The sequence below is a fragment of the Anolis carolinensis genome, chromosome 4 (assembly GCF_035594765.1).
Source record: "Anolis carolinensis isolate JA03-04 chromosome 4, rAnoCar3.1.pri, whole genome shotgun sequence".
Classification (NCBI taxonomy): Eukaryota; Metazoa; Chordata; class Lepidosauria; order Squamata; family Dactyloidae; genus Anolis; species Anolis carolinensis.
The window spans coordinates 138181763-138289204 of NC_085844.1; the positions used below are offsets into that span (position 1 = coordinate 138181763).

General features: G+C 40.9%; 3 protein-coding genes across 4 annotated transcripts; all 3 read left to right on the top strand.

Moving 5' to 3' along the window:
* Positions 1–3523: 3523 nt before the first annotated feature.
* On the top strand, positions 3524–24317 carry sec23b (SEC23 homolog B, COPII coat complex component). The gene is made up of 20 exons (XM_003220027.4): positions 3524–3680; positions 6098–6333; positions 7720–7777; positions 8079–8165; positions 8311–8547; positions 8660–8745; positions 9376–9520; positions 10004–10162; positions 10961–11076; positions 11619–11742; positions 12061–12141; positions 13726–13815; positions 14556–14662; positions 15540–15693; positions 18393–18470; positions 18702–18863; positions 19667–19753; positions 20451–20606; positions 23169–23234; positions 23916–24317. Exons 2-20 carry the CDS (start codon positions 6113–6115, stop codon positions 24003–24005), a joined length of 2304 nt encoding a protein of 767 aa, XP_003220075.1. The 5' UTR covers positions 3524–3680; positions 6098–6112; the 3' UTR covers positions 24006–24317.
* A 3870-nt stretch (positions 24318–28187) lies between these two features.
* On the top strand, positions 28188–86353 carry dtd1 (D-aminoacyl-tRNA deacylase 1). 2 transcript variants are annotated; one of them, XM_062979520.1, is made up of 6 exons: positions 28188–28430; positions 39438–39528; positions 40299–40534; positions 42314–42411; positions 57111–57286; positions 84905–86353. In XM_062979520.1, the coding sequence occupies exons 1-5, from the start codon at positions 28268–28270 to the stop codon at positions 57264–57266; spliced, it is 744 nt and encodes a 247-aa protein (XP_062835590.1). In that variant the 5' UTR covers positions 28188–28267; the 3' UTR covers positions 57267–57286; positions 84905–86353. The 2 variants fall into 2 exon arrangements, with proteins under 2 accessions (XP_062835590.1, XP_003220084.2); XM_003220036.4 differs by lacking the exon at positions 28188–28430 and adding an exon at positions 37767–37909.
* A 7493-nt stretch (positions 86354–93846) lies between these two features.
* Positions 93847–94559, top strand: scp2d1 (SCP2 sterol binding domain containing 1). Its single transcript, XM_062979798.1, has one exon. It carries the CDS (start codon positions 93974–93976, stop codon positions 94448–94450), a length of 477 nt encoding a protein of 158 aa, XP_062835868.1. The 5' UTR covers positions 93847–93973; the 3' UTR covers positions 94451–94559.
* Positions 94560–107442: the final 12883 nt, after the last annotated feature.

The window sequence follows — 107442 nt, forward strand, 5'->3', positions numbered from 1 at the left end:
ATATTGAACTATACCACTATACTGTAATATTATTAGTAATATTATATGTAATATAGAATATATAATTAATATTATTATATGGTATTACTATTGTATTGTATTACATTATAATATTATTATCAATATTATATGTATATAGAATATATTATATTATAAAACTGAGGGCGTGGGCCAGGTAAATGACCTCAGAGGGCTGCATCCGGCCCCCGGGCCTTAGTTTGGGGACAACTGACCTAGACAAATATGACCTAGAATGCAAAACTTGAATTTGAAAATAATTTTCCTCAAGTGCCTCTTAGAAATCAGGAGAAACAAGCACACAAATGAGAAGTGGGAACAGATTACTACATTTTTAAAGTAATCTACAATATTGAAGCTTAGACAAGACAGAAGTGCTCCTGGCCAGTCATAAGACAGATCTAGAAATACGGAATCAACCTGTGTTAGATGGGGTCACACTCCCCCTGAAAACATAGGTTCACAGTTTGGGAGTACTCCTGGATTTGGTTCTGAACCTAGAGGCCCAGGTATCAGCAGTGACCAGGACTGCTTTTGCACAATTAAAGCTAGTGCGCCAACTGCACCCATTCCTGGAGAAGTCAGATCTGGCCATGGTGCTATATGCTGTGGTTTCATCCTGGTTGGACTACTGTAATGCACGCTATGTGTGTTGCCTTTGAAAAGTGCTGTATCTGCGTTTGTTTACCACAATTCAAAAATCACCAATAAAAAAAAATTAAAAAAGAAAAGAAAAGTGCTCAGAAACTTCAATTGGTCCAAAGAGCCAGACTGCTAACTGGGACTAGCTAAAGGTAGCAAACAACTCCTCTGTTGAAACAGCTCCACTGTCTGCCAACATGTATCTGGACACAATTGAAAGTACTGGTTTTGACCTACAAAGCCCTATATGGCTCCAGTCCAGGTTATCTGAAGGACCATATCTCTTTCTATGAACCTGGTAGATATCTACAATCTACTGGGGAGAGCCTTTGTTATCGAACACCGCTACCCCCACCTCTAATGAAAAGGAAATATAGTTCGCTGTGAAATAGATTTATAGTTTTAAAGGACAAGGAGCCAAAATGAATTGCAGCGGCACCCTTTCTCATAGATGAAGTCTTCCCCAACCCTCCTTGGACCAGCAGCGACTCCAATTCCCACAAAGTCCATTTTCTTCCACTTACACCTTTTTGGCTCAATCCTTTAATTGAAACCGGTTCAGATCAGTGCATATTCGCAGGGAATTAAAAACCCCAGATATGGCAGGGCCAAGTGCAGGTTGCATGAGATTGAGCCCACCGGAGAGCCTCTTCCGTGGACCTCTAGGTATCACAGATGGCCACCCTGGTCCCAATGCTGTAGTGACCCCCCAGTTGGTGACAGGTTTGCACCAGCGGTTGTCCAAAGGACCCTGGCCCTGGAGGAGGACTCTCTAGGGACATACAATTTCTAGTTTAACAAAATGAACATATTATTATGATGCTACAACATATCTATAACCCTGGGCTCCACCAAGAAGAGTTCTTTTTGGATTCTATACTATGTATCCTTTTTCCCTTCTCCCCCTCCAATATTCACATACGAGCACAGGGAAAAAACAGAAAAAACAGAAAAGGGGAAATAACTTTTCCAACCTCCAGCCAAGTCAAACCCCACTTTTCTCCTTATCCCTGAGACTATGAATCTATGCTGGACTCTATTTGATTCTTATTTTTATTATTTTATCTTCATGTATTTCTATAATATATATTAAATAGAAGATAAATTGCAATGAACTATCCTTAACATCTGCTGACTTTTGGGCAGTGCCAAGCATTCTGAGAAGTCCTCTTCACACCTTGGGCTGAAGGCACAACCCAAGACAATTACCACTCAAACAGCGCTCTTCCCGATACCCTGCTGAGAGCCACCAGATTGTCATCTTGAACTCCCTTTGGAGAGACTCGGGCCATCAGCATGGACAAAGAGATATAATGGCTCTGATTGTCTCACCATCTCCTGTAGACATATTCTGGAATTGATATTTGCGTAATCTTATCATTTTTTCGCCCGGACATTCATTATTTTGCAAATTCCATTGACAAACACCCAGGGATGGGTGCAAAACCTGGGAGCTTCCCTGCCCCAGAAAACACCTCTGACTGCTGATTGGAGGCCCCAGAGCTTCACCATCCAGCAAGGAAGGAATCCCCAGCTGCATCATCATTGCCCGGACCAAGCAAGGCATGTGCTGCCTAAGCTTTGCCCCTTAACCAATCAGGGGCGAGGAAAACACCAGCTGGCTTTTCAGTGCCGGCTAATCAGGGAGAGGGGAGGGAATTTCAAAGCCTAGCAATATTAATGCATGGCATTTCTTCCATATAAAAGGAACATTAGTAGTTAGTGGAAATCATCAGGTGGCTCTCGGTATCCATGGCGGAGAGGCTCCCAGGTGTTGCACCCATCCCTAGGTGTTTGTCAATGGAATTTGACAAACAATGAATGTCCGGGCAAATAAATGATGAGATTAGGCAGACATTTTTGGCTTCACCTTCTCTCGGTCCCACCACCCACTCAAGTGTGGGAGAGGGCCTTTTCAGTGGCTGCTCCCAGACTTTGGCACTTCCTCCCAAGAGAGGCCAGGGAGGGAGCTTCCTCTGCCAGCAGACATTTGGTTAAGGATGAGGGCTATGCTCCTGGGGAAGTGGTGGGTGGGATTTTTGGGAGGATTGTCTGTTTTAAAAATCAATTTTAATTGTATTCATTGTGTTTCAACTGGTTGGTTTTTTGTTTTTTTGTTTTTGGAGCTCCTGGTGGCGCAATGGGTTAATCGACAAGTCAGCAGTTCGAATCTGAGGAGAGTGGGTGAGCTCCCTCTGTCAGCTCCAGCTCCCCATGAGGGACATGAGAGAAGCTTCCCACAAGGGTGGTAAAACATCAAAATATCCCAGCATCCCCGCAAAGGATTCCCGCAGGCAGGAAGCAGCCAGGCATTGAAGCTGAAACGCTATCCAATGCTAATCAAGTTGGCCAATTGCAACATTCACACTTGTCTCCAACATACAAGATTTCTTCTCCCACCCTGGACCTTCCACAGATATATAAGACCCACTTGCCAAGTTTCCAGCAGATCTCACAACCTTTGAGTATGCCTGCCAGGGATATGGGCGAAATGTCAGGAGAGAATGCTTCTGGAACATGGCCATACAGCTCAGAAAACTCACAGTAACCCACATCTAATTTTGTAAGCCTTTTAAAAAATTGAACCACTCGAACCCGGAAGTACCTTCTACTTGAAAAGACTTATCACTCTACAGTGACTCTTATCATATCTTCTATTCTATGACTCAATCCAACCAACGCTGATGCCGAGGAAGAGGGAAGATAAGACTGGCTTCCCTTTGTTGGCGTGGTAAATGACGCTTAGGCGCTTAAACCAATAGGCAAAGAGCTGATATATAGAAGTAGGAAAAGGTTAGAAATATGTGCAGAAATACTTCCCGAGTTCTGTTTTATCGATACTTCCCACTCTTACCTCCTGTACGTGCGTCTACGGGACTAAGTCTATAGTCGCGACGTTATGTTCCTCTCGCCGCCATTTTGACTGAGGGCGGGTTGCCGCTGAGCTGTCCTTTTTGGCGCGGGTGTGGCTTAAAGCAGCGGGAGCGGACCGGAGCTGGGAAGAGGAGTGAGCCTCGGAGGTAAAAGGGAGGAAAAACGGGGGAAGGGGGTCCTGACAGGGAAATACAGAAGGGCTGTGTGGGCGACTCTCCTTCAAGGGCTCCCCTTTATGCCGCTCCTATTGAGAGGAGCTGGGACTCGCCGGCACTTGGCCCTTCTGGGCCTCCGTCCTTTCTCAGTGGGTCTCGCGTGGCAGGATCTTCTTCTTTCCCCAAACTTCTCTTCCTCTTTAGGGGAAATTGGGATGCTAGGGAGAGTAAACTGTCTTTGAAATAATCTTTGGAAGGCATGTCTAGGGCCCCTTCCACACAGCTGAATATCGGCTTTGAACTGTTATATGTGGCAGTGTGGACTCAGATAGCCCAATTCAAAGCAGATATTGTGGGATTTTCTGCCTCGATATTCTGGGTTATATGGCTGTGTGAAAGGGCCCTAGGAGGAGACAATACAAAACTAAATGTATTGTCCTCTCCCTTCAAGGAAGACTTTCCTATGGCGTTTCTTTGCCAATCAAAAAGTCTTTGGGGGGGGGGGGGATAAAAAAAGGGAAACTTTTCTCCCTTCTCTTCTATTAAGACTGAAAATGTGTGGTATTTATTTGTAGCATTTGTTTTAGGCCCCTTCCACACAGTCCTATAGCCCAGAATATCAAGGCAGAAAATCCCACAGTATCTGCTTTAGAGGCCGGGCTGTGGCGCAGGCTGTTGAGCAGCTGCAATAAATCACTCTGACCATGAGGTCATGAGTTCGAGGCCAGCCCATGGTGGGGTGAGCACCCGTCAATTAAAAATTAAAAATAGCTCTGCTCGTTGCTGACCTAGCAACCCGAAAGATAGTTGCATCTATCAAATAGGAAATAAGGTACCACTTATAAAAAAAGTGGGGAGGCAAGGTTAACTAATTTACGACCTGGAATGAGGAAGTGCCGTCAGAGTGGATGATGAAGCAGCTGCTCCCCCCTGTGGCCGGATTCGAACATCCCCTCAGGAGAAGGTTAACTTGCCTCTGCGTCTGTCTGTCTCGGTCTCTGTTTGATGTGTTTATGTGCATTGAATGTTTGCCCTATGTGTGTATAATGTGATCCGCCCTGAGTCCCCTTCGGGGTGAGAAGGGCGGAATATAAATACTGTAAATAAATAAACTGGGTTGTCTGAGTCCACACTGCCATATATTCCAGTTCAAAGCAGATAATGTGGGATTTTATTCAGCTGTGTGGAAGGGGGCTGAGTCCACACTCAGATAATGTGGGATTTTCTGTGTTGATATTTTGGGATATAGGGCTGTGTGGGCCCATAGGATGACTAAAAAAGGAACTGCTTTTTCACCACCCAATACAGCTAGCCCTCTGGATCCACAGGATTCCATCATCGACAGTTTGAATACCCCCCCCCCCCCAAAGATCCAAAAAGTAAACCTTGATTTTTCTGTTTTATATATAAGGATCTTTCCGAGCAGTTCACACACCTTTTAGAGATGCATCATTTTGCGACACATGAATTTGACTTTGCAAGCAGAGGTTAAACTAGCCCCTTATAAGAGGTATGGACATATACATACATTGTAATAATAATAATACCCTTTATTTATATTTTGCTCTATCTCCCCAGAGGGACTCAGAGCCGAGTACAGAACATATATGAGGCAAACATTCAATGCCCTTTACACAATGACATGCAATATGCAGACAGAGGTAACGGTAAAGGTTTTGCCCCTTTTTTCATCTCCGGCCTCTGGAGACGATGTTCAACTTCTGGCCATGGGGAGGTGCTTTTGTTCTATTTTTCCATAGGAGACTGTTATCATACTGACCATTTGATGCAGTTCAAGGCTTGCTTCAAATTAGCGGCCAAACAACAAATACCCACAAAAGTGTGAGAAAGAAAGTCTTTAATGCATATCAGTGCTCTGTAGTTTGTGCAATTACTATTTTGGTATCAAACTGGTTCCATGATTCTTCATATAATCTGCATTTCTTCAATACTAATTTGAAATTGCATTAAATGGTCAGTGTAGATGTGGCCTGAGTCTCACTGTGCCATAGCCTGTCTGATCTCTGCAGAGATTCATATTTTGTCCCCAACCATGTTGGGGCCTCACTGATTCCATATAAGCTTAGTTCAGTGTGCAGTTTTCAGTACCTGTCAAGTGGTGTAAAAATAAGGCAACCCATTCTTCTCAACCAAAAGGAGGCTGGTGAATCCTGTTTTCCAGTATGGGCCACACATTCATGAGTGAGAAAGCTGAATGTTAAATAAGATCTGCAAGGCATTTCTGAATAATAATAATCTTTCTAGATGACACCAAATCCCCCTATATGTGTTTGGGTATATATTATACTTTAACTGGATTTCACTGCAGTTTGTTAAAAGAAATATGGGTGCTTTGTGGGTCAGTGGGTCCAAATATTCACAAATAAACCTGTCATCTGTCTTTGCAGAAACTTTACAATTCTATGGCGACTTACTTGGAGTTTATCCAGCAAAATGAAGAGCGTGATGGAGTGCGTTTCAGCTGGAACGTATGGCCATCCAGCAGACTGGAGGCCACAAGGATGGTTGTCCCTTTGGCCTGTCTATTCACTCCTTTGAAAGAACGATTAGACCTTCCACCTGTCCAATATGAGCCAGTGTTATGCAGCAGACCAACTTGTAAAACTGTACTCAATCCACTTTGGTACGGATTTGTTCATAGATATAGTGTGCACGTTTTCTTGGTTTAGAGAGAGATATATTTGTAAAGCTTTTGGTATGGACTTTACAATTAAATAATTATCACCTACAACTAAATATAGTCCTGACTTGGAATTTGGTAATCAAAACATATTGAATGCATAAGAACTGGGATAAAATATTTTTAAAAATAATTCCTTCTAATTTAAAAAATGTAAAAATCAAGTTTCTCTTTAAAAATAATTTTGTTTTGAGCTCTACATTATGTCTTAACTAGCTCAGATACACTGACCAGATACAGTGGCCTGATTCAGATGTTATATTGATAGTTTGTGATAAGAAAGAACTTAGTGTTTCCTTGAGCTTGTGCATCCCCTTCCTCCTTGCCGGATTCAGCACATTTCCAGGACCATATTTTGTTGTATCACCTGAATCAACAAGCTGTTGTCAGTGTTAACTCCCAATATTCTCTTTATGGCTGTGATGATAGAGGAGAAGAGCATAAGAGCCCAAACACTACTGCAATTTCTTCTTGTTATGTTAAATTTGGACTATAGCTCCTATCATCCCTCATCCTTGACTGTGCTCTGCATGGCTGATATACCAAAAACATCTGGAAGGGGACGTTTTTAACTAAAATAGTTAAATTTTAGTTAGTTGAAAATCTAAATGCTACAAGACTCACTGGTCTGTGGTATGAAACACTTTTCTGCCTGGTTCCTCATTTTCACCTCAATATTCCTATCATGGTATATGAAGTAGTAAGAGCCAGCACATGAACTATATGATTTTCTACTGTTATCACTGGTTTAATAAACAATTCACTATGCTTTTAAACATCAAACTGTAGGAGGAATGTTCTCATCCTGTTTCCTACTCCTTAGTGTGTGTCTGTGTAAACTTTACACCTTGTCCTTGTCCACAAAATACTGTTTGTTTCCTAATACAATGTAAACATAAGGAAACCCATTTGTCAGTACTAATTCTTGTCTGTAGAACAGTCAGATTAATGAAAAAGAATTTTTGTTTTAATCAAATCAGATAAACTTTTTAAGTACTTGTCCGGAGGTAAGGTAGAAATTTTTGATGAAACTCAATTAAAAATGGCCATCCCAATGAAGAAATGTATGCTAGCTTAATTGAGAATGGTTGACTCTGCTACTATTAGGGACATTAAATGGGGAATTTGAAGTTGGGTTTTATCAGACAGTACAAGTAGTAATTTTCTTCTAATATTGTGAGTTCTTTTTAGTGTTGTACATTGACTTTGAGGATATCTATTATATCTTTAATGCCAATTATTTGAAAGAGAAATTGATCACTGTGACATTTATTTGCTTGATCTTTCAAAATGAGGTTTTAGTAGCTTTTATATATTCTTTTCTTATAGCCAAGTTGATTATCGAGCCAAGCTCTGGGCCTGCAACTTCTGCTTTCAGCGAAACCAGGTGAGTGTGAAAGATTGTAGGTCCTGCCATCTATAATTTTTGATTCCCTTGTTTAGAAGTAATTCTGTTAGTTGTATCCTATATGCTCAGACTAGTTTAATACATTATTTACTTATTTATTTATTTAAAACATTTATATTCCACCCTTCTCACCCCGAACAGGACTCAAGGCGGAGCACAACATATATACAGCAAACATTCAATGCCAGAACATAAAATAGAAAAAGCTTGCTTATATTGCATTAGAAAGGAACGTTTGCATCTTTCAGTATATTTTCTAATCCTTGCTGTGTTTCCCCAGTTTCCACCAGCATATGCAGGCATATCTGAAATGAATCAACCAGCAGAACTCATGCCACAGTTTTCCACAATTGAATATATAGTCCAGGTAACCTTTTGTGTTCCATTTTTAAAATTCACAATATTATATTGAGTAACTTTATGACAGTAATCTCAAAGAGTTTTAAATATGGGTTTTTACAAGGGTCTTCCATTGTACATAACTTTATGTGATTTTCTTTTTCTCACACCAGCGTGGTCCTCAGACACCCTTGGTCTTTCTTTATGTGGTGGATACGTGTTTGGAAGAGGAGGACTTGCAGGCTTTAAAGGAGTCTCTGCAGATGTCTCTGAGTTTGTTGCCCCCGGATGCTCTTGTTGGCTTGATTACCTTTGGTCGAATGGTCCAGGTTCATGAACTCAGCTGTGAGGGAATCTCCAAAAGTTATGTTTTCAGGGGCACCAAGGATTTAACAGCAAAACAAATACAGGTGTGGTGTTGCCTTGATTTTAATTAAAGCTAATTCAGCTTTTCAGTTGCCTGTCTCTCCTTCCAAAATTAAAGTGGGATTTTCTAATGATGGTATGTGTTTTGACTGTTAGGATATGTTGGGCCTTTCAAGGTCTACTGCGCCTGTTCAACAAGGAAGACCTCATCAGCCACAGGAACAGCCTGTCATTTCAAGCAGGTACTTAAGTTATTAAAAGAACCTATTTCAAAGGATAGAATTGGTTGACTTCCATGAAACAACTAAAACATGAAGAGTTTCTGTTTCCCAATGGGACTTTTAAAAAATAACTAGAATAAATCATTTTCCAAATTATTGCAACTGTTTCTTTCCATTTATATTAGATATAGCTATGAAATGACATCTCTAATCATGATGTCACTCAGGGTACATCTTTCAAAAGTGGAAGGTGATGATTTGAAATGCTAGTAAGATGGAATACATAACTGAGCAATTAGAGCATGTTGATTCATTTGAAATCCTACATGAACCACCCTGTTTCCATTGTGGTATTTTGTATTGCGTTTCCATCGCACATACTTATGCGGCAGATTTTGTGAAAATTTTAATGATTAATAGTTTGTTGTGAAATGAGCTTTGTGTATGTGTGCACAGCCTGCTTTCTGTCTTTATTTGATTAATACACTCAATTGGTATTTGACACTTACTGTCTAGAGTTACGTAGCTACTTTATGTATTTAGTGATCATTTAGTAGTACATTGAGATTGTAAATCTTCTGAGAAATGTTGTGCATAAAGTTGTTATTTAAAATGTAAAACTATATTTCTTTTTCATTTGAAATTTTGTAGATTTCTGCAACCTGTTCACAAAATTGACATGAACCTGACAGATCTCTTAGGGGAACTCCAAAGGGACCCATGGCCAGTCACACAAGGAAAGAGGCCATTGCGATCCACTGGAGTAGCCTTATCAATTGCTGTTGGGTTACTAGAGGTACATTTGCTTTCAACAACGATTAAATGGTGATGGAAATAAACCAAAATGGCCTGGTGCACTAACAGCATGAAAAGTATTGGTGCTGGTCAGTGTTGTGTCTATGTGGCTAGATGTGTATGGTTTTTAAGGCAATGCCATCTAAATATTATTTTGAAAAGTTGATGTTTCAGTGCTATTTCTTGTAATGTCTGGGAAGTAATTTTGTATGCTTGCCAACTGGACCACAGCTTGAAAGTCTTTTCCCTTCTCCAAAATTATAAATTAAGCCTGGACAAATGGTGATAATGCAGCATGTTCCTCCTTTTTTGACATTAAGAGCATGCTCTGTGTTTGTAGAACTGAGCTAGGCTATAGTACTCTTTTTAAAATAAAACAAATTAATTTCTCAGTGGGATGGATGTAGCCAGCCACATTGGTATACGTCTGTGCATTAATTGATGACCCTTCTTGAGCATTTGTCCTTCTTTCTCCACTATCAAGGGAACATTTCCAAATACTGGGGCCAGAATAATGTTGTTTACAGGAGGCCCTCCAACTCAAGGGCCAGGCATGGTGGTAGGAGATGAGCTGAAAACTCCAATCCGTTCCTGGCACGACATAGAAAAGGACAATGCACGGTTCATGAAAAAAGCTATGAAGGTAGGCCTTTGTTTTAAACACTCACTATAAGACTGTATTTTTTCAGGTTCTGCTGAACACTGGATTTCCTGAAAAATACACAGTTACAAGAACACTTTGAAAGCTGATATGAGAATCAGAAATTTTAATTTTAATTTCAAACTATGTAGGTCAAATGCTTCCTTGTCGCTGTATAATCTTTTTAAACATCACTTTAATTCAAGATGAAGTTGTTAAAGTCATCTAATGAACAATCACTATGGTTGCTTGCCCTTTCTTCTTCTCCTTAATAATTTCTTTTCAGAATTCTTATTTGTATCTCTTTCTTTATTGTTAAGTCTAGCAATATAATATTAGAGTGCCAAAATGTAAAAAAAACATGTATTGCATTTGAGCGCTTGAGTTTTATTGTTTTAAGAAAATCAAATTTTCCTACTTGCCAAATCTAGTTTCCCTCCTTTACTGTCTTTCCATATCGATAGTCAAGAATATTGTGCTAGATGCCTTAAAAAACAACAACAAAAATGCCATATTTTTGTTTTGTTATACATGGAGAAGAAAATATAAGATCATCAGTAAAAAGACTATTCCATTCTATACAAAGAAACATTTAAACCTTTCCACATGAAAGTGTTCTTCACCACGTTCTTCCTTACTGTTAAAAAGATGTCATAGGTAAAAACTCTATACAAAAGTATCATTTTAAAAATCTTCCAGTTGCCACACATTCCTCATACCTGTTTCCAGGATTGTAGCAATCGTTTCTTATAGTGATAGCAAATATTGCCTGCAAATTCTTTCTTTGTTTTATTTCTGCAGCACTATGAGATGCTCGCTGGTCGCACAGCTGCCAATGGACACTGCATTGATATCTATGCCTGCGCTCTTGATCAGACTGGTCTTCTGGAGATGAAATGTTGCACAAATCTAACTGGGTATGTTCTCAACCCTCAACAGGATGAGCCCCTCTTTGATCCATGCACCACTCTTAAACTGTGTCCACAATTTGCCGTTTTCTTTCTTTTGGGATTAGGGGGATCTATAGCCTAAATTCTTTTAGTTCTGACTAGAGTAGACACATCTACGTTTTTAAGTTTATCTATGTATTGACTCATCATTCAGCACTTGTGGATATGATGTCTGACTTTAAAATATCCTTTAGCCTTTGCTCAGAACTACAATTGCTATTTGGTTGCAGTACCCACTATCCACAATCCTCATAGTAGATAATCAAAAGTGATGAAAGTTATTATTCAATAACATCTGAAGACCCAATCTGGGAAAAACTAAAGAGTACTGACCACCATGTAAAAAAATATAGTTTGCCCTCTGTATGCAAGGATTTTCCATTCATGGATTCAACCACCCTTTGTAGGCAACCATAAGACTGTTGTGGCCATCAATGAAAATGAGTTTGACAGTCCTGGTTTAGCATCTCACTGCCTACATTTCACTGAGATGTCATTTTCCCTCTCAGGGGCCACATGGTGATGGGAGACTCGTTCAATACCTCTCTCTTCAAGCAGACTTTCCAGAGAGTGTTCAGCAAAGATCTCAGTGGAGAATTCCGAATGGCTTTTGGCTCTACTTTAGAAGTGAAGGTGAGTGTGACAAGCTCAAGCTGGATCTTGAAATTGTGGCTTGGTAGTTGAGTACTGGTATTATACTATATTCATCTGAAAGAAATGTATAATATATACCAGTGTTTGTAATTGTCAGCTTCAAAGACAATATCCTGTTCATCAAAACCTTACTTTCTTCCTCACAAAGGAGTGGAATACACCACTCATACATGGAGGCAAGTTACTGATTTCCTAACAGCTCATTATTTAGAGGGGACATTTCTGGCAAGGTGATAAAATTACTCAATAATCTGTCGCTATTGGTTGGGACTGATGTTGTAATCCGTTGAATTTTAGACTTCTAGAGAGCTGAAGATTGCTGGATCTATTGGACCATGTGTATCCCTAAATGCCAAAGGGCCATGTGTTTCTGAAAATGTAAGTTATATGGTTGGAGGTGGGAGGGACAACATTTTTGGGGGAGGTGGGGCAGGAAATACAATAATATGCATTGTGAGTGATAGGTCATTTATGACATTATGAAAGGCTTCATCCAAAAGATTATTCAACATCTTTTGTAATTTACTAGCTCATTATATCTCCATGTATATATATAGAGAGAGGGGGGTTATATATATGCTATAGCCAGTGTAGAGAGCTGGGGAGAGATGCAGAGCATCACTGTTTTCCTTGTCCTTTCTATGACTGTTGCTGTGAAGTGACAGTAGCATATAGAGCCCAGGATGGCCACGTAAATAGATCTTACCCTTGGTGGCAAGGAACATTTACCTTGAAGGGGAATAGGACAGTCAGCTGCTGAGCAAGTTTTCTGCTACCACTTCTGGGGGGGTAGGCTTATTTCCCATCTGTCCTGCTCTGAGCCGTAACAAATCATTTACAGCCTTAATTTGAGGCAAAAGAACAGTCTTCAGGCTGGCATAAAATTCCTATGCAATAAGGGTATGAATCAATAAAAGGATGCATAGGTATACCTCAATTAGTAAAGTGGATGCATTTGTTGGCATTACTTCTTTAACAGAATCTTTTGTACCAGTGACAGGAGTAACATGGAGATAATAGAAATAACTTCCTCCAACACAAAAAGGAGCAATATGTTTCAACACACTTTTTATCTAAACTATTATGCAGAGTTTTATTTATTATTAACTAAAATAGTAGTATATGCATGTGAAATGAAACAGCTAAATTAACTTTATATGTGTAAATAAAACTATTCTGATTCTGCTGAAGAGCACCTGAAGGCTTACTCCAGTTTGTAACATGTTGAGAGTTGGAATAAGGCTTATCTACCAGATCCTTTTCTCTTTGGTTTTCTATTCATGCATGCTCAGTAAGGGATTCTGGAAGCAGATGCTAGAATAGAATTTAATTCTTTCCCATCTCAAAAACTTTTTGCATCATTTAATGCAGATACTCTTTTGCATCCTGACACTGAAATTCTGTTTCTCCACTCCTATCTCCATCTTCCTAATATCAATACTGCTTAAAAAACTTCCAGCTGGACAGAGAAAGAAGAGGAAGAGAGAGCTGGTGATGTTAAGAAGTGTTTCACTGTCAGAGTTTTAGTTAACTAGGGCATGTATTTTGTTTGAATATTAAATGAAGGTCACTCTCAAATATCCCTATGATACCTCCTTGTCCTTTCTATATATATTATTCTAGGGATTGGTAATTTCATTATCACATGATAGTAATTCAAATGCTAGTTATAGTATGCAAAATATTGTACCCTTATGCGAGCTTAACAAATTTTATATTCCATCTAGACCAGGGTTGAATGTTTTCATAGTGACAAATCAAGGTGGTGGCAAGGGAGCAAGGCCAAGTTGTCGTCTGTTTTCTCTTTTAGTCACCAAACATATGCAGGGTTTAAGGCTTCATTGTTTGTGTTTGTTCTTTAACCAATTTAAGAATCTTCAGGAACAAAATGTGCTGGGACCATATTCTGTAGCCATAATGTAAACAGAACACCCCTTCCCTCATTTTTGGACTTTCTCATAGGAACTTGGGATCGGAGGCACATGCCAATGGAAAATTTGCAGTATTGACCCCACCATGACTCTTGCTATTTATTTTGAAGTAGTAAACCAGGTAACCTTGTCTTTTTTCCCTCTCTTTGCCTGTAATGCCAAAAATGTTGAGATTATTTCTAGATGTATACATACTTCTTAAACTGAACAAGTAAACCATCCACAAATGATAGTTGCTGTTTCATTGAGCAATATGCCATCTTTGACAAATAGGATTGTGTAGCACTTATATTACTATTCAAACTTCCATGCTTATTTTCTTTGCCCTTTATTCCTCCCATTTGCAATTTGTCTTGATGTACATATAGTTGGCCCTCCATAACCATGGATTCTCTATCCTCAGATTAAACTATGGTTTGAAAATGTTTTAAAAGATCTAAAAAGTTACCCTTTACCATTTTATATAATGAACAACATTTTCTACACTGTTTTATATAATGTATTTGAGCATACATGGATTTTAATATCCACAGTAGGTCCTGGAACCAAATCCCAGCAGATACCAAGGGTCCATTGTATTCAACCCAATCCTAAGCAAATGTGGAGTAAACCACCTGTAATTCAGCTTTCTTTAACTCTGGATAAACATGACTAAAATTGCACTGTTAATTTGATTCTGATTATTTTGAGCACTTGAATCCTTGCATTTAAGCTCCAAGAAGCTTATTGACTCACTGTTGTCTTCCAACATAATAAGCTGCTTTTATTTTGTCTTTATTTTGTAATTATGTGTGATATTTCAGACTGCATTTTAAGCATAGCTTATTTCCGTAAAACAACTTTTCTTTATCTGGTTTCCAGCACAATGCACCCATACCTCAGGGCGGCAGAGGAGCCGTCCAGTTTGTTACACATTATCAGCATTCCAATACACAGAGGCGTGTTCGTGTGACTACAGTTGCTAGAAAGTGAGAACTGCTTGGGATAAGTAGCCTTGTATTTTTTTGGCTTCGTGCTTTTATTCAGCTGTGGGGGGGGGGTAGTGGAAAAGGGATGGAAACAAGTAGGCGACAAGGGCAATTATATACAGTAGAGTGTCACTTATTGAACAAAAACAGACCGGCAGAATGTTGGATAATAAGGAGGGATTAAGGAAAAGGCTATTAAATGTCCAATTACATTATGATTTTACAAATTAGGCTCCAAAACATGTTATGTAATGTTATGTAGTAATTACTGTATTTACGAATGTAGCACCAAAACATCGCAATGTTTTGAAAACATTGACTACAAAAACATTGGCTACTAACAAATTGACTAAAATAAAGATAGAATTGCATAAAATGAACTTGCAGTAACAACATTGACAAAAGTTAAATCCGTAAAAAGTGAATTTTTAAATCTTTTTTTGTTAAACTGTTAAAATATATATACTGTATAAGTTGTCTATGTTATCTTCTAAGCTTCCTCATGAGGAAAAGTGGTTATGTTATACTCTACTTGTTTGATGCAAATAAACTTATTAAAATAAAAACTGGTAGGTCTAGGGGCCAGCAAACAGACAAACAGTCCAAAATTGGCCAAAATGTTAAACAGTACAATCTATTTAAAAGGTGAATTGTCATTCCTGGAAGCTTCCAAAAAGGGCAAACTGGGACAGGTATTTTTGGACAAAAGAAAGTAGATCAGGGCTTCTGACAAAGTCAAGGGCCAGAAAATCAGGGCCATGTTGCCCCATAAAGATTGTGCTGTTGTTCTGTTGCATGAATTGCTTCTGCATAGAAAGTTGGGTGCTGCCCTACATCTTCAGAAATACAGATGTGCTAATTCTTGCCTTTTTATCAGCTGGGCTGATGCCCAGAGTCAGCTGCAGCACATAGAAGCTGCCTTTGACCAAGAAGCAGCGGCTGTCCTGATGGCCCGGCTGGGCGTCTATAGAGCTGAATCAGAAGAGGGTCCCGATGTTTTGCGCTGGCTTGACAGGCAGCTGATCAGACTTGTGAGTATAATCTCTTGTAAGCTGGAAGCATTTTAGGGTTCATCTATCAGGTTATTTTTACTTCTTTAAATTCTTTCTTCTGATTCACATTACCAGAAGGATAATCTTTTCATCAACACTAAGAAGAGTATCATAACATAACAACCTGTATGTATCATAATCCGATTGCATATTATAATAGCAAAGCACTACATATGCCATTCAAAATTTATTTTTCAAATATTTTATCAAAGAAGGTAGTGGTCTCACTATATTTGACACAAATCCCTTTAACCGTGGGAATGGCAGTGGAGGCCCATGATGTCTAACCCATATGCTAGCAATGAATTATTTGGGGTAACTGTAGCCAAGAAAGCTACCATTCATTAATGTAGTTCAAATTTCATTGATAACTGTGAGACAGTTCATAACTGTCTATTAGGTCATGAATCATCCAAAAATTGGATTTTTCTGGGCCATAATCTATATGGTTATGAGGGAAGAGAGGCTGAATAGAAAATAGTTGAGTGGAAAATGGTTGGACTGTATAATATTTTATTGCCAGACAGCCGGGGCTTCTTTTAAAACTTGTTCTGTATTCTGTTGAAAGTTGTATTCTGCATTAAGTATTCTGTTTAAAGCTGCCTTGTTTAATTCTTAAAAGAAACACCCATGTTTAATCCATGCTCAGAGTCCAGTTTGATTTGGTTCCACAGCAGATAGTCTTCCAATTTAATAAGAAGAACAGCTTGATTTAACTGAAATGTTTCAAAATAAAAATCCCATTAGGAATGTGTAGACCACTAGATTGAATGTATTTTACTGAATTATGTCTTGGCTTTTTTTGTATTGGCTATGAAGATTTCAATTTGTTTCTGTGAATAGCTTTAGTTTTTTAAAAAATCTGGCGGCTAAAATTATAGTTCATATAAAATACCAATCATACATAGCTTGATAGTCAGAAACCCACCTACCTTCCCCATAGTTCGTTGTGACATATTTTTTATTTATATTGTATATGTATATTACTAGCTGTGCCCGGCCACGCGTTGCTGTGGCAAAGTGGTGGTGGTATCGGTTAAAACTTGTTGTGGAATTTTTATTTGACGTTATTTGTATTTTTTTAAATTAATTTTATTGTCACTTATCTTTTTTATTTATTATATTTTATTATTTTGTTGTATTATTTTTAGTCATTTTGTTATAGTATTTTATTGTATTAATTATTTTAGTGTTTTTTATAATTTTTTATTGTATTATTTGTATTTATTTTTTATCATTATTTTATTAACACTGGGCTGAGTGGGTTGCTAGGAGACCAAGTGGGCGGAGCTTAGCCTTCTAACTGGCAGCAATTGGATAAAAACAATTATTCCTCTCCCTCTAATTAGGAATTTATTTTTCTTTTCTTTTTGTTGTATCAACCTAGAGGCATGGATGAGGGGTTGTGATGTCAATTTTCGAGGTTGTGGGGTGTTTACTTTTGTTGTTTTGTCCGCTGCCGTGATGCCATCACTCTTTTATATATATAGATGGGAGGTTATATCCAAAGTAGCTGATAGTAAAATTTGTACAAAATACACCTTCAAACAATTGCATCATATAGGTGTCCCCCACTTATGAACAAGATAGATTTTATAAATTTCTTCTTTAGTTGAATTTGTATGTAAGTCAGAACAGGTACATTTTAAATGTAATTTTAGCCATTTTTTTTAGTTTTGGATAGAATATAAAAGGATTAACATCCCTGTAACATTTGTTTTGCTGTTTGTCTTCCTGTTCAGATGAGTTCCCCTCACTTTTTGTCCCTGTGATAATTGGATTTTGAAAAATTTGGAAACAAGAATTGGTGATAAAGCTTTGTTGGAGACATCTTTTCCCCATAATAACATTTCCAGGAGTGAATTTCCCTTCTTAGGAATAGATTTCTCTCACTTTCTGTTGTCTCACCCTTTGTTTGTAACTAGGAGTCATACATAAGTTGAATGTTTTTAACTCAGGACTGCCTGTATAAACGATCAGTTTAAATGAACACGAAACTACATGGCAAGATATAATGAATCTATTGGGCAGGTTAAGACCTTGTCCAATACCATTGTTATTATCACTGACAACAACAACTCTACCTGTTCAAAGAGATCATCAAGTATTTATGTGAAGTTTGGGTTTGAAGCATATCTGTGATCTATAACACAAACAACGCTGAAAGCAATGAACTGTGGTTAGGAAAAAAAAGCAGAAAGGGGAGATGAAACCAATGAGTGGGCATAGTGGTGGTGGGAGGACATCTACTTTTTCCCTCCCAAAGAGAAAGCATAATTTGATGTTATCTCTGGTTCAATCTATGTTACAGTTTTTCATTAAATGAAAATTCTTTATTTTAAGTTTCAAGCATACTAGAGTTAAACCATGCTTGAAGTTCAACTCTAGTTATGAGCAATTCAGCTGACATGAAAAGCAGTTGATACAATTATCTTGGAAGCAATTTCCCTGTTTTTGGGGGGGGAAAACTCCTTTATCAAATATATCCATTTATCTAACAAATTTAATTCTCTTGTTTTGCAAAATAAATATACTTTTTTTAAAAAAAAGAACAAAACTCCAATCCTTCTTGGTAATATTATCAGAAGTAATCTGTTTATTTTCATCCGCTATTACATTGTACAAAGTTAATGAAAGTATTTAACCAATTACTGAGGTCTGTATTTTTCTCCCAACAGTGTCAGAAGTTTGGACAATATAACAAGGACGATCCAAATTCATTTAGACTTTCTGATTCATTCTCTCTGTATCCCCAGGTAAAATAGCATTTATCAGAATTTTAAAAATAAATAGAAGATACCAGTGCATGCTCCAAGATGTCACTATGATTATCGTAAAAATGGCTGGATTGTTCTTTCTGATGTGGCATAGCCTTTATATTAATCTTTTTAATTTAAATAAAAAGATTTGAAGTGTCATATAAACAAAGGGGGAAGGCAGTCGTTTAGACCAGTATTATAGTTTCTGTTTTTCTGTTTTCTATACAGTTCATGTTCCATTTGCGTCGATCTCCTTTCCTCCAAGTGTTCAATAACAGTCCAGATGAATCTTCCTATTATCGCCATCACTTTTCCAGACAGGACTTGACCCAGTCCCTCATCATGATCCAGCCTATACTCTATTCTTATTCCTTCTATGGACCACCGGAGGTGATTTCCTTTCTTTCAGATCTAGTAAATGCTTTTAAAGAAGAATTGGTAATACTGTATGAAAGGATTTTTAGGCTGTAAATATGTCGAAAGCTAGGATGACAGAATTCTACCTTTGAATTCTTACACCTTAGTAAAATTTGCTTAATTATTATTTTCCCGAGGGAAAAAGGATATGTCAGAATCACATTTTTTAGAAGAATATCTTCAAATGTACAAGTTCCTGAAAAATAAATTTCTGTCAGGGAAGATCCCTTTACTGACTGCTAGTATTTAAATGTATTATTTAAAGGCACCCATTAATATATGTTAACAGTAAATAGTGTTTTTTAAAATTTTCTGTGTGTGTGCCTTGAAGCCTGTTGATTTATGACTACTCCATGAATATCATAGGGTTTTATTTAGATAACGAATAATTAGAGGTGGATTTGTCAGTTGCTTCCTCTGAAATACAGCCTACAGCACCTAGTATACTTTATGGTTCTCCCATCCAAGTATTAACCAGTACTGACCTGATTAACTTCCAGGATCAGATATGACTTGGTGCCTTTAGAATATTTAGGCCTTAGCTGAAAAGAAAAAGATACTTTACATACTGATCTCGGCTTAGATAAAGCTTTGTAGATGTAAAATTATTTTTTCACTGGGGGATGTGTAGAAATTTATTTTAAAAGTTTATTTCTGCAGTTGTTTCCCTATATGATGGGATGCAAGATTAATGTAAGCTCCTTTGTGGTATATCTATATCTTTCCTTTCCTACGGCAGTCTTTCTGGATACTGATTTATTCATGTATTCTTCTAGCCTGTACTGTTGGATAGCAGCAGCATTCTTCCTGACAGGATACTACTGATGGATACCTTTTTCCAGATTGTGATCTACCTTGGTGAGGTAACGTGCAAATAACTGTTTTGTTCCAGCTGAGATTTGCATGAATTCCTTGAAAACTTTGTCTTCTCGAGGACCGTAAAATGTGCCTTGCAGTGAATCTCAAAGCCTATATTAGAACTAGATAGTGCTAGCAAAGGAATTGCTCAGGGCTTGGTAGAATGTGAGGTAAGATTAAAAAAGAGGATACAATTTGAAAGTCTTTTCTCCCCTTCTCATTTGAAGGGATAGGATAAAAGTAGGACTCAGTGGAAGTGAGCAGTCAACAATTCATTCTTTAGTTTTGGGCAGTGGTGTTTCTGGTGGAAAAAAAAAATCTATTGCAGACTTTGACTCCCACAATTCCTAACAGCTGGTAGGCTGTTAGGAATTGTGGGAGATGGAGTCCAAAACACCTGGAGGGCTGAAGTTTGCCTGATCTATTGCCTAGGAAAATCCAAACTGTTTTTGTCACTGCTGCTAGACAATTTTTACAATTTGATTGTTGGAAAGAATTAATCATTTGGCTCCACTGTTTTGTCTATTATTTTTGGGCTGAATACAAATTAGAAAGCGGTCAGGCAGTAAGAGCAAAGTTATGTCTGTTAATGCCTACTAATAAAATAGACTAGTTCACAAACTAAGGGAATCTTGAGAATGAGATATCAAGCTTTATGGAAATAGCTTGATTAATTTCCTCATTTGCCTCTGTCATAATTAGACTATTGCTCAGTGGCGTAAAGCTGGTTATCAAGAGATGCCTGAATATGAAAACTTCAAGCACCTGCTGCAGGCTCCATTGGATGACGCTCAAGAAATCCTGCAGACGAGATTCCCAATGCCACGTTATGTGAACACAGAGCATGGGAGCAGTCAGGTGAGATGCAGCTTTGCAAAGAAAGATGTATGAAGAAACATGATGAACATATATCTGCAAGTAGATTTTCAATGTGTCCCAAGGCCAGATACTTAGTTCCTATTTCAGTTTTGAAGAAAAAATTAAATTGTTTTTCACCAGCTATGTATTCTACTAGGTGGTTCAATAACATTATGTAACAAAATTTGAAAAAAAAAATCTGTTCCTGGTTTGAAGGTGTTATTTCCTGTTTAATTGTGTGATACTTACTTAGAAAGTGGTTTTTCTACTCCAGAAACTTTGTTTTTGTGGCTCCCCCAATCTTTGTTGAATTGGTTGAGACTCTAAGAGCTATACATTGAAAAACTATATCAAAATATGCTGCAGGATGCCCCACAACTTTTCTCATGTTTATATAATAGAACCAATTAGAAAATGACATTTATAACCCAGGAACAAAAAAACGGTGTTACATAGTGTAATAATGTGAGATTTTTTTCTTAATCGTGTTCCTGTATGAAATGAAATATACCATTCTAAATAGGATTAAAGAAAAATGCACTTGTTGGCCACTGTATCCACAAATTTTGCATCCACAGCTTGAAAATTCCCCCTCCCCCCAAAGCAAACCTTGTTTTTGTCACGGGACACCAACTTACTATCCCATTGTATATGCAGGCAGTCCCCAAGTTACAAACATCCGACTTACACATGACTCATAGTTAAGAATGGGGGTGTGACAACAGGAAGTGAGAAAACTCTACCCCTTAGAAGGGAGAATTACCCCTGGAAGAGTTACCATGGGGAAAAGGTGTCTCCACTGAAGCTTGATCACCAATTTTTGTGTCTACAAACCATTTTTTTTCAAAATCCAATTATCACAGGGAGATAAAATGAGGTGGAATCTTCTGAACAGGGGCACAGACAGAAAAACTAACACCGCTTCAGTTACACTTAAAAATGTACCTGTTCTGACTTACATACAAATTCAATTTAAAAACAAACCTACAGAACCTATCTTGTTTGTAACATGGAGACTGCCTGTAGTGAGACTTGAGCATGCATAGATTTTGGTATTCACAGGGTGTCCTTGAACCTAACCCCTGTGGATACCAAGTGCTCATTATATTATAAAAAGATACAAAAAATGATTTCAATGTATAATGTCACAAGCAAGCCACAAATTAGAAGGACCTCATAAAATTTAAATTCAAACCAAAAGCCAACTATGGAATTAAGCGTTATGCCTGCTGAAACAGTGAATCTGAATGAAAGCAAAGGGGTTCTTTGGGAAGGAAATTCTAAATAGAAGGTCCTGTTTGTTGTCAGTAGTCTTATCTTCATCAGTGAAGAAACTCTGAACAGAACCTCCTCTGTTATTCTTTAAGAAGAGGGCCATTTAGTTTTTCTTTTAACCACAATATTTTCAATTGTGCTTTGAAACATAGGAAGTAATGAGAGTCTGTTGGGACATCTGTCATGTAGACCAGCTGTGGTTTGAACTACAGTAGAGTCTCACTTATCCAACATAAAAGGGCCGGCAGAACGTTGGATAAGTGAATATGTTGGATAATAAGGAGGGATTACGGAAAAGCCTATTAAACATCAAATTAGGTTATGCTTTTACAAATAAAGCACCAAAACATCATGTTATACCACAAATTTGACAGAAAGAGTAGTTCAATACACAGTAATGCTATGTAGAAACTACTGTATTTACTAACTTGGCACCAAAATATCATGATGTATTGAAAACATTGACTACAAAAAAGCGTTGGATAAGCGAGTGTTGGATAAGTGAGACTCTACTGTAATTGAAATGTCCAGAAATGTTGATCTCATCATACCCATCCAGTTGAACCAAGGAATATATAGGTTGATTATTTCATCTTAAAATACCTTTTGAAATAGTAAATGCCAGCACTGTGATTCATTCTGATAGAAGCAAAACTTATATTTCAAGAACCCCATTCTTTCAGGATTAGGTTTGACCTTTTATCTTTCCAAACTATATTCCTTGCCATTGGTAAACATTTCAAGTTTTAATATCTTGGGCCCTTTCCACACAGCTGTATAAAATCCCACATTATCTGCTTTGAACTGGGTTATATGGCAGTGTGGACTCAGTTAATCGAGTTCAAAGCAGATGTTGTGGATTATCTGCCTTGTTATTCTGGGTTATATGGCTCCGTAAAATAATGATAATCATCATCATCATCATTTTTATTTATACCCCACTCCATCTCCCGAAGGACTCAGGGCGGCTTACACTGGGACAAGCCCAAAACAGTATTACATCAATAAAAACAGTAACACAATATAATAACACATCTTACAAAAGTTAAAATAATTTAAAACATAGACAGTAATCCCAATCCATGGTCAAGCACCTTAGGCCATGGGCCATTTTAAGGGGAATGGAAATCTGAAAATGCATATTTTTCGGTGACTAGGGATGGGAACGACTAAAGGTAATAAAGTGCATGGAATGGCCAAGGCCTAGGCTTGAAAGGCCTCCAAGCTATGATAATGACATTTCCTATCATTTTATCTCTAGGCTAATTTTCACTCTGTTTTTTACAGGCACGGTTTCTCTTGTCTAAAGTGAATCCTTCTCAGACTCATAACAATCTCTATGCATGGGGACAAGTAAGTAATTGATAAAAAGTTTCTGAAATTCATATTTCCTCCTAGTACAATTAATGTATTGTGTTAGATATTTTAAAAATCAAGGATGTAAATGTGTCACTTGCTTTGGTGCACTTGTGAGGTTTGGTTTTGCATAGATCTATACTTGTTAGGTGCTGGTGTTAAGTCAGCATAATCAACTTTCCTCCTTTTTTCTTTGTTTTGTCATTCACACACACACAGCAAGGGATTTTGAAGGCAATTGTTGTTTATCTTATTGCACACAAAGCTACAGTAAGATTGGTTAGAGGATCCCATTCTTTCTTAGCTCAGATATTTCTGAATTATTTATTGCAAACCTGTTGCCATAACTTGCCACGGAAAGTATGTTTCTGTGGCATGTCTTCACCATCCTCCCAATGCTAATTATACTAAAAGACAAGGAAAAAATGGGGCATTTAAAGCTTTGTAAAATGTACCTCCTCTTTAGGAAGATTTGGTAATAAATGCATGCCTACATAAGTAAGTAATAAGGCCTAGAAAGGATTGGATAATAAATAGGAAAAAATGTTGAAATGTGAATCAATAGAGCTGGGGTTCCTAGGCTGATGTTTCACTCAGTTGTGCTTCATCTGATCAATTTTCCTTATTTTTAGGAGAGTTCTGTTTTTTGTTTAAATGTGTTTTTTTATTTTTTTTCAGGAGTCCGGTGCCCCAATTCTAACAGATGACGTTAGTCTACAGGTATTCATGGACCATCTGAAGAAGCTGGCTGTTTCAAGCGCATCATAATTTTTACCTGATAAGGAAACCTCAACAAAAATAATGAACTAAAATCATGCTACTGATGACCCAGTCTGCCAAAAACTAATAACATTCCTTCACCTCTTTTAAATCAATTTTTAGTGATTCTACATAACAAACAAAAGCATTAGAGAAGTTTTGTATTTTAGATTTAACTTATTGATATTTTTTCTGTATGTTCTGCTAGTTCTACTTTTTCACTCATGTAATTATTCCATGATGATTTTCTGTCCCATGTAATTATTTTTTCTGCACTTGGACTTTAAGTACAATAAAACTGGAGGCAGGTGTTGGGCTTAAGAGTTGTTTCCAGTTGGCCAGGATGTGATTTCATTTGTGAGAGAAAACTTTGTCTCCCTCACATTGGGGAGGGCAAAGTATGGGCTGCATGTGGCCCCCAAATACTCCCTAGGTCAACTTTTCTGCAGCAAACAAATGAAGTTGAATTGCCTTATTGAAAATCTCATACTGTTTAACATCAAGACAATTGTTTTTGTTTTCAAAACCGAAAGAAGATTGATCAATGGACCTAATTTATCAATGCTGGACCTAAGTAAAGAAGGCAAAAAGAGGGAGCAGAACTGTGTCCCCAATAGCAGCTTGGGGACAACTTCTGTGGCAATGCTCCCTGGCATTATGCAGCCCACTCCTAGCACACTTCTTTTTAAATTGTGGGTCCCAATCTCAAATGGTTATCAAAATAACTGGCAACTATAAAAGGTTTCTGAATACCACCTATTTACATAAATAGAAACAGTGGACTCTGTAAAAATGTCTCAGCAGTACTCCACAAAAAGGAAAATCCGCCTGTTTAGCCAATCTTGCAAATGCAGCTTTGTTATCAGTAAATGTTTGGCTTTTATACCTATGTACCTGAGGTCACATACAATTTTCTTGGGCGATTAGTAGTAGAGAATGTTTAAGAAGCCCACACTGTCAATTTCAGTTTTCATGCAGGATTTTTTCCTAACTTTGCATGGAAACACCAAAATTTCAGTCCTATATTTGATTCATCTAAGACATGAGCTACTATGGTATGCTGTTGAATCTCACAAGGTGGATTTGATGGGAAAAGCCAGAAAAGCAGCCAGAAAATAACAAGCTCCAAATTGCTGCAGGGTTTTAGAATAAATAGCTGATGCAGTAACCTATCTAATGTAGTGATGGGTGGCCAGTGATTAGTTCAGTAAAGAATTTAGCTGGGCACAGGACTCTTTGAGCTTTGATGCATGCAAGGATTCAAGGTAATTAAATAAAACAAATACAGTAGAGTCTCACTTATTCAACAAACGGGCCGGCAGAAAGTTGGATAAGTGAAAACGTTGGATAATGAGGGATTAGGAAAAAGTCTATTAAATATCTAATTACATTATGATTTTACAAATGTCCCAGAAAAGGTGACGTCTTCCAAATCTGAAAAAAAATTACAAAATTCGGGTTTTTCTGACGTGTCGGGTTTAGAAAAAACTCAAATTTTCCAGAAAAGATGACGTCACCTTTTCTTGAACATTTGAGGTTTTTTTCAAAGCCGGCCGGTCAGAAAAATAAAAATTTTGGAAGTTTTTCAGATTTGGAAGATGTCACATTTTCTGGAAAATTTGAGTTTTTTCCAAACCTGGCAGATCAGAAAAATCAAAATTTTGGAAGTTTTTCAGATTTGGAAGATTTCACCTTTTCTGTAAAATTTGAGGTTTTTTCAAATCCGGCGGGTTATACCGTCATGCCAAGCATTGTAATAATTTTCATAAGAGATCTGAGATTCCGGATTAATGATTCCGGAATGAATCTGTTGGTTTGTTGAATAGATATTCTATTTCTTAATGAAAAAAAGGATCTGCTAAAACTTCAAATATTCCCCATAAATTGGTAGATGTATGATAAGTCTGAAAGTTGGGGGGAATGATCCCCTATTACCTAGTGTCGTTCAAGGAGTTTGCTCTTTTTTTTTTTTTAAATGTAAATCATCTTTTCCCCCTCTGAAGGCTGTGAGGCTTGCTTCCTGACTCATCGCTGTTCCGAGTGCCTTGTGCACTAGCTTGAATAAGTTGGTCAGGAAAGAAAGAGAAAAAGAGAAAGAGAGAGAAAGCAAGCAAGCTGCCATGGCATTCCAAGATTCTGGGAAAGCACCAATCAAGGCTGACGGGGTAGTGAGAGAGGGAGAGGCAGAGAGGATCTTTTTAAAAAATGGTTTTCAAACCTTTAATAATTCCCTAAAATTCCATGGATAAGCGAAACATATGGGCAAAGCGTGGTTATTTTGTCCTACTACTGTAGCAAGTTTCACCCCAATAGCTTTAAAAATAAAGGAGATAGCAGCCCCTGAAGTTTCCCCTGAAGTCACTTGCAATTAGAATCTAACACATCCGGTATCCCATTCCACTGTGTATAAAAACCTGTATCTCTAAGGAGAACAAGGGTTAAGTTTGGAACTTTACCACCAGAAGAAGGCCTGGAGTAAGGCTGAAACCAGTCGAGGTGCGGCTGATTCATACTCAACTCCGCACAAGAATACACGGCACCTATACTATTTCAAAGTGATTGTACAAAATCCATACAACATTGTTTGTGATTACTGTGAACTCAAAAAGTATAACTAGTTTAATATTCAAATTATTTACTGAACTTATTTTCCATTTTGTATATAAGTGGGCAAGTTATACTATTGTACTTTAGAAACAAAGCGCCAGTGCCCCTTACTTTCGAACAGAGTTTAGAGCCATTTTTTCTGGATCGCACATACCCAGTAGTTGTCACTTTGTTTCTAAAGGCCCTTCCACACAGCCCTATAACCCAGAATATCAAGGCAGATAATCCACAATGTCTGCTTTGAACTGGGTAACCTGAATCCACACTGCCATATAACCCAGTTCAAAGCAGATAATGTGGGATTTTATACAGCTGTGTGGAAGGGGTCCATGTCTAAAGCATAATACAAGTGATGTTTAAACCAGAGTGTGGGAATCATACAGCCTTCCAATTGACTGCCAGACTGCAACTCCCAGCATTCCTTGCCACCAAAGCAGGTGGTGAGGCATGCTGGGGGTTGTATTCCACCAGCATCAAAAAAGCTGCATGATTGGGTTGCTGTGAGATTTCCAGGCTGTATGGCCAAGTTCCAGAGGCATTCTCTCGTGACGTTTCGCCCACATCTATGGCAGGCACCCTCAAAGGTTGTGAGGTCTGTTGGAAACAGGGCAAGTGGGGTTCATCTCTCTGTGGAAGGTCTAGGGTGGGAGAAAGAACTCGTCTGAGGAAAATGTTGCAATGGGCCAGCTTGATTAGCATTGAATAGCCTTTCAGCTTCAAGGCCTGGCTGCTTCCTGCCTGGGTGAATCTTTTGTTAGGAGTTGTTAGTTGGCCCTGATTGTTTCCTGTCTGGAATTCCCGTTTCAAAGTGTTGCCCTTTATTTACTGTCCTGATTATAGAGGGGTTTTTTTGTTTGTTTTTTTATAATACTGGTAGCCAGATTTTGTTCATTGTCATGATTTCCTCCTTTCTGTTGAATTTATCCACATGCTTGTGGATTTCAATGGCTTCTCTGTGTAGTCTGACACGGTGAGAGTGGTCCAGCATTTCTGTGTTCTCAATTTTTTTTTCCGTGTCAGGAGTAACTTGAGTCGCTTCTGGAGTGAGAGAATTGACCGTCTGCAAGGACGTTACCCAGGGGACGCCCGGATGTTTTGATGTTTTTACCATCCTTGTGGGAGGCTGCTCTCATGTCCCCGCATGGAGCTGGAGCTGATAGAGGGAGCTCATCCGCACTCTCCCCGGGTGGGATTCGAACCTGGCAGCTTTCAGGTCAGCAACCCAACCTTCAAGTCATTTAGTCCACTACGCCATCTGTTCTCAAATGATATGCTGTGACAAGGTTGGATCATCAAGTGCTCTGCTATGGCTGACTTCTCTGATTGAATTGGTCTGCAGTGCCTTTCATATTCCTCGATTCGTGTTCATCGATGAGCGGCACGATTCCTTGCTGGAGGGGGTTTAGCCTGTTCCTGGTGGGCGGGGCGAAGACGCAAAGCTGCTGCCCAGTAAGAATTGCCCTCTCGATAACAGACTGTGACTTCGCTGTGTGGCACAGAATCCGGTTGGCTTGAGAATTGGCCAATGGAGAAGGGCGTTGCTCGAAAGACAAGAACTAGAGCGGCAAAGTCAGCCAATGGAGAAGCAAGTTACATTTTGAGTGGCGTCTCTCCCCCACCCTCCTCTTGCCGAAGGGGAAACGTAAAGGGCGAGCTTTCGCAGCATGGCCAGCGCCACTGTCTGGAGCCGCCGCGCTGCCCTTGTGTATACCGTCGGGACGTGGACCGTCTTCGGCTGGGTCGCCCTCCAGTCCTTCAGGTTCTTGAGGAGGGGGGACAAATTTGAGAAGAAGGAAGAGGACGAAGAACAGCAGTCCTCGCAGCCAGGTGGGTTTTGGTCGGCCGAGTGACTCCTTGCCTTAGGGCAGCATTTGGACTTCACCTCCCAGGATCCCTCAGCATTGGCCAAGGCAGCTGGGGCTTCTGGGAGTTGAAGTCTGAAAAAACCTGAAGGGCCAGAGTTTGGGAATCGCTGCCTTTGTGTGCAAGGAGCTGAATTGACTGGGATCTTTGCCGTGTTCTCTGTGGGCGAATCTACACTGCTGAGACATCACACCCATTGCCATGGCCCCGTGCTAGGGAATCATGGGATTTTTAGTTTTGCAAGGTCTTTAGGCCTGTCTTCCAAAGAAGCCTAATCCTTCACTGAAAGGCATCTCCCTGCATCTATAGCATCAACAATAGATCAGTTATATCATCATTATTATTATTATTATTATTATTATTTTATTTTTGTATCCCACCTTCATCTCCCCAAGGGGACAAGCCTGGTCAACATCATAGACTATAATCACATTAAAATACGTATACAGTATAATAAAACAACAATTATAAACAACATGGCAGTTGTGATAGAATAAAAACAATCTCAAACCAACCATCAATGAGCCTGTAATAAAGTCAATTTTTAGGCATAGATGGGCGGGCTGGCGCAACTCGCTTTTGAAAATAGGCCTAATGGATAAAATGCATACGTCTGATGAGTAGGGGTGAGTAATGTAAGATGGGAATAATATCTTTGGGTGGAGGACAGTAGAGTTATCTGGGACTTGTTAGCGGATTATTCCAAAAACATAACATTAAAGGCTGCCATATTTGCAGTTGCAGCCCAAAAAAATCAGAGCTAAATTTGTAAAGTCCACAGTGGAGGCTAGAAATTGAAATGGAGATAGTTTGGGATGATACAAATCAAACATTGTATTGTTATCACATCACTGCTACTGTAATTTTAAAGAGCCAGTATATGGACTAAGTTTTAATATTTATATTGGAAAGTACTTATTGTACTTTTAAAGGTTATATATTATCAAATGTCATGGCATATTGCTGGTACAATAAACAATTCAATTCATAGCATGAGCAATAGCAGTTAAAGTGGTGTCAAACTACATTGATTCTACAGTGCAAATCAGGCACGGGCAAACTTTGGCCCTCCAGGTGTTTTGGACTTCAACTCCCACAATTCCTAACAGCCTACTGGCTGGGTTGCTGTGAGTTTTCTGGGTTGTATGGTCATGTTCCAGAACCATTCTCTCTTGCTGTCTTGCCTACATCTATCACAGCCATCCTCAGAAGTTGTGAGGTCTGCTGGAAAACTATGCAAATGGGATTTACAGTAGAGTCTCACTTATCCAACATAAACGGGCCGGCAGAACGTTGGATAAGTGAATATGTTGGATAATAAGGAGGGACTAAGGAAAAGCATATTACACATCAAATTAGGTTATGATTTTACAAATTAAGCACCAAAACATCATGTTTAACAACAAATTTGACAGAAAAAGTAGTTCAATATGCAGTAATGCTATGTAGTACTTACTGTATTTACGAATTTAGCTCCAAAATATCATGATGTATTGAAAACATTGACTACAAAAATGCGTTGGATAATCCAGAACATTGGATAAGCGAGTGTTGGATAAGTGAGACTCTACTGTATATATCTGGAAGGTCCAGGGTGGGTGAAAAAACTCATGTCTGTTGCAGGCAGGTGTGAATGGTGCAATTGGCCAGCATTGAATGGCCTTGCAGCTTCAAAGTTTGGCGTCTTCCAGCCTGGGATTTAGAGCGGTTTCCTGCAAAAATAAAACACATTGGTTAAACATTCAATGCCAGTAATAACGAATAACAAATTAAAAAAAACAGACCCAATAACAATTAAATGACAACTTAAATAAACAGACACAATACATCCCAAACTTTAACAGCCTAAGTTCTTTAAACTCTTAAAATTCGACTAAATATAATTGTTTGAGCAAGATGGTAGACAGCTAACAAAAAACTTCTTTCCAACTCACAGAGGTTTGACTGGCCAAAAAAAATAGGTGTAGAGCTTTATACCAGAAAACTACAGAAAGCAGTTCCAATATAGGAAGTGCCTTTTTAGTCTGTTGACATTTTGTCTCCCAGGCACAGTTTTTTGATGAGGCAAAGGGGAGGGTGCCCAATGTTGTTATTTACTAATATATAATCATATATATGCAGTTTAGCACAGTGGGCTAAACTGCTAAGCTGCAGAAAATCATGCCTATCAAAAGGTCAGCAATTTGAGCCCGGGTCGACACCAAACTGGGAGGGATAGCTAACACTCCAGAAGACAGGAGCAGAATTCAAAACGAGCTTAACAGACTAGAGAGATGGGCCAAAACTAACAAAATGAAGTTAAACATGAGCCAACAATGTGATGCAGCTGCTAAAAAAGCCAACGGGATTTTGGCCTGCATCAATAGGAGTATAGTGTCTAGATCCAGGGAAGTCATGCTACTCCTCTCTTCTACCTTGGTCAGACCACACCTGGAATACTGTGTCCAATTCTGGGCAACGCAATTGAAGGGAGATGTTGACAAGCTGGAATGTGTCCAGAGGAGGGCGACTAAACAGATCAAGGGTCTGGAAAACAAGCCTTATGAGGAGCGGCTTAAAGAACTGGGCATGTTTAGCCTGCAGAAGAGAAGGCTGAGAGGAGACATGATGGCCATGTATAAATATGTGAGGGGAAGTCATAGGGTGGAGGGAGCAGGTTTGTTTTCTGCTGCCCTGGAGACCAGGACGTGGAACAATGGCTTCAAACTACAGGAAAGGAGATTCCACCTGAACATCAGGAAGAACTTCCTCACTGTGAGAGCTGTTTGGCAGTGGAACACTCTCCCCCGGACTGGTGGAAGCTCCTTCTTTGTAGGCTTTTAAGCAGAGGCTGGATGGCCATCTGTCGGGGGTGCTTTAAATGCAATTTCCTGCTTCTTGGCAGGGAGTTGGACTGGATGGCCCATGAGGTCTTTTCCAATTCTATGATTCTATGAGCGCCTGCCGTCAGCCCCATCTCACCTGCAGATCGAAAGCAGAAATGTGAGTAGATAAATAGGTACCGCTTTTAGCAGGGAGGTAATTAAGGCGCCCTTAAGGACATGGATCAGGAGAACATCTAAGGATGACAAAAAGCTCCTTGGCATGGAAGATGGAGCAACAGCACAAACTCCCCCCCCCCCCCCCCCCCAAATGGCCGGAGTCGAGCACATCCTCCAAGATGCCAGAAGTAAGATGGGAAATGCCTTTATCTCTGTTTGTGTATTGTCTGTTCTTATTAATTGTATAACAGCATTGGATGCTTCCCATATGTGTGTACTGTAATCCGCCCTGAGTCCCATCTGGGAGATACAGTGGAATATCAATCTATATATATTAATGAGTGATGGCATCACGGCGACTCACAAAATAACAAAACTACAGGCCCCCCAACCTCGAAATTTGACAACACAACCCATCATCCATGTCTCTAGGTTGATACAGCAAAAAGAAAAGAAAAATAAAGTCCTAATTAGAGGGAGAGCAATAATTTTTTTTATCCAATTGCTGCCAGTTTAGAGGGCTAATCTCTGCCCACTTGGTCTCCTAGCAACCAAGGGACAGCCAGGGTTCAGTTAGGGGACAGGCAGATTTAGGCCTCACTTAGGCTTCTTCCACAGATTATCTAATTTGCACTGGATTATACGGCAGTGTAGACTCAAGGCCCTTCCACACAGCTATATAACCCATTTATAATCTTATATTATCTACTTTGCACTGGATTATCTTGACTCCACACTACTATATAATCCACTTCAGTGTGAATTTTATACAGCTATGAAGAAGGGGCCTCATATAATCCAGTACTAAGCAGATAATGTAAGATTATCAGTATACAGTAGAGTCTCACTTATCCAACATAAACAGGCCGGCAGGATAAGTGAACATGTTGGATAATAAGAAGGGATTCAGGAAAAGCCGATTAAACATCAAATTAGTTAATCGTTATACAAATTAAGCACCAAAACATCACATTATACAACAAATTTGACAGAAAAAGTAGTTCCATGCGCAGTAATGCTATGTAGTAATTACAGTAGAGTCTCACTTATCCAACACTCGCTTATCCAACGTTCTGGATTATCCAGCGCATTTTTGTAGTCAATGTTTTCAATATATCATGATATTTTGGTGCTAAATTCATAAATACAGTAATTACTACATAGCGTTACTGTGTATTGAACTACTTTTTCTGCCAAATTTGTTGTCTAACACAATGTTTTGGTGCTTCATTTGTAAAATCATAACCTAATTTGATGTTTAATAGGCTTTTCCTTAATCCTTCCTTATTATCCAACATATTCACTTATCCAACATTCTGCCAGCCCGTTTATGTTGGATAAGTGAGACTCTACTGTACTGTATTTACAAATTTACCACTAAAATATCACAATGAATTTAAAACACTGACTACAAAAACATTGCATATGAAAAGGCAGACTGCGTTGGATAATCCAGAACATTGTATAAGCGAATGTTGGATAAGTGAGATTCTACTTTAATATGAAATAATTACTGGGATAGAATAATGCAGAACAATATAATCTCTAAAACCAGGACAGTAAATAAAGATCAAAAGTCTGAAAGCAAGGAAATTGGAAATTCCACAAAGGAAACAATCAGGGCCAGCTAACACCTCCCAAGAAAGGATTATTTCAGAAAGGAAGCTGAGAAGGGAGTGAAGCACTGTGTATTACCAAAGTCATTATTATTATTATTATTATTATTATTATTATTATTGTGTTGCGGTCAACCGTGAAAATGAATACAATCTGGTTCCAAGTATTCAAAAACACTAAAATCAGAATATATAAAAATTAATGTGGTATAATAAAACAGAACAATACAATCTCTAAAATCAGAACACTAAATAAAGAACAACACTCTGAAAACAGGGGAATTCCACACAGGAAACAATCAGGGCCAGCTAACACCTCCCAACAAAATATTCCCATCATCAAAGTCTGGAAAATCCTCTGTTTTCTCAGGGCCACAGACAGTAGAAGCACATAAAATATCGCAAACAACACCACTCTGAAAACAAGGGAATTCCAGACAGGAAACAATCAGGGCCAGCTAACACCTCCCAACAAAAAAATCACTCTGGGAGGAAACAGCCAGGCTTTAAAGCTGCAAGGCCATTACATCCTAATCATTTTTTCTAATTGCAGCATTCACACTTGCCTCCAACAGACAAAAAAAACCCAATCAGAAATATTGTATATTCACAACCTTTAGGAAATAATATCCCCTGATGGCGCAGCGTGTTAAAGCGCTGAGCTGCCGAACTTCTGGGCCGAAAGGTTTGAATTGGGAGAGCGGAGAGAGCCCCCACTGTTAGCCCCAGCTTCTGCCAACCCAGAAGTTCAAAAACATGCAAATGTGAGTGCATCAATAGGTACTTCTCCGGCGGGAAGGTAACGCCGCTCCATGCAGTCATCCCACATGACCTTGGAGGAGTCTACGGACAATGCCGGCTTTTCGGCTTAGAAATGGAGATGAGCACCTACCCACAGAGTCAGACATGACTGGACTTAACATCAGGGGAAAACCTTTACCTTAACTACCACCAATTCCTCAATACTTTATTTCCCATACCACCATACTTCGCCACAGCAACATGTGGCTGGGCACAACTAGTAAAGTATATTATTGTTATTCAAGTTATGTAGAGGGTTGACAGTAACAAAAGACTTTCTTCTTGAGTATGCTAGTAATATTAATAGCTTGCTGACTAAGCTCATCATGGTGATGAGTTGTTTCTGTCTTTTACCAAGGGAATTATTGTCAAGGTATATAGAGTACACATCCCATGTTCACAAGGCTGAGTGCAGACACAGGTTTTCTGGAACGCTGTTAATTTAAAAGACCATGGATAGATCTACATTGCCATATAATGCAGCTTGAACATATTTCCTCAAATTAAAATCAAAAGAGAAAAGGCCACCTTTTGCTGCCATTATAACATCAGGTGTGATAGTTATTTTAGGTGCCTTCATATATGTAAACCATGGTAATGATCAGTAACTTGGCTCAAATATGTTTAATCCTATACATTTATATTGTAATGTTTTCATTTAGATGTTTCTTTTAAATAATCTTTCTCACAAACTCTTATAAACACAAACTCTTCCCCTCCTTCTTGCTTTTAGATAAGACGCTGGAGTTTGGCACAATTGCTTCAGAAGACAGTGTAACAGAAACCACTATGTATGGAAAACCGGGGACAGGTTTTCAAGTCACAACAGTAGTGAGATATAAACCAAACTTTGTGCCTTACACAACTCGTTTATATAATTACTTGCAATCCTTTTTTGATGATGGTGCAAAAAAAGAAAAATAAATTTGTCTGAATAAGTAACCTCCATTGTATCTAAAATGACATCCTTTATTGAAGAATGCATACTACTATCAAGATGTTTTAGGCTGAAGAATGGAATTATCTATTTTAATGCACAATACCAAATTTTGAACTAAGTTGTGTGAACTGCCAACAGTTCCTCTTAAAAACTCAGTGGGTTTCTTCCATTTCCTCTGGAAGGATTGCCATGGATTTGAATTGTTCTCATTTCTGAAAAGTGAATTGGTCTTTGACTATATTTTTCTGGTTCGTGTTTGAAACTTCTTGTGCGTAATATATGATGCCTAGAAAACAAGGCAGACTAGAAATCCTTCCCTTTCATCTTGTGACTCATTTATCTCTCTGGTATGCTAACCATATTGAATTGGACTCTGGAAGAAAAGAAGAAACAAAGTTCCAAGGTTCATTCCTCATTTTCTCTTTGGCCAATCTGACATAAAACATTTTCAAAAACATGGTTTTGTGATTTTTTTTGTTGTAAAACCAAAGTCAGTCAGCAAGTGAATGATTCACTGTGTTGTCGAAGGCTTTCATGGCCAAAATCACTGGGTTGTTGTGAGTTTTCTGGGCTGTATGGCCATGTTCCAGCAGCATCCTGTTGTTTCGCTCACATTGATGGCAGGCATCCTCAGAAATTGTGAGGTCACAACTTCTGAGGATTCCTGCCATAGACGTGTGTGAAATATCAGGAGAGAATGCTTCTGGATCATGGCCATACAGCCTGGAAAGCTCACAGCAACCCAATGATTTACCTTTCTTAACTGGTATAAAATTTTAAATGCATTAATACAATGTCTGGTTCAAGTGTTCTGTAGCATTTCAAGAAGAGTCTGTGGTGGCAGTAAAAAAATAGCAAGGGAATGTCATTTATGAAATGGTAGCCATGGTGGACACATTCACTCACAGAACACCTCACAAAAGAAATCTTTAAGGATATAAAGAAAGTTTGCCCAATATCTTAAATACAGCTATAAAATGAAGCATTTAACTTGTAGCCACCTTTGCTTTGTAATTATATCTCTTCGCATTCTGAGAGGCCTGGAGTGAGGGAAAGGTAAAGATGACAGATAACTACGAAGCAGGCATTTCCATTTGCAAGCTTTGGTGTTGTATGGTGCTTTCAGGTTGACTCCAACTTATGCCAAATGTATTCCATGGATTTCTTGTCAGGTTTTCTTCAGAAGAGTTTTGCCATTGCTAGATATGTACTTGCTTAGGGTCACCCAGTGGGTTTCTGTGGTTCTGAGCATGATCTTTCAGAGTCGTAGTTCAAAGTTCATAGTGCTACATCATGCAGGATCCCATTTTGCAGGCACCAAAGCTGAAAAACCACAAAAATAGGAGGGAAAAGTCTGTTTAAGTAACTTTAATGGTGACCAGCTTGAGGACCCTTGTCTCTAGGAGTATGCAAGCACATTCTCCATAATGTATTCCTCCAACACACACAGCTCATTGTGGACAATTTTAACAGAAAGGAGGAAACTATGGAAATGAACAAAATCTGGCTACCAGTATTACAAAACTCTAAAACCAATGACGGTAAATAAAACACAACACACTGAAAATGGGAATTCCAAACATGAAACAATCAGGGCCAGGTAACACCTCTCAACAAAGGGTCCCCCCCCAGGCAGGAGGCAACTAGGATTTGAAGCTGCAAGGCTTTTCAATGCTAATCAAGGTGATTAATTGCAACATTCACACTGCCCTACAGGCAAGAATTCTCTCTTCCACCCTGGACCTTCCATGGATATATAAACCTCACTTGCTTAGTTTCCAACAATCCCCACAACCTTTGAGGATGCCTGTCATAGATGTAGGTGAAACGTCAGAAGAGAATGCTTCTGGAACATGGCCATACATCCCAGAAAACTCACAGCAACCCTATGTTCAATTGGTTGAGACTGGATGAGATAGGTAAAGGTAAAGGTTTTCCCCTGACTTTAAGTCTAGTCATGTCCGACTCTGGGGGCTGGTGCTCATCTTTTCTAAACTGAAAAGCTGGAATTGTCCATAGACACCTCAAAGGTCATGTGGCCGGCATGACCGCATGGAGTGCCGTTACCTTCCCACAGAAGCGGTAACTATTGATCTCACATTTGCATGCTTTCAAACTGTTAGGTTGTCAGAAGCTGAGGCTAACCCCCACTCCCTGGATTTGAACCACTGACCTTTCGTCAGCAAGTTCAGCAGCTCAGCGGTTTAATCTGCTGCGCCATCGGGGGCTGGATGAGATATTAATTCCAAAACTAGAGCAAAATGTGCTGCAGGAGGTCCCGCAAAAACAAAGTGTTTCTATGTTTTGATGATAGAACCAATTAGGAAATGACATCTATAACCCAGGAACAAAAAATCGTGTTTCATAGTGTTAACTCAGGCCTTTTCCACACAGCTGAATAAAATCCCACACTATCTGCTTTAAACTGGAATATGTGGCAGTGTGGACTTGGGACCCTTCCCACACAGCCATACAACCCAGAATATAAAGGCAGAAAATCCCACAATATCTGAGTCCACGGTGCCATATATCCCAGTTCAAATCAGATATTGTGGAATATTATTCAGCTGTGTGGAAGGGGCCGCAGACAACTCAGTTCAAAGCAGATATTGTGGGATTTTCTGCCTTGGTATCCTGGGTTATGTGACTGTGTGGAAGGCCCTTCAGTGCTGCTTTCACGGGGTAATGGGCTGTAGGCAAAAGTGAATGGCCGCCAACCCTCCTCGTTGACTAGTGCAACTCTACCGGTCATCGTTCATGGCTTGCCAAGCCCATTTCTCCGCTGACGTGCATGCGAACACGTCACCTTTAAACCTGGCCTATGGGGAGAAGCGGGAAAGCTCGGAAAGAAAAAGACCACGCACGCAGTTGCCTTCCAATCCCTGCGTGGTTTCCACTTCCGCCCGGAGAAGGCTTAAGGGTATGAAGACAGGGATGGAACTCGGAAGTTGGGAACCGAGTGGAATCTATTTTGGAATGGCTCTATGCTTCCGTTTCCTGTCTGTGACGGAAGTTCCGGGAGAGGAGCTTCACCGGCTTTTTTCTTTTGCCGGCGGATCACCATGAAGGCCATCATCCAGCGCGTCGCTAAGGCCAGCGTGACAGGTGCCTTGTGTTGGGAACGCCTGCTTGCCACATCCTTCCATAGTGCTATGAGGAATTTTTTGAGATGTGACAAATCATTCGCTGGGCTGTAGGGGAAGTGTGGAGAGGGTTAGCAGGGGCCTTCAAAAGGCCTATGGACATTTGCCTAGGCCAGGCATGGGCCAGGTGTTTTGGACTTCAACTCCTACCATTCCTGAGAGTATCTCTGTAGACCTTAGGAAGCTGTTTCTTGATTTAAGATGTTGGCATGCTATCCAAACAGAGGATGAGCCAGAGAGGTCTAAGCCTTGGTTCTTTCATTGCTGGCTCCCGATCAATGTCAGGTGTTGTAATACCGTGTAAACAGTATAATTTCTCCAGTGGTGTGGGATGTAGACATCCTGTGATAATGCAGCATGTCTCATTAAGAGCCACATCCACTGTTTTAACGTGGTGTGATGTATTCCACACTGGACATGCTTATTCAGCAGCAGAGTGGCAAAACGCAAGGGCAGATATCTTCACTGTATCTGGTTGTGATCCCCAGCTTTCATATGATATTATTTCTAGCACCCACTTTTTGCTTGATATTCAAGCAGTGCTTCTTATGAGTCAGAGCATGGATTAGAGTGGCTCCCAGGTATTTTGGTGTGCTGCAGTGCTCCAGTGGATTCCTTCCCAGGTGATCCTCAGAGTTCGAGATGCTTGTTTGTTCTTAAGATGAAAAGCATATGGATTAGGAATCAGCTGGTTTTCTCTGTAATAGGCAGTAAGGGCACCTAAAGCTTTGGAGAGCTCCCGTTTAACCATTTCAAAGTTCCCTGCTTGAGTGGAGATGGCACGATCGTCAGCATAGATGAGATAAACACACACACATACATACGTATGCATACTTTGACTTTTATGTATATACGTACCTTTGCTTGTATGCTTCCAACTTACATATATCTTGTTGGATACTCAGGATACTCAAGATGTGTATATGGCTCTGACCTAACAAGTACATATCTCGTTTGCTCTGTCAATGTCTTCTCTGTTATTTTGCTTATTTCTTCAGATCTGACCTCTAGCACCAAAAATAGATTAAAGAGGTGAAACTTTATTCAGAAGAAACCTTCTCAAAATTGTATTAGTTATCATGAAGAGGAAGCCACATCTTCACATCCATGACTGAAGGCTTCCTCCATGCTTCTGGCAGAGCTCTCTTTCTTTGTAATGAATTAGGAACCGTTGGCATAGAAAAGACCTATTATACAGTTTTCTTGATCCAAAGCAATTAATATATCTAAATATATCCCCTTCCAGTTCTGAGTATGATTATCTAAAAAAACACACCCCAAATTACTTAGACATGAGTCGTATGGATGAAATTTGGAAGACATGTTTCCTACTATGCAGACCATGCCGGTTTGGGAGTGGGGTGACAGAGAAAATGCAGTGATTCCATTTGTTTCCATGCTGCAGTAGCCTGCTGTGTATTTTTTGTGTAGATTATATAATGTAAGTCAGAAGTTCTGGAAATGTAAAATGTTCAAAATGTCTTCAACAGTTGGTGGGGAGCAAGTAAGCTCCATTGGACAAGGCATTTGTGTGCTACTGGGTATCTCTGTGGAAGACACTCAGAAAGAGCTTGAACATATGTAAGTAACTACATATTGGTATGTAGTATTAAACTGTTCTTATGTTACATATTTACATTTACTTAATTGTACAGTTTCTTATACAAATTTAATTTTCAACATTCATTAACCTGAATATCAAAAGACAGTAGATTCTCAGTTAACCAGCACCCATATGGATTGCTGGATAAAGGTAATTTTTGGTTGCTTGAGAGTTATTATTAAAATAGGCCTACACTTGATACTGCACTCCACCATACCATATTGTACCATACCATAAACTCTGTATTGACTTGATATTAATATTGAAATGCAGTAATTAAAAAGCAAATAAGGACAAACAAAGACCAACCTAACTCAATGTAATAATGGTTTACTGTATTATAAAAATAGCTGTGTGAATGCAGTATGCAATTTTAGTTAAATGGCAATCAGTAACCTTTTTAACTTAATGAATTTCACTTACATATCACTTAACTTCAAGTAATTTAGAATAAAACACACACTAACACACTTAAAACTGTTACAGTTGGGTTAGAGAGTTTACTGGGTAGACATTTTATCAGGATTATCAGAATCTGTTTTTTATTTAAGGTATTACCTATTTGATTTTTTCTGGTTGCTTGAGTTCCAGTTAACAGAGAGTCTGATGCATCAAATTCTCAGAATCAATGAGTCTGTGTTTGTATCATCCTTCTTCTCCATTTTATGGATATGCTGACACACATAATATATACAAATGTTTTTTTCTTTCCAGAGGACTCATTCATATCTTCTGATTTTACACTTAGGGTTCGAAAAATTTTAAACTTGCGTGTGTTTGAAGATGAAAGTGGGAAACACTGGTCTAAAAGTGTCATGGACAAGCAGTATGAAGTGCTTTGTGTGAGCCAGTTTACTCTTCAATGTATCTTGAAAGGAAACAAGCCAGACTATCACATGGCCATGCCTACAGACCAAGCAGAGTCATTCTATAACAGCTTTATAGAACACCTTCGCAAAACATATAAGCCAGAGCTCATTAAAGGTAAGGCAAAATCAAATTATGGATTTCAGAATAAAAAATAATAATTCTGATATGCAGTGTAAACTGCTTGTCTTTGGGAAATTGAAAACTTGTCTCCATTTAGTTTAAAGTGAAGGTACATCTATTCCTGGTGTAGCCATGATATAGATGCAAGTTTTACAACCCGACTGATAATAGCAGAGGAAGCTCATAGTTGTAGTGATACTGTTGGTAGTATTGAGACTGCAACCTTAATCAGAAATTGTGTTAAGACAGGAGAGATAAAAACTCTTGACTTCAAAATCAAAGGAACAGTTGTTTAACTACACATGACATCAGTGTTTATTTGATTGCATTATGGAATTATTTGACATGTTGTATAATTAATAAGAATGTTTCACTCTGTAGTATACTATTCTTTCAACCTATCTATGCTAAATCGAAGTATTTCCAGCCCAGCTCTTTGAGCGATACTGTCTTCTGTATCCTTTATAGAATAGGGCAAGTGGTAGATTAAATAAAAAAAGAGCAAGTTAATTCCCCTTTTATAATGAAATATTTTTTCAGTATTCTCTGGTAATACACTACATATTCATCCCTGTTACAGGAAAGTAAATGTTCATATTAATTTGATACTAGGAATAGAAATAAAGTTGAAAGTGTTTTCCTCCAGGGAAAAGCAATTGGAGAAGATACTGAATAAACAGATGACTGGTAGAAAAAAAGGTTAAATAGCTGTCTGCCAATTCACTTTTCAAGTGTCAAGCCATCCATGCCTGGGTTTTTCTATAAGTGAAAAGTAAGGGGAAAGAATAATAGGACTACATGAATCATGTAATCAGTATTTAATTAAATATCTAGTTTTACATGTGTTCCAAGTTTGTAACTTAGTTCACTCACAGAGAGACATCTTCTCGATCTTTGTAAGTGTTCTCCTATTTTATTTGTAACTGATCTGTTTAAATAACACTGTCATGTTTAAATAACACTGTCATGTTTAACCTAAAGTATTCATTAACATGTCTGAAAGAAAAGAAACAGGAGATAAGGAAAAGCAAAAGACTTCTAACTAGCACTGGATGCCCAATTGGTTTTAGATGTATTTCTGAAACCCTAGCTTCATGGCAGCTGCTTTGCATTCAGTACAATTTGTTGTGTAGTTCTGTACATGTTCCTAAGATAATATCTGAAGAGTATGTCAAATGAAATCCTTTTACATGAACATGTTAAATACTGTATACATGTAGTGCGTAGTTCAGAACCAAGCCTTTTTTATTCCCTCACAGCTATATTCAGGACCAGTCTTTTAAAAACTGATTATTTTAGAGCCAATGAAGCATAGTGGTCTTTGTGGTGAAGTGAGACCATGGTTTGAATTCAGCCACAGAAACTCATTGGGTGGCCATGTGCAAGTCATAATTATTCTGCCCAAGGTTAGGTAATGGCAAACCACTTCAGAATAAGTCTTTCTAAGAAAATACTATGATCGAATTGTCATAAATTGGAGTTGACTTGAAGTACACAACAACAACAAAAATAGCAACAATTTGTTCTGGGTGGAGAAGGCCCTGGTTCATTTCCTATGAAGCAAGATCATGTGTATTTTTATTACTGTTATTTACAAGTTTGAATCATAATCATGAAGAACATTTAAAAAGGAAACTGCATATCAAAATGAAATACAGGAAGTTTACTTTTTGATTTTTTTAAAAAAGCAATATTGTGAGTTACAGAAGGGAAACCCACCTTCATTCTTCAGTAAGTGTCTTTTTCCCCAATTTCCCCCTCTAATTTGTTTAGACGGCAAATTTGGTGAATACATGCAAGTGCATATCCAGAATGATGGGCCTGTGACCATAGAATTGGAGTCTCCTACAGCTCCCATTGATTCTAAGCAGGTAGGTTTCCATCAGCGCTTTGCTTCACCTGGCCTTTTCTGAGTTTGTACGTCTCTTTCTGATATTTAAATCTTTGTTACATTCTACATAACATTTAATCAGTTTTCAGAGAAACATAATTCTAGGTCTAACTTGTAGAGAATCTCTTTTCTGTTTGAGAATACAAAAATATTTTGAGGACAAATGGTCATACGAGGACTATGTATTCTGATGAAGAAACTTAACTTTGAACTTCTGATGTCTTCTTTACTGCTGTACTTTTCAGTACTTGTTTTATATGTTATGGATGGTTATAAAATCACTAGCTGAAACTCAAATTTTTGTCTTTGCTCAAGTTCTCATGGCATTGAATGTTTGCTGATATCTGTTGTAAACCACCCTGAACCCCCTCGGTGAGATATTAAAAGATTATTGAAAAGAAGTTTGCAGTGCAACACCTGTTTAAATGGAAATAATCATGCTATTAAGCTATTCCATTTTAGATGAACTAATAGCTAAGAATTGTCATATCTAATGGGTACTCCCAACAAATGCAGCATATCTTTAGTAATCAATGATTATTGATGAAAATTAGTTCTATTTTCATTGTCTTAGACAATGAAAAAAATCAGATACATTCTAAGATTGAGGAAGATAGGAAGAGGAAGAATGTCCAAGGTGGGAGAATACAAATGTTAATCAAATAGCCATGAGCAAGTTTTTTCGCAAGGTATCTTGCATTTTATTTTAAAGTTGCATATACTGTGTTGTCATCCCAGAGGGGATTTTTGACAGATGCATTTAATTAGAATGTTCAATAAAATGACACTTAATCTAACCTTGAACAATAACATTTAGAGATTAATTGATTTAAATGTAAAAAAAAACAGAATATTTGAAGTTTTTAAAGTGCTTATGAGTATAAAAGATTTTGACTTGGTGCCGATCAAATCACCATTTTTATCTCAGATGCACTTCCTTTGAGAGTCATTTCAGAGTCAGAACATCAGAGAATAGCATGTCTTTTCTTTTTTAGATAACATGTTCATGTCTCTTATGGAAACTACACAGAGAGCAGCATCCTCTCATGATCTTTATGTATAGAGAGGTTAATAAGGGAAAAAGTACTCTTGCATATATTTGGTAATCACCAAAACCCGATCTGTGTGATGTCATTAACTTTTAACTATAAAATGTTCATTTTCCATTCTCGTTATGTCTCTATGTATGTGTGTGTAATTTGGTCATGTGTGTACTGCATATGAAAATTAGTAGATAATAAACACATAACCAAATTGGGAAAGAATGAGATAATGGAATGTTGGGAGTGAGCAGTGATTAGTAGAATGTTTGAGGGGATTTGAATAAAGTTGATGATTGATGGTTGGAATGTTAGTTGATATAGATGGAGTAGAAAGAAGATAGGAATGAGTGAATGGAATCTAGGGTTAAGAGAGTCCATTGTTCAGGGTTAACAATTAATGAGTAGTGTTTAACAGTCTGAATTATCTGGAGTGTGTGTTCTAAATATATTAAATAATTATCACATATATCCAGTGTTGCCTGCATGTCAGAGGAGCCACTGCCCACATGCTTTCTCTTTTCTCCAGCCCCAAGAAGGCCTACCTCGCAATGTTTCCATGGTAATGTCCTGGCAAGGGTAGGGTCTCTCTTTGTGGCCTTTTCTTTTCTCCATTTCCTTCATAAAACTTCTTCCTTTTCCTTCTTTCCTCCCCTTGCTTTCCTTCATACATCTTCCCCCCTCCTTTTCCTTCCTTCCTCTCCTAGGCCTTCCTTTCTCTTCACTTAATTTTCTGTCTTGCCTCCCTTTCTTTGTCCCTTCTTTATTCTCTTCTTTCTCCCTTTCCCTTCCCTCCCTTCATACCTTTTCCCCTTTCTTTTGTCTTCTTTCCTTCTGTCCTTTATATTTCTTCCTTATCTCCCTCCCTTACCTTTCCCTTCGTTTCTTTCCCTTCTTTTACTTCTCCCCTCATACACATTTCCCCTAGCAACAGCCAATCTGCTTCACTCCCTTTTATTTCCCAGTCACATGACAAGAGGGCCACTTCACCTAGCCATTTTGTTACTTTTCTTACCCTCCATTCTGGGCCCGAAAATGTGGGCTTTTTAAAAGTTCAAACCCCTCAATTATTTTAATTTGGTTAAAGAAATGTATGTGTGCCACATCTGGTTCAGATCTAGAAATATTTTCTGTTGTGGTCAACTTCTGCCTGAATAAGACTTACTTTTGTTCTCCTGGAATATGACATATTATGAAGCTTAGAGTCAAATATGGGGTCTGTGGTGGCAGCAGTAAACAAAGAGGGGTGCTGTCCAGAGTTAATATCAGTTGCATAATATTTCATTCATCTACCTAGTGGGCACTTAAGAGGTCCTCAAAGGTTTGTGGCCACATCAATATAACAAAAGGAGATCCTTATGTTGATGTCCGAGGTGGGAGAAATGGGAAGTTCTCACCTTTGTTGGAATCCACAAGATTTGTGCAAGTCTTCACATTTGGTAGCAGCTGGGGTTTAAACAGAGCCTCACACCTGGTAGAAAAATGGTGTGTTAAGTGGTAGACCCCCAAAGTATTGAAGAAGCAGCCCTAGCTTTTTCAAAACTGATGAAATAGGGCTCCTCTTATACATTCCAACCAGAAGTCTAGGAACCGAACTCTGTACTACTTGAAGCTTCTAAACACTTTTAAGGGCATGCTAACATCATAGTAATCAAGCATGAGGTCTACAGGTGTCTCTTCACTGTAGTTAGACCATAACCAACCTAACAAATATGTCAAAATATTGTGACTGAAATCACAGGTACTTGAGGGACAATGATTGAAAGACAAGGAGTGTCCTCACACTGTGTACCTGCTCCTTTAAAGAGTGTAATCTTACCTACAGCCAGTTATATAATAACATATTTGCCTCTGCCTTGCCAGGACTCAGCTTTAATATATTATTAGTCCATTTCTTTGTACAGGCAGATACCGGACATCACCTACACAGTCCTTCCTGAATCTGACAAAGAGCATACTGACTGTCCTCAGCGTACTGATTAAAATGTAGTTCATATTAAATAGAATGGGGAATAAAGCTGAACTCTGAGCGGTTCCATGGAGACTTCCAATTGCCATGGAAACAAGCAATCATCACTAACATTGGTTTTTGAAAGACCTTTCGAACCACTATATCCCTATGGCTCTCAGACTGAGCCCATAGAGTCAGTCTTAATAGGATACCATGGTGAATGAGATCAAATGGTGCTGATCAAGAAAAATTAAGAAGTTTCTACTCCCAGCTCAACATTTCCTGTTATCTAATGCAAGCTGTATTTCAAATCCAGTCCTGAGCCAAGACTAGAAAGAATCTAGATCCTTGATTTTATCTAACAGTGCTTGAGGCCTGATCCCCAACAGTATCTCAAGCACTCTGCCCCCACCCCAAAGAATATCTGTATCTGTGTGATAGTTCATCCAGGATTTTTTTTTTAAAGAATTGTGCTCAGGACCACCTCTGTTGAGATGGTTAAGGCAATTTCCTTTGTCAGGGAGATAATAATCTAGTGAGCGTATTCAGTCAGTCCTTCGGGTTGATGTAATTAGCCAAGATGGGGAACTATCATTACTAGTGTCAAAATTAGAGTGAATACAAGCAACTCCATCTTCAGAGCACCTAGCAAATTTGTCACAGTGAAGTTTTTTGGATTCCAACATAACAGTCTAGGACTGTACTTGTTCAAATAGGTCTCTTGCGGATGAGGATCTGGAATCTTTATAGATACAGTAGAGTCTCACTTATCCAAGCCTCGCTTATCCAAGCTAAATTGGTAAATACAGTAATTACAACATAACATTACTGTGTATTGAACTACTCTTTCTGTCAAATTTGTGGTATAACATGATGTTTTGGTGCTTAATTTGTAAAATCATAACCTAATTTGATGTTTAATAGGCTTTTCCTTAATCCCTCCTTATTATCCAAGATATTTGCTTATCCAAGCTTCTGCCAGCCCACTTAGCTTGGATAAGTGAGATTCTACTGTAATAGGATTTCTTCCTTAGCTCCCCAGAAAAGGCTGGAGTTGGATTGTCTGCCTGGTTGGATGAAGCTGTTATAAGTCTAGTCCTTCAGTCCCACTATACAGGTTTCTATAGTACATACTGCTTTGGCTACTTCATCAATTATAAAACAATAGATAGACTACTAATTTACGTGTATTCTCCCCTCTTCATCCTATAACCTCATTATGCAGGAGTATAACAGCAACCTAAATAAAGTTTGAATGTAAAATAACAGAAACGGCAGTAGTATGCTACTAAAAACCAAAACACAGAAAGATCTTTAAACAAATGGTAACAAAACATTTCACATAAGGTAACCCTGGGTGCAAACAGATAACGCCAAAGCAAGGAGTTTTGAAAGTCTGACAACTATACATATGAAAGTCAAAGTTATGTCTGTCTGTAACACAAAGTCTGTTGCTAGGTGACGTGGCCCTCTTTGATGTCTCTGGGAAAGAAAGGTGACTTGTGTATTAGGGTAAGTGAGGAAGGAAGGAAAGGGCCACAGAGAGGGTCATATTGCCAGGGAGACATTGTGAGACTCTTTCAAAGCTGGGGAAAGAAGGAAAAGAGGGAAAGAAGAGGGGAAGAAGGGAGGGGGAATTGCCTCACTGGTGGTGACTGACTGCCCATAACAGCTCTGAACTGCACTCCATTCCTAAAAGTACAAGCCAAGAGACTCTTCTTAGTGGAAAAGCATAAACCAGCACAGTCAAAAAAATTTTTTAAATGTTTCTGATGATCAAATGAGTTCATCGTTTTTGTTGAGTAGGGTTCAGAGCAATTCAGATACCAGCAGGTGTCACTACAGCTTCAATACAGTACATCTGCTACTTTTGCCTGTTTTTCTGGCTGATACAATGTCCCTTTGTCGTCTTTCAGTGTATTCCCCTAAACACTTTGGACACTTGAAAGCAGTCAGTAATACTGGTACAATGCTTTTAAATTAAACTTGGTAGAATTTATTTCCAGATTAAAGGGCTAAGATCATCATAAACAACTTATTAATGGGATAGGAGCTCCTCAGAATTGTAGATGGAAGAAGCACAGGCCAGAATTCTAGAATCCATGTTCCGTGGAAATAGGTGTAAAGACTGTTCACATAAAATTCTAAATTATATTTGCTATTAGATGACTGAGAAGGCAGAGGCCTTCAGGATCCATCTTACTCCCCTTCATTCCTTGGTTTATAGTAATTCTTTACCTTCTAGGTTGAGCCAAACCATTAGTTGCCTTTTTTTCTGAATTGGCACATATAATGGTGCCACAGACCAAAATAGAAGACATGAAAATACTGTTTAAGAGATTGATGAGGAAATATGAGAATCAATTCTAAGTGACCTAAAGTGCTCCATTTGGAAGTAGATTTTCAGAACCTGGCATAAAGTGCATGATGCATTAAAACTCAGATGGATAACCACAAGAGGAGCATGTAAAAATGGAAATGATACTGAGTTAAGATGTAAATCCAGATTATCCATATTTATACCCTGGCAATGTATTTGTTTCATGAGTGTCTTTGAAAAAGATGGTGTAATTTCCCTAGAAATGGTGTTTTGATGGGTCTGTTCTCTTTGTTTTTTGTGTAAGTTCTTATGGCATGGTGTTAGCTAAACCACTGTGTCTTGCAATGTTCTCACAAGCTTTTTTTTCTCATATGATCACTCTTGTTGACTGATTCAGCTTGCTATCCTTTTCAGTTATGCCTTTCTCAGTAGGTAATAGGTATGGAAAGAGTGTTTTGCATGTGTCACTTATACAGTTTCTATAACGATCTCTTTCTTGTTAGGGCTCAGCTTCAGTTTATTGGCCCTCATGCAATCTTATATGTCATTCAGACAGTAAGTAGTTCAACACCTATGCAGTCACACTTATCTTATGAACAAGCGGTGGTGGATAAGATAGGTGCCATTTGCATGTCAATAGCAGTAAGCTCCAACACTTCATCTAGCAGCTTTGTATAGGTATTGAAGTGCAAGAGAAAAAAATTATAGCAATCACTATATTATATGTATCACTATATAAAAAAATTATAGCAATAGTGATGAAATGCAGACTGCACTTGCTGTTTGAGATATGAAAGCTAATTTTACAAGAACCAGCTGTGGCAAAATTACCTTTCTTGGGGTTGCATTTCTGTATTCGAGCATTCTTTTGTTAAGCCTCCAGTACAGATGGAGCATTTCCTGATTTGAAAATATGATACTTGTGGAAGAAAGTAATATTTGGAGGAATAGGGATAGAAATCATATCTGTGAGGAGAGAAACTGGGCAAGACTGGTTGGTGTTAATCAGTTATAGCTCAAGGAATGCGATGAAGTCGGGGTTATGGGAGAGAAAGGATGCAACACTGAGGCTCGTCTCTGGCTGGATCTAGAGTCCCCTCATGGAGATAGGGCAGAATATAAATAAAATTACTACTACTACTACTACTACTACTAGACAATTCCAAACTGCGTTATTTGGCAGTGTAGATACAGCTTCTGATAGAAAGCAGATAGGGGAAAGCTGCCGGGGAAAGATGTGAATAGGATTTTGGGGAGTTGTGAATGATTAAATAGTTCAGGGGTTAACATATGATCTAATAGCATATTAATAAACTTCCATTTGGTTTTATTTTATAAATGTATAGCTGGTGGACATAGGGATTATATTGAGGGCTAAGTATCCAATCCAGGGAGTGATTTTGAGGGCGAGATGGGCAATATGAGTGACAGAAGCCCAATTTTTCTTTGTACTACAGGGCTGGTGTGGAGAGAGGACCCATCACATTACCCAAACAGTAAACAGATGTTATAGGGCCCTCCTTTGTCACAGGAGGGTGTTAGGAGGGCATTAACAAGTCACTCTTGCCATTATTAAAATCCAAGCCCTGTCATCTGTGCATGTGAAAGGAGGACCAATGATGTCAGCTTAAACTGTACCTTCCATATTGAAACCACCAAGCCAGTGCTGTTTTTCAACAGATATAAATGAAGTGTAAATAAGTAAATGTAGACAGTTGTCTATGCTTTCATTAATATGGTCTGTAAGATCCAAATGAAATTAGTTCCCATTAAATAAACAATTACATTGTATTCAGTCTTTTGTATGTGAACCCTATCACATCATTGTTTATTTCTTGCATCCTTTGTTCTGCTAGCATTACATGAAATACTTCATTATATTTTAGAAGCCCTTTGCTTCTTCCAGTTGAGAAGCAAGTGACTTCCACAAGTTCACAGATGACCCTTTCCTATGATACAATTATATTGTGGTTTATTATATGACTGTCTGCTAGACCCTGACTAGCACTTGGACATTACTTGGTTTTCTGTCCCCATCTCAGACTTCATCTTTCAGAATGTCTGATTTTGTACAAATCAGGATTCTTTTCCCTGCCTCTGTCTGCCCAGCATAATCAAGGCAATAATAATGGCTACTGAATTCTCCTTAAGAGAACATTTCTTATTTATATTTGGGATTTAACAATTAGCCTCTTATTAACTCCTAGCTGTTGGATTAGGTGGATTATATATCTAGAGAACTGTTCCAACTTCATGTTTTTTATTGTGTGCTTAACGATTATGCTAATTCTGTAGAAATAACAAGGTGCCAATTCAAATAATATGCTGGGATGCATTTTAAATATTTCATCAGACATATTGATGTTACAAGTGGATGATAATTTAACAGAAGCACTTTCAAATATACGTTGCTTCTTTCTGGTTTGCGCTTCTCAAGCAAATACCTGCTAGCCTAGTTCTCTCATGAGTCAAAGGTAGTCACTTTGCTCAGGCAGTAGCTGAGAGGAGCAAGCACCAGTCCCCTGGACCTCTTTGGCTTCTCTCCCACCATACTCTTGTCTGAAAGAGCATTCTAGGCACACATCAGTAAGCAGAGTGCCTGACTACAACCACAACAGCATGGTCGATTGAAAAGCTGAGGTAATAGCTCTGAGAAAATAGTCAGCATGCATTCCTGCATACAAACCAAAAAACATTTGGTTGAACACATCAAACATGGAACATACATTCCACTCTTGTTTAATTGGTGGGTGTATAACAAAGGTAGTTACTTGCCAAAAGACAGTTGGGCATCCCAAGCATATTTGTTACTACTAGCTGATAGCATTAAATGCCTTCTTAAACCTTAAATCAATTTATGTGAATAAGTGTGACTTGTGAAGAACTTTTAGTAATGTGCTGGCTCACTTCAGATAGCAAATTATTTTGACCAGCCCTGCATTTAATTCAAATATCACTAACTAGAATACCAGGTGTTGTGGTCCAATCCATTCCCCCAAGGAAGTTAAGAATGTTAAACAAACCCATTTTACCTCTTCACCCACAATTTGGAAATGTCAAAAAGTGCATCTCCCCCAGTGACAAATTGCTCCCCCTAAAGTTTCAGAGCTGTTTTTGTGATACTTTGGGGACTTCCATTTTTTGCACTGGTTCCCCGTCTGGGTAGGGATTTTTATCCCCCAACCAGAACATGAAAAGCTAGTCACTTTCCATTTAGGAAAAACTTTATCTAGACCTCAAAAAGGTAAGGGGGTGCAGAAAGGTCCTCAGTGCAGCAAAGTGGTCAGTAGACCTCTGAGAGGCTTGGGAGAGTGTTGAACTTGGCCAATCACAAGGGAAGGGAAGGAAACCTTTTGGACTTTTCATACTGGCCTGTGCACTGCAACTTCTTTCCCCCATTGTAAACATTGCTTTGGAAAATTAAGAATATACCAGTAGCTTATTCATACCCTTTTTCAATTTCTCTTGGATGGCAGCTGACTTCTGCAATTCTTGGTATGCTGTGGCATCCAAGTCAGTTAATACAATTCAGGACTTTTCTCCAAACTGATTTCCCATTATAACTTGGAGACTATTTCTAGTTATGCAATGCTAGTTGACATCATGCCAAGTCTTGGTTTGTACTAACCACAATTTAGAAGTCACAAGCACAGCTGGTGGGGATGAAGGAGAGGGCCTTCTCTGTGGTGGCCCCCCGGCTTTGGAACTCGCTCCCCAGGGAGATCAGGCAAGCTCCCACTCTGGTAGCATTTAGGAAGAGCCTAAAAACTTGGCTCTTCCAACAGGAGAATGAACTCCCCATCCTCATGATAGATGTCATACCTGCGACCACTTCCTTATCTGCTGCACTTTATCCGGATTATTAGTTGATATCGCCACAGGGTCCACCCCACCCCAAGTTGCTCTCTCATTGATTATAGCACTTAGTTAACTACCTCATGTTTACAATACTCACTCGACACACTTTGCCCAGTTCATTCTTATTATTTTTATTTGGGGCCAAATCAATGTTTACTATGGTTATTTTAATTTTATTTTGTCAATGTTGCAATTTAAAATTTAATTTGTGTCTGTATTTCTTGATGTGTTTTACCTTGAAAAGGTTTGCTGTTTTTATCCGGGCTTGGTCCCATGTAAGCCGGCCCGAGTCCCTTCGAGGAGATGGAGGCGGAGTATAAAAATAAAGTATTAAAGTATTATTAGAAGTAGTCATAGTTTAAGTCATCAAAATAAGGACATGTCACAGTTTATTTATTTACTATATTTTTACCCCACCCTTTCTCACCCCAAAGGAGAGACTGAGCAGCTTACAAAGTGGCAACAATTCAGTACCATACAAACAAACATATAAATACAATAAGCATATACAGTACCTTAAAAACCGTAAAAGTTAAAAAATTATAACATCGGTGTTTTAAAAATCAATTTTTATAACCACACAGATCCAAAGTCATAGTCCAGGAGCCATTCCAGTTGTGAGCTTCCTATCTATTTCCATTTTGTGTCAGCTCATAAACTACAAGCATTGACGTGTAAGTTATAACAACTGTTCTGTCTTTCCTCTACCTGGGAATGGTACATAAACATTACATCTCTTGCAGGAAATAAATTGCATGCAGTAATTTGCAGTGGGGTGGAAACTGGTCAATCTTTAAGCTATCATTAACAAGCATTTTGTCCTCACTGACTCTTATTGTACAGCTTATACTCTTCATGTTAGGATCTAAGTGACTGTTGTTGTGTGAATCATGTGCATAAATAACAGTGTCATGCTCTGTGACATCGTTAAACATTTCAGAGATATTTTTTTTCATGCAGTCTCATTGCACATTGGTTTTTATAATCAGTTCCTATGCTTTAGAAATATTCATTTTACTTCTTCCTGAAATACACACCAATTCAAAGAGAAATGAAGGGGTAAAACAACCTTCAGTTCTTCCTGGAAGGATATGAACTGAAACCACTTCAAAACTATTATGAGAACTGAATTTAGGAGATCAACATTGGTTGGAAGGGTTGGTATTCTAGAAAGACTGCATGTGCTATAAATGTACTATACTCTTTTAATAGTTGTACTAGAAACTGAATATTAATTTTAATTTTTAATGTCCATTCTGTAATAGAAGGCTTCTATGTGACCCATTTGTTCTTATTGTCCATGAGGAAACCAGCTGCGCTATTTTAGAAATGAGTGCTCCAATGAGAAGAGGCAATGGTATCATAGAACTGCCCAAGAACCTGTTGCATTTGAAACACTGAAAACTTGTATATCGCTAAATAAGTAACAATAGCAGTGTTTTAATGATATGTGTACATTGCATTGCTTCAGCTTTGAATAAGGATTTACATTACCGATTACAAGGTAAATCATTTAAGTGAGAATTAGACGCTTAGTTTTTTGACATGACAAAAGTGTGCAGGAGTGCCAGCTGCCTATCACACAAACTGTGTGGGAGCTTTCAGACATCCAAAAGCAGGATAGGCTCAGAAGGGGAAGGCATCTTTTTTTTCTTTAGCTCCCTGTATTTATTCCCTGCTACTGTTCATATTTGCCTCAGGATTCAGATCCTTACTTCAGAAAGTTTATACTTTCATATCACCTGGCTTGTGGATTGTGATGCTCATTTCTGCTGTTTTGTATGCTCTTCTAATTAAAGGTATATAAATCTTTTCCAGCACATACGCGCACACATGCACACATACTCTTCAGTGCACAAGAATTATGAGGTTTAAACATCTCTCACTGCCTGATGAAATGTAAGGGTTTGAAATCAGCTCTCAGTCCTTCCTTGTGATCATCACTTGGATTGCTGCTTTCCTGCTAGACATTCTCTCTTCCCTCCCTGCCCAGCTAGTGAGATAGGATTCAGGGAGAATACAGTGGGATTCTACAAGTTCACCAGGCCTCACAGGGAGCAGTGAAGGTCTCATGTGTTTGTTTTCCTTTTGAATTTGTGTGATATTTTTGTTACCCATTTAGTTATGTGATGCATAATTAAATGGATACCAATATATTGCCATCCAGTTGTTTTCTGCTTCCGAACATTAAAAAGTTGGGTGGCTAAAATCAACCTAAAACACAATATGGTTTTTGCTTCCCTGTACTGAACCCCTTTGCAGAGATGCATTCCTGTTTTTCTCACTGTTTTGCAACTAAAGCGAGAAGAGAAGTGTTTAATAGGCATGTGCAATCCAGGGGAAAAATGGTTCTAAACTCTGTTTGAAAGTAGGGGGCGCTGGCGCTTCGTTTCTAAAGTCATTTCCGAATTTTGAAGCAAAAAACTCAAAACTTTCCAAAACTTCCGAATATTCGTAATGAATTCATTAATGGCGGACACGCATGTGCAATAGCAAAAAACATCACGGGGGGGGGGACTTTAGGGGACTCTCCTACCCTCAATTTTTGAGCTATTCTGGTGAAACTTGCCACAGTGGTAGAACACATTTACCACTGTTAGCTCACCAAATTCCAGAGCGTTCCCCATATCCTCTGATTTTTGGTGAATTTTCAAATTTTATATAAAAAACCATTTTTTAATAATTACAGAAATCTGTTCCTGGTTTAAAAGTCTTATTTCCTGTGTCATTGGGTGGTCTTTACGTTGAACGTTATTGTTCTACTTCAGAAACTTTGTTTTTGTGGCTGAAACTCTGTTAAATTGGTGGACACTCAGCAAACCATAATGTGCTATTATAGCACCTTATGGTTTGCTGAGGGTTTTTGGGAATGATGGGACACGCAGTGCTTTGAGGAGGCCAAAAAACAAACCCAAAAGGGGGAGAGGGCTTGAACCCAAAGAAGGATTCAGCTATGTGTAATGTGGCTGGGCTCCCCAGACTTGAGGAATCCAGCAGAGAGGGTTTCTGGAAATGATGGGACATGCAGTGCTTTGAGGAGGTCAAACAAACATAAAATAGCCCCTTTCCCCTACCCAAAATACCATCAACTCCCACCTTTTTCTCAAAATATAAACGCTTCTTCTAGCTCCTTGGTTTTAAAATAAAAGAAAAGAAAAAACAACCCCCTTTCCCACCCCACCCCAAAAATGCCTTTTCTTCTTTGTTAAGAGTCGACTTTTTCTTTCAATGGCTGCCCCAATGCCTCTAGGACCCCCTCCAATAACAGGCCAGGCAGGCACAGGCAGCCACGCTGCTTGCTTCAACTTTCCAGCCCAGAATGAGCCTCGTGGCTTGCAGCAGATTTATTTATTTCGTGTCAAAAGCATTGCATGATAAATAAGTTTAAAAGTGATAAAATAAAAGAATCACAAACAGCTAAATAGTTTTGGACAAAAAGCGGGCAACAGCAATCGTATTGTCTGTAGCTTTAAACAACTCCTCCTCCGTGCATGAGGCAGGGCATTGTGGGCAAGCATACATATGAGGAGTTGTTTGTTCAGCTCCACAGTCACACAAGGTGGGTGATTCCTCCAGGTAGTGCCATCTTGCCAGGTTGTCTTTTGATCTGCCCACTCCACTTCTCAGTCTATTTAGGGACTTCCAAGTTGCCCATTCTTGGTTTGCCCCAGGAGGAAGACCCTCGTGGGGGGCCATCCAGTTAGAATGGCCTGGTTTAGCTGCCCAGAGGGACACCCTTGCTGTTGCTGCGGGGACATCAAGAGAAGTGGTGGTTCTCATGAAGCCCTTCCTTGATTTGAGTCTGGTGGGAGGAGGGTGATAGTCATGCAGTGGATGGCTTTCACAATGTTCAACCTTTTTTCTCTCGCAGTTAGCAGCCTTTCTCGTAGCCTTCCTCGATATGCTCAGTCAGATGGAGAATTTGACCTGTGCAGTTTTTCCCTGGTCTGAAACCTGCTTGTTGTGCAATAAGCTTAGGTTCGATGACAGGTCCTAATCGATTTAATAGCATCCTCTCATAGACTTTATATAGATGACATAAGAGGGAGATTGGTCGGTAGTTCCTGGCATTGGAGGCATCTTTACCAGGTTTTAAAATGGCAATGATCTTCGTTTTCTTCCATACTCTGGGAATCTGTTTGTGTGCCATACATTGATTGTAGAATTTCAAAAGCCAGTTTTCAGCTTTAGCCCCAAGTGTTTGATTTGCTCCATCATTAAGTCATCTAGGCCAGGTGCTTTACCAGTTTTACATCGCTTGATGGCTTCTCTGAGTTCTTTCAGGTTTAGAGGAGAAGACAACTGGTGGGTTTCAAGTTCTGGCACCCTGTTGATTTTCATCTTTGCTCTGCTGCAGTTGGTTTTCCCATTCTGAATTAGCTGGTAAGCTATCTGGTCTGGTGTTACGTTTGCATGTCCATGGTTGACCAGAGGGTCACTATTCAGGCGTCTCAGCAATTGCCAGGCTTTTCGGGTACTCTTGGACATGTCAAGGTTCTCAAGCAGCTCTATCCAGTGGTCTTTCTTAGCATTAGCTATGGCTGTAGATAGTTTTTGGCCTGCTGCTATAGTCACATCATTATATGGATTCTCTTGAAATAGTCTGAGATATTCTTGTAGCTGATTTAGTGATTCTTCATTTAGGCCTGGTAGGTAGCAACAGATGCTTTCAAAGGAGGACTTCCAAACTCCTCCCCTTACATGAACGTCCACACCAATGGTCAGGGAGGCAAGCCCAGGCTAGCCTGCTCCTCCTTGCAAACAAAGTTTGGTTTCTTTCAAAATGCTTTCTCATATATCCGAGCCCATTAAATGAATGGGCTCCAACTCTTCGAAATTGCGGGTTAATTCCGATGTGCTAATGCGTGTCGGAACGCTGTTTGCAAATCGGAATAAATACAATTTTATTCCAATTTACAATAATTCCAATTAATTCACCCATGCCTAGCATTTAAATATGTTAAACAATACTTTGAGCCTAAGATGTGTCACACAGTTCATAAGTGTTTTAGAGTATCATACAGATCTGTATATCCTACTGCAGTGTTTAAACACTCCATCTAAGCTGTGTATTCTTTTTCAGCAGGCTTCTCATTTATTGCCTAGGGAATTATTAAACATGGACTTTCGTTGTTTCCAGTGCAATCAATAGGACCTAGATGGTCTTAATTTCTTTCTTATATTATCATTACTGTTGTTTCCCATTGCTATTATTGTTATTATTTTTATGCCTAGTACCACAAGCGATTTTAAGGCATTTCCCTTAAGATGAATGCAAAACTATAATTTACTGTAAAATGCATCAAAATGGGATAGCTACATATGATTTGTAGTTGAAAATTGGTATACAAGCTTCCTAAGATATATAGACATCTATCAGTATAATCACCAATCATTAGTATAAAGACTAGATGCTTTGTGTATTGCTGTACGAGACCTTAGTGTTGTTATTATGCTTCTGTCTTTATGTGTATTTACAGAACTCTCCTTTTTCTTCTTCTTTGCAACAGTTGGCAAAACTTGAGAAACAGCAACAGAGAAAAGAGAAGACCAGAATGAAGGTGCCCTCTGAATCAAGTAGAGAAAGGAATGTTCCTAGAAGTAAAAATGACCCCAGTGCAAGCAGTGGGGCTGAAGGAGATGTTTCTTCAGAAAGGGAGCCTTAGCTTATGAAAAGCAAGATCAGGTATGGACTTTTCTTTCTAGTTCATAGCTAGGACACAATCTGGTCATATTTCAGTACAAGATGAAATTAAATTCGCAAATCCACAATTTGTACTGTCTTCTGTACAATGGTTATCTGTATGTTAATTGACTTGTCTAAACCAGGGAAGGCAAGCAGATGGATTAGGCGACTGATGGACCATTTAGAATTTGAAAATTGCTGAGCTCAGAGATAGTCTTGATTTGACACTGTAATTACTAATCTTACAATTTACTCAGTTTCCCTGCAGGAAAAGCCACTGAATCTTTTTCCACCACTGGGCAACCACGTTCAAACTTTTTCCTTTGAGAGAACATTGCCAATAGGATTCTCACATTTCTCTGCTTGTTGTTGTTGTTGTTGCTGTTGCAGTTGTTGTTATTACAATTATTTCTTACCTTCCTCTTCTTGTGGCTCAAATATAAGAATATAAAAATATAAGTACAGTAGAGTCTCACTTATCCAACATAAACGGGCCGGCAGAACGTTGGATAAGCAAATATGTTGGATAATAAGGAGAGATTAAGGAAAAGCCTATTAAACATGATTTTACAAATTAAGCACCCAAACATCATGTTATACAACACATTTTACAGAAAAAGTAGTTCAATACGAAATGTTATGTAGTAATTACTGTATTTATGAATTTAGCACCAAAATATCACAATTTATTGAAAACATCGACTACAAAAATGCATTGGATAATCCAGAACGTTGGATAAGCGAGTGTTGGATAAGTAAGACTCTATTGCATATAAGAAGTATTGAGTAAGTTTAGATGGTTGAGATACATACACATATTCTAATGAGTAATGAGCGGAAATTATCTGATAAAAACAAATACTGTTATGCAGATAATATATTAGTATAAGTCCAGTACTGCGCCCCCAACTCACAACACAATGTGTATTCCAAGATACACATACCCAAAGATAACTGAAACTGGATAATAGCGAAGCTAATGTTTTGACTATATTTGGGCCAGAATGTTCTTTAGCAGTGTTTTTGAACCTGGTGGTCGAGACCCTTGGGGGGTGCAGTGGGGTTTCAGAGGGGTTGCCAAAGACCAGTATTTTCTGTTGGTCATGGGGGTTTTGTGTGGGAAGTTTAGCCCAATTCTATCATTGGTGGGGTTCAAGGTGCTCTTTGATTGTAGGTGAACTGTAAATCCCAGCAACCATAATTCCCAAATGACAAAATCATTCCCCCTCCCCACCCAACCCCACCAGAATTCAAATTTGCTTGTATTGGATATTTGTGCCAAATTTGGTCCAGTGAATGAAAGTACATCCTGCATATCAGATATTTACATTACAATTCATAACAGTAGCAAAATTACAGTTATGAAGTAGCAATGAAAATAATGTTATGGTTAGGGGTCACCACAACATGAGGAACTGTATTAAGGGGTCGCAGCATTAAGAAGGTTGAAAACCACTGTTCTAGAGCATCTAGAGAGGCCCACAAACACTTCCAGGAGGAGTGTTTTTTAAAATGTGAAGTTGTCAAATCTGTGGATAAGGAGGTCATATTACATACAATTCTTAACCTCCATTTCTACACAGAAATATAATAATGATGTATAATAGCAGGGCAGTCTTCAGGTTCTTTAATGTAACATATTCGTATACAGTTCCTGATTACAAATCTCTGCTATACTGTCATCTGCTTTCATTCCCAGTAAATATAAAACAGTCCCTTACGCTGCTTACTCTTTTTCTTTCCTATCTCCCCCAGTTACTTCTCAGATATGTCACCATTTTCCACCATTCCTTGCCTATCTTCTTTTGCCAGTCAGTCTGCTTTCATATGGAAAAACCATGTTGCCATTTTTTTTGTAATTTTCTGGATTCCTCGTTTCCATTTAGAACATGTGGTCACCACATTACATCACAATGCCTGACTAAATGAGTCTTCCTCTGACCCACAAAAGAGCTTCTTACATTTGCAAGCAAAACAACATTGTCAGAGTAATATAGAACAGATATGCTGAATGTCTTTAAAAAACTAGAGTGTGTAACTGTTGCTTTGCAACATTAAAACATTTATATGTGTGGGCTAGAGGTAGGGGCAGACAGTCCACATAAAACTAAAATCAGCCATATGCAATGTGGTCAGTTCTTCATACCATTGTGCCCTTATCCCATCTCTTTTCTTTCGGTCGCTTTAGTATATCTTTGCTCATTTTTCCTACACATTGCTGATACAGGTTGAGCATTGCTTATCCAAAATTTTGGAATCCAAAATCTAAAATTGTCCACATTGTTGGCTAAGATAGTGATGCCTTTTCTTTCTGATGGCTTAGTGTTCACAAATGTTGTGCATATTGTACATAAAATTACCTTCAGGTTATGTGTGTGAGGCATATATAAAACATAAATGTCATGCTTAGACTTGAGTCTTATCTCCAAGATACCTCATTATGTAAGAATAATAATAATAATAATAATAATAATAATAATAATAATAATAATAATAATATTGGTGGGGGGGGGCCTTAACCACTACAATGATGACTGAGGGCTGTGCTGGTGGTAGTGTAACTAGCGGCAGGTCCAACCAAGCCAGAGAGGCTCAGCTGAGGAGTGGAACCAAGTGCACCTAACCTATTAGCATTATGGAGAATCAAACCAAAATGAAGTCTATACTGGCTCGGTCGTCGCCCAGGATAAAAAGGACAGTGGTGGATCCTGCTGATTCTGGATATCTATCGACAAGTGAGCTACGGAATGAAAATACAAATGAACAATCACAGAAGCAGCAAAAATATACAATGCCAGAAAACCGCACAATTATGAAATGCTACTACAAATCTGATCCTCAAAGGCGTGGCTACCAAAAAAGGATGCATCAACTGTGGAAACAAGAGTACCCTGACTCACAGATAACAGAACCCCGACTGACTGACCAACGAAGATTCATAATCAGAAACAGTGTTCAGTGAAGTTGAACTCGAAGAAATCCAGAAAATTTGCAAAGTAAATTACCATCAGACCACAGCACAGACAGCAGCAGAGACTCCAGCAACACTTGGAATGGTGGAACAGATTGAACCAGAAGAAAGTGTGGAGCTTTTGCAAGAATTTGAAGAACCAGCACTTGAAACACCTGTTGAACCCCCAGGAACCTTGACAGCAAGGCAACAAGAGCTCAAGAATAAGATCATGGCTCATGCTGCAGCAAATGCAATAAGAAAGCGGCTCCCAACTCTAAAAACAGTGCCCAAGAGACACCTGGCGCCTCTCATGAAAGATGTGAATACAGTACTCTCCACTGTCCAAATAACATCAATTGAACAAACAAACCAGTATGCCTACAGTGCAGCAGTGATAGTAACAGAAGAGATTGGGCTCCTACAACCAAGGCAGCCCCAAAGAAAATCGACTGGAAAACCAAAGTGGAAGGTCAGGCTAGAGTTGAAAATCAAAAAGCTTAAATCAGATGCAAGTAACCTGAAAAATATGAAAGAGAAGAAACTGAAGAATGACAAAATCAAGCAATACCTGATCCGAAAGTACTGGCTGAACACCAGAAAAATTGAAGAAGCTTTGGATTGTGAAAGAACAAATTACAGCAACAGCCAGAAAAATTGAAAGATATGAAGCCAGAATCATCCAGTACAGACAAAATCAACTGTTTCAATCAGACCAAAGACGGTTCTACCAGAGTCTGAACCAAACAACAGACACAGTAACCATAAAGCCAGAGAAAACTGCAACAACAAAGTTCTGGAAAGAACTTTGGGGAAATAATAAGAACTACAACAAAAATGCTGGGTGAATAAAGGAGTTTGAAGGAAAATTCTCACAGAACAAAATGGAACAGATGGAAATAACAACTGAAATAATCAACAAACGAGTGCAAAAAGTCAAGAACTGGACATCGCCTGGTAGTATCAACTTCATTGATTTTGGCTCAAACATCTGATTAGTTTACATGGAAAATGGCCCAACAATTCAATGAGATGCTGCAGAAAGGAAGTATCAGTGAATGGCTAACAACTGGAAGAACGTACCTGATACAAAAGGATCCAGCAAAAGGAGCAGCACCAGGAAACTACAGGCCAATAACGTGTCTGCCCACTATGTTTAAACTACTGACTGGCATCATAGCTGACAGAATTCAAGACTATCTTGAAGAAAAAAACATCTTGCCAGATGAACAGAAAGGAAACAAACGGAAAAGCAGGGGCACAAAAGACCAGTTATTGATTGACAAAATGATTCTGGAGAACTGTAAGAGCCAAAAAGCTAATCTTCATATGATGTGGATTGACTACAAAAAGGCCTTTGACTCGCTCCCACACAGCTGGATCATCAAGTGCCTGGACGCCATCGGGATTTGTAAAAATGTTGGCAGCTTCATTGAAAACATGATGGAGCACTGGAAAACTGAACTGTTTGTTGGAAATGAAAGCTATGGACTTGTCAACATCAGAAGAGAAATTTTCCAGGGAGATTCATTGTCCCCTCTGCTTTTCATTATTGCCATGATCCCTCTGTCAACAATCTTACAAAAAACAAATCTTGGCTATCAAACATCTAAGAATTCTCACAAAATTTCACATCTGATGTACATGGATGACTTGAAGCTATATGGGAAAACGGAAACTGAAATCCAGTCTCTGACCAACACTGTCCGAATTTTTAGCACTGATATCAGCATGGAGTTTGGTTTGGACAAATGTTCGACAGTGGCATTGAAGAAGGGAAAAATCATTGAAAGTGAGGGCATAAATATGCCTAATGGCCAAACAATAAAGTGTCACCAGCCAGAGGCCTATAAATATCTGGGCATATTACAGCTGGACAACATCAAGCATGAACATGTGAAAACTGTGGTCAGCAAAGAATACACACAAAGGGTCAGAAAAATTCTCAAAAGCAAGCTCAATGGAGGCAACACCATCAAGGCCATAAACACCTGGGCCATACCTGTCATAAGATATACTGCTGGCATTATAAATTGGACACAGGCGGAAATGGACGATTTGGACAGAAAAACAAGAAAACTCATGACCATTCATCATTCACTGCACCCTCGCAGTGATGTTGACTGGCTATATCTGCCTAGAAGATCAGGGGGCAGAGGACTCTTACAAGTAAAACAAGCAGTCAAAGAAGAAGAACATGCCCTGGCAGAATATGTAAAGCAAAGTGAAGAACCTGCTTTGATTGAAATCAAAAATCAGAAACTCCTCAAAGCACAGCAGACAAAAAACCAGTACAAGAAAACCGCACTACAAACTAGAGCTGACAGCTGGCACAACAAAACATTGCATGGAAAGTTCCTTGACAAAATTGAAGGAAAAGCTGATAAGGAGAAGACCTGGCTATGACTCATGAATGGGACCCTGAAGAAAGTGGCAGAAGGCCTGGTCCTTGCAGCCCAGGAGCAAGCCATCAGAACAAATGCAATTAAGGCCAAGATTGAAAAATCAGCCGATGACCCAAAATGCAGACTGTGCAAGGAAACCGACGAAACCATTGATCATATCCTCAGCTGCTGTAAGAAAATTGCACAGACTGACTACAAACAGAGGCACAACTATGTGGCCCAAATGATTCATTGGAACTTATGTCTCAAGTACCACCTCCCTGCAGTAAAGAACTGGTGGGATCACAAACCTGCAAAGGTCGTGGAAAATGAACACACAAAGATACTGTGGGACTTCCGAATCTAGACTGACAAAGTTCTGGAACACAACACACCAGACATCACAGTTGTGGAGAAGAAGAAGGTTTGGATCATTGATGTCGCTATCCCAGGTGACAGTCGCGTTGACAAAAAACAACAGGAAAAACTCAGCCGCTATCAGGACCTCAAGACTGTACTTCAAAGATTCTGGCAGAAACCAGTGCAGTTGGTCCCGGTGGTGATGGGCACACTGGGTGCTGTGCCAAAAGATCTCAGCCGGCATTTGGAAACAATAGACATTGACAACATTACAATCTATCAACTGCAAAAGGCCACCCTACTGGGATCTGCACGCATCACCCGAAAATACATCACACAGTCCTAGACACTTGGGAAGTGTTCGACTTGTGATTTTGTGATATGAAATCCAGCATGTCTATCTTGTTTTCTGTGTCATACAATAAAATAATAATAATAATAATAATAATAATAATAATAATAATAATAATAATAATAATAATAATACAGGCATTCCAAAATCTGAAATCCCTTCACTTAAGCCCTTGTCTGCCCATCAGTTTCCACATCTTCTTGAACCTTTCATTCATTTTAATAGTTTACCTTTCACTTCCTCGTCTATGCTTAAACCCCTTTTTTGCTTTTTCATCAACATCATATTTTTGCAGAGCCTTTTATCACATTTCTTCCTCTGTGCCATTCCTTTTTTTATCCTTAACCACTCTAAACACTCATAAATTAGCATGCCTTGAACATTGAGTTTAGCAAATACGATTTATTTAGATACGCATTTTGTCTTGTTCTTGAGACGGCTGGATGATCCAGAAAGTGAGGAAATAAGTAACACTTTCTAGTTATCTTTTGAAGTGTATTTTTAAAGGCATTTGTATTGGAATTTTTCAAGTTTTGCACCATTCTCTTCCAGTCTTAAAGTTTTTATTTGCGGTGACCATGAAATTGAAAAGGAATTCTTCACTATTATGATAAATGATGGGAAGTCATTATTTTTGCATTATAACATCCCAATCTCTTTCATAGTTTCTTAGTCAGATATCATAGCCCTTTGTAACTAAGCAGGGAAGCCACATATGAAAGAGAAGAAAAAGCACATGTAGATTCTCATTTTTATGGCAGGGTTATCTAAACCAAGCCACAGTGCATATGAAATATGTTGTATTCAGTGGTAAAAATGCTAGTCTGCTGCTTCTCTATGTTTTCCCCTTTAATATAAATACTCGATATAGTCATGTATTCATCTAGAATTTTTAATCAAAAGAGCAACTCCAAATCACTGGATTTAACTTATCCACAGGCCACCATGAGTACGGTATCTTTACTCTTATCAAAAAAGGAAACATCCTCTTTTCTGAGTAGAATGACAAAAGACAAGAGCCTAGTCTGTCCCAGGAGAACCTAAAAGAAGTACAAACCCCTTTCTACTCTCCCCACCATGGCTCTGCTTATGGCCTTTTTGACTGCCGAACCAAGGGAAATGGTAGCAGCAGCCAGAGGAAGCTGGTCCCCTGAGGCGGCATTAGTAATTTTTGTTCTCCACAGAATGACCTTCATCTTATCCATGGTCATATTCATTATTTTGGCCTCAAAGCCTAACCTCGAATGTGTATATGAGGTCATCTTATGCATGAATATATATCATAGCATGAGGTCTAAAGCAGAATTTACCCCCTAGCTCTTAATCAGTAATATATGCATTACAATAGTTGTGAACTTGAGCTGCCAGCTAATTGTCCTATTGGAATGCTGAATCCATTTTTTAACCTAGGAAGAAATTAACATTCTTGTGGGCAGAATAGTGATTTGTCCGCATGATGGAGCAACCTGACAGGCCCTTCCTTCTGACTTTGCTGTGTGGCCTGAGACTATTTTTGGTTATTTCAGGGGTGAGGCTGCCCTCTTGAAATGACTCACTGAATGTTTTGCACAATCTTTGTAATGGAGTTCAGTGATGGTTTCATAAAAATCTGTAGGGAAGCCATTCAGTCCAGCTGTTTTCCATGTGTTCATTTTGCAAATTGCTTTGGCTTTCTCACCTCCTGACTAGGAGGCCTTAAAACCTGTCATGCTGGGCAATGGAAGTTTAATGAATCCAGAGAATTTATTTTAAGCTATCATTAGTGAGACCCTAAGATTTGAAACAAGGAGGATGAGGAAAAGAAGGTACTCATTTTGTAATGTTGGAAAGGAGAGAATGTTACTGAAAATGTTGAATGGAAAGCACTCAGAGGCCAAAGTAAATAATACTATGTTGAAATTAATGTACAGTATGCCCATCTTAAAGTGTTAATTACAATAGATTTTACGAGTGGCAGAGGTGAAATTGATGACATTTATAAATATCACTAATACCTCTACGTAAATCCCGTTTGTCCTTCTACAGTCAGGAATTCAAAGTGCAGCTGTGATTAGCTAGGCCATTCATTGTAGTGCCGGTTCAATAGCTCCTTCAGCATAAGATTCAAGATAAACAAAATAAAATACTTCATAGAACAGTGGTTCTCAACTTGTGGGTCCCCAGATGTTTTGGCCTTCAACTCCCAGAAATCTTAACAGCTGGTAAACTGGCTGGGATTTGTGGGAGTTGTAGGCCAAAACACCTGGGGAGCCACAGGTTAAGAACCACTGTCATAGAAGGTATTGGTTTATGGATTTTGTTGCTACAGAATATAGCAATAGCCACTCACTTTGATGACTTTTAAAAATGGTGACACAGATTACTGTATGATGGATTTATTAGTATCTATGTTTTGACTTTGATAACTAAATAGAGTCATCCTGTTCTGAACCCCTGTTGAGAAACAGCCAACTGGAAGTGCGTACTTGTCTACTTTTGGCTGTTTCCATCTGCTGCCTGCCAGCACAGGAGAAGGGAGTCCTGCTGACCCACCTCTGGCCCTGCTACTCTGGAGTAAGGAGGAAAGGAAGAGAGTGGAGGAAGCCCTTAAAAACTCCTGCTTCTGGACTCTTCTTGCTGTTTCCATCTGCTGCCTGCCAGCACAGGAGAAGGGAGTCCTGCTGACCCACCTCTGGCCCTGCTACTCTGGAGTAAGGAGGAAAGGAAGAGAGTGGAGGAAGCCCTTAAAAACTCCTGCTTCTGGACTCTTCCTGCTGTTTCCATCTGCTGCCTGCCAGCACAGGAGAAGGGAGTCCTGTTGACCCACCTCTGGCCCTGCTACTCTGGAGTAAGGAGGAAAGGAAGAGAGTGGAGGAAGCCCTTAAAAACTCCTGCTTCTGGACTCTTCTTGCTGTTTCCATCTGCTGCCTGCCAGCACAGGAGAAGGGAGTCCTGCTGACCCACCTCTGGCCCTGCTACTCTGGAGTAAGGAGGAAAGGAAGAGAGTGGAGGAAGCCCTTAAAAACTCCTGCTTCTGGACTCTTCTTGCTGTTTCCATCTGCTGCCTGCCAGCACAGGAGAAGGGAGTCCTGTTGACCCACCTCTGGCCCTGCTACTCTGGAGTAAGGAGGAAAGGAAGAGAGTGGAGGAAGCCCTTAAAAACTCCTGCTTCTGGACTCTTCTTGCTGTTTCCATCTGCTGCCTGCCAGCACAGGAGAAGGGAGTCCTGCTGACCCACCTCTGGCCCTGCTACTCTGGAGTAAGGAGGAAAGGAAGAGAGTGGAGGAAGCCCTTAAAAACTCCTGCTTCTGGACTCTTCTTGCTGTTTCCATCTGCTGCCTGCCAGCACAGGAGAAGGGAGTCCTGCTGACCCACCTCTGGCCCTGCTACTCTGGAGTAAGGAGGAAAGGAAGAGAGTGGAGGAAGCCCTTAAAAACTCCTGCTTCTGGACTCTTCTTGCTGTTTCCATCTGCTGCCTGCCAGCACAGGAGAAGGGAGTCCTGCTGACCCACCTCTGGCCCTGCTACTCTGGAGTAAGGAGGAAAGGAAGAGAGTGGAGGAAGCCCTTAAAAACTCCTGCTTCTGGACTCTTTCTGCTGTTTCCATCTGCTGCCTGCCAGCACAGGAGAAGGGAGTCCTGTTGACCCACCTCTGGCCCTGCTACTCTGGAGTAAGGAGGAAAGGAAGAGAGTGGAGGAAGCCCTTAAAAACTCCTGCTTCTGGACTCTTCTTGCTGTTTCCATCTGCTGCCTGCCAGCACAGGAGAAGGGAGTCCTGTTGACCCACCTCTGGCCCTGCTACTCTGGAGTAAGGAGGAAAGGAAGAGAGTGGAGGAAGCCCTTAAAAACTCCTGCTTCTGGACTCTTCTTGCTGTTTCCATCTGCTGCCTGCCAGCACAGGAGAAGGGAGTCCTGCTGACCCACCTCTGGCCCTGCTACTCTGGAGTAAGGAGGAAAGGAAGAGAGTGGAGGAAGCCCTTAAAAACTCCTGCTTCTGGACTCTTCTTGCTGTTTCCATCTGCTGCCTGCCAGCACAGGAGAAGGGAGTCCTGCTGACCCACCTCTGGCCCTGCTACTCTGGAGTAAGGAGGAAAGGAAGAGAGTGGAGGAAGCCCTTAAAAACTCCTGCTTCTGGACTCTTCTTGCTGTTTCCATCTGCTGCCTGCCAGCACAGGAGAAGGGAGTCCTGCTGACCCACCTCTGGCCCTGCTACTCTGGAGTAAGGAGGAAAGGAAGAGAGTGGAGGAAGCCCTTAAAAACTCCTGCTTCTGGACTCTTCTTCTTTTTTTTTCCCTCCTTTGTGTGTGTGTGTTTGTGTATGTGTGTTATACAGAGTCGGGAGTGAGAAAGTTTTTATCTTTACTCAGGGAAACAGTATTGACCGTGATAGGTAGCGGGTTCTTAACCTGGTATTAATGTCATAAGAAGTATTCACATAGGATTTGAGAGTACCGTGAGTTTACTGATTGGTAATTGATGGTTTAGAATGTGAATTGATGGTTTGTGTATGTTGGTGTATGTACTGTTGAGTGAAAGCTTTGATAGAAAGAGACAACAGGATTGAGGTGCTAATTTTGAAAGATTAGAGTGGTATACTATAGGAAGGTTTTTTTTTTGTTTTTGTTTTTTTTTTTGTTTTTTTTTGTTTTTTGTTTTTTTTTTTGTTTTTTTTTAATTTTTTTTAGAAGGTAATAAGAAATGAGTTGGAAGGAAACTCCGGGCAACAATGAACTCTCGCACTTATGTGATCTGTTGGGAAAATCGTTCGGTACTGTCTTGCAGCAGCTGGAAATACTGAACGCGAAACTTGACCATCTCTTCAAAGGAATTTCCCTGATTGTGAAATATCCTTCTCCTACAGACACTATAACAACTATACCAACCAGGCTTATTAACTTGAATGAGGAATTAAGCACTCCGGAAGGCCAGGGAGGAATTAAACTCAAGGAGCAGAAGGTAGTCGTCGGATCAGGCCTTGGAGTGACTGGAGAGGAGGGTGGGTTTTTATCTGGGGGAGTGGGTCTGGGGAGGGTGGATGGGAAGGAAATCAACAATGTCCTGCAGAAGTCGAACAATGAGCTGCCCTCTGAATTGGTCGGACAATCTTTGGATACTTCCTGCAATTCTCAGCATCTTTTACAAACAAATAAGGTTGCAGTGGAAGTTTCAGACTCATTATTGAACAGAGGCAGGTGGACTTCTAAGCGAGCAGTCCAGATATCCCTTGCACAAATTTTATCCATAAGCTGGTCGGAGGTAAAGATCAAGACTATCTGTCAAGGACAGAACGCCACAAGGTTCAAGATAACAGAGTTTATTGGTTTACAGAACTCAAAAATGCCCGTAAAACACAAGGGCCAGGCAGTATTAGCCTTTAGGAACAAAAAGGGACAAGGAAAAACGTTCAAAAGATAAACCGGATTAAACCGGAGTTTAATCCGGGTAAAAACAAACTGCTTGCTTCAGCCTGGGGATAAACAAAACAAAAGCCGAGGAACAAAAGATACAAAAGAATGCAACTAATTGGCAGCAGATTCCTCTCTGCTGCCAACACTGTGCTTAGAGTAACTTGCGTCGCTCCCACACACACAGCAGACAGGATTTCCAACACGAACAGATCAGCCAAGGGTTGTAGCAGTAGAGTAGACCCAGTTCCTTTCCGTAGATCAAAGCCAGAAGCAGACGTTTGTAGATTCCAAGTCCAAGAAGGGGGAAGACAAGCCGTGGTCAGTTCAGTCCGAGTTTTCAAAGCAGGAGATGGCGTCCGTCAAGAAGACGACGGAAGGTCAAGCTAATAAGAGTAAGCACAGGTTTGCACAAACAAATGCCCACACAATTCCTCCCGCCGTCTGACCCTGAATTCCAAAACAACTTACGTCTCAGCACAGGAAAACACACCAGTCTTCAGGAAAGCGTCCCACACAGATCCCAAGCGTTCGTCCAGATTACCTTGCCCAACGCAATTTGCAATTGCTCCCAAGCCCCATTTTATGCCAGTTACAAATCCTCATCACTGTCAGCTGTCCTCCTTAACCCGGGCGTTTCCTCATCACTTTCCTCATCAGAGCTGGAACACCTCTGACTACGCCCCACAGCATCCCCAGCTGTGGATCCCGTCCCATCCCTCCAGCTAAGCCATGGGTCTAATCCTGAAGGTCCCCATTCATCTTCTATCCCATCATGACCAGTGGCACCCAATTCCTCCCTTACCCGAGTCCAATCCATCTCATCCTCCTCCGAGCTAACCAGCCCCTCCTCCATTCTCTCCGTAAACCCCTCAAAAGACTCTTCGTCAGATGGTGCTGCAAAAATGTCTCGCAGTCTTTTTCTTTCTCGCTCCTCGAGAGTATCTGACTCTCGAGGAGTCTTACGCCCACGTCTGTCAGTAACAGAGCCATGAGGCTCAATCATAACACTATCCCCTCTCACAAAGGCCTCCTCCCCCGATGGCGGAGAAGTGGCAGTGATACCCTCCGCTATAGCACCACAACGACTAGAGGTATCTAGTTTCAACAGCGAACGATGAAAGACTGGATGGACCTTTAAACTAGACGGTAAACGCAAACGAAACGCAACGGAAGAAATCTTTTTAACGATAGGAAAGGGACCCAAATATCGCGGCGCAAACTTTCCCCCAGCCTGTTTAATATGTTTGGAAGATAACCACACCAAATCCCCTTCTTCCAACTCCTCCCCTGCCTGCCTGTGGCGGTCAGCCTGAGTCTTTTGCGTTGCCTTAGCTTCCAACAGTAAGCGACGGGCAACATCATGCAACGCAGCCATTTCCGAAGAGCGGTATACAGGGTCCGAAGAGACCACATTGGTCGACGGCGCCACACCTCCCCGTGGGTGAAAACCATAAGTTAGCTCAAATGGCGTATGCTGACTAGACGTGTGCACCGCATTATTGTAAGCGAACTCCGCCACCGGTAACCACTTCACCCAAGCCGTGGGTTGATCTAAACAAAAACAACGCAAATACTGCTCTAAGAGCCCATTAACCCGTTCCGACTGTCCATCCGTCTGCGGATGAAAGGCTGAAGAAACGTTTAACTTAGTCCCTAAGCACTCATGGAAATGTTTCCAAAAGCGTGACACAAATTGCGGAGCCCTATCTGAAATAATCACCTCGGGTGCTCCGTGCAAACGATAGATGTGCTTAGTAAATAGTAAGGCCAACGTAGGGGCCGCCGCAATGGTTGAACAAGGAATAAAATGAGCCAGTTTGCTAAATAAATCCACCACCACCCAAATACAAGTATAACCCCCAGACTTAGGCAAATCTGAAATAAAATCCATGGAAATGATTTGCCATGGCCTCTCCGGAACAGGTAGAGACGACAACAACCCTCTAGGGCGCCCAACAGGCGTCTTACTCTGCTGACAAACAGCGCAACTGTCACAAAAGCGCAGAATGTCTTGCCGCATCTTTGGCCACCAGTAGCTCCTGGTGATAAGCTGTACGGTCTTGAACCTGCCAAAGTGCCCAGCCATGGGTTCGTCATGGTGGGCTCTAATCACCTCCAACCTGAGGGCCCCCACTGGTACGTAGACCTGCCCCCTGCGTACCAATACTCCGTCTTGATCTTGTAGATGCGGCAGTATTGTACGGTTACCTGCTGATAGCAGCATCAGTTGCTCCTGAGTCCACACATCATCCCTCTGAGCCTCAAGGATCTGGTCATGTAACCCGAGCTCATTGTCTACAACACATAGAGAGGCAGTAGGCAAGATGGTCTGACATACTACCTGCTCATTGGTCTTAAACTCCGGCTTGCGGGATAAAGCATCGGCCCGCAAGTTTGCCTTCCCCTCCACGAACTGCACCTTGAAGTTAAACCTGGAGAAAAACAAAGCCCATCGGATTTGACGCTGGTTTAACTTCTTTGCTGTTTGTAAGTGCTCTAAATTCTTGTGATCAGATCTGACCACGATCTGGTGCCGTGCCCCTTCAAGCCAGTGCCGCCACACCTCAAACGCCACCTTAATCGCCAACAACTCCTTCTCCCATATGGTATAGTTCTGCTCGAAGGGTGTTAGTTGCCGCGAGTAAAATCCACAGGGACGCAAGGTCCCTGAGGAATCCTTCTGAGACAATACAGCCCCCAACGCGTAGCTAGAAGCGTCCGCTTCTACCACGAACGGTTTGTCAACATCAGGATGTGTTAGTATGTTGTCCGATTGAAAACTAGACTTAAGTTGTAGAAACGCATCGTGAGCTTCCCGCCCCCACACAAATGGCTGTTTCTTACGCAGGAGCTGCGTCAAAGGTACCGTGAGCTTTGCAAAATTCGGAATAAACTCCCGGTAGTAATTAGCGAAACCTAAGAACCTTTGTACATCCTTCTTAGTCTTTAGCTCCTGCCATGAGTTGACAGCGTCGACCTTATGTGGATCCATTTTAAGTTCCCTACCTGACACTACATGACCTAGGAACTCCACTTCAGGCACATGAAAGACGCACTTGGAAGCCTTGGCGAAAAGCCCATTAGCCCGCAGACGGTGCAGAACCTGCTTGACATGTTGACGATGTTCTTTCTCGTCCTTAGAAAAAATCAAGATATCATCCAAATAAATCACTAAAAATTGGTCAATTAGGTCCCTGAACACATCGTTCATGAACCTCTGGAAGACCGCGGGAGCGTTGCAAAGTCCGAAAGGCATGACGCGGAACTCGTGGCATCCGAAACAGGTGTTAAATGCCGTCTTCCATTCATCCCCTTCCCGTATACGGATTAAGTTATATGCCCCCCGCAGGTCAAGCTTGGTAAAGACCTTTGCCCCTTGCACCCTTGATAACAGTTCCGAGATTAAAGGTAGCGGGTACCTATCCCGAATGGTGTATTTGTTTAGGATCCGATAGTCGCAGACCAGCCTAAGTTCCCCAGTCTTTTTGGCTACAAAGAATACTGGTGCCGCAGTTGGAGAGCTAGATGGGCGAATAAACCCCTTGGCTAAATTTTCATCTAGAAACTCCCGCAAAGCTTGCCTTTCCGGTACAGTCAAGGCATACAGCCTTCCCGCTGGCAATTTCGCACCTTCTGCTAACTTGATGGCGCAATCATATGGCCTGTGCGGTGGTAATTTGTCCGCTTCTCTTTTACAAAATACATCAGAGAACTCCCCATACTCAGCAGGCACTCCCTCCATATCAGATTGAGTAACATTCAGAGTGCAACAATCCTGCCTCTTTAAGATCACTTTACGTGTCGCCCAATCTACTTGTGGGTTTACTACAGCTAGCCAATCCATCCCCAGGATCACATCATATCTAGGCAAGCTCGTAATATCCCACACAAACGTTCCCGTTACTCCCTGCACCTCCCACATTACTGCTGAGGTTTCATGGTTAACCACCCCAGTCTCCAGCAGTCTCCCATCTGCTCCTTCCACCCACACGTCGCATGCCTTGCGCACTCTAGGAATGCCATGCTTCTTAGCAAACTCAATATCTACATAAGAGACCGTAGCCCCTGAGTCCAGCAGTGCCAAAGTAGAAACAAGTTCCCTTCCCCCAACAGATAATGTAATGGGTACGAAAACATGCTTCCTCCCCTCAGTTGACTGCTTGAGGAGCCCTAGTGCGTTGGACTCACGTCGCACTAGGGCTGGCCTTTTCCCGAAAGCTGAGAAGGTTTCACACTACAGTTTTTGGCAAAATGCCCCGCATTCCCACAGTACAAACACAACCCCAGCTGCCTCCTACGGCTTTTTTCCTCTGTAGACAGCTTTTTAAAGACCCCAAGCTCCATAGGCTCTTCCCCCATCACCACAGGTGCCCTGGTAATATGCATGGGTGGCGCACACATTGCTTTCGAGTGTTTACGAGCCTCGAACCTTGCGTCTAAACGCAGCACCTTAGCTACTAAGGCGTCCCAATTTTCAGCCGGCTCCAAGCGTGCTAATTCATCCTGGAGCATATCACTTAACCCGGCAGTAAATAAAAGCATGAATGCATTTTCCCCCCAATCCAGCTGGTGGCGATACAAGTTAAACTTATTTAAGTAATCCAAAACAGTCCCCTTTCCCTGTTTCAACCGATACAGGGCCCACCCAGCATTCTCCGTGCGGAGAGGATCCCCAAAAGTGTCAGTTAATAACTGTTTGAAATTATTCAAATTGTCCTTGACTGGGTCATTTCCCAAAATTAAATTAGTGGCCCATTGTCCTGCGGGACCGGTCAACAAACTCAAAATAAATGCCACCTTGCTAGTGTCTGTAGGAAAAGCATGAGCACTGAGCTGGGAAAAATAAAGCTCCACTTGTGCCAAAAAGGTTGGCAACTTGCACCTGGTTCCGTCAAAGCGTTCAGGAGTCAAAACATGTCCTTTCACAGCATGAGCTGCTTGGCTGACGGTAAAAGCCGTTTGTAATTGGTCAAATTTGGCCCTTAACTCCTCCATCGTCTTCCTGACGGGTTTATTGCTGCAATAAACTTTTTATGGGCGTTGGGCAATCTGTCAAGGACAGAACGCCACAAGGTTCAAGATAACAGAGTTTATTGGTTTACAGAACTCAAAAATGCCCGTAAAACACAAGGGCCAGGCAGTATTAGCCTTTAGGAACAAAAAGGGACAAGGAAAAACGTTCAAAAGATAAACCGGATTAAACCGGAGTTTAATCCGGGTAAAAACAAACTGCTTGCTTCAGCCTGGGGATAAACAAAACAAAAGCCGAGGAACAAAAGATACAAAAGAATGCAACTAATTGGCAGCAGATTCCTCTCTGCTGCCAACACTGTGCTTAGAGTAACTTGCGTCGCTCCCACACACACAGCAGACAGGATTTCCAACACGAACAGATCAGCCAAGGGTTGTAGCAGTAGAGTAGACCCAGTTCCTTTCCGTAGATCAAAGCCAGAAGCAGACGTTTGTAGATTCCAAGTCCAAGAAGGGGGAAGACAAGCCGTGGTCAGTTCAGTCCGAGTTTTCAAAGCAGGAGATGGCGTCCGTCAAGAAGACGACGGAAGGTCAAGCTAATAAGAGTAAGCACAGGTTTGCACAAACAAATGCCCACACAATTCCTCCCGCCGTCTGACCCTGAATTCCAAAACAACTTACGTCTCAGCACAGGAAAACACACCAGTCTTCAGGAAAGCGTCCCACACAGATCCCAAGCGTTCGTCCAGATTACCTTGCCCAACGCAATTTGCAATTGCTCCCAAGCCCCATTTTATGCCAGTTACAAATCCTCATCACTGTCAGCTGTCCTCCTTAACCCGGGCGTTTCCTCATCACTTTCCTCATCAGAGCTGGAACACCTCTGACTACGCCCCACAGCATCCCCAGCTGTGGATCCCGTCCCATCCCTCCAGCTAAGCCATGGGTCTAATCCTGAAGGTCCCCATTCATCTTCTATCCCATCATGACCAGTGGCACCCAATTCCTCCCTTACCCGAGTCCAATCCATCTCATCCTCCTCCGAGCTAACCAGCCCCTCCTCCATTCTCTCCGTAAACCCCTCAAAAGACTCTTCGTCAGATGGTGCTGCAAAAATGTCTCGCAGTCTTTTTCTTTCTCGCTCCTCGAGAGTATCTGACTCTCGAGGAGTCTTACGCCCACGTCTGTCAGTAACAGAGCCATGAGGCTCAATCATAACACTATCGTCTGGCTTTGTAGAGAGTATCAATCCTGGAACCGCTCCTTATCTCTTATCATTGGCTTGGAAGATAAAATATTAAGGGAAAAATTGTTTTTGTGTGGGCCCAAACTGCAACAATGGGGCATCACTCTCAGGAGGGTTCTAGTAGACGCACTGATTCGCCCCCTCGACATCGGGCTGAGCATTGATATTCAAGATTCCCCAACTCTAAGTCAGACTTGTTCTACCTCCCAGGCCCACAACAAGACCCCACTCTTGCTTAGTCACCTTCCTATTCATGATGATGCCAAATCAACTGTCCCCTCTCTCCCATCAGTGGAGAGAAGCTCCTTTTTTAAAAAAACAAGTACCTTTGGAGGCTTTCCTTTCCAGGACAGCTGACTAGTCCCGGTAATTGGCAACCCCACCCAGTTCTTCCATCAGGGGGAAGAGGGCTCTCATGGAGGTGGCCCCATTGAGGTGATATGGGGGAGGAGAAAGCACGGTCACTATCAACCCAGGGAGAAGCGCAACAGAGTTTTTGCGACCCTGGAGAGGTTTAGGTGTGGTAGTCTTCAGGACAGACCCCCCAACCTTAAGGTCCTGCTTCTAAACGCCAGATCCGTCAATGGTAAAACAGCTGTCATCCAGGATTTGATCCTGGATGAGGAGGCGGATCTGGCATGCATCACCGAGACGTGGCTGGATGAGCTGGGAGGTGTGAATCTCACCCAGCTGTGTCCTCCAGGTTTCGGGGTGCATCAACAGGCCAGGGTTGGGGGGCGGGGAGGAGGAGTTGCGGTGATCTTTCGGCAGTCCATCGCCCTGATCAGATGCGCCGTTCCGCAATCCCCGAGGTTCGAGTGTGTTTTCCTGAGGGTGGGAGCCCGAGACAGCTTGGGGATTCTGTTGGTGTACCGTCCACCCCGCGACCCAGCAGTCTCTCTGTCCGAGCTAGCAGAAGTGGTCTCCAATGTGGCCCTTGTCTCCCAACAACTGATAGTTTTGGGAGACTTTAACATTCATGCTGAGACCACATTGACAGGAGCAGCTCAGGATTTCATGGTTGCCATGACAACCATGGGGCTGTCTCAAGTTATATCTGGGCCCACACATCAGGCAGGACACACCTTGGACCTTGTTTTTATTGTGGACGGTGGGACAGTCAGAGTGGAAGAGCAAAACATTCTTCCATTGTCATGGTCTGACCATCATCTGATCTGTTTAAGTATCGCCGTGCCTTCTAACCTCCGCAGGGGTGGTGGACCCATTAAGATGGTCCGCCCCAGGAGACTGATGGATCCGGATGGACTTCTGAGGTCTCTTGGGGATCTTCCTGTCCTGGAGACTGGCGATCCTGTCGATGTCCTGGCTGATCGCTATAACAGTGAGCTATCAAGGGCATTGGACACGATCGCTCCCGAACGTCCCCTCTCACTGCGTAGAATCGCGTCGACTCCTTGGTTCACCGAGGAGCTGGCTGTGATGAAACGTAGGAGGAGGGGACTAGAGTGCATCTGGAGGAAATCTCAGGACGTGTCCGACCAAGCACGGGCTAAAGCCGCTATTAAGGCTTACTCCGTGGCTCTGCGAGCAGCCAGGAAAGATTTCACGACTGCCCGCATAGCGTCTGCAGCCAACAGGCCATCGGAGTTGTTCCGAGTTGTTGGGGAGCTCCTGCGGCCTCCTGAGGCCCAGGGGTTTCCTGATGACTTGGCAACTCGGTGCAGCGATTTCGCGCACCATTTTGCAGGCAAAGTTGCTCAGATACGCCGTGAGTTGGACTCCAGCTTAACTGTGGTCCCAGCGGAGGTAACCGAGGTACCTGTCTGTGCGATCTTATGGGATTCTTTCCGGCTTGTTCTTCCTGATGACGTGGAGGGGATTCTTGGGTCTGTGAGGGCGACCGCCTGCGCTCTGGATCCTTGTCCTTCTTGGCTGGTGAAGCTGGCCAAAGATGGGTTGTTGGATTGGTTTGTGGCTATTATAAATGCCTCCCTGGTTCAAGGGTCAGTTCCATCCTGCTTTAAGCAGGCGGTAGTAAAACCATTATTAAAAAAGACCTCGTTAGACCCATCTGTATGTAACAACTACAGGCCAATTTCCAACCTCCCATTTCTGGGCAAGGTTCTGGAGCGGGTGGTTGCTACGCAGCTCCAGGAGTTCCTCGATGACACCGATTTTCTGGACCGCTCGCAGTCTGGCTTCAGGCCTGGGCACAGCACCGAGACGGCTTTGGTCGCCCTGGTGGATGACCTCCGCAGGGAGCTGGACAGGGGGAGTGTGACCCTGCTGGTTCTCTTGGACATCTCAGCGGCTTTCGATACCATCGACCATGGTATCCTTCTGGGGAGGCTCGCCGGGATGGGACTCGGTGGCACAGTTCTGCTGTGGCTTCGGTCCTTCCTGGAGGGCCGTTCCCAGATGGTGAAGCTGGGGGATACCTGCTCGGACCCCTGGCCATTGACCTGTGGGGTCCCGCAAGGGTCTATTCTATCCCCCATGCTATTTAACATCTACATGAAACCACTGGGAGAGGTCATCCGGAGTTTTGGAGGGTGTTGCCATCTCTACGCAGATGACACACAAATCCACTACTCATTTCCATCTAACTCCAAGGAAGCCCCTCGGATGCTGAACCAGTGCCTGGCCGCTGTGGCGGACTGGATGAGGAGGAACAAGCTGAGGATCAATCCTGACAAGACAGAGGCCCTCCTGGTCAGTCGCTCGTCAGATCGGGGTATTGGGTGGCAACCTGTGCTGGATGGGGTTGCACTCCCCCTGAAATCACAGGTCCGCAGTTTGGGGGTCCTCCTGGATTCAGCGTTGACGCTTGAAGCGCAGGTGTCGGCAGTGGCCGGGAGGGCTTTCGCACAACTCAAACTTGTGCGCCAACTGCGACCATACCTCGTGAAGTCTGACTTGACCACGGTGGTCCATGCCCTAGTTACCTCTAGACTGGACTACTGTAATGCGCTCTACGTGGGGCTTCCCTTGAAGACGGCTCGGAAATTACAACTGGTCCAACGCTCGGCTGCCAGATTAATAACTGGGGCGAATTACAGGGAGAGATCTACTCCCCTGTTTAAGGAGCTCCACTGGCTTCCGTTCATTTTCCGATCCCAATTCAAGGTGCAGACCATCATATATAAAGCCCTAAACGGTTTGGGACCCACCTACCTTCGTGACCGTATCTCCTACCATAAACCTGCCCGATCTCTGCGATCGTCAGGGGAGGCCCTCCTGTCGCCACTGCCTTTATCCCAGACCCGCCTTGTAGGAACTAGGGAGAGGGCCTTTTCTGCTGTGGCCCCCCGTTTATGGAACTCATTGCCCATTGAAATCAGGCAAGCCCCCACTCTTTCAGACTTTAGGAAAGATCTAAAAACATGGCTCTTCCGATGTGCTTTCGGAGAGTAACTGTTACATGCTTTTGTTACGCCCCCATTATTTATCCTCTAGACTGTCTGCTATCTTTTCCTAGTTCCCTGTGGTTTTATTCTTATCCTTTTTCTTATCCTTTTCTCACCCCGAGTTTTAACTGAGTGTCAGTGCGGCCTGCCCTGTTATACTGCTCTTTGGATTTTGTGTTGTACTGTATATGATTCTTTATTGTATTGTTGTAATTGTATTATGATATGTTGTTTTTATATTGTGTTATATTGTATTTTTCCCGGGCATGGCCCCATGTAAGCCGCCCCGAGTCCCCATTGGGGAGATGGTGGCGGGGTATAAATAAAGTTTTATTATTATTATTATTATTATTTTGGAAACAGCATACTAGATTAAATCAGTAGTCTACAAACCTTTAAAAATCCAGCACCCATCTTTTCAATCTGTAAACTGAGATCTATTTTTATTTTCATAAAAATAAGAGCAGATTCCATCTTGGAGATTCAGTATTTATATGGCACATATAATTTGAGGGTATGCAGTTTGTGATGTGATATTGAAAAATATTACCAGGATTAAATATGACAACTATGAAATTCAGACTCTTGTGCTTTGGATATTTTTTCAAGCTAATGTATGGCCTTTCCACACAGTCATATAATCCAGAATATCAAGGCAGATAATCCACAATGTCTGCTTTGAACTGGGTTACCTGGGTCCACACTGCCATATAATCCAGTTCAATGTGGATTTTATACAGCTGTGTGGGAGGGGCCCTAGAGGTGGGTATGAGCAATTTATGGCTAAATATTCCTGATTGCAATTCCCCTCAGCCTTAGTCAATACTTGCAGTCCAACAACATCTCTGGGACTAAGTCTCACCTGTGATATAGGTGTTATTCAAACATCATATCCACACCTGTGGAAGAGTTTAATTCCTGTAGTATTAGTAGCCAGGAAAAAATAGTTTCATATGACTGTAGACCTCTAAAAATCTTATGGTTTATTCAGATCTGGCTGGGGGAGGGGGGCAGAATTAATGGATTTCTGTCAGTAGTTTGTCTTTAATATAAAAGTTTAATAAATATAAAGGTGTCAATAGAGAGCCACATTTAAATTCTTTTTATCAGCTTCTTAACAATGGGAGGTTTTTTTTTCCTAACATAGATAATCCTATACAGGCTGAATATTGCTTTTCTGAAATGCTAGGAACCAGAAGTGTTTTGGATTTTCTCCAGATTTTTGGAATATTTACATATGAATAATAAGAGATCTTTTACATGGAACCCAAATCTAAACAGTTTAATATGCATTTTATGCACATAGACTTTATGTAATTTTATACATAATATTTTTAATAATGTTGTGCATGAAACAAAACTTGAATACATTGCAACATCACAAAACAAAAGTGTTACTATCTCAGCCACCATGTGGTCAATTTTGGATTTTGAAGGATTTTCAGATAAGAGATACTCAACCTCTATTAATAAAGTAAGCAAAACATAAAAGATAGCTAATGGAATTATTGATGGAACAGAATATTTGAATAATTTTGTAGGCTTGTTTGACATAGTTATCATGGTTTGAAAATTACTATTTACAGAATTTTTCTCAGGCTTCAAGAGAACTATAATAATCCCTGGAGTGCCCAGGTGAAAGTCACTTTGAGGCTACTTACTTGCCATACTCTTTTGGAATGGGAAGTGACATTAGTTTGGAAAAGAAGCTCATTATAGACCTCTTTTGTTTGACCTGTGTGCGAAAAAGTTTTAATGCCAACAGTTCTATCAGAAGGAGGACGTTACTCCTTTGGCCATTCTGGAACTGTGGTTAGAATAACAGGAATATGCCACCCACAAAAGGAATGAGGGCTCCAAATTGAAAGAGGTGGAAGAGAGGGGAATCAGGATAGAACTTTGCATGAAACTTTTCTTCTGGTAGAGAGTGAAAATGGTAGGCATTGGCAGTCATTACAACTATTCTATTCTATTTGTACGGAGGTTTTGGTGGACATAAAAAGCACTAACAGCATCTTTTTAAGCTGTACTTATTCCAGTCTGTCTCTAGGTGGAGATGGTTGACCAAATCCACAAGCAAAATTTTGTGCCATGTCCAGGCCATAAGCCAGGCTGGCGGGAGTCCAGAAAGCTGATAGAATCCAGGTGTGCTTGAAGTAGACTGGCTACTCCTCATTCAGCAACCTTCCCCAAAAAGGGAAAGTTCAAACTAAGGTGGTAGCTGTTTGGGAACTCTGTATCCAAGGTTGGTAATTGGGGTTTTTTTTTCAGTGCAGAAACTGAGCAGCCACAAGCACATACTTTGTTTCTCCTGGCTCATTGTTATTAAATGGGGGTGGCTTTGAGACCAACTTTTAAAACTTGAAAACTGAAAAAGATTTATATCTTGAGCAAAAAAGGGCTGCAACAATTATTTGTCAGGTGAAAAAAATAATGGCAGACTATATGAAGTCCCCACACAGTTTTTTTGATGCTTGACAAGCTTCAATTATGTATGTAGTTCCTGAAATTGAAGTTGTATACCACAGTCTCTTAAACTCCTTCTCACACCCCTCCCCACCTCTCTTAATCCTTCCAGCCTCTCTCTCTCTTTTCTTTCTTTCTTTCTTTCCTTCTTTCTTTCTTTCTTTCTTTCTTTCTTTCTTTCTTTCTTTCTTTCTTTCTTTCTTTCTTTCTTTCCTTCCTTCCTTCCTTCCTTCCTTCCTTCCTTCCTTCCTTCCTTCCTTCCTTCCTTCCTTCCTTCCTTCCTTCCTTCCTTCCTTCTTTCTTTCTTTCTTTCTTTCTTTCTTTCTTTTTTTCTTTCTTTCTTTCTCAGTTTTTCTGTGATCATTCTAGTGATTCCTTCTAACTATTCCACATGGCCTTTGATCCCAACCAGGTAGAACCTCAGTTCTGGTTACCATTTCCTCTTCTGTTATCCATCAACCGTCTTTGTGTCATCAGTCTGTCCCTCCCTGCCATCTTCACTTATCAATGAAAGCATGCCCTAGAATCCCCCTTTCTTTTTTCAAAGAACCTTTGGCAGAGTCCATATTGCATATTTCCTGTCATCTTGAGTTTTAGTCTTTAAATCCATTTTTTATTTAAATCAGTTGCTATTATCTAATAAATAGCACAATCTTACCGTCATTGATGATCTTCTCTTAACTATATTACAAAAATTGCTTTTGTGACATTCACCCCGATGCCTTCTGCATTTGATTCTCAGTTGCTTCTTGCCTTAGGTTTCCAACATTTCTTTTAGCTGTTTTTCCCTTTCTTGTCAGATTGTTTATTTTCTAAGGGGATATAATCACTTTTCTTTGTTGGGTCCCTCAGGGTTCTGATCTTGGTCTTCTGCTGTTCTTTTTCTGTACTCTTTCCTGGGATGAACATGAAAATAGATTAATAATCTGTATCTTGTTTATTCTCTTGCCTTTCCACTCTATTCAGAGAAGGTAATGGTTTCTTTTTTATAAGAGTTAAGATGCAGTATTCACATTGATCTGTGGCTAATCCCAGGTTTTTGGGATTGATTTTTTGAGATTTATACATGAGTATATAGGGCAATCATATTCAAGATTAATTTTCTCATCCAAGCTTTCCTCTTTTTGTACACAGATAGCATAACCATTCACCATGCTAACCAGGCATATAGCCTTTGCTTTACATGAGACTTCCTCATTCTGCTTCCTATATTCAGTCCTTTGTCAAAATCATCTATTTCCCCTGTACCATACAGCAGTAATGATTCCTGTCCTTTCCATCGTCTTGCTCTGTTCATCTCAAACCTTGACTTTTGGCAGCCTCCTTCCCATCCCTGAGAGAAGTCAGTCATTTTCTTACCCAAAATCTTTCTGCTTGCTTTTGTCCCAAAATATGTGATGCTCTTTTACTGGCTGCCCATCACTTCTCTTATCATATACACATTTGTTTTCCCATTTTGTTTTTTCCCCTTATCCATTTTGATTTTTGTTTCTCATGTCAAAAGGGATTTCCACTCTTCAAATTGTACCATTGTCAAGGTATCTTCCATCTTTTTTGTCTTATTGTCTCCACTGTCTGGGGTACCCCTCCCAGAGCATATATGTGCTGCCAAATCTTCCACTTCCTTCAGTCTCTCCTCATATCTTTAATTTGTGTAAGACTTAATTCCTTACGCATCATTCCCAATTGTAACCAAAGTTTGAACTTGACTGCCACTCCCAGCTTTCCATCTACTTCCTCTTTGTTCAGTTTGGGCTGTACATTGCTAGGAGGCAGGGATTTTTATTTTCTGAAACTTTATGTTAGATCATGTATGCTTATGTTGCTGTCAAAGTCAAAATAATATGAACAGTACAATCCTAAGCATGTTGACTTAGGTGAAAGCCCCTTTGCGTGCAGCAAAGCTTTCAGTAAGTGAAGAGTGACAGCCATCTTAATCTGGTTCAGGAGGTTTTTATAAAAGGCCAGTTACCGCTTACAGAGAAGGCTTGCCATTCCCAATAGAAATATTGAGTGAAAACTTGAAAATATAAAGATTCTAGGAGCATATCTTCATTCATAATCCATGTATTTTAAAGAATAGGTTTTCAGGGATAGGAATGCAAAATTATTGTTGAGGGCTTTCATGGCTGGAATCACTGAGTTGCTGTGAATTTTTCGAGATATATGGCCATGTTCCAGTAGCATAATGTTTCGCCTGCATCTGTGGGTGGCATTTTCAGTGGTTTTGTTGGCACCTGTGGAGGATGCCTCTAGGTAACAAAGGCCAGGCTACCTGTCAAAGACAGAACGCCACAAGATAAAAGATAACAAAGTTTATTGGAGTTACAGAACCAAAAATGCCCGTAAAAGACAAGGGCTAGGCAAACACTGGCCTTAAAAGTAAAAAGAGACAAGAAAAACGTTCAAAAGATAAACCGGATTAAACCGGAGTTTAATCCGGGTTAAATCAAAACAGCTTGCTTCAGCCTGGGAATAAACAAACAGAAGCTGGTGAACAAAAAGTTCAAAGGAATGCAACTAATTGGCAGCAGATGCTTCTCTGCTGCCAAGAGCTATGTTTGAGTAACTTAGAGGTTACTCCTCCACACAGCAGGCAATTTCCCAATACAAACACAGCAGACGAGGGCAGAAGCAGTCAGCGAAGTCCCAATCCGTTCCGAAGGTCGTAAGGCAGATACAGACGTTTGTAGTTCACCAGCTCCAACGATAGACACAGGTAGGAGAATCCGAGGCCGTAGTCAGTTCAGTCCGTAAGTCCAGAGTAAGCAGATGGCGTCCGTCAAGAAGACGACGGAAGGTCAAAGGTAATCAGCAAACGAATCACACCCGTCTTCAGGAAAACTTCCCACACAGATCCCAAGCGTTCGTCCAGATTACCTTGCCCAACGCAATTTGCTATTGCTCCCAAACCCCATTTTATGCCAGTTACAAGTCCTCATCGCTATCAGCTGTTCTCCTTAGCCCGGGCGTTTCCTCATCACTTTCCTCATCAGAACTGGAACACCTCTGACTACGCCCCACAGCATCCCCAGCTGTGGATCCCGTCCCATCCCTCCAGCTTGTCCACGGGTCTAATCCTGAAGGTCCCCAATCGCCTTCCATACTATCATTGCCAGTAGTACCCAAATCCTCCCTTACACGAGTCCATTCCATGTCATCCTCTTCCGAGCTAACCATCTCTTCCTCCATTCTCTCAGTAAACCCCTCAAAAGAATCCTCGTCAGATGGTTCTGCAAAGATATCTCGCAGCCGCTTCCTTTCTCGCTCCTCGAGAGTATCTGACTCTCGAGGAGTCTTACGCCCACGTCTCCCAGTAGTAGAGCCATGAGGCTCAACCATAACACTACCTCTATGCAAATACTCTCACTGATTGACTTCGCAAACTTCATGGCTACTCAAATGCTAATTCAAGCTTACTAATCACGACATTCACACTTTCTTTAAACAGGCAAGGGTTCTTTCACCCACCCTATGCACTACACAGGTATATACACTTCACTTGCCTCACTGCCAACAGAACCTCTGAAGATGCCAGCCACAGATGCAGGTGAAACAATAGGAGAGAATGGTACAGCAACATTGCCATACAACCCGAAAAACTCACTGCAATCCATGCAAAAATATTGTGTGAAGCCCAACAATAAAGCAGATTGTCATTAGGGAACCTGAAAAGCATCCTGACTGCGAGTGAATGCAGTTATATCTCTGAGCCCTGGCTGGGTAAGCAAAAGGCAGGTGGGGACACAGGAGTGAATGGGAAAGTTTCATAAAGGGACAGAGTGGGGTCTGCATGAACAGCTATCAGATATATTCCAAAGCAGTGCATGCTCATTGTTGTGGAAGCTGCTTGAGGAAAAAAAATCTGGATCTTTCTGATGTGTTCTCAGAAAAATTGTGCCTCAAGCTCTCAAAGACTGCTGGAATCTTGGGCTGATTGTGAAAAATGAACATAGAAATTTCAAACGATTTACAGAGATTAAACTAACATTCAAAATGCTGGTTGATGTTGCTGTTGGTTTAAGGGAGATTAAGATGATCATTAAAACCAATGCCAGTTTCAAAGATTTGATGTGAATTTTTTTCCCTGTGTCATGTAATGATTCTCTTACCCCATCCCATATTATTTTAACAGAGGCTGCTGGTGACCTTCTGTACTCATTAGTGGATGACACCCAGTTCCTATATGAAAAAATGAGTCAGAAAGAGACTTGGAATCAAGAAATAAGAAGTTACGGTCTGCATCATGCTGTATTCAAAAACAACCGAAGGAATGTTATCTGTTTCCATTGCTAATATGCTTTATAATGGAGGTGGTAGATTACTTTTTTGATGTTGTTTTAGATCATTTCTTCTGTGATTTTTTTTCAGTGTGGCTGCCACATGTGTCCGGTTAAGTCCCATATATGTGGGGTAGAGTCCCATCAGCAACTCTGGTTCTTACCAGAGTCTACAAATGCTTTCACCATGAAAAGTCTCCTTACTCTTCCCCTCACCCCAATAAGGAAAATTAATCCATTGACAGCTTGCAAGAGAGAGAAGCAGGGGATGAGATAGAAGCACCATGGAAGCATATGTGAACTCAGCTCCTCACCCATGTTAGTTTTCTGAAGGGAGCCTGGGGTTCATTAGTTTGTATTAGTTTGTATTTTGAGGAAGAGGATTGATCATAATCTCATGCTGTTTTGGAGACAAATGCAATGCCTCCATAGTTCAGCATAAGCCTTCTGCTTTCCACTAGGAGTGGATGAGATACATTCTGGCAGCCACACATTCTTCCCCCCAAAATTTGTCAGTTCTCATTTTCTAGATACAAATATTCTGGTGCCACAGTAAACACCATGACTACATGTGTGTGTGCAGTCATAACCATAACATAATCAGTTTTTGTCTGGTTTCATGCAGTCCCTTTTCTGCGATTATTCTAGTGAGATAGAAATCACTGTGGTGTTTCTGTTTTGTACCCCATCAAGACATAAGAGAAGAACTGGGACACATTGAAGGTGTCCCTCTCCTGTAGCTGCTCCCTGCCATTCCTTAAGGCAAACACCACTAATTTAGTAGGAATCTCTTCATGGGCTCCCCTACTCATGGGGTTCTTATCTTACCTTAGCGATCAGGGAAGGATCTATGCTGCAGCAGCTCTCACACTACTAGTATAATATAAGAAGTGGGCCACCATTGTTGACTGAAGAATGGTTGTTTTTCTATGCAGGTTGTAAGCAGCACTATTGTAATGGATCATATGATCCTTTTTGATAAATATTTTTCCCTCCAATTTTCACTTCAGGTTTGAAGACTAAACTTATATTTTGATCCCATCAATATGATTTCATTTTTTCTCGTAGCTCTGTACAAACTGTGTGTGCATTGGTTGTGTATTTGTGTGTGTATTTGTCTGTCAGACTGTACAATTCATGAAAAATAATCAATTTGGGGAGGTTGGGGAGAAGGGGCGTCTATGTATAGTGAGTTTCACTGAACTGCCATGTATTTATTCTGTTAAAAGTGTGTATTTGTATGTGTCTTTTAACCTTTTTCAAAAAAGGGAAAACTTTGCTAATAAAGTATGCCACCTGAGATATCTCTTCTGTTGATTGCCTATTTCTTTATCAAGAAATTCATTGGATTTGAATAGAACTAATATCTAGCAACATTAAAATTATTTATGAGGAAGGCACCTCTGTCACATTCACCTTTTCCTTAAAAGCTTCCACAATTCTTCCATGAGGAATATTCAACTTGTCATGTCTGGCCACTGATAGTCAAGTTACAGGCCACACACTGATAAGGGTAACTATTTCACAGTGCCTTCCCTTTTGCACTTTCTGTCAAGAGGAAAGCTGCAGCATGAATGGTTTTGAAGCAAACACTCTTCCCAGTTGTCAGTTCTTATCTTCCAGTCCTCTCCCCCCGCAAGCATTTTTCCTCTTTGAAAAGAACCGGAGCCACACACAATATATGTACAGTGTTCCCTCATTACTTTGCGGTTCACTTTTCGCGGATTCGCTGTTTTGCGGTTTTTCAATACACTCTAAAATACTATTATAAATCATAAAAAATTACAATTTACAGCCTAAGGAAGGGAGGAAGGAGAAGCAAAAGGGAGAGAAAAAGAGCCCAAGTGGCAACGGGAGGAGAAGGTGGCGATTTATCAACACACTATTGGTTGATAAAGACTTAAAATAGTGTATAACTACTAAAATAATGTATAAATATTAAAATAAATACAGTGTCCCTACTTTGCGGATTTTCACTTATTGCGGGTGGTCCTGGAACCTAACCCCAGTGATAAATGAGGGAACACTGTAATGCAAGAGTGGGCAGTTGTGGCCCTCCAGCCGTTGAGCTGCAACTGCAATCCAGTAACCAGTGGAGAACCCCAGTTGCCTACCCTTACTAAAGTATTGTTTGGTCTTGAGAGTTAGCAACAGTCCTCTTGCATTCTGTGCTGGTGACATTTTTGCTAGAGCCAACAAAGGCCATCTGGTCTTACCAAACAGATGTTGTGTAAAGAAAATAGAGGCAGCAGGTTGCAAAAAGCTGTGTTCTTCTGGAAAACTGGATAATTTCAGCCTTGTCTAGTCAAGTTTCCACAAGTTGGCGGAAGCATTTGTATGTTATGGGCTTTGCCAAATATGCGGTTTGGTATTGCTCAAAGGGCAAGTCTATTCTTTGAGGGGTTTTTTAGACCAGAGTTTGTGTCCCATGACTTCCAGTATCTTAGAGGAAAAAACAAGACATTAAAGACCCCATTGTAGTCAGGGTGTCATACATGTTAAAGGTCCAATCAGCTACATGACATGGGGAGAGGTCTTCTAGGATGTTGTAACTTATGACAGCATGTATGCATGCATTCATTCATCCTATGGTATGGCAAATTAAATACAAAGGCTGGAATGTTGTCGGTGTCTTACTCATGCATAATTTCCATTACAAAGGCAGTTGGGTATTTTTGTCTGATGTGGAACATCTGCTTTCAGTTCAAGTTTGTGGAAGAAATGTGCCTGTGATGCCACTGCTTGCTTTGTTTACTTATTCAGTTGACCATTCCATGGATTTATTAAGGTGCTCAATGGTAGTGCCTCCTGTTGCACATTCAGTTATACACTTGGTTGCATAATTTTGCCATTTGCAAGGTAATAACCAATATTACCAAAGCCCAGTGCTGCCTGCAAAGGTTTGCATTATGTGATTGCAATGCAGGATCTCAGCACTCCACTAAGATGCACTCCACTCTTGGTTTTGGGGACTATGGGGCAGCTCTGCAAGTTCCCCTTGGCCTCCTAGTCCCCATCAATTGCACATTTGTTCATTATACACATCAAATGTGTGATCGCTTTAAAAAATCTTGGAGTCCATTCTCTTTTTTATTGCTGTTGTCTGCAAGTAATATAAAGTACTGACTAAAATTCATAAAAGCCGTTGAGTCATGAGTGTGGGGTTTTTTTCAGAACCATAGTCCCTCAGCACTGTTCTGCAAGCTGCTTTTGAAGCAGCTCTTTTAAAAAGGCTCAGAGATTTGCCAACATGCTGTTTACATTACTGTCAGCAGTTTCTAGGGTATTATTTAGAAATGGCAGCAAATTCCAAACCTCAGTGGAAGCAGTGGACCCCAGATCAGCTTGGATGCTAGTCTCGATATCAGCAGCACAAATCTTCTCCATGATGGCAAACACCTTCTGCCAAATCAACCTTTGTAAGGGTGAGCATCAGGAGACTAGCCGTGGGTCTCCCAGGTGTTTTGACTTACAACTCCCAGAAACCCTAGCCAGTTTACCAGATGTTAGGATTTCTGGGAGTTGAAGGCCAAAACATCTGGGGACCCACAGGTTGAGAACCACTGGTTTTGAGGATCTTAATGACTATGTGGCAATGCTGCAGCCATTTTCTGAAACTGAAACTGATTACTTTCTGTCTCATCGCATTAGAGAATGAATCCTTTTTAAACCCGGTTTCTGCCTCCTGCAGAATTGTAGTTTGGTAAGGCCCAGCACCTGTCTGGCTGAGCAGTTTAAAGCCCCCTCCCTAAAGCGGATCCAAGCTCTAGTGTGATCAGGTCCTTAGCATACTTCCAGGGGTGGTATTTACTTGTTTGTGGATTGAGCCCTTGAAACAGTGTTTGAATGCAAAATACACACACACTTTTCTGCCCAAATTTACAAGTGTTGCTTTTACTCAAGCTGTTCATTGTGGACAGAATTCAGGAAATGCTCAGGTCTACACAGGGAGCCCTGGTGGCGAAGTGTGTTAAAGCACTGAGCTGCTGAATTTGCAGTCCGAAAAGTCCCAGGTTCAAATCCCGGGAGCAGAGTGAGCGCCCGCTGTTAGCTCCAGCTTCTGCCAACCTAGCAGTTTGAAAACATGCCAACATGAGTAGATCAATAGGTACCGCTCTGGGGGGAAGGTAACGGCGCTCCATGCAGTCATGCCGGAACATGAGAATCACGTCAGAATGGTGTTACAACGATTGCGGGACCACGGACTTTATGCCAAGTTGGAAAAATGCGCTTTTGATCTACAAGAGGTAGATTTCCTGGGATATCGTGTCTCGCCACTAGGGCTCACCATGGACCCGGCAAAGGTTGCAGCAGTATTGGAATGGCGGGCGCCAACCAACAAGAAAGAGGTGCAACGATTCTTGGGGTTCGCGAACTACTACCGCAAGTTCATTCCAGACTTTGCCCGCTGGTCTGACCCAATCACCAGCTGCATCCGTGGGAAACAGCCTTTCCGCTGGACAGATCAAGCAGAGAAAGGGTTCCAGCAACTAAAGAAAGTATTCACGTCCCAGCCAATCCTTCAGCACCCAGATCCTGAAACCCCTTTTGTCGTGCAGGCGGACGCCTCCGATGTGGCGATTGGGGCTGTACTCCTACAACCAGTGGGAGATCATCTCCATCCTTGTGCCTTTTATTCCCGTCAATTGACCGCGCCAGAGAGAAATTACACTATTTGGGAAAAGGAACTTTTGGCCATAAAGGCAGCCTTTGAAACTTGGAGACACTGGTTAGAAGGGGCCAAATTTCCCATTGAAGTCCATACTGATCATCGGAATCTAGAGCATCTAAGAACTGCCCGCAAGCTAAATCAGAGGCAACAACGCTGGGCTTTATTCTTTGAATGTTTTAACTTCCAAATTCATTATGTAACCCCAGCCCAGACCAAGCAAGCAGATGCTCTGTCACGGAAACCGGAATACGCTGCAGGGCGCAAGGAGACCTTTGAGTCCCAGCTGTTACAACCCGAGAACTTCGCCACGCTCACAGTGGGAAACACCAAATCCACCCCCATTGAATCAACTCCCTCTACTCCAGGGCCCCTTTGTGCTCAGGAAATCAGGGCTAGTCAGCAAGCAGATGCTTGGGCACAGGACCAACTTCGCCAAGGACTACGTTTTCCCTTTTCGCTCAAGGATGGGCTACTTTGCTATAGAAATCATGTTTACATCCCCCCAGGACCGGGCAGGGAAAAAGCACTTCGTCTGTGTCATGACTGCAAGCCAGCAGGGCATTTCGGACTATTCAAAACCATGCATTTGATCCTAAGAGACTTCTGGTGGCCCAAGATCCGCAAGGATGTGGAAATATATGTCAACACCTGCCCAGTATGCCAGCGCTCCAAGACAAGAAGGGAAAGACCCTCAGGGCTTCTGCATCCCCTCCCTACCCCATCCCACCCATGGGAAATAATCTCTGCGGATTTTATCACTGATCTACCACCTTCCTGTGGATTCACCACGATCCTAGTGGTGGTGGACCTTTTTACCAAGTTAGCCCATTTCATTCCCTGTGATGGCCTTCCCACGGCCAAAGAGACTGCAGATCTATTCCTTCAACATGTTTTCAGATTGCATAGATTGCCCAAGAGTTTGGTCACAGACCGTGGGTCCCAATTCACCTCTCGTTTCTGGAAAGCACTACAAAAACTATTGGGCATAGACCCTCGTTTATCTTCGGCTCACCATCCCCAAACGGATGGGCAAACTGAGCGCACCAATGCCACTTTGGAACAATACCTTCGCTGTTATGTGAACTACCAACAGGACAATTGGGCTTCCCTGTTACCGCTGTCGGAGTTTGCCTACAACAATGGGGTCCAGGCTTCAACTAAAGAAACCCCGTTCTTTGCAAACTACGGCTTCCATCCACGTTTCTTTCCTCCTGTCATTGAAACCTCAGAAGTTCCCGCAGCAGAGGACTGGCTGCAGGAACTCACAGCGGTGCAACAACTTTTGCTCCAGCAACTGGACCAAGCCAAGGAGGACTATAAACGCCACGCTGACAAACATCGCCAGCCGGGCCCCGAAATCAAGGTAGGAGACCGGGTTCTTCTGTCCACTCGCTTTTTGCCCTCCCATCGCCCTTGCCGGAAATTAGATGCCCGTTTCATTGGGCCCTACCCAGTGGTGGCGCAACTTAACCCCGTGACTTTCAAACTCCAACTTCCGCGCTCTATGCGCATTCATCCAGTGTTCCATCGCTCCCTGCTCCTTCCGGCGGATGGTGTGCGCCCTGATGCAGACCGGCCGGCCCCCGCCCCTGTTTTGGTGGACGGAGAGGAGGAGTTCGAGGTTCAGGACATTTTGGATTCTCGCTTTCACCGCCGCCGCCTACAATATCTCATTGACTGGGTGGGTTTTGGCCCCGAGGCACGTTCTTGGGAAGACGCTTCCACAGTCCATGCCCCCGATTTAACCCGCCGCTTCCATCAGACCTATCCCGCCAAGCCGCGGCCTCGCGCCTCGGGGAGAGAGTCCCAGTTTGAGAGGGGGCTTGAGGAGGGGGATAGTGTGATGACTCATGGGCCATGTAGTCCCATTCCTAGTGCTGTTGTGACTGATGAAGAGGAAAACTTGGGTTTTCCACCACTTCAGCCAGAAAAGGAACCATTTCAGCCAGAAATTGAGCCTTTGCACCTGCAGGAGGCTTGTCTTCCAGAAATCTGCCAAACAAGCCCTGAGTCGAGTTCTCCCCCTTTTTCGTGCCGTAATTATTATCTCCAGCAAAAAGGAGTGCAGCAGGCTAATCGCAGGAGTTTGAGAATTGCAGCAAAGCATTCAGATGATTAAGCCTGCTCCCATGAGAAATTTTAGGGAGTCATACATCTGGACACAGAGATTGACTTTCGTTTCTGATTCCCCAGAGAAGTGTTCTCTGGTGGGAAAACGAGGCCTATTTAGGTTCCTTGCTCCCGAAGGAATCTTGCGGAGTCAATTCGTCAGCTACCGGAGCAGCGTGTGTGGACAGCTACTCCTGCTCTCAAGCCTTTGTTCCTGTTCCAAGCCTTCGTTCTCAGCCTTGTTTTCTCCCCGGATCTTGCCTTGTTTTCCCGGACCTCGCCAAGTAATTGCCACGGATCTTGTTCTTGCTCCTCGTTTCCTTGTTGCCTTGAATCAAGCTTTGTGTTCCAAGAATCAAGTTATTTCCCAGCCTTGCTCAAGTTCATGGACTAAAGGACCTTGTCATCTCCCCTCACTTGCTTGGCAAGTGAGTGTTTCGGTTATTGGATTACAACTTTGGACCTTAATATTTCATATTGGACATTGCTTCTTTGGACTAATCTTGACCTTTCCTGAAAGGTCTACTTCTGGACTATTTCCTATACTTGTTTTTATTAACTTTATATATTTCCTTAATAAAGATATTAGATAGATTCTGGCCTCTGTGTATGGTTATTGGTGCTCTGCAGCCTGGGTCGTGACAGGCTTAGAAATGGAGATGAGCACCAACCCCCAGAGTCAGACATGAGTGGACTTAACGTCAAGGGAAACCTTTACCTTTACCTTACACAGACTGCTCCTTGGAGTGCTGGTCCTGCCATATTGCAACACTCAACTATGTAAATGCAGCTCTCCCAGCCATGCCTTTATAACAGTGGTTCCCAACCTTTGGGCCTCTAGTTGTTTTGGACTTCAGCTCCCACAATTCCTAACAGCTGGTAAACTGGCTGGGATTTTTTGGGATTTGAAGTCCAAAACACCTGGAGGCCCAAAACTTGGGAATCACTGCTTCATAAAGTATTTATTTTATGCAAAGGTATCTTTTCACTTTGTGAATGCCACAGTATAAATCAAGCCTCACTGAGCTCAGCACATAGCAATGCTGTCATTCTCACACACCAGGCACTAAATTTAGAGTAAATCTGGATAAAACACAATATCTGGGAGCTCACATCTGATTCCTTCTTGGAGGAGTTTAGGGGTGGAAGGGATTTGCCCACCCATAGCTTTATACATTAACTATTTAACTGGAAGCTAACAGATCAGAGTTATGTTGTCCTGTGCCACCAAGTTGGCTTCAGCCTTTGATAACCCTATGAATGAGATACCTCCCAGCCCAACTAAATTCTTGCAAACCTAGAACCTTGGTTCTTTTGCTGGAGTCTATCCACCTGTAACACTGCCCTCCTCTCCTATTGCCTTCAACTTTACCAAGCAGTACTGTCTTCCGGGAATTTGTGTTATCTCACGTTGTGTCCAATATATTACAGCCTCAGTTTAGTAATTTTGACTTCTAGAGAAATTTCAGACTTGATTTCTTCTTTGACCCATCTATATGTTTTTTTTACCAGTCCATGAAACACTCATCCATCATCACATTTAAATTAAGCAGAGTTTTTCCCCAGATAGCTTTCTTCCCTGTCCAGCTTCTACAAACAACCAGAGTGAGAGCTGAAGACTAAGAAAACAAAAGTAATGACCACAGAAGATTCATATAACTTTAAGTGGGTGAGAAAGACATTGAAATCCTTAAAAGATTTTCTGTACCTTGACTCACTCATTAATCAAAATGAAGTCAAACACTTGCAAGGGCAGCCATGAAGGAATGGGAGAAGATCTTCAGGCATAAAACTGTATAATGGAATACCATAGTCAGGAGCACTTGTGCACTATTTTTGATTTTTTTAAGTAAATGTAAAGTGTGATACAGCATATTTAAATGTATGAAATCTCAAACACTACTGTAGAGTACATTCACCAATGGGAATACAGCATGCAAATTACCTAAAACTTGATGCTGACTGGTTGTCACCTCTGATTTCACAATGTGTCCATCCAACAATGATTTGCTTACTGTAAACAGTTTGTGAGACCAAAACACTTAAGCAAGACATACAAGCTATAGCATCCACAGTGAGATAAATCTGGAAAATACAAACTTCCCCTGCTGCACACATAATACAATTTTCCAAAAATCTACAGATGAAGATGTGGAAAAGAAAAAAGAAAGACTGTCTTCAGACAAAGATCAACACGTGTGAGGAAGGGGACTCAGATTTGTATGTGACACTCACGTCTGCTTCTAAAAATCCTTCCACAAAAGCCACTGGACTCCAGAGTGATCTAATATTTGAAGAACTTGGTCGCCGTATCAAGGAGGTTGGCAGTCAACTTGTCAAAAAGATGAATGCTGTCTTTCAGTGGGACATTGTATGTGGAGAGACAATAATGGCACAGTGGACTCTAGATCTGAAGACAGGCTCTGGTGAGGTCTACCAAGGAGCATCTCGCAAGCCTGCCAACACTGTGTTTACTCTCTCTGACCATGACTTCATGGAGCTTGCTCTGGGTAAGATGAAGCCACAGAAGGCTTTCCTGGCTGGCAAAGTGAAGGTGAAGGGAAATGTTCTGCTCAGTCATAAACTGGAAACGCTCCTCAGAGAATATGTTAAGCTCTGAGTTGCTCACCTCATCAACAAGAAGACTGATAAAATCCTTTATTCTCTTTAGTCAAGATGATGGTCTTAGAGGAGAAGGAAATTAAAATGCAGACTATTTTAATGGGAAATGTTAATGTTTAAATGTTTATTTATTTAACTGCAAATGTGTATGAATGGTTATGATGTATCTGAGGGAAAATCCCAAATATGACATATAGCTCAACATCTCTCACGTCATCTGTAACCATTCCTCGTTTATGGGAAATACAGGAAGGAATGGGTAGATGAGGAATAGGTTCTTGTTTAGACTAGAAGTCCCAAAATCCCACAGTCAATATGATCATGGGTCATATCAATGTGGGATTCTGAGAGTTGAGGTCCAAATAAATAACCTTAGCCAGGTTTGTTAGGGACTGGGGAGAAAGATCTAAAGCTTTATCCTGAACTTATTATCTTGGAAAGTCTAAATTAATGGAAGAATTCAACTTTATTCACTGGGAAAGCACAATACTTTGAATATATCAGGTTTTGGAATTTCACCCCTTCTCATTAAGGGGACACATTTTCAGAAGAAGGGGTTGGAAAGTAAATACGTCCTTGGCAAAAATAATAAAAAGGTAAAGGTAAAGGTTTCCCCTGGCGTTAAGTCCAGAAATGTCCGACTCTGGGGATTGGTGCTCATCTCCATTTCTAAGCCGAAGAGTCGGCGTTGTTCATAGACACCTCCAAGGTCATGTGGCCGGCATGACTGCATGGAACGCCGTTACCTTCCCGCTAGAGCGGTACCTATTGATCTACTCACATTGGCATGTTTTCGAACCGCTAGGTTGGCAGAAGCTGGAGCTTACAGCGGGCGCTCACTCCGCTCTCCGGATTTGAACCTGGGACCTTTCAGTCTGCAAGTTCAGCAGCTCAGTGCTTTAACACACTGAGCCACTGGAGGCTCCAGCAAAAATAATATGAAACATCATTATTAGAGAATGTATGAACCACATTATGTTGGGAAGGGGGCAATTTTGTCTTCAAGGATACATACATAAAACAATACAATACATACGTGCTTTGAAATCAGTATCCAAGTCCAAAATATTGTGCAAGATATCCTGAATTTTCAAGACAATTCTGGGAATATAGTGAGATAGAAATCATAAAGATAGAAATGAAATAGATGATAGAGATCTGTCTTGTAGTACTAATAATAGAAAAGCAAAACACCATTCTGGTCATGTTACAGAGGAAAATGACCAGGAAGCCAAAGCCTAGAAAGTAGAAGATCAGGAAGAGAAGCCCAGGAAGAATGGCCAAGGGAGCTTGATATGTTTAGCTTGGAGAAGAGATAGTCATCTTTAAATACATGAAGAGATGTCAAATACAAGATGGCACAAACTTGTTTTTTGTTGCTCCAAAGACTAGGACACAAACCAACAGATTCAAATGACAATAAAAGAGATTCCGCCTGAATGTCAAAAAGAGCCTACTGAATGTAACAGCTATTCACATTGGCTCCGAGTGTAGTGAACTCCCTTTACTTGGAGGTCTTAAAAAAGAAATTGGATGGCCATCTTTTTGGAGGTCTTTAGTTGTACATTCCTACATGGTAGGGAGTTGAACTAGATGGTTCTTGCAGTACTTTCCAGCTCTATTAAACTCCATAACTCTTTTATGTTGGATAAACAGATAATATTAGGTGAAGCTTTCAAAACATGATCATGTTTGGTGGGTTGTAGTGCATTCTCGGGGCTGTATGGCCATGTTCCAGAAATATTCTCTCCTGACGTTTCGCCCACATCTATGGCAGGCATCCTCAGAGGTATGAGGATTAAAGGAAAGCAGAATTACTAGAGCTGCAGAACTAATATAGAGCTGGATTCCAATTAATAGAAAAGGTATTAACTGTGCAGATTGTTTAAAATGCACAAAATTGGTTTGACTTTCACCTTTAAGATGAGAGAAGCTTAGTCCTTTTCAGTGGCAAAAATCACACCTGAAACACTGATACTTATTTAAACTGATCCCAGGTTTCTCTATCAAGAAGTTTCCAAAGTATCAGGCAGAGGTTTTTCTAATCCTGTTGAATAATATAATGAGAGATTTTGAGGACTGAACCTGAGCCCTTCTGCAGTGAAAGAAAAGAGAAGAGAAGAAGGTGGTTCTCGTGCTCTTTCCAGATCTGTGAACACTTTCACCCTTTTCCATAAAGAAGAACTAGAGCACTACTTTGCTAAAGACAAATAGGTGGAGGAACAAAGATACTCTTCTCAACATGCTTTTAGCCCCCACAAATTTAAAAAGAAAGGTCAAAGGAGCAGGAAGGAGGCTGCCACAGCAAACTGCAGGCAAGATAAGAAGACAGGAGTTTGATGTAATAATAAGCTCTTATGGTTCAAAGTTGAATTTAGCAAACTAAGCCCACATTGTAGTTCATGGATATAACCATCAGCAAGGTAAGTCAGGAACTGCAGATGTATTAATATTAACCTTAACACTGCTTTTCCAATGGGCTTGCCACATTCTTTTTCTCTCCCACCTTTTTTATGAGCTTCACTGCTTTCCCTTCAACAGCCAGCAAAACCTTTCCCAACATTTCTTTGCCAGGAAATGCATCACCTGCCAGATTTCTACATATTAGGCCATTCTAAATCTAGCAGAATGGCCACTGCACACAGAACTAAACAAGCACAGAATGTGGGGTTGAGACTAAAAAAATTAAGATTTAAATTCCCATAGAGCAATAGTTCCCAATCTTTTATTGATCTGACCAGGGACCACTTTGACCAGGGACCACTTTCCAAGATTAGTACCAAAAGGATTACGAATAAGTTTTTGGTCAACTTCAGGTTCGGTTTGGCTATTTGGGATGCTGTTTCAGAAAATTGCATTGGATAGATATCAGCTCTAGTTTCTGATCCAGAACATATGCCATCCAGTAGTCGCCATCTGCTCACCCACAGAAAACCACATTGAATGATCTAGAGTTGAATTGGCCTATCCAATGCAATTTTCTGAATCAGAATCCCAAATAACTCAGGAACAGGCCTAAAAACGAAGACACCAAGAATTTTTTTTCATTGGGATGTGATATTATCCGTGGTAGTAACTGTGAGGCCATGGACCATATTTTAGTCCTTGTGGACCACTGGTTGGGAACCACTGCCATAGAGCCATGAAATTGACAGCAGTCAGAGGCAGCTGGCCCCTGAAGCAGTGCTGATACTTTCCCCTTTCTGCAGAATGACCATAGACTTCTACATATAAAAATCCAAACCTGCCCTTGACTTACACATGAGGTAGATTTATACACGAGTATACATGATTTTTTGTGTGTAATGTCCAACTTGAGAAACTGCAAGTTGATTCTGGTTTGAGATAATTGGCCGTCTGCAAGGACATTGCCCAGGGGATGCCCGGATGTTTGATGTTTTACCATCCTATGGGAGGCTTCTCTCATGTCTCACATGGGGAGCTGAAGCTGACAGATGGGAGCTCACCCCGCTCCCCGGATTTGAACCGCCAACCTTTCAGTCAGTAGACCTGCCAGCACAAGGGCCTAACCCATTGCACCACCAGTGGCTCCAGAGATGCATTCTGGACCAGAAAGGATTATGGATAATTGTGGTGTTTGGGTGTACATATAAAATAATATTCTCTTGATGCCTACGCATATGTATAAAGCAATTTTTCTTTGTGTGTGTGTGTGTGTCAGGAGCGACTTGAGAAATCGCAAGTCGCTTCTGGTGCAAGAGAATTGGCCACCTGCAAGGACGTTGTCCTGGGGACACCCTGATATTTTGTAGTTTTTACCATCCTTGTGGGAGGCTTCTCTCGTGTCCACATGGAGCTGGAGCTGATAGAGGGAGCTTATCCACACTCTCCCCGGGTTGGATTTGAACCGGCAACCTTCAGGCCAGCAACCCAACCTTCAAGTCAGCAGTCCAAGGGTTTAACCCACTGCGCCAGCGGGGGTTCCATACAAAGGAATGGGTGGATGAAAATTAATTTATGTAGGAGGAGAAATATCTTTTAGCCTCACTGTTTACATTCCTGTTTGTACCAAAGGACACATCACATGCGAATGTGAGAGACATATGCATGTGTAGGTGTAAAATATGCACAGTCTGTCAATTAGGATAGTTTTTCATACATGTCCAATGGGGATGAATACTTGTAGCAGTGGCATACAAGCATCGAGGCCAAGGTTCCAGTAATAATGGCCCCAACTCTTGGCAAACAAGAAGTTTAAACCAAAGCAAACTACCTTTTTGCACATTGCCTCTCTTATTATTTTCTGACTTTGTCAAATTTTCAAAAGCACCAGATGGTGTCCTTGGCTTCTGTTTCTTTGTGCTATTCAAAGCTAATAATATTTCATAGAAAAGGCAAACACCAAGCGTTTAAGCATTCCGAGGTCTATTTTATTGCATGCAGTGTTGAAGATATTCAGGAGAAAACTCAACGGGTTTGTTTCTCTAGACGCAGAAACAAGCATATGGCAGATCAAAACCAGGAGACTTCTTAATATGAGGCAGGCAGGGAACCGTTTTGGAAAACAAATAAATAAATTGTACCATTGCAATTGCAAACAAAAAGAGAATGGTGAACGAAGGGACCTTGTATGACACAAATTCGATTTGTTCCACAATCCCTCCATGAGTGGCTTCTTGTTGGTTATACTGAGTTATATAACCTTAAACCTAATGTTAAATTTGTTTTAGAAATGGAATTAATTCTTCAGAACCCTACTGATTCTTATAAATCAGGACTTGAGAGCCAATATTGCCTTGGAGTCTGAAATTGTTCTAAATAAGGATTCTGGGCAAGGCCACCTCATTGCCGGTATGTAACCTCTGGTGTCATTGGCTTGTCCTGTTTTGCTCACATGCATTTTTACATTCCTGTGCATATGCAGTCTTAGGGCCTATCCACACAAGAAAAAGACCTATACTAATATCAGTTCCAGTGCTGCTGGAACACATGGCATTCCTTTCTTTTCAAAGTGAAAGTGCTTCTTTAGGCTTTAATGTAATTTTTAAAAAACTTTATTCTGCAGTTTTAAGGAAAATGTGTGCCCTATGCCCCCAATTGGGATCAAAATGGTATTGGGGGTTGAGATGGTTGAGGACAGGAAAGGTTTGTGAGTAGTTAACTAGAGATCCAGCAAGTCTAGTCTTGCCATTTCAAAAGAACACATTTTTTCCAAAGGTGTGAGATTCTGTTTCGTTATATGTTCCTTTTCATTAAAAATATTTATTTATTCATTTACATTGAATTTTATTCCATGAATCACTCACTGGGGCACACACTGGATCGGACACTAAGCCTCCCTGGAGCCAATGGCGTGTCAGTTGACTAGATGGTAGGAGGCAGGATGAAACCCCTCTAAACAAATAAAATCCACACACACACACACCCAGTAGCCTCAGAGAGAGTGAGAGACAAAGAGGAGTAAAACCAGCCAGTTTAGGCAATGCCATTTAAAGTTTCTGACTCATGCATTATTGGGGGTGGAGAGGAGGGAGGGGATTGAACAGGCTAGCCATCTAAGTGAGTGGTATGATTAATAGGAAATTGGTAGATAGATTTATTCAGGCAGGGAAGAAAAAAAGGACAGCTCATATGACAAAAATAAGTTGAAATTGTGAACACTTTGATATGCCATTAATGCCCTTTTGTACTTAACTAACTTTGGGGATAGGGCATGTGTGGCTTTCAAGACCAATTTTCATTCAGATTCAAATAGCAGTATCCAACTGGGCTAGGATAATACTCCCTAGAGCTGGAATATATTCCTAATGTGAATTCATCCTTGCTCATATAATGGTGCTGAAGTGGATAACTGTGACTGTGGATAAAAGGATCCGTGTCTGGCGAGTGCAAACTAAACCGAATGGGCCAGGACAGAGAAACACTCAGCAGGTTGAAAATAAGCCATAGAGCTTTATTCAATTTGGCCAAAAAGGGTACAAGTAGATGCTTCAAAGTGTACAAGCATAAACATACAGATAAAGCACAGTGTCTTAAACAGTTTGACAACTCTCCCAAACTCCTGTTCCCTCCCCTGGTTGGTCAAAAGAGGGGCCAGTTTGGATCCACAGCCCAATTGGCTGGAAGTTCTCCTAATATCGCTGCTGGGGGGGATCTCTTTTGTGGGGAAATGACAGCTAGGGATTGGCTGGCCGGTGAACCAATCAGCTAATAGAATACCCCCTGGGAGGAGACGTCATTCACAAAGACAAAGTTAAAGAAATGATAATGAGCTTTTGAGTAGCTCACTTGTTCAGTTCAGTGTTTGACAAAGATAGGAGCTTCCACAGACAAAGGTGTGAGACTACTAAAACAAAAGGTGATGATCTTAAACAATTAAGGGCTAGGTTGTCAATAAAGAAGTTTCACAAATGTATATACTGTATATACTCGAGTATAAGCCTAGTTTTTCAGCCCTTTTTTAGGGCTGAAAAAAGCTCCCCTCAGCTTATACTCGAGTGAGGGTCCTGGCCGGCTTCTATTCAGGTCGGCTTATACTTGAGTATATAGGTATTCAAAGTTGGACAGCCTTATCTTATTAAAGTCTTATTATTATTATCTTAAATTACAGTTTTATATAAATATTAAGAAACATTTAACCTACTGATATCTCAAATAATGCAATTTTATTAATATCTATTTTTAATTTTTAATTTGACCCGTAGCTGCTGCATTTCCCACCTTCGTCTTATACTCCAGTCAATAAGTTTTCCCAGTTTTTGTGGTAAAATTAGGTGCCTCGGCTTATATTTGGGTCGGCTTATACTCAAGTATATATGAGTTTCTGTTTCCAAGGTCAGCAATCTCTCAGCCTCAAATAAACCATTAACTAGACAAATAATTTTGGGCTTATCTGATCTGGCATGGGAAACTACCTATCTCTGCATTTGTGAACAATGGATTTTGATGAATACCTGGCTTGGGAAACAGCCATAGGGATTTGCCCAATCTTCTTGTTCTCACAGAAATATCTCAGCAGGGTTATAGAAAGGTGACTAACCCTGGGCTACATCTTGTTACATTTTATAAAGAAGTTTATACAGTTTATATATAAGAAATAGATACAGTACACATAAAGATACAAGTTATACAGAAGGTCAAGGAAAGCAGATATAATGTATTAAAAGATTTGAATGATAAAGTCTTGGGGGGGTGGGGTGGGCTTGAAGCTGTTGCTGGTCCGTCCCTGATCTCAGATGTTTCAAAATAGTATTGCCAGTGAAGGTTTGATTAAAGTATGCCAGCTTTTAAAAGTCTCCATTGGCTCCAAGTTCATAAAAAGCCCACTGTAATACAGGAAAGGGGAATGAAAATTGCTTCTCTCTTCCCAGAAATGTCAGGCAACTGAATAGGGACCAGGTGGGCTAAAGGTCTGCTACTCAACAGATTCTATACTCTTATAAATGTCTTATACATATCCAATCAGAATCAATAATTCCCAGCTACTTTGGTTTCAGATGTTCCAAAACTCACTGATTGAACGCAAAATATCAGTACAAAGCAAACTGTTTGCTGCATCTCTGCATGAACCACTGGTGTGCACTTATCACTTTCTCACTGGTCATCACTGGAGGCCCTAGATGGGAGTAAGTCATTCAATTCCTCCTTCTCTGACAAATAAGTAAGACTATATATCTTTAGAGGAAGCTGCCTGTCACTTTTCTCCGAGAGCCTGTTCTGAGCATTCCTCCTCCTCCTCCTGGAGTTATATCCCCAATACAATTATGCATGCATAGGATGTTGAGACCTGGAAGGTGATTTTATTTCTGCTATCACATACCTCTGAAGTAAGAGTCAGAAAAGGTGGTTTTGTTTCTGCTATCATATACCGAAAGTAGGAGTCAGAAATCTAACAATTATCAGTAGTTTGTTAAATTTCATTCCCCATCAGCCTTATCCAGCATGCCAATGGTAAAAAAATGAGAATTGTAATCCAAAGGCATAGTAGTGTGGATTTTCAATGGTCTATTTTTTCTCTCATAGCAATTGGGTTTCAGCATCTCTTGGTGTTGCTCTCTCCCTGTCAGGGCCCTGTTTTTTACCATTGTGTTGGCTGCCCTGCTAACAGCCCCTATGGATACTTGCATATACTTGGATATACATCAAGCAAGACGGTTTAACAGCTCTTGCGCTCTTAATTCTATACATGCAAGATAGTTGCAGTTGTAGGACTTTAAATCTTGAAAACTGAATTTCTGCAAACCTGACATTGCGATAGCTTTAATATCTAAAAGTGAGAAATAACTATGCCTTCTGCTCTAGTTGTGGAGGTAAAATATAATTTCAGGAAAAGGTGCATGCAGAAATTGATACCCTCTTTCACTGAAAGAACTATTAAAGTGCCAGACTGATGCTCTACTGGAGTCAATTAATAACTGAAATTTCTGGCATGGACTTATAGAGATTTTGGTAGCCACATCTATAGAAGGACGTAAACAATCCTATTTATTTATTTATTTATTTACATCACTTTTACCCCGCCTTTCTCTCCGAGGAGACTCCAAGCGGCTTACAGTAAATAGGCAAAAATTCAATGCCTAAAAACAATGTAAAAACAACAATTCATATAAAACAATCTGCAAAAAAACAGTTCATATAAAACAGATACCATCTATATATATAAAAGAGTGACGGCATCACGGCAATTCACAAAACAACAAAAGTACAGGCCCCCCAACCTCAAAATTTGACAACACAACCCATCATCCACGCCTCAAGGTTGATACAACAAAAAGAAAAGAAAAATAAAGTCCTAATTAGAGGGAGAGCAATAATTTTTTTATCCAATTGCTGCCAGTTTAGAGGGCTAATCTCTGCCCACTTGGTTGCCTAGCAACCAGCCAAGGGACAGCCAGGTTTCAGTTAGGGGACAGGCAGATTTAGGCCTCACTTAGACTTCTTCCACAGATTATCTAATTTGCACTGGATTATATGGCAGTGTAGACTCAAGGCCCTTCCACACAGCTATATAACCCATTTATAATCTTATATTATCTGCTTTGCACTGGATTATCTTGACTCTGCACTACCATATAATCCACTTCAGTGTGCATTTTATACAGCTGTGAAGAAGGGGCCTCATATAATCCAGTTCTGAGCAGATAATATAAGATTAGAAATATACAGTAGAGTCTCACTTATCCAACGTAAACAGGCCGGCAGGATAAGTGAATATGTTGGATAATAAGAAGGGATTCAGGAAAAGCCGATTAAACATCAAATTAGGTAATCGTTATACAAATTAAGCACCAAAACATCATATTATACAACAAATTTGACAGAAAAAGTAGTTCCATGCGCAGTAATGCTCGGTAGTATTTACAGTAGAGTCTCACTTAGCCAACACTCGCTTATCCAACGTTCTGGATTATCCAACGCATTTTTGGAGTCAATGCTTTCAATATATCGTGATATTTTGGTGCTAAATTCATAAATCCAGTAATTTCTACATAGAATTACTGTGTACTGAACTACTTTTTCTTCCAAATTTGTTGTCTAACATGATGTTTTGGTGCTTAATTTGTGAAATCATAACTTAATTTGATGTTTAATAGGCTTATCCTTAATCCCTCCTTATTATCCAACATATTCGCTTATCCAACATTCTGCCGGCCCATTTATGTTGGATAAGTGAGACTCTACTGTATTGTATTTACAAATTTACCACTAAAATATCACAATGAATTTAAAACACTGACTACAAAAACATTGATTATGAAAAGGCAGACTGCGTTGGATAATCCAGAACATTGTATAAGCGAATGTTGGATAAGTGAGATTCTTCTTTAATATGAAATAATTACTGGGATAGAATAATGCAGAACAATATAATCTCTAAAACCAGGACAGTAAATAAACAGGGGAATTCCACACAGGAAACAATCAGGGCCAGCTAACACCTCCCAACAAAGTATTCCCATAATCAAAGTCTGGCAAATCCTCTGTTTTCTCAGGGCCACAGACAGTAGAAGCACATAAAATATCGCAAACAACACCACTCTGAAAACAAGGGAATTCCTGACAGGAAACAATCAGGGCCAGCTAACACCTCCCCACAAAAAATTCACTCAGGGAGGAAACAGCCAGGCTTTAAAGCTGCAAGGCCATTACATCCTAATCATTTTTCCTAATTGCAGCATTCATACTTGCCTGCAACAAACAAAAAAACCCAATCAGAAATATTATATATTCACAACCTTTAGGAAATAATATCCCCTGATGGCGCAGCGTGTTAAAGCGCTGAGCTGCTGAACTTCTGGACTGAAAGGCCGCAGGTTTGAATTGGGAGACCAGAGTGAGCCTTTACTGTTAGCCCCAGCTTCTGCCAACCCAGAAGTTCAAAAACATGCAAATGTGAGTGCATCAATAGGTACTGCTCCGGCGGGAAGGTAACACCGCTCCATGTAGTCATCCCACATGACCTTGGAGGAGTCTACGGACAACGCCGGCTCTTCGGCTTAGAAATGGAGATGAGCACCAACCCCCAGAGTAAGACACGACTGGACTTAATGTCTGGGGAAAACCTTTACCCTTGACCTTAACTACCACCAATTCCTCAATACTTTATTTCCCATACCACCAGACTTCGCCACAGCAACGCGTGGCCGGGCACAGCTAGTTACAAAATAAAATCACATTATATAAAATTTTAAGAATGTCCAAGATTAAAATCCATTCATTCAGAATCCTCAAGTCTTCGTACAGGTCATGTAAACTATCCTACAACTTTGCTAATGCAGGCTATAAGCATACCTTGCTTTTGCAAGTTTGCCAGTTATTTTAAAGTTTTAATGAAGTAAGGTAAAATAAAGGTAAAGGTTTCCCCTTGACATTAAGTCTAGACAAGTCCAACTCTGGGGGTTGGTGCTCATCTCCATTTCTAAGCTAAAGAGTCTCCGTTGTCCGTAGACGCCTCCGAGGTCATGTGGCCGGCATGACTGCATGGAGGCCATTACCTTCCCGCCAGAGCAGTACCTATTGATCTACTCACATTTGCATGTTTTCAAACTGCTACGTTGGCAGAAGCTGGGGCGAGCTCACCCCAATTCGAATTGCCGACCTTTCAGTCAGCAAGTTCTGCAGCTTAGCAGTGTAACCCACTGCACCATCATGGCCCCCCAAGTTTCAATGAAACATGACTTCAATTATGTGGCCTTAGAAATATTGTATACCAAGCAGATATTTTTGGAATTAATCCAAAATTTGTTATCATTAGCTGACATGTGAGTTTGCAGTGCATCCTTGTATGTTTCTAAATGTGGGAGGATTTCTGGGTAGATATCTTCTCCCAAAGCAAAATTGCATTTTGATGCTGGTATTCAGTAGTTCTCATAAGGGGATGGTAAGACAAGACACAGGCCTTATGCCTCAGGGAATTAGCCATTGCTTCAAAAGTACCACCTGGCAGTCCCTGATCAAGATTAAGCTTTCAAAGATGTTCTGCATGGCATTTGGTTGCAAGAAAGAAAAATCAATAATTTTAATACCCTTCCTCCCTTTCTCCATATCCTTCTCTCCCTTTTCATGCACTGTCAATTTTGCATGCATGTATGCAGTGCAATGCTTGAACAGATGTGTACGGCAAGTGAGATGACCCCACTATTCTGCTGCACCAGCTTTGTTACATGTCAGATCTTTGGATAATTCTGAAGCAGCCATTTCATATTCTCCAACAATTTTAAATAATTTTCTGTCTAAAGCAGCATAGCTCATTGCCAGAAATGATGGAAGCTTTAGAGTAAAACATCTCAAGAGGACCAAGATGCTTTATGCCACTCTATGCCTGTTTAGACATAGGTAATACCTGATTTGCTATCCCTGAGAAATTTTGCTTGCATGCTCCTTTGAAACAAATGTGTACATTTGTAAAAGGGTGATGTATATAATTACGAATGAAAATTCCATCATTTCCAATTCTTTGTGACCTCATGGACTAGCCCAAGCCAGAGCCCCCTGTGGCTGTGGCCACCCTTCAGCTCCTTCAAGGTCAAATCAGTCACTTCAAGGATAACATCCATCCATCTTGCCCTTGGTTGGCCCCTCTTTATTTTTCCTTCCATTTCCCCCAGCATCATCATCTTCTCCAAACTATCCTGTTTTCTCATCAGGTGGCCAAAGGACTTCATCTTTGCCTCTAATATCCTTCCCTCCAGTGAGCAGTTTGGCTTTATTTCCTGGCGTATTCATTTATTTATTCATTTATTTACAGTATTTATATTCCGCCCTTCTCACCCCGAAGGGGACTCAGGGCGGATTACAATGAACACATATATGGCAAACATTCAATGCCAACAGACAAACAACATACATTAGACAGACTCAGAGGCATTTTTAACATTTTTCCAGCTTCACGATTCCGGCCACAGGGGGAGCTGTTGCTTCACCATCCAGTAGTGGCTGTACTTCCGCATTCCTTTCCTCGTGTTTTGCTGGCAGTTTTATGGTGTTGTAAATTAGTCTCCCGCATAAAGCGTCCCTAAATTTCCCTAATTGACAGGTGCAACTGTCCTTCGGGGCTGCATAGGTCAACAGCAAGCTGGGGCTATTAATGGTCGGAGGCTTAACCCGACCCGGGCTTCGAACTCATGACCTCTCGGTCAGTAGTGATTTATAGCAGCTGGTTACTAGCCAGCTGCGCCACAGCCCGGCCCCTATTGTTTGCAACAAGGACTGGTTGGATCTTCTTGCGGTCCAAGGCACTCTCAGAATTTTTCTACAACACCACAGTAATTCTCCCCATTACTAAACGTGAAATATTATGTTACCAGGAAATCCCTGCATAGTTCAGTAAATGTCAGAAATTCAGTTGCTATTAATGAAATATAGTTATAAACTGGGAATGATCTTAAGAGGTCATGCAGTCTAACCTCTGATCAGTTTAGCATCTATAATGGAGGATGCAATGTTATCATCCCTGAGAGATGTCTTGCCTCCACCAAAGGGCAGCCCATCAGAAGTTTCTCAGTAAAGAATGAGGCCTGCCAGGGCTGA

Coding starts and splice junctions, on each gene's coding strand:
- sec23b (XM_003220027.4), top strand. CDS start 6,113: ATGGCGACTTACTTGGAGTTTATCCAGCAAAATGAAGAGCGTGATGGA. Junction 15,694..18,392: donor ACAGGCAGCTGATCAGACTT/GTGAGTATAATC, acceptor TTCTCCCAACAG/TGTCAGAAGTTTGGACAATA. Junction 18,864..19,666: donor CCTTCTATGGACCACCGGAG/GTGATTTCCTTT, acceptor GTATTCTTCTAG/CCTGTACTGTTGGATAGCAG.
- dtd1 (XM_062979520.1), top strand. CDS start 28,268: ATGGCCAGCGCCACTGTCTGGAGCCGCCGCGCTGCCCTTGTGTATACC. Junction 28,431..39,437: donor ACAGCAGTCCTCGCAGCCAG/GTGGGTTTTGGT, acceptor TGTCTTCAACAG/TTGGTGGGGAGCAAGTAAGC. Junction 42,412..57,110: donor CTCCCATTGATTCTAAGCAG/GTAGGTTTCCAT, acceptor TCTTTGCAACAG/TTGGCAAAACTTGAGAAACA.
- scp2d1 (XM_062979798.1), top strand. CDS start 93,974: ATGAAGATGTGGAAAAGAAAAAAGAAAGACTGTCTTCAGACAAAGATC.